We start from the raw sequence: 131,447 nt of genomic DNA, 5'->3' as shown, positions 1-131,447 counted from the left end.
AAAAAAAATCTGTTCTTATCAGTTTAATATCTGATACGTCCCCCATCGGGGGACCACATATTAAACGGATTTTTGGAACAGGGAGCTGGATCAGGAGCTTGCTCCGTCCTCTCCACGCATCGGCCCGGTATTGCAGCGCCTCCGGGAACGGTGCACTACCTTCTCTCAGCGGTGAAAAGACAGACGTAGCTAGCAAGCAAGCGAGGTGGACCGGAGCTCCTTCCTCTCCGGTCTCGTCTCTCGTCCATCTGTGTGTCTCTGTGTCTCTCTCTCTCCCCCTCCCCGTTCCCGTGCTCCCTCCGTGCACTTTCCCGCGCCTCGACTCTCTCGGCAAGCAGGCCGGCCCCCTTTTCGGCTCCCGTGCGTTTTCCCTCCAAAAAACTTAGTTTTTTCCTCCTTTTTCCAGGGAGGCAGGCGTGGCTTGTGTGTGTGTGTGTGTGTGTGTGTGTGTGTGTGTCCCCGTCCTTGCAGGCGGGCCCCTTTCGACAGCCGGCCGTTTTCCCTCCAAAAAACTTAGTATATACACCTTTTCTTTCTTTTTTTCGGCAGGCAGGCAGGTGTGTGTGTGTCCCCGTCCCTCCCGAGAGAGCGCTGCCCCTTGCCTCTGCCCGCAGGTGCCGACGGTCCGCTTTCGCTTGCAGCTCACTCGGCACGGCTGCTGCTGGTGGGAGGGGCCTAAGCTAAGGAGGCCGGCCGGCTGGCGCCCCCCGCGGCTGCGGTCGTTGTCGGGCCGTTGACAGGAGATCAAAGAGCAGGGCCCCCGCCCGGGACTGGCGGGCAGGCAGGCGAGCAAGCAGGCAGGCAAGAGAGGGGGAGAGCGGAGTCCGGGCGGCCGGCAGCCGCGTGCGGACCGGGCTCCAGAGGCGTCGGCCTGCGCCGCTGCGCGCCAGCCGGACGCCCGCGCGCCCGCCCAAGGCCGGCGTCGGGCATCGCTTCTCGGCCTTTTGGCTAAGATCAAGTGTAGTATCTGTTCTTATCAGTTTAATATCTGATACGTCCCCCATCGGGGGACCACATATTAAACGGATTTTTGGAACAGGGAGCTGGATCAGGAGCTTGCTCCGTCCTCTCCACGCATCGGCCCGGTATTGCAGCGCCTCCGGGAACGGTGCACTACCTTCTCTCAGCGGTGAAAAGACAGACGTAGCTAGCAAGCAAGCGAGGTGGACCGGAGCTCCTTCCTCTCCGGTCTCGTCTCTCGTCCATCTGTGTGTCTCTGTGTCTCTCTCTCTCCCCCTCCCCGTTCCCGTGCTCCCTCCGTGCACTTTCCCGCGCCTCGACTCTCTCGGCAAGCAGGCCGGCCCCCTTTTCGGCTCCCGTGCGTTTTCCCTCCAAAAAACTTAGTTTTTTCCTCCTTTTTCCAGGGAGGCAGGCGTGGCTTGTGTGTGTGTGTGTGTGTGTGTGTGTGTGTGTGTGTGTGTGTGTGTGTGTGTGTGTGTGTGTGTGTGTGTGTGTCCCCGTCCTTGCAGGCGGGCCCCTTTCGACAGCCGGCCGTTTTCCCTCCAAAAAACTTAGTATATACACCTTTTCTTTCTTTTTTTCGGCAGGCAGGCAGGTGTGTGTGTGTCCCCGTCCCTCCCGAGAGAGCGCTGCCCCTTGCCTCTGCCCGCAGGTGCCGACGGTCCGCTTTCGCTTGCAGCTCACTCGGCACGGCTGCTGCTGGTGGGAGGGGCCTAAGCTAAGGAGGCCGGCCGGCTGGCGCCCCCCGCGGCTGCGGTCGTTGTCGGGCCGTTGACAGGAGATCAAAGAGCAGGGCCCCCGCCCGGGACTGGCGGGCAGGCAGGCGAGCAAGCAGGCAGGCAAGAGAGGGGGAGAGCGGAGTCCGGGCGGCCGGCAGCCGCGTGCGGACCGGGCTCCAGAGGCGTCGGCCTGCGCCGCTGCGCGCCAGCCGGACGCCCGCGCGCCCGCCCAAGGCCGGCGTCGGGCATCGCTTCTCGGCCTTTTGGCTAAGATCAAGTGTAGTATCTGTTCTTATCAGTTTAATATCTGATACGTCCCCCATCGGGGGACCACATATTAAACGGATTTTTGGAACAGGGAGCTGGATCAGGAGCTTGCTCCGTCCTCTCCACGCATCGGCCCGGTATTGCAGCGCCTCCGGGAACGGTGCACTACCTTCTCTCAGCGGTGAAAAGACAGACGTAGCTAGCAAGCAAGCGAGGTGGACCGGAGCTCCTTCCTCTCCGGTCTCGTCTCTCGTCCATCTGTGTGTCTCTGTGTCTCTCTCTCTCCCCCTCCCCGTTCCCGTGCTCCCTCCGTGCACTTTCCCGCGCCTCGACTCTCTCGGCAAGCAGGCCGGCCCCCTTTTCGGCTCCCGTGCGTTTTCCCTCCAAAAAACTTAGTTTTTTCCTCCTTTTTCCAGGGAGGCAGGCGTGGCTTGTGTGTGTGTGTGTGTGTGTGTGTGTGTGTGTGTGTGTGTGTGTGTGTGTGTGTCCCCGTCCTTGCAGGCGGGCCCCTTTCGACAGCCGGCCGTTTTCCCTCCAAAAAACTTAGTATATACACCTTTTCTTTCTTTTTTTCGGCAGGCAGGCAGGTGTGTGTGTGTCCCCGTCCCTCCCGAGAGAGCGCTGCCCCTTGCCTCTGCCCGCAGGTGCCGACGGTCCGCTTTCGCTTGCAGCTCACTCGGCACGGCTGCTGCTGGTGGGAGGGGCCTAAGCTAAGGAGGCCGGCCGGCTGGCGCCCCCCGCGGCTGCGGTCGTTGTCGGGCCGTTGACAGGAGATCAAAGAGCAGGGCCCCCGCCCGGGACTGGCGGGCAGGCAGGCGAGCAAGCAGGCAGGCAAGAGAGGGGGAGAGCGGAGTCCGGGCGGCCGGCAGCCGCGTGCGGACCGGGCTCCAGAGGCGTCGGCCTGCGCCGCTGCGCGCCAGCCGGACGCCCGCGCGCCCGCCCAAGGCCGGCGTCGGGCATCGCTTCTCGGCCTTTTGGCTAAGATCAAGTGTAGTATCTGTTCTTATCAGTTTAATATCTGATACGTCCCCCATCGGGGGACCACATATTAAACGGATTTTTGGAACAGGGAGCTGGATCAGGAGCTTGCTCCGTCCTCTCCACGCATCGGCCCGGTATTGCAGCGCCTCCGGGAACGGTGCACTACCTTCTCTCAGCGGTGAAAAGACAGACGTAGCTAGCAAGCAAGCGAGGTGGACCGGAGCTCCTTCCTCTCCGGTCTCGTCTCTCGTCCATCTGTGTGTCTCTGTGTCTCTCTCTCTCCCCCTCCCCGTTCCCGTGCTCCCTCCGTGCACTTTCCCGCGCCTCGACTCTCTCGGCAAGCAGGCCGGCCCCCTTTTCGGCTCCCGTGCGTTTTCCCTCCAAAAAACTTAGTTTTTTCCTCCTTTTTCCAGGGAGGCAGGCGTGGCTTGTGTGTGTGTGTGTGTGTGTGTGTGTGTGTGTGTCCCCGTCCTTGCAGGCGGGCCCCTTTCGACAGCCGGCCGTTTTCCCTCCAAAAAACTTAGTATATACACCTTTTCTTTCTTTTTTTCGGCAGGCAGGCAGGTGTGTGTGTGTCCCCGTCCCTCCCGAGAGAGCGCTGCCCCTTGCCTCTGCCCGCAGGTGCCGACGGTCCGCTTTCGCTTGCAGCTCACTCGGCACGGCTGCTGCTGGTGGGAGGGGCCTAAGCTAAGGAGGCCGGCCGGCTGGCGCCCCCCGCGGCTGCGGTCGTTGTCGGGCCGTTGACAGGAGATCAAAGAGCAGGGCCCCCGCCCGGGACTGGCGGGCAGGCAGGCGAGCAAGCAGGCAGGCAAGAGAGGGGGAGAGCGGAGTCCGGGCGGCCGGCAGCCGCGTGCGGACCGGGCTCCAGAGGCGTCGGCCTGCGCCGCTGCGCGCCAGCCGGACGCCCGCGCGCCCGCCCAAGGCCGGCGTCGGGCATCGCTTCTCGGCCTTTTGGCTAAGATCAAGTGTAGTATCTGTTCTTATCAGTTTAATATCTGATACGTCCCCCATCGGGGGACCACATATTAAACGGATTTTTGGAACAGGGAGCTGGATCAGGAGCTTGCTCCGTCCTCTCCACGCATCGGCCCGGTATTGCAGCGCCTCCGGGAACGGTGCACTACCTTCTCTCAGCGGTGAAAAGACAGACGTAGCTAGCAAGCAAGCGAGGTGGACCGGAGCTCCTTCCTCTCCGGTCTCGTCTCTCGTCCATCTGTGTGTCTCTGTGTCTCTCTCTCTCCCCCTCCCCGTTCCCGTGCTCCCTCCGTGCACTTTCCCGCGCCTCGACTCTCTCGGCAAGCAGGCCGGCCCCCTTTTCGGCTCCCGTGCGTTTTCCCTCCAAAAAACTTAGTTTTTTCCTCCTTTTTCCAGGGAGGCAGGCGTGGCTTGTGTGTGTGTGTGTGTGTGTGTGTGTGTGTGTGTCCCCGTCCTTGCAGGCGGGCCCCTTTCGACAGCCGGCCGTTTTCCCTCCAAAAAACTTAGTATATACACCTTTTCTTTCTTTTTTTCGGCAGGCAGGCAGGTGTGTGTGTGTCCCCGTCCCTCCCGAGAGAGCGCTGCCCCTTGCCTCTGCCCGCAGGTGCCGACGGTCCGCTTTCGCTTGCAGCTCACTCGGCACGGCTGCTGCTGGTGGGAGGGGCCTAAGCTAAGGAGGCCGGCCGGCTGGCGCCCCCCGCGGCTGCGGTCGTTGTCGGGCCGTTGACAGGAGATCAAAGAGCAGGGCCCCCGCCCGGGACTGGCGGGCAGGCAGGCGAGCAAGCAGGCAGGCAAGAGAGGGGGAGAGCGGAGTCCGGGCGGCCGGCAGCCGCGTGCGGACCGGGCTCCAGAGGCGTCGGCCTGCGCCGCTGCGCGCCAGCCGGACGCCCGCGCGCCCGCCCAAGGCCGGCGTCGGGCATCGCTTCTCGGCCTTTTGGCTAAGATCAAGTGTAGTATCTGTTCTTATCAGTTTAATATCTGATACGTCCCCCATCGGGGGACCACATATTAAACGGATTTTTGGAACAGGGAGCTGGATCAGGAGCTTGCTCCGTCCTCTCCACGCATCGGCCCGGTATTGCAGCGCCTCCGGGAACGGTGCACTACCTTCTCTCAGCGGTGAAAAGACAGACGTAGCTAGCAAGCAAGCGAGGTGGACCGGAGCTCCTTCCTCTCCGGTCTCGTCTCTCGTCCATCTGTGTGTCTCTGTGTCTCTCTCTCTCCCCCTCCCCGTTCCCGTGCTCCCTCCGTGCACTTTCCCGCGCCTCGACTCTCTCGGCAAGCAGGCCGGCCCCCTTTTCGGCTCCCGTGCGTTTTCCCTCCAAAAAACTTAGTTTTTTCCTCCTTTTTCCAGGGAGGCAGGCGTGGCTTGTGTGTGTGTGTGTGTGTGTGTGTGTGTGTGTGTGTGTGTGTGTGTGTGTGTGTCCCCGTCCTTGCAGGCGGGCCCCTTTCGACAGCCGGCCGTTTTCCCTCCAAAAAACTTAGTATATACACCTTTTCTTTCTTTTTTTCGGCAGGCAGGCAGGTGTGTGTGTGTCCCCGTCCCTCCCGAGAGAGCGCTGCCCCTTGCCTCTGCCCGCAGGTGCCGACGGTCCGCTTTCGCTTGCAGCTCACTCGGCACGGCTGCTGCTGGTGGGAGGGGCCTAAGCTAAGGAGGCCGGCCGGCTGGCGCCCCCCGCGGCTGCGGTCGTTGTCGGGCCGTTGACAGGAGATCAAAGAGCAGGGCCCCCGCCCGGGACTGGCGGGCAGGCAGGCGAGCAAGCAGGCAGGCAAGAGAGGGGGAGAGCGGAGTCCGGGCGGCCGGCAGCCGCGTGCGGACCGGGCTCCAGAGGCGTCGGCCTGCGCCGCTGCGCGCCAGCCGGACGCCCGCGCGCCCGCCCAAGGCCGGCGTCGGGCATCGCTTCTCGGCCTTTTGGCTAAGATCAAGTGTAGTATCTGTTCTTATCAGTTTAATATCTGATACGTCCCCCATCGGGGGACCACATATTAAACGGATTTTTGGAACAGGGAGCTGGATCAGGAGCTTGCTCCGTCCTCTCCACGCATCGGCCCGGTATTGCAGCGCCTCCGGGAACGGTGCACTACCTTCTCTCAGCGGTGAAAAGACAGACGTAGCTAGCAAGCAAGCGAGGTGGACCGGAGCTCCTTCCTCTCCGGTCTCGTCTCTCGTCCATCTGTGTGTCTCTGTGTCTCTCTCTCTCCCCCTCCCCGTTCCCGTGCTCCCTCCGTGCACTTTCCCGCGCCTCGACTCTCTCGGCAAGCAGGCCGGCCCCCTTTTCGGCTCCCGTGCGTTTTCCCTCCAAAAAACTTAGTTTTTTCCTCCTTTTTCCAGGGAGGCAGGCGTGGCTTGTGTGTGTGTGTGTGTGTGTGTGTGTGTGTCCCCGTCCTTGCAGGCGGGCCCCTTTCGACAGCCGGCCGTTTTCCCTCCAAAAAACTTAGTATATACACCTTTTCTTTCTTTTTTTCGGCAGGCAGGCAGGTGTGTGTGTGTCCCCGTCCCTCCCGAGAGAGCGCTGCCCCTTGCCTCTGCCCGCAGGTGCCGACGGTCCGCTTTCGCTTGCAGCTCACTCGGCACGGCTGCTGCTGGTGGGAGGGGCCTAAGCTAAGGAGGCCGGCCGGCTGGCGCCCCCCGCGGCTGCGGTCGTTGTCGGGCCGTTGACAGGAGATCAAAGAGCAGGGCCCCCGCCCGGGACTGGCGGGCAGGCAGGCGAGCAAGCAGGCAGGCAAGAGAGGGGGAGAGCGGAGTCCGGGCGGCCGGCAGCCGCGTGCGGACCGGGCTCCAGAGGCGTCGGCCTGCGCCGCTGCGCGCCAGCCGGACGCCCGCGCGCCCGCCCAAGGCCGGCGTCGGGCATCGCTTCTCGGCCTTTTGGCTAAGATCAAGTGTAGTATCTGTTCTTATCAGTTTAATATCTGATACGTCCCCCATCGGGGGACCACATATTAAACGGATTTTTGGAACAGGGAGCTGGATCAGGAGCTTGCTCCGTCCTCTCCACGCATCGGCCCGGTATTGCAGCGCCTCCGGGAACGGTGCACTACCTTCTCTCAGCGGTGAAAAGACAGACGTAGCTAGCAAGCAAGCGAGGTGGACCGGAGCTCCTTCCTCTCCGGTCTCGTCTCTCGTCCATCTGTGTGTCTCTGTGTCTCTCTCTCTCCCCCTCCCCGTTCCCGTGCTCCCTCCGTGCACTTTCCCGCGCCTCGACTCTCTCGGCAAGCAGGCCGGCCCCCTTTTCGGCTCCCGTGCGTTTTCCCTCCAAAAAACTTAGTTTTTTCCTCCTTTTTCCAGGGAGGCAGGCGTGGCTTGTGTGTGTGTGTGTGTGTGTGTGTGTGTGTGTGTCCCCGTCCTTGCAGGCGGGCCCCTTTCGACAGCCGGCCGTTTTCCCTCCAAAAAACTTAGTATATACACCTTTTCTTTCTTTTTTTCGGCAGGCAGGCAGGTGTGTGTGTGTCCCCGTCCCTCCCGAGAGAGCGCTGCCCCTTGCCTCTGCCCGCAGGTGCCGACGGTCCGCTTTCGCTTGCAGCTCACTCGGCACGGCTGCTGCTGGTGGGAGGGGCCTAAGCTAAGGAGGCCGGCCGGCTGGCGCCCCCCGCGGCTGCGGTCGTTGTCGGGCCGTTGACAGGAGATCAAAGAGCAGGGCCCCCGCCCGGGACTGGCGGGCAGGCAGGCGAGCAAGCAGGCAGGCAAGAGAGGGGGAGAGCGGAGTCCGGGCGGCCGGCAGCCGCGTGCGGACCGGGCTCCAGAGGCGTCGGCCTGCGCCGCTGCGCGCCAGCCGGACGCCCGCGCGCCCGCCCAAGGCCGGCGTCGGGCATCGCTTCTCGGCCTTTTGGCTAAGATCAAGTGTAGTATCTGTTCTTATCAGTTTAATATCTGATACGTCCCCCATCGGGGGACCACATATTAAACGGATTTTTGGAACAGGGAGCTGGATCAGGAGCTTGCTCCGTCCTCTCCACGCATCGGCCCGGTATTGCAGCGCCTCCGGGAACGGTGCACTACCTTCTCTCAGCGGTGAAAAGACAGACGTAGCTAGCAAGCAAGCGAGGTGGACCGGAGCTCCTTCCTCTCCGGTCTCGTCTCTCGTCCATCTGTGTGTCTCTGTGTCTCTCTCTCTCCCCCTCCCCGTTCCCGTGCTCCCTCCGTGCACTTTCCCGCGCCTCGACTCTCTCGGCAAGCAGGCCGGCCCCCTTTTCGGCTCCCGTGCGTTTTCCCTCCAAAAAACTTAGTTTTTTCCTCCTTTTTCCAGGGAGGCAGGCGTGGCTTGTGTGTGTGTGTGTGTGTGTGTGTGTGTGTGTGTGTGTGTGTGTGTGTGTGTGTGTGTGTGTGTGTGTGTGTCCCCGTCCTTGCAGGCGGGCCCCTTTCGACAGCCGGCCGTTTTCCCTCCAAAAAACTTAGTATATACACCTTTTCTTTCTTTTTTTCGGCAGGCAGGCAGGTGTGTGTGTGTCCCCGTCCCTCCCGAGAGAGCGCTGCCCCTTGCCTCTGCCCGCAGGTGCCGACGGTCCGCTTTCGCTTGCAGCTCACTCGGCACGGCTGCTGCTGGTGGGAGGGGCCTAAGCTAAGGAGGCCGGCCGGCTGGCGCCCCCCGCGGCTGCGGTCGTTGTCGGGCCGTTGACAGGAGATCAAAGAGCAGGGCCCCCGCCCGGGACTGGCGGGCAGGCAGGCGAGCAAGCAGGCAGGCAAGAGAGGGGGAGAGCGGAGTCCGGGCGGCCGGCAGCCGCGTGCGGACCGGGCTCCAGAGGCGTCGGCCTGCGCCGCTGCGCGCCAGCCGGACGCCCGCGCGCCCGCCCAAGGCCGGCGTCGGGCATCGCTTCTCGGCCTTTTGGCTAAGATCAAGTGTAGTATCTGTTCTTATCAGTTTAATATCTGATACGTCCCCCATCGGGGGACCACATATTAAACGGATTTTTGGAACAGGGAGCTGGATCAGGAGCTTGCTCCGTCCTCTCCACGCATCGGCCCGGTATTGCAGCGCCTCCGGGAACGGTGCACTACCTTCTCTCAGCGGTGAAAAGACAGACGTAGCTAGCAAGCAAGCGAGGTGGACCGGAGCTCCTTCCTCTCCGGTCTCGTCTCTCGTCCATCTGTGTGTCTCTGTGTCTCTCTCTCTCCCCCTCCCCGTTCCCGTGCTCCCTCCGTGCACTTTCCCGCGCCTCGACTCTCTCGGCAAGCAGGCCGGCCCCCTTTTCGGCTCCCGTGCGTTTTCCCTCCAAAAAACTTAGTTTTTTCCTCCTTTTTCCAGGGAGGCAGGCGTGGCTTGTGTGTGTGTGTGTGTGTGTGTGTGTGTGTGTGTGTGTGTGTGTGTGTGTGTGTGTGTGTGTGTGTGTGTGTGTCCCCGTCCTTGCAGGCGGGCCCCTTTCGACAGCCGGCCGTTTTCCCTCCAAAAAACTTAGTATATACACCTTTTCTTTCTTTTTTTCGGCAGGCAGGCAGGTGTGTGTGTGTCCCCGTCCCTCCCGAGAGAGCGCTGCCCCTTGCCTCTGCCCGCAGGTGCCGACGGTCCGCTTTCGCTTGCAGCTCACTCGGCACGGCTGCTGCTGGTGGGAGGGGCCTAAGCTAAGGAGGCCGGCCGGCTGGCGCCCCCCGCGGCTGCGGTCGTTGTCGGGCCGTTGACAGGAGATCAAAGAGCAGGGCCCCCGCCCGGGACTGGCGGGCAGGCAGGCGAGCAAGCAGGCAGGCAAGAGAGGGGGAGAGCGGAGTCCGGGCGGCCGGCAGCCGCGTGCGGACCGGGCTCCAGAGGCGTCGGCCTGCGCCGCTGCGCGCCAGCCGGACGCCCGCGCGCCCGCCCAAGGCCGGCGTCGGGCATCGCTTCTCGGCCTTTTGGCTAAGATCAAGTGTAGTATCTGTTCTTATCAGTTTAATATCTGATACGTCCCCCATCGGGGGACCACATATTAAACGGATTTTTGGAACAGGGAGCTGGATCAGGAGCTTGCTCCGTCCTCTCCACGCATCGGCCCGGTATTGCAGCGCCTCCGGGAACGGTGCACTACCTTCTCTCAGCGGTGAAAAGACAGACGTAGCTAGCAAGCAAGCGAGGTGGACCGGAGCTCCTTCCTCTCCGGTCTCGTCTCTCGTCCATCTGTGTGTCTCTGTGTCTCTCTCTCTCCCCCTCCCCGTTCCCGTGCTCCCTCCGTGCACTTTCCCGCGCCTCGACTCTCTCGGCAAGCAGGCCGGCCCCCTTTTCGGCTCCCGTGCGTTTTCCCTCCAAAAAACTTAGTTTTTTCCTCCTTTTTCCAGGGAGGCAGGCGTGGCTTGTGTGTGTGTGTGTGTGTGTGTGTGTGTGTGTGTCCCCGTCCTTGCAGGCGGGCCCCTTTCGACAGCCGGCCGTTTTCCCTCCAAAAAACTTAGTATATACACCTTTTCTTTCTTTTTTTCGGCAGGCAGGCAGGTGTGTGTGTGTCCCCGTCCCTCCCGAGAGAGCGCTGCCCCTTGCCTCTGCCCGCAGGTGCCGACGGTCCGCTTTCGCTTGCAGCTCACTCGGCACGGCTGCTGCTGGTGGGAGGGGCCTAAGCTAAGGAGGCCGGCCGGCTGGCGCCCCCCGCGGCTGCGGTCGTTGTCGGGCCGTTGACAGGAGATCAAAGAGCAGGGCCCCCGCCCGGGACTGGCGGGCAGGCAGGCGAGCAAGCAGGCAGGCAAGAGAGGGGGAGAGCGGAGTCCGGGCGGCCGGCAGCCGCGTGCGGACCGGGCTCCAGAGGCGTCGGCCTGCGCCGCTGCGCGCCAGCCGGACGCCCGCGCGCCCGCCCAAGGCCGGCGTCGGGCATCGCTTCTCGGCCTTTTGGCCAAGGTCGGAGGTCGAGGGAGGGACGAGATCGGAGGACAACACCTTTCTACTGAGGACGCCGTTGGATTGTTTCATTTGGACCCCGGACTGTTTTCTTGGATTTGCGTTTGGATTTTGGACTTTTGGATTTGCGTTTCACTTGGGACTTTTGGTGCGTGGGCTGCTTGGCAGCCGAAAGGCTGCTTTTCGTCATGGCTGCGGATCCCGGGGAGGCGACGAAGGACGGGCTGAACCCCAGCGTACGATGGACCATCCGCTTTCATTGGAAGGCGGAGACGGAGCCTCCGGGACGTGAGCTTTTTGAAGACGAAGTGCTGTTCGGGATACTGGGATGTAAGGCGAGCGATCTTTTATGTCTGCAGGGGAACCGGGCACAGAAATTTATGGATGCCACCTTCACCAGTGCTACACTGCACAAGGAGGCGGCGGAGAGATGTGCACGAGCGAAGGCGGACGGGAAGCTGCGTGAGTATGAGTGCGGGGGCCTGCGAGGCGACAATAAAAGGTGGGTGGTCGTCCACATGTTCGAGCCTTTTTTGACTGACCAGGATGTGACGACCTTTTTGCGTCGGTACGTGGAGGTGCTTCAGGGCCCATATGTCATCAGTGACACCCGTACTGTCTGGACTGGGAAGCGCCGCTATCAGGTCGAGCTACGGCAGGATCTAAGGTCGCCGGACGGCTTCGCCCACCCACCGGGCAACTTTTTCATCGGGCCAGGTAGGGGGTATTTGTATTATTGGAACCAGCCGGATTTTTGCAGGAAGTGTCGTGGCTTTGGACATCGCGAGGGGTCGTGCACTGTCGGAGAGTGTGGGAAGTGCCACCGCACTGGCCACTCCACACGGGCATGCCCAGTAAAGGAGTGCTCCCTGTGTGGGAACACGGGGCATTTGTTCCGGCAGTGCAGCCAGAGGGGCAAGGACCTGGAGAAGGAGATCCGAGACTGGGTACAGCGGCCAGAGGAGACCGACGGGGAGGAGGAAGACCGACCGGAGGGCGGCAAGGCCCACAGGAAAGGGGGTAAGCACCGGGAGGAAAGGCAGGAGGAGGATGGAGGGCAGGAAGGAGGACAAGGAGAACTCGCAGGAGAAGAAGAGGCACGACCGGGAACTTCACGGGAGGTGAGGAACCCTAGCTGGGCAGATGTGGTGAGGGGGACGCGCCCCCTAGTGGCGGCAGAAACACCTGCAGCGTCGGGGCCGGTGGGAGAGGAGGGGGGGGCACCAGCTCTTACCCCCCTAGGAAAGAAACTGCAGAAACGGTCCCGAGCTGGGAGGCGGCAGAAGGAGACCCAGGAGAAGAAGAAGAGGACGGATGAAGGAGGAGACGACGGAGAACACCGGGAGGAGGTGACAGGCCCGGAACAGATGGTGGAAGAGACGCCCCAGTCAGCCTCGAGTGACTCCGAGTCTGATGACACCGCGGACTCTCTGCCTCCCGGACAGGGGTCCGGTCCGGCAATCTGCCACACCTTCTCGGTGGCGCAGGCTGCGACAGACGAGGGCAGCCCGATAGTGGACTGCCAGGCCGGCATGCTTACCCCCGAACAGGGTTTTCAATGCAGCCCCCTGGGGGGGGTCGCCTTTATGGAGACCTCGGACAGTGACACCTCTGCGAGTACAGCAGGGGCGGCGAGCTCACCCGAGCCCGGCCAGGGAGAGGAGATGGAGAGTGACAGCCCCCCCTTAGAGCCACCATGACCCTCGTGGTGGCAACAGCCAATGTGAGGGGTTTGAGGCAAAAGGACAAGCGGACGGCGGTGTTTTCATACCTGTCTCAGAAGAATCTGGATCTGTGTTTCCTCCAAGAAGTACATCTCAAGGACCTCGACGACGTGAGGGCCCTCCAGAAGGCGTGGAGGAGGGGTCCTTCGTGGTGGAGCGTCGGAGGGGTGAACTCTGCCGGTGTGGGTATCCTGTGTGGCTCGCCAAGCTTCGCCGTCCAGATGGTCAGCTCAGTGATCCCCGGACGTCTGCTGGTGGTGGATGGCGCCTTGAAGGGGACGAAGATCAGACTAATCGGTGTGTACGCCCCAGCAGACAGACGCCAGCAGGGCTCCTTTTTGAGAGATCTGGAGCCCTTGCTATACACCAACAGGGAGCTGATCATGGGCGGCGACTTCAATGTCGACTTAGGAGACTCGCACGGCGAGGGAGTTCACCTGCTGAGGTCCTTGATCACAGATTTCAGATTGCGAGACGGGTTTGATAACGTTGCACACCACACCTGGGACAACGGACGGGGGATTTTCAGACGCCTCGATTATATCCTCTCCACTGTAAAGTGGAAAGTCCTAAGCAGGCAGGTGACCCCCACCTGGTTTTCAGACCATCAGTTGCTGGCAGTCTCCTTTGGTGTCGAGGACCCCGGCTTCCAGGCCGGATACTGGAAGCTGAACAAGCAAGTCCTACTTGAGGCGAGATACCAAAGGAAGATGGAGGCAGTGCTTAGAGACCTTGAGAAGAGGAGAGCACTCTTCAGCTCCGCGGTGCACTGGTGGGAATCTTGTAAACTCATCATCGCAACGGTTACCAAAAGATACTGCTGGATCCGGCGAAGACTGGAGGAACGCCAGTGCACCCAACTCCAGCAGGAGCTTGAGGCACTGTATGGCCAGCTGAACCAGGGGGGCGCCTTCGATGGCGAACGAGTTGCGTACGTCAGAGGCCTGCTTAAGGACAAGTGGCTGCAGCGGGCACAGGACTTCCTTTTCAGGCTGCAGGGAATCTGGAGGGAAGGAGAAGAACGCTGCTCGGCCCAGTTCTTCAGCGCCGTGAGAAGACAGCAAGAGCGCAGTCTTTTCGACACCATCCGGCGCGAAGACGGGACTGCAGCCACGGATATACCCGGGATGTTGAGGTGCGCCACAGGATTCTACGAAGCCTTGTTTTCAGAGAAGGAGATCGACTCGAGCACTAAGGACAGGCTCTTGGAGGGTGTGGAGACGGCGGTAGAAGACCCATCCGCACTGGTCGGTCCAGTGTCGGGGGCAGAGGTCCGAACGGCAATGCTGGGTTTGAAGAAAGGCACTGTCCCTGGCGTTGACGGCCTGCCGACCGAGTTTTACCGCACCTTCTGGAGTCAGCTGGAGCCTTTCCTAGTGCAGGTCTTCAATGAGGTCCTGAACGGCGGAGGGTTGGGCCTCTCGATGAAGACCGGAGTCGTCTCCTTGATTTTCAAGAGTGGAGACAAGGCGGACCTGGGCAACTGGAGGCCGATCCAGCTCCTGTGCACGGACTATAAGATCTTGGCCAGGGTGCTGGGCGGCCGCCTGAGAACCGTAATGCCGGAGCTGGTCAAGGCTGACCAGACATGTGGCGTGGCAGGAAGAAAGATCAGCTGGACGCTGCAGCTGATCCGAGACGTCATCTCCTGGGTGGAGGACAGGGGCCTGCCGCTCATGCTGGTGAGCTTGGACCAGGCGAAGGCTTTTGACCGGGTCCATCATGGGATCCTGTGGGCGCTGTTGCGGAAGAAGGGTCTGCCTGACAGTTTTGTTAGGTGGATCAGGACTCTGTACGACGGCGCAATATCCCGGGTATGTATTAACGGCGCAGTGGGGAGGAGCATCCCCGTAAGGTGTGGTGTGCGACAGGGCTGTCCTCTCTCCCCCCTGTTGTACGTCATTTACATCGAGCTCCTGCTGGACCAGTTACGGACGGATCCCGGAGTGGAAGGAATCCGAGTGCCAGGTGGAGGAGGGCAGGAAGCCAAGATCGCCGCTTATGCGGACGACATCACGCTCTTCCTGGGCTCTGAAAGCGGCCTGGGGAGGGCGTTGGACATCGTGGAGGCCTTCTCTAGAGGCACCGGCGCCCGACTGAACCACGCCAAAAGCCTGGTTAAACTGTTCGGGACCTGGCCATGTGAACCACGGACGTTTGGAGGGCTGACGAGGACGACCGGCCCAGTGAAAGTCTTGGGGGTCCTCTTCCACAACGTGGACCCCGCGGGCTTGAACTGGGAGGCCAGGTTCCGAAGGATCAATCAACAGCTGGGCCTTTGGCAGAAGCGGTCTTTGACCTGGATAGGGAAGGCGCTGGTGCTGAAGGTAGAGATCCTGCCCCTGCTGCTCCACCTGGCAGTGGTATACCCCCTACCTGCAGGACGACGGAAGGAACTGGTGAGGACCATTTTTGGCTTTGTTTGGGGGCACTCATACGAGCGCATTAGACGAACGGACATGTGTAGGCCCGTCGCGGACGGCGGCAGAGGGATTCCAGACTTCCTGGTGAAGTTGGACTGTGTGTTCGTCGCCGGCCTGTGCGTCATCCTGCACGAGAACCCGCCCCACTTGTGTAGCCGGTTTGTGAGCCTCTGGCTCTCGACGAGCATGCGACACCTGACCGTCTGGAGCAACACGACCCCGAAGGCGGAGCGGCTCCCACTGCACTACCGGCACGCAGTGCAGTGGCTGCGGGCACACCCGGAGGTCAAAGGAGGAACGACTGCGCTGAGCCACAGGCTCATGTACAAGACCCTTTTGACGTCGGAAAGGCCAGCGATCCTGGGTGTGCCCAGGGAAATCTGGCAGCAGGCCCAACCAAAGGGCCTGGACAACAAGTTGAAGGACTTGAACTGGCTCTGCGTGTGGGGTCGGTTGGCGGTCAGGTCCGTCATGCATGCGCATGGACTATCACGGCAGAGTCAGTGCCCAAGACACGGCTGCACAGGTGAAGAGACCGTGAACCACGTGTTTTGGGAGTGCGGGTTCGTGCAGGGGGTGTGGAGGACCAGCAGACACCTATACGCACAGGTAGGTCTGGATTCCCCATTGTCACTGCGGATGGTGCTGCGAGGAGTGCCCGGTTCCCGTCCCTGGACCGCCAGCTTCTTACTGTGGCTCCTGATCAGTCTCACGAAGCTGTACGTGTGGGAAGCACGGACTGAGCTGGTCAGGAACGGCGTGGAGGTGACCATCGCAGGCATCCTGAGGAGAGTGAAAGCGGATGTGGTCCGAAGAATCCGATGGGATATAATGCGCTGGGGTTTCGCAGCCGCAAAGGAGCGCTGGAAGGACTTGATCACGTGGTGTTAAAGGTGGTGGGTAGATTAAACTTTTAAGCTCTGTTTTTGTACTGTTTTTCTAATAAATATAAAAAAAAAAATCTGTTCTTATCAGTTTAATATCTGATACGTCCCCCATCGGGGGACCACATATTAAACGGATTTTTGGAACAGGGAGCTGGATCAGGAGCTTGCTCCGTCCTCTCCACGCATCGGCCCGGTATTGCAGCGCCTCCGGGAACGGTGCACTACCTTCTCTCAGCGGTGAAAAGACAGACGTAGCTAGCAAGCAAGCGAGGTGGACCGGAGCTCCTTCCTCTCCGGTCTCGTCTCTCGTCCATCTGTGTGTCTCTGTGTCTCTCTCTCTCCCCCTCCCCGTTCCCGTGCTCCCTCCGTGCACTTTCCCGCGCCTCGACTCTCTCGGCAAGCAGGCCGGCCCCCTTTTCGGCTCCCGTGCGTTTTCCCTCCAAAAAACTTAGTTTTTTCCTCCTTTTTCCAGGGAGGCAGGCGTGGCTTGTGTGTGTGTGTGTGTGTGTGTGTGTGTGTGTGTCCCCGTCCTTGCAGGCGGGCCCCTTTCGACAGCCGGCCGTTTTCCCTCCAAAAAACTTAGTATATACACCTTTTCTTTCTTTTTTTCGGCAGGCAGGCAGGTGTGTGTGTGTCCCCGTCCCTCCCGAGAGAGCGCTGCCCCTTGCCTCTGCCCGCAGGTGCCGACGGTCCGCTTTCGCTTGCAGCTCACTCGGCACGGCTGCTGCTGGTGGGAGGGGCCTAAGCTAAGGAGGCCGGCCGGCTGGCGCCCCCCGCGGCTGCGGTCGTTGTCGGGCCGTTGACAGGAGATCAAAGAGCAGGGCCCCCGCCCGGGACTGGCGGGCAGGCAGGCGAGCAAGCAGGCAGGCAAGAGAGGGGGAGAGCGGAGTCCGGGCGGCCGGCAGCCGCGTGCGGACCGGGCTCCAGAGGCGTCGGCCTGCGCCGCTGCGCGCCAGCCGGACGCCCGCGCGCCCGCCCAAGGCCGGCGTCGGGCATCGCTTCTCGGCCTTTTGGCCAAGACCAGGGGAGAGATCGTTGGACCGCTACCAGTGCCTGCAGACTTTTGGATCCAGAGGGAATTTTCGTGTTGCTGGTTCCTGTTTTCCGGAGAGTTGCTTTTTCTTGCAAGGAGGATACTTTTGAAGACCTTTGAGAAGAGTGTCGGAAGGCTGTTTTCCCGCAATGGCCGAGGGCCAGGCCCCCCCCGGGTGGGCCAGCCAGGCTCCTCGGCTGAAATGGACCTTGCGTTTTAAATGGGTGAGAGAGAAAGAAATGATGGGTAGATATGAGTTTGAATGCAAGATTTTGTTTGGAATTCTGAAAGCGATACCTATTGAAGTGAAGTGTTTGCAAGGAAACAGGCCTTTTGGCTTTTTTGATGTGACCTTTAATAATGACCAGATCTATAAGAGAGTCTCTGGGAAGTGTGAGGAAATGGTGAATGATGAACTGTTACGGGACTTTGAGATTTTGGGTCTGGCTCAGGATGATGTGCGATTTATAATCGTAACTATGCATGACCCCTTCATTGAGGATGACATTATCACTGCTTACCTGTGGATGCATGTGGATGTCCTGGCAGGCCCCCAGATAATTGGTGACAGATTCCGGGTCTGGAACGGGAGGCGCAGATACCAGGTGCGGCTCAGGCGGAATGTTGGGCGCGCGGACGGGTTCTCGCACCCCCCGTCGGCTTTCTTCCTGGGTCAAAGCAAAGGTTACATTTATTATCAGAACCAGCCGTCCTACTGCAGGAAGTGTTGTTCCTTCGGCCACATGGACAAAGACTGCACTGCCACCTCCTGTTCGAGGTGTGGAGCACGGGACCACACTAAAGGGAGATGTTTCCAGAAAACTTGCTCTCTGTGTGGGGATACAAACCATCTGTATAGAGAATGCGTATGGAGAGACCCGGAGATGGCCAGGGAACAAGAGAGAGGCTTCCCAGATGCCGCACCGGTGGAATCTGACTCGGAGCAAGAAGGAGATGAGGAAGACGAAAGAAGAGAGGAAGGCAAAGGAACTGAGAGGACAGAGGGGAACAGGAATGAAAACGTCGAAACAGGTGACGGCAAAGAGATCGAGGGTGAGGAGAGAGCAGAAGTGGATGTGAGTGAAGCATCAGACACCGGTTTGGACAGCAGCGGTAGCTTACCTGCTGGTCAGGTGGCTAGAGCCGTGGACCTGTTCGAGCACCTGCCGCAAGATGGCCTGGCGATGGACCTGGGTGACTTCGACCTGGAGGGGAATGTGGCAGTCCAGAAAAGGCCAAGGGAGGATTCCGAAGAAGAGCTGCCTGCGGGGGAGGAGAAGAAGGCCAAGGAGGACGCTCACGCAGAGGAGGATGTAGAAGAAGGCATGGCGATGGAATCCTCCCCTGAGCGGGAGGAGGCTGCAGTGTCGCATTGGGGTCAGAAGGGGCACCTGTTAAAAGAAAGAGTACCGGAGTCGCCTTACCTGCGCTGCGTTTCGGTGGCTCCGAGCGTGGTGCAGTCCACTTCAGAGGAGGAGGGCTCAACCCCTTATAGGACAAGTGACACAAGTTCTTCGGAGACGGACAGCTCTGCAGAACCAGATGTGGATCCTGGGGGGAGAGATGGTGGGAGGTCGAGATGACCTTCAAAATTTTAACTGTAAATGTTAGAGGATTGAAAAATAGGTCTAAAAGGATTGCTGTGTTTAAAATTTTGCGTGAAAATAAGTTTGATATATGTTTTTTACAGGAAGTGCATTTGGGTGGTGATACAGATGTGAAGCGGTTTTCTAAAGATTGGGATTCGGGGAAGTCCTTTTGGTGTGTGGGGGGAGTACATTCTTCTGGGGTTGGTATATTATTTGGGAACAACCACATTGAGGTTACAGAAACTTATTTTGTGCGGCCAGGGAGAATTCTTGTGGTGGATGGGGTATACCTAAACATAAAAATGAGATTCATAGTCGTCTATGCACCGGCGGATAGGACATCAAGGGGGGGCTTCTTTTCAGACTTAGTCCCCTGGTGTGTAACTAATAGAAAATTAGTGATTGCCGGTGATTTTAATGAAGATCTAAATAAAAGAACAGCAGGATCCCGAGAAATTAACAAACTGTTGAGGGATTTTGACCTTTTTGATAGTTTTAGTCTCAAAGGGCCTGCAGCAGTAGGGTTGATTCCCCCAGTTACTTGGAGGAACGCAGCAGGGGCCGCCAAAAGATTGGATTACGTGTTCCTGTCTCGAGGGTTGGTGATTGCTAAAGCCTCGGTCGTACCTTTTTATTTTTCCGATCACGAATTGCTGGTGGTAGAGGTGGAAGGGGTGGGGGTCAAGTTTGGTCCAGGTTACTGGAAATTAAACACAGCCGTGCTGAGTGAGGACGGCTACAAAGAGCTAATTAGAGCCAAATGGTCCTTTTGGTTAGGACAGAAACAAGACTGGCCGTCACTAATTCAATGGTGGGAGTATGTTAAGTGGCAGGTGAAGGAAATCTCAATCCGGTATTGTAAGCGCCGAAACCAAAGAAAGAACTTTGAAGTGAGAAGGCTTCAAAAAGAGCTGGAAAACATGTATGAGGAGACAAACAAAGGTGCAGATTTTAATTTCTCGAAGGCCCAGGAGCTGAAGGCGCGACTTAGAGAACTTTACCTTAGACAACCCAGAGAGCTTTTAATCAGAGCTGGCATCGGCTTTCTGGATGGACAAGAAGAGGTCTCAGGTTTGCTCTTTAAATCAGTCAAAGCCAAGCGGGTTAAAAGAGCATTCGGGAGTTTGTTTACTGCAGAGGGGGAGGTGGTAAGTACTCCGTATGAAATGTTGGATGAAGCCGTAAAGTATTTTACTACTTACTTCAATAAGAGGGAGGGGGAGCCTGTAAAGGGGGTTGGTGGTTTGGAGCACATTGAGAAGAAGGTCAGTGCTGAGGAAAACAGGGCTCTAGTGACACGCATTGAGCTAGCCGAAGTTGAGGGGGCGACTCGGAGAATGAAAACTGGGAAAGTTCCGGGGGTTGACGGCATCCCGGTAGAATTTTACCTGACTTTCTGGGATTTGATAGGGTCATCACTGCTCGAAGTTTTTCAAGCAATTCTAGATGGTGGAGCTTTGGGAGACACAATGGCACAGGGAGTTCTGTCTCTATTATTTAAGAAAGGTGATCCTAAGAGGCTAGAAAATTGGAGGCCTATCCAATTATTGTGTGTCGAATATAAAATCTTGGCAAAAATCTTGTGTGATAGGATAAGGAAAGTTCTGCCATCAGTAATACAGCCGGATCAGACCTGCGGCGTGGCGGGTAGGTCCCTACACTGGAACCTTGGCCTGCTCAGAGATACCATTGCTTGGGCAGAAGACAGACATCAGTGTCTGTTGATAGCCAGTCTTGACCAAGAGAAGGCATTTGATAGGGTGGATCATCAATGCTTATGGGATGTGTTAGATCGTTATGGAGTCAGCGGTAGTTTCATCTCTTGGCTGAAGGCCCTGTATGGAGGTGCTTCCACCAGAGTCAACATAAACGGTTTTATGAGTGAACCCTTTGATGTAAGCAAGGGCGTCAGACAAGGCTGTCCTTTGTCTCCAATTTTATATGTAGTCTACATAGAGCCACTATTGGAGTTGATAAGACGAGATAGAAGGGTTGAGGGCATAGTGATCCCGGGAAGCGGAGGCCTCCAAACTAAAGTGTTGGCCTACGCGGATGATGTTGTCCTAACTTTGAGCTCAGATAGAAGTCTTTTAGTCGCACTGGAGCTGATAGAAGTCTTCAACCAATGCACAGGTGCAAGATTGAACAGAAATAAGAGCAGTGTGCAGTATTTCGGCCCTTGGAGTAATAGGGATGAGGTGGTAGGAGGTCTGTCTCTGGAAATGGATTCTTTGAAAATATTGGGAGTGCAGTTTGACAGGGAAGGGACTGGAAGAAGGAATTGGGAGACTCGTTTATCCCAGGTGAATAGCAAACTTGGCCTATGGAAGAAAAGATCACTGTCCTATTCAGGGAAGGTTGTGGTACTGAAAGGTGACATTTTACCAAGTCTTGTGCACATTGCAAAGGTCTTTCCTATGCCTGCTTGTTTTAGACGCTCCTTAACTAAGATGGTGTTTGATTTTGTATGGGGGGGTGGTTATGAGTATGTGAAGCGTCTAGATATGTACAGGGACATCAGGGAGGGAGGTAGAGAAGTCCCAGATTTACCCATTAAACTAGATGCCATATTTGTGGCTGACCTTTGTAAAGCGGTAGATGACAAGATCTCATATAAACATCAGTTCTTTGTCCGGCTTTGGTTCGCCTGGGTCGTCAAGCCTTCAGAAGTGTGGAGGAACGACGTTCCCAAGGCTGAAATTTTACCGTGGTTCTACGAACATGCGGCAGCATGGTTAAGGAAGTACGCAAAAGATGCGGACAGGTCAGTGATTGTCTCTCATAGGCTCTTATATAAGACAGCTAAGAGCAATGAAAAGGGAACAAATGTGGTGGTTCCGACTGATGTCTGGAAAAGGGTGCAACCTAAGAGCCTGGATAACAGGCTCAAAGACTTAAATTGGATGTGTGTTTGGGGACGTCTGCCTGTAAGGGAGGTAATGCACAGACATAAGCTGGCGCGTTCAGCGACTTGTCCAAGACCGCAATGTGCAGAGGTGGAGTCAATCACTCATGTGTTCTGGGGTTGCAGAATTGCAAAAGCAGTGTGGGGGCAGATGTCGGATCTTTTTAATAAACTGGAACCGGGGTTTGTTCTATCTGGGGATAAAATCTTGAGACGGTGGGGCAGGTCTTCAAGAACTGCGAGACATGACCTTGTAACCTGGTTTTTAATCAGTATGGTAAAATTTGTGTTATGGGGATCGAGAAACAATCTGGTCAAACATGGCCATGTGGAAGGGGCTGGGGCAATATGTGGGAGGGTTCGTTTTGAGCTGCAGAAGATGTTGTCAGTAGAAGTGCGTAGGTGGGGTTTTCACGCAGCAAAAGAAAAATGGAAACCGCTGCTGGATTAATGGAATAAGTTTTGCCGTTTGTGGATTGTGATTTATGTTCTGTGATTTTGTCTTGTATTGTCATAATAAATGTAAAAAAAAAAAAAAAAATCTGTTCTTATCAGTTTAATATCTGATACGTCCCCCATCGGGGGACCACATATTAAACGGATTTTTGGAACAGGGAGCTGGATCAGGAGCTTGCTCCGTCCTCTCCACGCATCGGCCCGGTATTGCAGCGCCTCCGGGAACGGTGCACTACCTTCTCTCAGCGGTGAAAAGACAGACGTAGCTAGCAAGCAAGCGAGGTGGACCGGAGCTCCTTCCTCTCCGGTCTCGTCTCTCGTCCATCTGTGTGTCTCTGTGTCTCTCTCTCTCCCCCTCCCCGTTCCCGTGCTCCCTCCGTGCACTTTCCCGCGCCTCGACTCTCTCGGCAAGCAGGCCGGCCCCCTTTTCGGCTCCCGTGCGTTTTCCCTCCAAAAAACTTAGTTTTTTCCTCCTTTTTCCAGGGAGGCAGGCGTGGCTTGTGTGTGTGTGTGTGTGTGTGTGTGTGTGTGTGTCCCCGTCCTTGCAGGCGGGCCCCTTTCGACAGCCGGCCGTTTTCCCTCCAAAAAACTTAGTATATACACCTTTTCTTTCTTTTTTTCGGCAGGCAGGCAGGTGTGTGTGTGTCCCCGTCCCTCCCGAGAGAGCGCTGCCCCTTGCCTCTGCCCGCAGGTGCCGACGGTCCGCTTTCGCTTGCAGCTCACTCGGCACGGCTGCTGCTGGTGGGAGGGGCCTAAGCTAAGGAGGCCGGCCGGCTGGCGCCCCCCGCGGCTGCGGTCGTTGTCGGGCCGTTGACAGGAGATCAAAGAGCAGGGCCCCCGCCCGGGACTGGCGGGCAGGCAGGCGAGCAAGCAGGCAGGCAAGAGAGGGGGAGAGCGGAGTCCGGGCGGCCGGCAGCCGCGTGCGGACCGGGCTCCAGAGGCGTCGGCCTGCGCCGCTGCGCGCCAGCCGGACGCCCGCGCGCCCGCCCAAGGCCGGCGTCGGGCATCGCTTCTCGGCCTTTTGGCTAAGATCAAGTGTAGTATCTGTTCTTATCAGTTTAATATCTGATACGTCCCCCATCGGGGGACCACATATTAAACGGATTTTTGGAACAGGGAGCTGGATCAGGAGCTTGCTCCGTCCTCTCCACGCATCGGCCCGGTATTGCAGCGCCTCCGGGAACGGTGCACTACCTTCTCTCAGCGGTGAAAAGACAGACGTAGCTAGCAAGCAAGCGAGGTGGACCGGAGCTCCTTCCTCTCCGGTCTCGTCTCTCGTCCATCTGTGTGTCTCTGTGTCTCTCTCTCTCCCCCTCCCCGTTCCCGTGCTCCCTCCGTGCACTTTCCCGCGCCTCGACTCTCTCGGCAAGCAGGCCGGCCCCCTTTTCGGCTCCCGTGCGTTTTCCCTCCAAAAAACTTAGTTTTTTCCTCCTTTTTCCAGGGAGGCAGGCGTGGCTTGTGTGTGTGTGTGTGTGTGTGTGTGTGTGTGTGTGTGTGTGTGTGTGTGTGTGTGTGTGTGTGTGTCCCCGTCCTTGCAGGCGGGCCCCTTTCGACAGCCGGCCGTTTTCCCTCCAAAAAACTTAGTATATACACCTTTTCTTTCTTTTTTTCGGCAGGCAGGCAGGTGTGTGTGTGTCCCCGTCCCTCCCGAGAGAGCGCTGCCCCTTGCCTCTGCCCGCAGGTGCCGACGGTCCGCTTTCGCTTGCAGCTCACTCGGCACGGCTGCTGCTGGTGGGAGGGGCCTAAGCTAAGGAGGCCGGCCGGCTGGCGCCCCCCGCGGCTGCGGTCGTTGTCGGGCCGTTGACAGGAGATCAAAGAGCAGGGCCCCCGCCCGGGACTGGCGGGCAGGCAGGCGAGCAAGCAGGCAGGCAAGAGAGGGGGAGAGCGGAGTCCGGGCGGCCGGCAGCCGCGTGCGGACCGGGCTCCAGAGGCGTCGGCCTGCGCCGCTGCGCGCCAGCCGGACGCCCGCGCGCCCGCCCAAGGCCGGCGTCGGGCATCGCTTCTCGGCCTTTTGGCTAAGATCAAGTGTAGTATCTGTTCTTATCAGTTTAATATCTGATACGTCCCCCATCGGGGGACCACATATTAAACGGATTTTTGGAACAGGGAGCTGGATCAGGAGCTTGCTCCGTCCTCTCCACGCATCGGCCCGGTATTGCAGCGCCTCCGGGAACGGTGCACTACCTTCTCTCAGCGGTGAAAAGACAGACGTAGCTAGCAAGCAAGCGAGGTGGACCGGAGCTCCTTCCTCTCCGGTCTCGTCTCTCGTCCATCTGTGTGTCTCTGTGTCTCTCTCTCTCCCCCTCCCCGTTCCCGTGCTCCCTCCGTGCACTTTCCCGCGCCTCGACTCTCTCGGCAAGCAGGCCGGCCCCCTTTTCGGCTCCCGTGCGTTTTCCCTCCAAAAAACTTAGTTTTTTCCTCCTTTTTCCAGGGAGGCAGGCGTGGCTTGTGTGTGTGTGTGTGTGTGTGTGTGTGTGTGTGTGTGTGTGTGTGTGTGTGTGTGTCCCCGTCCTTGCAGGCGGGCCCCTTTCGACAGCCGGCCGTTTTCCCTCCAAAAAACTTAGTATATACACCTTTTCTTTCTTTTTTTCGGCAGGCAGGCAGGTGTGTGTGTGTCCCCGTCCCTCCCGAGAGAGCGCTGCCCCTTGCCTCTGCCCGCAGGTGCCGACGGTCCGCTTTCGCTTGCAGCTCACTCGGCACGGCTGCTGCTGGTGGGAGGGGCCTAAGCTAAGGAGGCCGGCCGGCTGGCGCCCCCCGCGGCTGCGGTCGTTGTCGGGCCGTTGACAGGAGATCAAAGAGCAGGGCCCCCGCCCGGGACTGGCGGGCAGGCAGGCGAGCAAGCAGGCAGGCAAGAGAGGGGGAGAGCGGAGTCCGGGCGGCCGGCAGCCGCGTGCGGACCGGGCTCCAGAGGCGTCGGCCTGCGCCGCTGCGCGCCAGCCGGACGCCCGCGCGCCCGCCCAAGGCCGGCGTCGGGCATCGCTTCTCGGCCTTTTGGCTAAGATCAAGTGTAGTATCTGTTCTTATCAGTTTAATATCTGATACGTCCCCCATCGGGGGACCACATATTAAACGGATTTTTGGAACAGGGAGCTGGATCAGGAGCTTGCTCCGTCCTCTCCACGCATCGGCCCGGTATTGCAGCGCCTCCGGGAACGGTGCACTACCTTCTCTCAGCGGTGAAAAGACAGACGTAGCTAGCAAGCAAGCGAGGTGGACCGGAGCTCCTTCCTCTCCGGTCTCGTCTCTCGTCCATCTGTGTGTCTCTGTGTCTCTCTCTCTCCCCCTCCCCGTTCCCGTGCTCCCTCCGTGCACTTTCCCGCGCCTCGACTCTCTCGGCAAGCAGGCCGGCCCCCTTTTCGGCTCCCGTGCGTTTTCCCTCCAAAAAACTTAGTTTTTTCCTCCTTTTTCCAGGGAGGCAGGCGTGGCTTGTGTGTGTGTGTGTGTGTGTGTGTGTGTGTGTGTCCCCGTCCTTGCAGGCGGGCCCCTTTCGACAGCCGGCCGTTTTCCCTCCAAAAAACTTAGTATATACACCTTTTCTTTCTTTTTTTCGGCAGGCAGGCAGGTGTGTGTGTGTCCCCGTCCCTCCCGAGAGAGCGCTGCCCCTTGCCTCTGCCCGCAGGTGCCGACGGTCCGCTTTCGCTTGCAGCTCACTCGGCACGGCTGCTGCTGGTGGGAGGGGCCTAAGCTAAGGAGGCCGGCCGGCTGGCGCCCCCCGCGGCTGCGGTCGTTGTCGGGCCGTTGACAGGAGATCAAAGAGCAGGGCCCCCGCCCGGGACTGGCGGGCAGGCAGGCGAGCAAGCAGGCAGGCAAGAGAGGGGGAGAGCGGAGTCCGGGCGGCCGGCAGCCGCGTGCGGACCGGGCTCCAGAGGCGTCGGCCTGCGCCGCTGCGCGCCAGCCGGACGCCCGCGCGCCCGCCCAAGGCCGGCGTCGGGCATCGCTTCTCGGCCTTTTGGCTAAGATCAAGTGTAGTATCTGTTCTTATCAGTTTAATATCTGATACGTCCCCCATCGGGGGACCACATATTAAACGGATTTTTGGAACAGGGAGCTGGATCAGGAGCTTGCTCCGTCCTCTCCACGCATCGGCCCGGTATTGCAGCGCCTCCGGGAACGGTGCACTACCTTCTCTCAGCGGTGAAAAGACAGACGTAGCTAGCAAGCAAGCGAGGTGGACCGGAGCTCCTTCCTCTCCGGTCTCGTCTCTCGTCCATCTGTGTGTCTCTGTGTCTCTCTCTCTCCCCCTCCCCGTTCCCGTGCTCCCTCCGTGCACTTTCCCGCGCCTCGACTCTCTCGGCAAGCAGGCCGGCCCCCTTTTCGGCTCCCGTGCGTTTTCCCTCCAAAAAACTTAGTTTTTTCCTCCTTTTTCCAGGGAGGCAGGCGTGGCTTGTGTGTGTGTGTGTGTGTGTGTGTGTGTGTGTGTGTCCCCGTCCTTGCAGGCGGGCCCCTTTCGACAGCCGGCCGTTTTCCCTCCAAAAAACTTAGTATATACACCTTTTCTTTCTTTTTTTCGGCAGGCAGGCAGGTGTGTGTGTGTCCCCGTCCCTCCCGAGAGAGCGCTGCCCCTTGCCTCTGCCCGCAGGTGCCGACGGTCCGCTTTCGCTTGCAGCTCACTCGGCACGGCTGCTGCTGGTGGGAGGGGCCTAAGCTAAGGAGGCCGGCCGGCTGGCGCCCCCCGCGGCTGCGGTCGTTGTCGGGCCGTTGACAGGAGATCAAAGAGCAGGGCCCCCGCCCGGGACTGGCGGGCAGGCAGGCGAGCAAGCAGGCAGGCAAGAGAGGGGGAGAGCGGAGTCCGGGCGGCCGGCAGCCGCGTGCGGACCGGGCTCCAGAGGCGTCGGCCTGCGCCGCTGCGCGCCAGCCGGACGCCCGCGCGCCCGCCCAAGGCCGGCGTCGGGCATCGCTTCTCGGCCTTTTGGCTAAGATCAAGTGTAGTATCTGTTCTTATCAGTTTAATATCTGATACGTCCCCCATCGGGGGACCACATATTAAACGGATTTTTGGAACAGGGAGCTGGATCAGGAGCTTGCTCCGTCCTCTCCACGCATCGGCCCGGTATTGCAGCGCCTCCGGGAACGGTGCACTACCTTCTCTCAGCGGTGAAAAGACAGACGTAGCTAGCAAGCAAGCGAGGTGGACCGGAGCTCCTTCCTCTCCGGTCTCGTCTCTCGTCCATCTGTGTGTCTCTGTGTCTCTCTCTCTCCCCCTCCCCGTTCCCGTGCTCCCTCCGTGCACTTTCCCGCGCCTCGACTCTCTCGGCAAGCAGGCCGGCCCCCTTTTCGGCTCCCGTGCGTTTTCCCTCCAAAAAACTTAGTTTTTTCCTCCTTTTTCCAGGGAGGCAGGCGTGGCTTGTGTGTGTGTGTGTGTGTGTGTGTGTGTGTGTGTGTGTGTGTGTGTGTGTGTGTGTGTCCCCGTCCTTGCAGGCGGGCCCCTTTCGACAGCCGGCCGTTTTCCCTCCAAAAAACTTAGTATATACACCTTTTCTTTCTTTTTTTCGGCAGGCAGGCAGGTGTGTGTGTGTCCCCGTCCCTCCCGAGAGAGCGCTGCCCCTTGCCTCTGCCCGCAGGTGCCGACGGTCCGCTTTCGCTTGCAGCTCACTCGGCACGGCTGCTGCTGGTGGGAGGGGCCTAAGCTAAGGAGGCCGGCCGGCTGGCGCCCCCCGCGGCTGCGGTCGTTGTCGGGCCGTTGACAGGAGATCAAAGAGCAGGGCCCCCGCCCGGGACTGGCGGGCAGGCAGGCGAGCAAGCAGGCAGGCAAGAGAGGGGGAGAGCGGAGTCCGGGCGGCCGGCAGCCGCGTGCGGACCGGGCTCCAGAGGCGTCGGCCTGCGCCGCTGCGCGCCAGCCGGACGCCCGCGCGCCCGCCCAAGGCCGGCGTCGGGCATCGCTTCTCGGCCTTTTGGCTAAGATCAAGTGTAGTATCTGTTCTTATCAGTTTAATATCTGATACGTCCCCCATCGGGGGACCACATATTAAACGGATTTTTGGAACAGGGAGCTGGATCAGGAGCTTGCTCCGTCCTCTCCACGCATCGGCCCGGTATTGCAGCGCCTCCGGGAACGGTGCACTACCTTCTCTCAGCGGTGAAAAGACAGACGTAGCTAGCAAGCAAGCGAGGTGGACCGGAGCTCCTTCCTCTCCGGTCTCGTCTCTCGTCCATCTGTGTGTCTCTGTGTCTCTCTCTCTCCCCCTCCCCGTTCCCGTGCTCCCTCCGTGCACTTTCCCGCGCCTCGACTCTCTCGGCAAGCAGGCCGGCCCCCTTTTCGGCTCCCGTGCGTTTTCCCTCCAAAAAACTTAGTTTTTTCCTCCTTTTTCCAGGGAGGCAGGCGTGGCTTGTGTGTGTGTGTGTGTGTGTGTGTGTGTGTGTGTGTGTGTGTGTGTGTGTGTGTCCCCGTCCTTGCAGGCGGGCCCCTTTCGACAGCCGGCCGTTTTCCCTCCAAAAAACTTAGTATATACACCTTTTCTTTCTTTTTTTCGGCAGGCAGGCAGGTGTGTGTGTGTCCCCGTCCCTCCCGAGAGAGCGCTGCCCCTTGCCTCTGCCCGCAGGTGCCGACGGTCCGCTTTCGCTTGCAGCTCACTCGGCACGGCTGCTGCTGGTGGGAGGGGCCTAAGCTAAGGAGGCCGGCCGGCTGGCGCCCCCCGCGGCTGCGGTCGTTGTCGGGCCGTTGACAGGAGATCAAAGAGCAGGGCCCCCGCCCGGGACTGGCGGGCAGGCAGGCGAGCAAGCAGGCAGGCAAGAGAGGGGGAGAGCGGAGTCCGGGCGGCCGGCAGCCGCGTGCGGACCGGGCTCCAGAGGCGTCGGCCTGCGCCGCTGCGCGCCAGCCGGACGCCCGCGCGCCCGCCCAAGGCCGGCGTCGGGCATCGCTTCTCGGCCTTTTGGCTAAGATCAAGTGTAGTATCTGTTCTTATCAGTTTAATATCTGATACGTCCCCCATCGGGGGACCACATATTAAACGGATTTTTGGAACAGGGAGCTGGATCAGGAGCTTGCTCCGTCCTCTCCACGCATCGGCCCGGTATTGCAGCGCCTCCGGGAACGGTGCACTACCTTCTCTCAGCGGTGAAAAGACAGACGTAGCTAGCAAGCAAGCGAGGTGGACCGGAGCTCCTTCCTCTCCGGTCTCGTCTCTCGTCCATCTGTGTGTCTCTGTGTCTCTCTCTCTCCCCCTCCCCGTTCCCGTGCTCCCTCCGTGCACTTTCCCGCGCCTCGACTCTCTCGGCAAGCAGGCCGGCCCCCTTTTCGGCTCCCGTGCGTTTTCCCTCCAAAAAACTTAGTTTTTTCCTCCTTTTTCCAGGGAGGCAGGCGTGGCTTGTGTGTGTGTGTGTGTGTGTGTGTGTGTGTGTGTGTGTGTGTGTGTGTGTGTGTGTGTGTCCCCGTCCTTGCAGGCGGGCCCCTTTCGACAGCCGGCCGTTTTCCCTCCAAAAAACTTAGTATATACACCTTTTCTTTCTTTTTTTCGGCAGGCAGGCAGGTGTGTGTGTGTCCCCGTCCCTCCCGAGAGAGCGCTGCCCCTTGCCTCTGCCCGCAGGTGCCGACGGTCCGCTTTCGCTTGCAGCTCACTCGGCACGGCTGCTGCTGGTGGGAGGGGCCTAAGCTAAGGAGGCCGGCCGGCTGGCGCCCCCCGCGGCTGCGGTCGTTGTCGGGCCGTTGACAGGAGATCAAAGAGCAGGGCCCCCGCCCGGGACTGGCGGGCAGGCAGGCGAGCAAGCAGGCAGGCAAGAGAGGGGGAGAGCGGAGTCCGGGCGGCCGGCAGCCGCGTGCGGACCGGGCTCCAGAGGCGTCGGCCTGCGCCGCTGCGCGCCAGCCGGACGCCCGCGCGCCCGCCCAAGGCCGGCGTCGGGCATCGCTTCTCGGCCTTTTGGCTAAGATCAAGTGTAGTATCTGTTCTTATCAGTTTAATATCTGATACGTCCCCCATCGGGGGACCACATATTAAACGGATTTTTGGAACAGGGAGCTGGATCAGGAGCTTGCTCCGTCCTCTCCACGCATCGGCCCGGTATTGCAGCGCCTCCGGGAACGGTGCACTACCTTCTCTCAGCGGTGAAAAGACAGACGTAGCTAGCAAGCAAGCGAGGTGGACCGGAGCTCCTTCCTCTCCGGTCTCGTCTCTCGTCCATCTGTGTGTCTCTGTGTCTCTCTCTCTCCCCCTCCCCGTTCCCGTGCTCCCTCCGTGCACTTTCCCGCGCCTCGACTCTCTCGGCAAGCAGGCCGGCCCCCTTTTCGGCTCCCGTGCGTTTTCCCTCCAAAAAACTTAGTTTTTTCCTCCTTTTTCCAGGGAGGCAGGCGTGGCTGTGTGTGTGTGTGTGTGTGTGTGTGTGTGTGTGTGTGTGTGTGTGTGTGTGTGTGTGTGTGTGTCCCCGTCCTTGCAGGCGGGCCCCTTTCGACAGCCGGCCGTTTTCCCTCCAAAAAACTTAGTATATACACCTTTTCTTTCTTTTTTTCGGCAGGCAGGCAGGTGTGTGTGTGTCCCCGTCCCTCCCGAGAGAGCGCTGCCCCTTGCCTCTGCCCGCAGGTGCCGACGGTCCGCTTTCGCTTGCAGCTCACTCGGCACGGCTGCTGCTGGTGGGAGGGGCCTAAGCTAAGGAGGCCGGCCGGCTGGCGCCCCCCGCGGCTGCGGTCGTTGTCGGGCCGTTGACAGGAGATCAAAGAGCAGGGCCCCCGCCCGGGACTGGCGGGCAGGCAGGCGAGCAAGCAGGCAGGCAAGAGAGGGGGAGAGCGGAGTCCGGGCGGCCGGCAGCCGCGTGCGGACCGGGCTCCAGAGGCGTCGGCCTGCGCCGCTGCGCGCCAGCCGGACGCCCGCGCGCCCGCCCAAGGCCGGCGTCGGGCATCGCTTCTCGGCCTTTTGGCTAAGATCAAGTGTAGTATCTGTTCTTATCAGTTTAATATCTGATACGTCCCCCATCGGGGGACCACATATTAAACGGATTTTTGGAACAGGGAGCTGGATCAGGAGCTTGCTCCGTCCTCTCCACGCATCGGCCCGGTATTGCAGCGCCTCCGGGAACGGTGCACTACCTTCTCTCAGCGGTGAAAAGACAGACGTAGCTAGCAAGCAAGCGAGGTGGACCGGAGCTCCTTCCTCTCCGGTCTCGTCTCTCGTCCATCTGTGTGTCTCTGTGTCTCTCTCTCTCCCCCTCCCCGTTCCCGTGCTCCCTCCGTGCACTTTCCCGCGCCTCGACTCTCTCGGCAAGCAGGCCGGCCCCCTTTTCGGCTCCCGTGCGTTTTCCCTCCAAAAAACTTAGTTTTTTCCTCCTTTTTCCAGGGAGGCAGGCGTGGCTTGTGTGTGTGTGTGTGTGTGTGTGTGTGTGTGTGTGTGTGTGTGTGTGTGTGTGTGTGTCCCCGTCCTTGCAGGCGGGCCCCTTTCGACAGCCGGCCGTTTTCCCTCCAAAAAACTTAGTATATACACCTTTTCTTTCTTTTTTTCGGCAGGCAGGCAGGTGTGTGTGTGTCCCCGTCCCTCCCGAGAGAGCGCTGCCCCTTGCCTCTGCCCGCAGGTGCCGACGGTCCGCTTTCGCTTGCAGCTCACTCGGCACGGCTGCTGCTGGTGGGAGGGGCCTAAGCTAAGGAGGCCGGCCGGCTGGCGCCCCCCGCGGCTGCGGTCGTTGTCGGGCCGTTGACAGGAGATCAAAGAGCAGGGCCCCCGCCCGGGACTGGCGGGCAGGCAGGCGAGCAAGCAGGCAGGCAAGAGAGGGGGAGAGCGGAGTCCGGGCGGCCGGCAGCCGCGTGCGGACCGGGCTCCAGAGGCGTCGGCCTGCGCCGCTGCGCGCCAGCCGGACGCCCGCGCGCCCGCCCAAGGCCGGCGTCGGGCATCGCTTCTCGGCCTTTTGGCTAAGATCAAGTGTAGTATCTGTTCTTATCAGTTTAATATCTGATACGTCCCCCATCGGGGGACCACATATTAAACGGATTTTTGGAACAGGGAGCTGGATCAGGAGCTTGCTCCGTCCTCTCCACGCATCGGCCCGGTATTGCAGCGCCTCCGGGAACGGTGCACTACCTTCTCTCAGCGGTGAAAAGACAGACGTAGCTAGCAAGCAAGCGAGGTGGACCGGAGCTCCTTCCTCTCCGGTCTCGTCTCTCGTCCATCTGTGTGTCTCTGTGTCTCTCTCTCTCCCCCTCCCCGTTCCCGTGCTCCCTCCGTGCACTTTCCCGCGCCTCGACTCTCTCGGCAAGCAGGCCGGCCCCCTTTTCGGCTCCCGTGCGTTTTCCCTCCAAAAAACTTAGTTTTTTCCTCCTTTTTCCAGGGAGGCAGGCGTGGCTTGTGTGTGTGTGTGTGTGTGTGTGTGTGTGTGTGTGTGTGTGTGTGTGTGTGTGTGTCCCCGTCCTTGCAGGCGGGCCCCTTTCGACAGCCGGCCGTTTTCCCTCCAAAAAACTTAGTATATACACCTTTTCTTTCTTTTTTTCGGCAGGCAGGCAGGTGTGTGTGTGTCCCCGTCCCTCCCGAGAGAGCGCTGCCCCTTGCCTCTGCCCGCAGGTGCCGACGGTCCGCTTTCGCTTGCAGCTCACTCGGCACGGCTGCTGCTGGTGGGAGGGGCCTAAGCTAAGGAGGCCGGCCGGCTGGCGCCCCCCGCGGCTGCGGTCGTTGTCGGGCCGTTGACAGGAGATCAAAGAGCAGGGCCCCCGCCCGGGACTGGCGGGCAGGCAGGCGAGCAAGCAGGCAGGCAAGAGAGGGGGAGAGCGGAGTCCGGGCGGCCGGCAGCCGCGTGCGGACCGGGCTCCAGAGGCGTCGGCCTGCGCCGCTGCGCGCCAGCCGGACGCCCGCGCGCCCGCCCAAGGCCGGCGTCGGGCATCGCTTCTCGGCCTTTTGGCTAAGATCAAGTGTAGTATCTGTTCTTATCAGTTTAATATCTGATACGTCCCCCATCGGGGGACCACATATTAAACGGATTTTTGGAACAGGGAGCTGGATCAGGAGCTTGCTCCGTCCTCTCCACGCATCGGCCCGGTATTGCAGCGCCTCCGGGAACGGTGCACTACCTTCTCTCAGCGGTGAAAAGACAGACGTAGCTAGCAAGCAAGCGAGGTGGACCGGAGCTCCTTCCTCTCCGGTCTCGTCTCTCGTCCATCTGTGTGTCTCTGTGTCTCTCTCTCTCCCCCTCCCCGTTCCCGTGCTCCCTCCGTGCACTTTCCCGCGCCTCGACTCTCTCGGCAAGCAGGCCGGCCCCCTTTTCGGCTCCCGTGCGTTTTCCCTCCAAAAAACTTAGTTTTTTCCTCCTTTTTCCAGGGAGGCAGGCGTGGCTTGTGTGTGTGTGTGTGTGTGTGTGTGTGTGTGTGTCCCCGTCCTTGCAGGCGGGCCCCTTTCGACAGCCGGCCGTTTTCCCTCCAAAAAACTTAGTATATACACCTTTTCTTTCTTTTTTTCGGCAGGCAGGCAGGTGTGTGTGTGTCCCCGTCCCTCCCGAGAGAGCGCTGCCCCTTGCCTCTGCCCGCAGGTGCCGACGGTCCGCTTTCGCTTGCAGCTCACTCGGCACGGCTGCTGCTGGTGGGAGGGGCCTAAGCTAAGGAGGCCGGCCGGCTGGCGCCCCCCGCGGCTGCGGTCGTTGTCGGGCCGTTGACAGGAGATCAAAGAGCAGGGCCCCCGCCCGGGACTGGCGGGCAGGCAGGCGAGCAAGCAGGCAGGCAAGAGAGGGGGAGAGCGGAGTCCGGGCGGCCGGCAGCCGCGTGCGGACCGGGCTCCAGAGGCGTCGGCCTGCGCCGCTGCGCGCCAGCCGGACGCCCGCGCGCCCGCCCAAGGCCGGCGTCGGGCATCGCTTCTCGGCCTTTTGGCTAAGATCAAGTGTAGTATCTGTTCTTATCAGTTTAATATCTGATACGTCCCCCATCGGGGGACCACATATTAAACGGATTTTTGGAACAGGGAGCTGGATCAGGAGCTTGCTCCGTCCTCTCCACGCATCGGCCCGGTATTGCAGCGCCTCCGGGAACGGTGCACTACCTTCTCTCAGCGGTGAAAAGACAGACGTAGCTAGCAAGCAAGCGAGGTGGACCGGAGCTCCTTCCTCTCCGGTCTCGTCTCTCGTCCATCTGTGTGTCTCTGTGTCTCTCTCTCTCCCCCTCCCCGTTCCCGTGCTCCCTCCGTGCACTTTCCCGCGCCTCGACTCTCTCGGCAAGCAGGCCGGCCCCCTTTTCGGCTCCCGTGCGTTTTCCCTCCAAAAAACTTAGTTTTTTCCTCCTTTTTCCAGGGAGGCAGGCGTGGCTTGTGTGTGTGTGTGTGTGTGTGTGTGTGTGTGTGTCCCCGTCCTTGCAGGCGGGCCCCTTTCGACAGCCGGCCGTTTTCCCTCCAAAAAACTTAGTATATACACCTTTTCTTTCTTTTTTTCGGCAGGCAGGCAGGTGTGTGTGTGTCCCCGTCCCTCCCGAGAGAGCGCTGCCCCTTGCCTCTGCCCGCAGGTGCCGACGGTCCGCTTTCGCTTGCAGCTCACTCGGCACGGCTGCTGCTGGTGGGAGGGGCCTAAGCTAAGGAGGCCGGCCGGCTGGCGCCCCCCGCGGCTGCGGTCGTTGTCGGGCCGTTGACAGGAGATCAAAGAGCAGGGCCCCCGCCCGGGACTGGCGGGCAGGCAGGCGAGCAAGCAGGCAGGCAAGAGAGGGGGAGAGCGGAGTCCGGGCGGCCGGCAGCCGCGTGCGGACCGGGCTCCAGAGGCGTCGGCCTGCGCCGCTGCGCGCCAGCCGGACGCCCGCGCGCCCGCCCAAGGCCGGCGTCGGGCATCGCTTCTCGGCCTTTTGGCCAAGACCAGGGGAGAGATCGTTGGACTGCTACCAGTGCCTGCAGACGTTTGGATCCAGAGGGAATTTTCGTGTTGCTGGTTCCTGTTTTCCGGAGAGTTGCCTTTTTTTTGCAAGGAGGATACTTTGAAGACCTTTGCGAAGAGCGTCGGAAGGCTGTTTTCCCGCAATGGCCGAGGGCCAGGCCCCCCCCGGGTGGGCCAGCCAGGCTCCTCGGCTGAAATGGACCTTGCGCTTTAAATGGGTGAGAGAGAAAGAAATGATGGGTAGATATGAGTTTGAATGCAAAATTTTGTTTGGAATTTTGAAAGTTTTACCGAGTGAAGTGAAATGTCTGCAAGGAAACAGGCCTTTTGGCTTTTTTGATGCTACCTTTAACAGCGACCAGATTTACAAGAGAGTCTCTGGGATGTGTGAGGAGATGGTGAATGACGAACTGTTACGGGACTTTGACGTTTTGGGTCTGGCTCAGGACGATGTGCGATTTATAATTGTAAACATGCATGACCCCTTCATTGAGGACGACATTATTACTGCTTACCTGTGGATGCATGTGGATGTCCTGGCAGGTCCCCAGATAATTGGTGACAGATTCCGGGTCTGGAATGGGAGGCGCAGATACCAGGTGCGCCTCAGGCGGAATGTTGGGCGCGCGGACGGGTTTTCGCACCCCCCGTCGGCCTTCTTCCTGGGTCAAAGCAAAGGCTACATTTATTATCAGAACCAGCCGTCCTACTGCAGAAAGTGTTGTTCCTTCGGCCACATGGACAAAGACTGCACTGCCACCTCCTGTTCGAGGTGTGGAGCACGGGACCACACTAAAGGGAGATGTTTCCAGAAAACTTGCTCTCTGTGTGGGGATACAAACCATCTGTACAGAGAATGCGTATGGAGAGACCCGGAGATGGCCAGGGAACAAGAGAGAGGCTTCCCAGATGCCGCACCGGTGGAATCTGACTCGGAGCAAGAAGGAGATGAGGAAGACGAAAGAAGAGAGGAAGGCAAAGGAACTGAGAAGACAGAGGGGAACAGGAATGAAAACGTCGAAACAGGTGACGGCAAAGAGATCGAGGGTGAAGAGAGAGCAGAGGTGGATGTGAGTGAAGCATCAGACACCGGTTTGGACAGCAGCGGTAGCTTACCTGCTGGTCAGGTGGCTAGAGCCGTGGACCTGTTCGAGCACCTGCCGCAAGATGACCTGGCGATGGACCTGGGTGACTTCGACCTGGAGGGGAATGTGGCAGTCCAGAAAAGGCCAAGGGAGGATTCCGAAGAAGAGCTGCCTGCGGGGGAGGAGAAGAAGGCCAAGGAGGACGTTCACGCAGAGGAGGGTGTAGAGGAAGGCATGGTGATGGAGTCCTCCCCTGAGCGGGAGGAGGCTGCAGTGTCGCATTGGGGTCAGAAGGGGCACCTGTCAAGAGAAAGAGTACCGGAGTCGCCTTACCTGCGCTGCGTTTCGGTGGCTCCGAGCGTGGTGCAGTCCACTTCTGAGGAGGAAGGCTCAACCCCTTATAGGACAAGTGACACAAGTTCTTCGGAGACGGACAGCTCTGCAGAACCAGATGTGGATCCTGGGGGGAGAGATGATGGGAGGTCGAGATGACCTTCAAAATCCTAACTGTAAATGTTAGGGGATTGAAAAATAGGTCGAAAAGGATTGCTGTGTTTAAAATTTTGCGTGAAAATAAGTTTGATATATGTTTTTTACAGGAAGTGCATTTGGGTGGTGATACAGATGTGAAGCGGTTCTCTAAAGATTGGGAATCGGGGAAGTCCTTTTGGTGTGTGGGGGGAGTACACTCTTCTGGGGTTGGTATATTATTTGGGAATAACCGCATTGATGTTACAGAAACTTACTTTGTGCGGCCAGGGAGAATTCTTGTGGTGGATGGGGTATACTTAAACACAAAAATGAGATTTATAGTCGTTTATGCACCGGCGGATAGGACATCAAGGGGGGGTTTCTTTGCAGACTTAGTCCCCTGGTGTGTGACTAATAGAAAACTAGTGATTGCCGGTGATTTTAATGAAGATCTAATTAAAAGAACAGCAGGATCCCTAGAAATTAACAAATTGTTGAGGGATTTTGACCTTTTTGATAGTTTTAGTTTTAAAGGGCCCGCAGCAGTAGGGTTGATTCCCCCAGTTACTTGGAGGAATGCAGCAGGGGCCGCCAAAAGATTGGATTACGTGTTCTTGTCTCGAGGGTTGGCGATTGCTAAAGCCTCGGTCATACCCTTTTATTTTTCCGATCACGAACTGCTGGTGGTGGAGGTGGAAGGTGTGGGGGTTAAGTTTGGTCCAGGTTACTGGAAATTAAACACAGCCGTGCTGAGTGAGGACGGTTACAAGGAGCTAATTAGAGACAAATGGTCCTTTTGGCTAGGACAGAAACAAGAGTGGCCGTCATTAATTCAATGGTGGGAGTATGTTAAGTGGCAGGTGAAGCAAATCTCAATTCGGTATTGTAAGCGCCGAAACCAAAGAAAGAACTTTGAAGTGAGAAGGCTTCAAAAAGAGTTGGAAAACATGTATGAGGAGACAAACAAAGGTGTAGATTTTAATTTCTCGAAAGCCCAGGAGCTGAAGGCGCGACTTAGAGAACTTTACCTTAGACAACCCAGAGAGCTTTTAATTAGAGCTGGCATCGGCTTTCTGGATGGACAAGAAGAGGTCTCAGGTCTGCTTTTTAAATCAGTTAAAGCCAAGCGGGTTAAAAGAGCATTCGGGAGTTTGTTTACTGCAGAGGGGGAGGTGGTAAGTACTCCGCATGGAATGTTGGATGAAGCCGTAAAGTACTTTACTACTTACTTTAATAAGAGGGAGGGGGAGTCAGTAAAGGGGGTTGGTGGTTTGGAGCACATTGAGAAGAAGGTCAGTGCGGAGGAAAATAGGGCTTTAGCGACACGCATTGAGCTAGCCGAAGCTGAGGGGGCGACTCGGAGAATGAAAACTGGGAAAGTTCCGGGGGTTGATGGCATCCCGGTAGAATTTTACCTGACTTTCTGGGATTTGATAGGCTCATCGCTGCTTGAAGTCTTTCAAGCAATTCTAGATGGTGGAGATTTGGGAGACACAATGGCACAGGGAGTTTTGTCTCTGTTATTTAAGAAAGGGGATCCTAAGAGGCTAGAAAATTGGAGGCCTATCCAATTATTGTGTGTCGAATACAAAATTTTGGCAAAAATATTGTGTGATAGGTTAAAGAAAGTCCTGCCATCAGTAATACAGCCGGATCAGACCTGTGGCGTGGCGGGTAGGTCCCTACACTGGAACCTTGGCCTGCTCAGAGATACTATTGCTTGGGCAGAAGACAGACATCAGTGTCTGTTGATAGCCAGTCTTGACCAAGAAAAGGCATTCGATAGGGTGGATCATCAATGCTTATGGGATGTGTTAGATCGTTATGGAGTCAGCAGCAGTTTCATCTCTTGGCTGAAGGCCCTGTATGGAGGTGCTTCCACCAGAGTCAACATAAATGGCTTTATGAGTGAACCCTTTGATGTAAGCAAGGGTGTCAGACAAGGCTGTCCTTTGTCCCCAATCTTATATGTGGTCTACGTAGAGCCACTACTGGAGATGATAAGACGAGATAGAAGGGTTGAGGGTATAGTGATCCCGGGAAGCGGAGGCCTCCAAACTAAAGTGTTGGCCTACGCGGATGATGTTGTCCTAACTTTGAGCTCAGACAGAAGCCTTTTAGTCGCACTGGAGCTGATAGAAGTCTTTAACCAATGCACAGGTGCAAGACTGAACAGAAATAAGAGCAGTGTGCAGTATTTCGGCCCATGGAGTAACAGGGATGAGGTGGTAGGAGGTCTGTCTCTAGAAATGAATTCCTTGAAGATACTAGGGGTGTGTTTTGATAGGGAAGGGGCTGGAAGAAGGAATTGGGAGACTCGGTTATCCCAGGTGAGTAGCAAACTCGGCCTATGGAAAAAAAGATCACTGTCCTATTCAGGGAAGGTTTTGGTTCTCAAAGGTGACATCTTACCAAGTCTCGTGCACATTGCAAAGGTCTTTCCTATGCCTGCTTGTTTCAGACGCTCCTTAACTAAGATGGTTTTTGATTTTGTATGGGGGGGTGGTTATGAGTATGTGAAGCGTCTAGATATGTACAGGGACATCAGTGAGGGAGGCAGAGAAGTCCCAGATTTACCCATTAAACTAGACGCCATATTTGTGGCCGATCTGTGTAAAGCGGTAGATGACAAGATCTTATACAAACATCAGTTCTTTGTTCGGCTCTGGTTCGCCTGGGTCGTCAGGCCTTCAGAAGTGTGGAGGAATGACGTTCCCAAGGCTGAAATCCTACCATGGTTCTACGAACATGCGGCCGTATGGTTAAGGAAGTACGCAAAAGATGCGGACAGGCCAGTGATTATCTCCCACAGGCTCTTATATAAGACAGCTAAGAGCAGTGAAAAGGGATCCAATGTTGTGGTTCCCACTGATGTATGGAAAAGGGTGCAACCTAAGAGCCTGGATAACAGGCTCAAAGATTTAAATTGGATGTGTGTGTGGGGACGTCTGCCAGTAAGGGAGGTGATGCACAGACATAAGCTGGCTCGTTCAGCGACTTGCCCAAGACCGCAATGTGCAGAGGTGGAGTCAATCACTCATGTGTTCTGGGGTTGCAGGATTGCAAAAGCAGTGTGGGGGCAGATGTCGGACCTTTTTGATAAATTGGAACCGGGGTTTGTTCTATCTGGAGATAAAATCCTGAGACGGTGGAGCAGGTCTTCAAGATCTGTGAGACGTGACCTTGTAATCTGGTTTTTAATCAGTATAGTAAAATTTGTGTTATGGGGATCGAGAAACAATCTGGTCAAACATGGTCATGTGGAAGGGGCTGGGGCAATATGTGGGAGGGTTCGTTTTGAGCTGCATAAGATGTTGTCAGTAGAGGTGCGTAGGTGGGGTTTTCACGCAGCAAAAGAAAAATGGAAACCGCTGTTGGACTAATGGAATAAGTTTTGCCGTTGGTGGATTGTGATTTATGTTCTGTGATTTTGTCTTGTATTGTTATAATAAATGTAAAAAAAAAAAAAATCTGTTCTTATCAGTTTAATATCTGATACGTCCCCCATCGGGGGACCACATATTAAACGGATTTTTGGAACAGGGAGCTGGATCAGGAGCTTGCTCCGTCCTCTCCACGCATCGGCCCGGTATTGCAGCGCCTCCGGGAACGGTGCACTACCTTCTCTCAGCGGTGAAAAGACAGACGTAGCTAGCAAGCAAGCGAGGTGGACCGGAGCTCCTTCCTCTCCGGTCTCGTCTCTCGTCCATCCGTGTGTCTCTGTGCCTCTGTGTCTCTCTCTCCCCCTCCCCGTTCCCGTGCTCCCTCGGTGCGCTTTCCCGCGCCTCGACTCTCTCGGCCAGCAGGCCGGCCCCCTTTTCGGCTCCCGTGCGTTTTCCCTCCAAAAAACTTAGTTTTTTCCTCCTTTTCCCTGGGAGGCAGGCGTGGCTTGTGTGTGTGTGTGTGTGTGTGTGTGTGTGTGTGTGTGTGTCCCCGTCCTTGCAGGCGGGCCCCTTTCGACAGCCGGGCGTTTTCCCTCCAAAAAACTTAGTATATACACCTTTTCTTTCTTTTTTTTCCGCAGGCAGGCAGGCAGGCAGGCAGGCGTGTGTGTGTGCGCGCGCGTCCCCGTCCCTCCCGAGAGAGAGAGCTGCCCCTTGCCTCTGCCCGCAGGTGCTGGCGGTCCGCTTTCGCTTGCAGCTGGTTGGGCACAGCTGCTGCCGGTGGGAGGGGCCTAAGCTAAGGAGGCCGGGCGGCTGGCGCCCCCCGCGGCTGCGGTCGTTGTCGGGCCGTTGACAGAAGATCAAAGAGCAGGGCCCCCGCCCGGGACTGGCAGGAAGGCAGGCAGGCAAGAGAGAGGGGGAGCAGAGTCCGGCGGCAGGCCTCTGGCTGCAGGGAGGCCGGCAGCTGCGCGGGTCCCGGGCTCCAGAGGAGAGTCGGCCTGCGCCACTGTGCGCCAGCGGAACGCCCGCGCGTCGGTCCGCGCCTTTGGGGGTATCGCTTCTCGGCCTTTTGGCTAAGATCAAGTGTAGTATCTGTTCTTATCAGTTTAATATCTGATACGTCCCCCATCGGGGGACCACATATTAAACGGATTTTTGGAACAGGGAGCTGGATCAGGAGCTTGCTCCGTCCTCTCCACGCATCGGCCCGGTATTGCAGCGCCTCCGGGAACGGTGCACTACCTTCTCTCAGCGGTGAAAAGACAGACGTAGCTAGCAAGCAAGCGAGGTGGACCGGAGCTCCTTCCTCTCCGGTCTCGTCTCTCGTCCATCCGTGTGTCTCTGTGCCTCTGTGTCTCTCTCTCCCCCTCCCCGTTCCCGTGCTCCCTCGGTGCGCTTTCCCGCGCCTCGACTCTCTCGGCCAGCAGGCCGGCCCCCTTTTCGGCTCCCGTGCGTTTTCCCTCCAAAAAACTTAGTTTTTTCCTCCTTTTCCCTGGGAGGCAGGCGTGGCTTGTGTGTGTGTGTGTGTGTGTGTGTGTGTGTGTGTGTGTGTCCCCGTCCTTGCAGGCGGGCCCCTTTCGACAGCCGGGCGTTTTCCCTCCAAAAAACTTAGTATATACACCTTTTCTTTCTTTTTTTTCCGCAGGCAGGCAGGCAGGCAGGCAGGCGTGTGTGTGTGCGCGCGCGTCCCCGTCCCTCCCGAGAGAGAGAGCTGCCCCTTGCCTCTGCCCGCAGGTGCTGGCGGTCCGCTTTCGCTTGCAGCTGGTTGGGCACAGCTGCTGCCGGTGGGAGGGGCCTAAGCTAAGGAGGCCGGGCGGCTGGCGCCCCCCGCGGCTGCGGTCGTTGTCGGGCCGTTGACAGAAGATCAAAGAGCAGGGCCCCCGCCCGGGACTGGCAGGAAGGCAGGCAGGCAAGAGAGAGGGGGAGCAGAGTCCGGCGGCAGGCCTCTGGCTGCAGGGAGGCCGGCAGCTGCGCGGGTCCCGGGCTCCAGAGGAGAGTCGGCCTGCGCCACTGTGCGCCAGCGGAACGCCCGCGCGTCGGTCCGCGCCTTTGGGGGTATCGCTTCTCGGCCTTTTGGCTAAGATCAAGTGTAGTATCTGTTCTTATCAGTTTAATATCTGATACGTCCCCCATCGGGGGACCACATATTAAACGGATTTTTGGAACAGGGAGCTGGATCAGGAGCTTGCTCCGTCCTCTCCACGCATCGGCCCGGTATTGCAGCGCCTCCGGGAACGGTGCACTACCTTCTCTCAGCGGTGAAAAGACAGACGTAGCTAGCAAGCAAGCGAGGTGGACCGGAGCTCCTTCCTCTCCGGTCTCGTCTCTCGTCCATCCGTGTGTCTCTGTGCCTCTGTGTCTCTCTCTCCCCCTCCCCGTTCCCGTGCTCCCTCGGTGCGCTTTCCCGCGCCTCGACTCTCTCGGCCAGCAGGCCGGCCCCCTTTTCGGCTCCCGTGCGTTTTCCCTCCAAAAAACTTAGTTTTTTCCTCCTTTTCCCTGGGAGGCAGGCGTGGCTTGTGTGTGTGTGTGTGTGTGTGTGTGTGTGTGTGTGTGTGTCCCCGTCCTTGCAGGCGGGCCCCTTTCGACAGCCGGGCGTTTTCCCTCCAAAAAACTTAGTATATACACCTTTTCTTTCTTTTTTTTCCGCAGGCAGGCAGGCAGGCAGGCAGGCGTGTGTGTGTGCGCGCGCGTCCCCGTCCCTCCCGAGAGAGAGAGCTGCCCCTTGCCTCTGCCCGCAGGTGCTGGCGGTCCGCTTTCGCTTGCAGCTGGTTGGGCACAGCTGCTGCCGGTGGGAGGGGCCTAAGCTAAGGAGGCCGGGCGGCTGGCGCCCCCCGCGGCTGCGGTCGTTGTCGGGCCGTTGACAGAAGATCAAAGAGCAGGGCCCCCGCCCGGGACTGGCAGGAAGGCAGGCAGGCAAGAGAGAGGGGGAGCAGAGTCCGGCGGCAGGCCTCTGGCTGCAGGGAGGCCGGCAGCTGCGCGGGTCCCGGGCTCCAGAGGAGAGTCGGCCTGCGCCACTGTGCGCCAGCGGAACGCCCGCGCGTCGGTCCGCGCCTTTGGGGGTATCGCTTCTCGGCCTTTTGGCTAAGATCAAGTGTAGTATCTGTTCTTATCAGTTTAATATCTGATACGTCCCCCATCGGGGGACCACATATTAAACGGATTTTTGGAACAGGGAGCTGGATCAGGAGCTTGCTCCGTCCTCTCCACGCATCGGCCCGGTATTGCAGCGCCTCCGGGAACGGTGCACTACCTTCTCTCAGCGGTGAAAAGACAGACGTAGCTAGCAAGCAAGCGAGGTGGACCGGAGCTCCTTCCTCTCCGGTCTCGTCTCTCGTCCATCCGTGTGTCTCTGTGCCTCTGTGTCTCTCTCTCCCCCTCCCCGTTCCCGTGCTCCCTCGGTGCGCTTTCCCGCGCCTCGACTCTCTCGGCCAGCAGGCCGGCCCCCTTTTCGGCTCCCGTGCGTTTTCCCTCCAAAAAACTTAGTTTTTTCCTCCTTTTCCCTGGGAGGCAGGCGTGGCTTGTGTGTGTGTGTGTGTGTGTGTGTGTGTGTGTGTGTGTGTCCCCGTCCTTGCAGGCGGGCCCCTTTCGACAGCCGGGCGTTTTCCCTCCAAAAAACTTAGTATATACACCTTTTCTTTCTTTTTTTTCCGCAGGCAGGCAGGCAGGCAGGCAGGCAGGCGTGTGTGTGTGCGCGCGCGTCCCCGTCCCTCCCGAGAGAGAGAGCTGCCCCTTGCCTCTGCCCGCAGGTGCTGGCGGTCCGCTTTCGCTTGCAGCTGGTTGGGCACAGCTGCTGCCGGTGGGAGGGGCCTAAGCTAAGGAGGCCGGGCGGCTGGCGCCCCCCGCGGCTGCGGTCGTTGTCGGGCCGTTGACAGAAGATCAAAGAGCAGGGCCCCCGCCCGGGACTGGCAGGAAGGCAGGCAGGCAAGAGAGAGGGGGAGCAGAGTCCGGCGGCAGGCCTCTGGCTGCAGGGAGGCCGGCAGCTGCGCGGGTCCCGGGCTCCAGAGGAGAGTCGGCCTGCGCCACTGTGCGCCAGCGGAACGCCCGCGCGTCGGTCCGCGCCTTTGGGGGTATCGCTTCTCGGCCTTTTGGCCTAAGATCCCGTGTGCGTGGCCTGACCGCGGCTCGGGTTCTGAAGCCAAAGGAGGGAAGAGACGGACGGCGCAGCTTTTTTAAGCGACGGCGATTTTTTTCCGTGGCGGAAGGGACTCCGGCCACTTTGAGAATGGAGAAGATTTCCAGCAGGACCGCAAGACCAAGGCACACTGTACGTTTCGTGTTGCGAGAGGAGGCTTCGGACAAGGATTTTGCCAAGAGAGACGCTTTCGAGGACGTCGTCCTTTTCAAGCACCTGGCCTTGCAGCCTGAAGACATCTATTGCCTGCAGAACTTTCCAGGTAAAAGGATTTTTGATTTGTCACTATTTTCTGCGGTACAGTGCACGAAAATATGGTCCACATTGGCTGCTCGCAGACAGGAGGAACCTTTTGTTCATTTTTATCTCGAACCTTTGTTTGCTCGCGAGTCGAGACCCATATGGGTCCATATGAATAATCCTTTCACCCCGGAAGCAGACATCGTCAACTTTCTTAAAAGATTTGTTGACGTGCAAGATACAGGGACAAAAGTAATGGACAGGAAGAGAGTCTGGAACGGCAAAAGAAGGTTTCTTGTGCGTTTCAGAGCAGACCCCAGCGCAGAGGATGGGCTTTTGCACCCCCCTGCACACTTTTCAATTGGAGCTTACACAGGTTACCTGAACTATCCAGACCAGCCTTTCGCATGCAGACGGTGTAACCAGAGAGGCCACTACGCTGCCGACTGTGAAGCGGAGGTCTGCCGAAGATGCGACACCGTGGGACACAGCACCTTGATGTGCAGAGCCGAGCCAAAGTGCAATCTGTGCGGGGCTTCTGGACACATCTACAAGGTATGCCCGATAAAAGCACGGAGTTTCGCAGCAGTGACGGGTGGCTCCTTGGCAGTGCGTGCAACCGCAGCTCCTCTTACGGAAGACAGGGCAGCTGCGCCAGCAGAGAGATCGACACCGGTGTCACTGGTCCCGGACGCTGCTGAGGAGGAGATGGAACCTGAGGGGGTGGAACAAGGGCATAAAGAAACGGATCACGGGCAGACGACAACAGCACTTACCTCAGCAGATGATCGCCACGGCCAGGAAGAAGCGGAGATCCCGGTGAGCGCAGAGGGGGTCCCGGTGAGTGCAGAGGAGGAAGATGGGGTCTCGCTCGCCTCGCTTGAGCAACTGAGAGAGTTGGCGGAGGGCTCAAGCGTGCCCCCTGCGGAGAAAGAAATGTCAGATTGGGGAGAGATAGTGGATACTGCGGAGGCCATGGACACTGCCCTGGCCAAGAAGGGTGGGAAAAGGAAGGCGGAACACTATGCGCCCTTCCTGGTGAAAAAACCGGGCATGGACCCTCTGGACTACCTCGAGTCGATGGCCACAGATTCGTTGGCCCAGACTGAATCCACGCCATTAGGAACGGAGGGTGAGGTAAGTGGTGTGGGAGTCCCCCCCCTCACGGCGGAACCAGGAATGTCTTCGAGCTGTGTCATTCCAGAGACTGAGCTGACCCCGACCCCGGCAGGAGCCCCTGAGGAATGCATGCAGCCACGTGTCGCCCTGCAGAGGAAAGAACAGGACGTCTTTATTTTCGCAGAGGTACCCTTGAAATTCAAGGTATTTTGTAAATGGGACGAAAAGGCCAGCAAACTGATCTGGCCTTCGACCTTTAACAAGCAGCAGCTATCCCCGGCAGGGATCGTGGTGCGGTGTGGGCACTTTGGTGAGGAGATCACAACTCTGGAGGTAAGAGGCTGTAACCAGATGGACGCAGTCGCTAAGAAGATAGCGCTAAACAACCTGGTTAAGGAATGGTTTGCGGGCGACGGAGATCTGAAAGAGAGGTACGAGAGGGAGGTGGAAAGACGCCCAGGCAACGTGGTGGTGAATCTGGATTTTCCGGTGATGTTCATGGAGCGCTGCGCCTGGAAGAACGGAAACGTGCAGTACCCACCCCAGCCATCAGGCTTCCGGCGTTCGCTGAAGTCGCGGACTGGGAGGCAGACTGGAGTGACAATGAGCAGTACACGGACAGGAGATAAAATTAACACCTTATTCTTGCAGGGGAAAGACGAGGAGCCAGTGCGTCGCGCATACATGGAACTGATGCAGTCGGTGTGCCGGCACTATGACTCTCCGTAACGGCCCCCAATGTTGAAAATACTAACTCTGAACATTCGGGGTTTAAGGAATTTGGTAAAGAGGACGGCCTTTTTTTCTTTCCTGAAAACCATAGTTTTCGATATCTGTCTGGTACAGGAAGTCCATCTAAGAGATGAAAGGGACGTCATACAGTTCACTCGTGAGTGGGACAGAGGGGACTCTAGATGGAATATCGGAGGCGTCCACTCCTCGGGAGTCGGCATTTTATTTGGTAATCATGATTTTATAGTGGAGAAGTGTGTGAATGTAGTGCCTGGAAGAGTTTTTTATCTGGATATCTGTTTGGGTGAGAGTTGCTTTCGGTGCGTGTGCGTGTACGCCCCGGCAATGATGGCTTTGCGGGCGGATTTTTTTAAAGAACTTTATCCTGTTTGCCTTACCAACAAACGGATCATCATGGGAGGTGATTTTAACGTGGACCTCCGAGATAAGAAGGACCCAGGAGCAAAGCAGCTCAATCTTCTACTAACACAGTTCGGGCTCTACGACTGCGCCTACCGGATCCAAAGGGAGAAAGCAGAGGCCACGTGGAGGAACGCCCAAGGTACTGTAAAGCGCCTCGATTACGTCTTCGCCTCACTGGACGTACCTGTTGAGATGGTGGTGGTGCAGCCGGTAGGTTTCTCTGATCATGCTCTCGTAGAGGCCCATTTTCCACACCTAAAGAGCCAGTTTGGGTGTGGGGTGTGGAAATTAAATACGGAGAGCCTAAAAGAGGACGAGTACATCAGGGCAATGAGGTTCAAACTGCAAACCTGGTGGAAGGAGAGGAATCTGAGCACCCCCCTGATTGATTGGTGGGAACATCTAAAGAAGAGAATTAGAACAGAGTCCAGAGCTTATTGCCGAGCAAGACTCAAACGCGAGCGACAGAAAGGCAGGGAGTTACAGGAAAGGTTAAACACCTTGTTCTCCCAGTGTAATAAGGATATGTCTGTGTGCCTTGAAGAGATTTCAGCAGCTAAAGCTGAACTGCGCGCCTACCACGAGCAAAAGGCGAAGAGCTACCTGTTCAGAGCCCACGCGCAGTTCATACAAACCCACGAAACATGTTCCAGTTTTTTCTTCCGACAGATACGCCAGAGGCAGAAGCGCAGCGTGATGGCTGGCATTCAGACCCCGGAAGGGAAAATAGCAACTAGCAGTGAGGAGATGCTGGAAACTGTGAGGCGTTTTTACCAATGTCTTTTCTCCCTAAAGACAGTGGACGAGGCCATGGGGGCAAGGCTGCTGAGCAATATTACAGCACAGATTCCTGTCGAAGCCCAAGATCAGCTTGAGGCGCCTATAAGCTTACAGGAACTTGGCGACGCCTTGCTCGGCATGAAGACTGGCAAGGTACCAGGTAAAGACGGGCTACCAGCTGAATTTTATCGGACGTTCTGGGACATCTTAGGCCCAATTGTACTACAGGTGGCGGAGGAAATCTTTCGCAGGAGGACCATGTGCGAGTCCATGAGGGAGGGGATCCTTACACTGCTGTATAAAAAAGGGCCTGCAACGGACCTTAGAAACTGGAGGCCGCTGCAAATGTTGTGTGTGGACTATAAGCTGATTGCCAAAGTGCTGGTAAATCGCTTGAAGGGGGTCCTGGCCCATGTGATCGGTTGGGACCAAACCTGCGGGGTTCGAGGTCGTCGTGCCAGCTGGACCCTCCAGCTAGTGCGGGATGTGATTGCGTGGTCCGGAAACAGGAACGTCCCGTTGCTGATCGCCAGCCTGGACCTCGAAAAAGCATTTGACAATGTCTCACACACTTTTGTCTGGCAGGTAATGGAGAAGATGGGTTTCGGCCCCGTCATGCTGGGCTGGCTAAAAATACTGTACTCACAGGTTGGCAGCAGAGTACTGGTGAACGGGCACCTGGGAGGGCTGGTCCACCAAGAGTCCGGGGTGCGTCAGGGCTGCCCCCTGTCCCCGTTACTTTTTGCGCTGTACATGGAGCCTTATGCGCGGGCAGTCCAGAAGGAGCCATCCATCGACGGGATCCTGGTACCTGGGAGTGGAGGGAACAGAGTTAAGGTGGCATTATACGCTGACGATGTGACCTTATTCCTCAGCTCTTACCTCAGTTTGCAGGCAGCCTTGGACGTCTTCGAGAACTTCTCCCTCGCGTCAGGTGCTCGGCTAAACAAGGGGAAAAGCCAGATTAAGCTCTTCGGGCCTTGGAAAGAACAACTCGGACCGGCGCATGGACTAGACATCTGTCAAGGCCCCCTTAAGATTCTGGGGGTGCTGTTCACGGCTCAGGATGCTGCCCGGTGCAATTGGTCCCAGAGGCTTGAGAAGGCTCGGCTGCAGCTGACGCACTGGAAGAACAAGCAGCTGTCCTTTGTGGGTAAAGTCCTGATCCTGAAAGTGGTGTACTTGCCCGTGCTGGTTTACCTGGCGTCCGTGTATCCCATGCCTGCGCGCTTCAACAGATACCTGGTAAGGGAGGTTTTCAAGTTCATGTGGGGGGGGAGATACGAGTACGTGCGCAGAGTCGACATGTATCGCCCGGTGGAAGAAGGCGGACGGGGGGTTCCTAACTTCCCCGCAAAACTCAACTGCATATATGTGTCTGGCCTGTGTATTGCTCTGCATTCCCCAGTCTCACACCCCTTTCAGTATTTTGTCAGGTTCTGGCTAGCAAGACACGTGCGTGGCCTGGCCCAGTGGTCCAACAGTCTGCCCCATGGGAACGACCTCCCGTGGCACTACCGGCATGCGACACACTGGTTGAAGCAGCACCCTGAGCTAACAGACCACCAGATCCTGCTCAACCACAGACGGCTCTACTTTGCAGTAACCCAAGCTGAGGAGGCCAGCCTCGTAGGAGGCGTCCCCAACGATGTCTGGCGGAGAGTCCAGCCCAGGGGGCTACAGCACCACCTGATGGACTTGAACTGGCTGTCTGCTTGGGGTCGTCTGGCAGTCCGTGAGGTCTTGTTCAAACACAAGCTGACGAAGCAGCAGGAGTGTCCAAGAGCCGGGTGTCACGCCGTGGAATCCATCAGCCACGTGTTCTGGGACTGTAATTTCGCTCAGCGAACTTGGAACAAATGTGAACCTTTGTTTGCTAGTCTGTCATCCACGTTCCGTATACTTCCTGGGGTTATTTTGCGTGGGTTGAAGGTGGGAAGCAGGACAAACACCATGGGTTTTGTGTTATGGTTGCTTGTTAGTTTAATTAAGTTTGAGTTGTGGAATTCTCGGAATTTGTTAGTTAAAAGGGGAACTGTTTGTACAGTAGATGGGTTATACAGACGGCTTTTGTGGAACTTAAGAGGGTTGGTAGAAGGGGACATAAGGAGATGGGGTTTTCACGCCGCAAAGGAGAAATGGAAATCCATAGTAGATATTTGGGACTGGAAATAATTTTTTGAGCCTCTAGTTTCCTTGTAAATTTGTAAATAGACTGTTTGGGAGATTTGGTGGGCGGGTGGTTAATTTGCATAGAGGGCGGGATCATGTAAATAGGGTTTGGGCTGTAAATTGTGGTTTTGTGTATTTCCAAGTATGTCGCTCATTTTCTGTACGAATATCTGTTTTGAATTTGATTTTGGGGTTGCTTTTGAGTGGGAAGAATAGTAAAAGGGTGGTTTGTGTTTGTATAAGGGTGGGATTATGATACCTTTTTGATTTAGCTGTGTAATTGTTTTATTTTCGTCTTGTGTTTGTGAATTGATGTATTTGAAGTTTCGGTGTTTTCTTTTGTATTTTGTATAATAAAAAAAAAAAAAAAATCTGTTCTTATCAGTTTAATATCTGATACGTCCCCCATCGGGGGACCACATATTAAACGGATTTTTGGAACAGGGAGCTGGATCAGGAGCTTGCTCCGTCCTCTCCACGCATCGGCCCGGTATTGCAGCGCCTCCGGGAACGGTGCACTACCTTCTCTCAGCGGTGAAAAGACAGACGTAGCTAGCAAGCAAGCGAGGTGGACCGGAGCTCCTTCCTCTCCGGTCTCGTCTCTCGTCCATCCGTGTGTCTCTGTGCCTCTGTGTCTCTCTCTCCCCCTCCCCGTTCCCGTGCTCCCTCGGTGCGCTTTCCCGCGCCTCGACTCTCTCGGCCAGCAGGCCGGCCCCCTTTTCGGCTCCCGTGCGTTTTCCCTCCAAAAAACTTAGTTTTTTCCTCCTTTTCCCTGGGAGGCAGGCGTGGCTTGTGTGTGTGTGTGTGTGTGTGTGTGTGTGTGTGTGTGTGTCCCCGTCCTTGCAGGCGGGCCCCTTTCGACAGCCGGGCGTTTTCCCTCCAAAAAACTTAGTATATACACCTTTTCTTTCTTTTTTTTCCGCAGGCAGGCAGGCAGGCAGGCAGGCGTGTGTGTGTGCGCGCGCGTCCCCGTCCCTCCCGAGAGAGAGAGCTGCCCCTTGCCTCTGCCCGCAGGTGCTGGCGGTCCGCTTTCGCTTGCAGCTGGTTGGGCACAGCTGCTGCCGGTGGGAGGGGCCTAAGCTAAGGAGGCCGGGCGGCTGGCGCCCCCCGCGGCTGCGGTCGTTGTCGGGCCGTTGACAGAAGATCAAAGAGCAGGGCCCCCGCCCGGGACTGGCAGGAAGGCAGGCAGGCAAGAGAGAGGGGGAGCAGAGTCCGGCGGCAGGCCTCTGGCTGCAGGGAGGCCGGCAGCTGCGCGGGTCCCGGGCTCCAGAGGAGAGTCGGCCTGCGCCACTGTGCGCCAGCGGAACGCCCGCGCGTCGGTCCGCGCCTTTGGGGGTATCGCTTCTCGGCCTTTCGGCTAAGATCGGAAAAGTACGTGGCAGGCCCGCGGCTTGAAGACTTGGCTGGGGGACGAGAAGGGCGGCGGCGGAGAGACCGTGAGAGGAGACCGAGAGGACAGCACTGCGGAGACGCGTTTTGGATTGCCTTGGATTGACCCGGATTGCCTTTGGATTACGTTTTTTGCCTTTGGACGTCGGAACTTTTGATTTTCTTTTACCCGGCTTTGCATTCCCTGGCTGTTTGGCGGCCGAAAGGCTGCACCAACCATGGCTGCAGAGCCAGGAGAGGCGAGGAGGGCTGGGAAGGACCCCAGCATCAAGTGGACCCTCCGCTTCCATTGGAAACCGGAGACGGCACCACCGGGAAGGGAGCAGTTTGAGGACGATGTTCTGTTCGGTGCTTTGGGGCTAAAGGCGGCGGATATCAAGTGCGTGCAGGGGAACCAGCCACAGAAGTTCATCGACACCACCTTCATCAGTGCGGACATCCACAAGAAAATGGTAGGAAAATGCAACGATATCATTAAGAGCGGCGGATTCCGGGAGTATGAGTGTGGTGGATTGCAGAGCGACAGTAAGAGGTGGGTGGTTTTGCACATGTTTGATCCCTTTGTGACGGATGCCGACGTGACTACCTTCCTAAGCAGGTATGTGGATGTGAGAACTGGGCCTTTGGTGCTCAGCGACACACGCACTGTGTGGACGGGAAAGCGTCGGTACCTGGTGGAACTGCGACGGGACCCAACAACAAAGGATGGATACAGCCACCCACCGGCTACGTTCGCAATCGGAGGAGGTAGGGGGTACATGTTTTACTGGGACCAGCCTGAATTTTGCAGGAAGTGTCGGACCACCGGGCACCGTGAGGGGGCATGTACGGCGGAGAAATGTGGGAAGTGCGGCCGCCCGGGACACCATACCCGAGACTGCCAGGTGAAGGAGTGCTCCCTGTGCGGGGACAGAGGCCACCTTTTCCGGCAGTGCAGCAAGAGGGGCGCGACCACGGAGAAGACGGCCAAGGAGAGAACGGCCACGGAGAAGGCGGCCACGGAGAAGGCGGTTAAGGAGTGGATCAGGCAGGCGGACGAGGACAGCGAGAGGGAAGGCCGGCCGACGAGCAGCAGGCCCCTCGGTAAGGGAGAGAAGAGGGGAGGACGGAAACAGGGACGGGAACAGGAGGAGGAGGAGAGCCAGGGAGCGGAGGATGGTGAGGGTCCAGGAACATCATGGGGCTCAGACATGGAGCAGCGGGAAGCAGCCCGGGGATCGGACAGCGAACGACCGGGAACATCGCGGGGAGCGGACGGAAGGGCTGGAACCTGGGCGGAAGTGGTGAAGAAGGGGCGCCCCCTGATGGGCGGGGGAAGAACTGCGCCTGCACCGGCGCCAGCAGAGGAGGAGGGGATGGTGGCCCTGCAGAGCGCGGGGCAGAAGAGGAAGACGAAGAGGCTGCGGGCAGGAAAACGCCGGCAAGAGACGCAGGAGAAGAAGAAGAAGACGGTCGAGGAGGAAGGCCAGGAGGAAGACCCGGGAGACCTCGCAGACTCTGAGGGGATGGAAGAGGAGGAGGGAGTCTCGTCGGCCTTGAGCGACTCTGAGGCCGAAAGCACCTCGGAATCTCTCCCCCCAGGGCAGGGGTCAGGGGCGGTACCGATGGCCGTCTTTTCAGTGTCGGGCAACGTGACAGACGAAGGCAGCCCTGTAGTCGCCTGCCTGCCTGCACCGCTTACTCCCGAGCAAGAGGCCCCGGATACCCCAGTCCAGTTCATGGACACGGAGGATGGCAGCTCAGGAAGTACAGCAGGGACGGCGAGCTCTCCGGATTCCAGCCGCTCGGAGGGAATGGAGAGTGACAGTCTCCCTCAAGACCCGCCATGACCCTCACAGTTGCAACAGCTAACGTGAGGGGTCTGAGGAAGCAGGAGAAGAGAGTGGCAGTGTTTTCCTACCTGTCTCGAAGGAAGTTGGATGTGACCTTTCTGCAGGAAGTCCATCTCAAGGACCTCGACGACGTGAGGACCCTTCAGAGGGAGTGGAGGAGGGGTCCCTCGTGGTGGAGCGTCGGAGGGGTGAACTCTTCTGGCGTGGGTATCCTGTGCGGCTTGCCAGGGTTCGCCGCCCAAACAGTCAGCTCAGTGATTCCCGGACGTCTGCTGGTGGTGGACGGAACCTGGAGGGGAGTGAAGATAAGGTTAGTCAGCGTGTACGCCCCAGCAGACAGAAGACAGCAGGGCTCCCTTTTGAAAGACCTGGAGCCCGTGCTGTATACCAACAGGGAGCTGATTGTCGGCGGCGACTTCAACATCGACCTGGGAGACCCGCACGGCCAGGGAGTTCATCTGTTGAGGTCCTTGATCGCAGATTTCGGCCTTCGAGACGGGTTTCAGAACGTTGCACACCACACCTGGGACAACGGGAGAGGAAGTTTTCGACGCCTCGACTACATCCTCTCTACTGTGAAGTGGACAACATTGAGCAGGCAAGTGACCCCTACCTGGTTCTCGGATCACCAGCTGCTCACGATCTCCTTCGGTGTTGAGGACCCGCGCTTCCAGGCTGGGTACTGGAAGCTGAACAAACAAGTTCTACAAGAGGAGAGATACCGGAGGAAGATTGGGACAGTGCTGAAAGACCTAGGGAGGAGAAGAGAGCTCTTTAGCTCGGCGGTGCACTGGTGGGAATCGTGTAAACAGACTCTCGCGACGGTCACCAGGCGATACTGCTGGATCCGGCGGAGTCTGGAGGAACGCCAGTGCGCCCAGCTCCAAGAGGAGCTAGAAGCACTGTACGAGCAGCTGAACCAGGGGGGCGCCTTCAACGGCGAGAAGATTGCCATCGTCAGGAGCCTGCTGAGAGACACGTGGCTGCAGAGAGCAAAGAACTTTCTTTTCAGGCTGCGGGGAGTTTGGAAGGAGGGAGAAGAACAGTGCTCTCCCCAATTCTTCAGCGCCGTGAGGAGGCAGCAGGAGCGCTGCTGCTTCGAAAGCTTGCGGCGCGAAGATGGGACTGCAGTCACGGACTTACCCGGGATGCTGGAGTGTGCCACAGGGTTTTACGCTACCTTGTTCCAGGAGAAGGAGATCGACGCCAGCACCAAGGAGAGGCTCCTGGAGGGTGTTGAGAAGGCGGTGGACGATCCCGCCTCGCTGGTCGGGCCTGTGACGGGGGCGGAAATCAAGACAGCATTGTTTGGTTTGAAGAAGGGGACCGTCCCCGGAGTCGACGGCCTACCAGCGGAGTTCTACCGCACCTTCTGGGACCAGCTAGAGCCCTTTCTGGTGCAGGTCTTTAATGAGGCCCTGGGCAGCAATGAACTGGGCCTCTCTATGAAGACCGGCGTCGTGACCCTGATCTACAAGGGAGGAGACAAGGCGGACCTGGGAAACTGGAGGCCGATCCAGCTCCTGTGCACGGACTATAAGATCTTGGCCAGGGTGCTGGGCGGCCGTCTGAGAACGGTGATGCCGGAGCTGGTCGGGGCGGACCAGACATGTGGCGTGGCAGGCCGGAAGATCAGCTGGAACCTGCAGCTGATCCGGGACACCATCGCCTGGGTGGAGGACAGAGGCCTGCCGCTCATGCTGGTGAGCCTAGATCAGGCGAAGGCGTTCGACCGGGTCCACCATGAGACCCTGTGGGCACTCCTAAGGAGGAAGGGTCTGCCTGACGCTTTCGTCAGGTGGATCGAAGCGCTCTACAACGGCGCCACGTCCCGGGTAAGAGTCAACGGAGCAGTAGGGAGGAGGATTCCGGTAAGGTGTGGTGTGCGACAGGGATGTCCACTCTCGCCCCTGCTGTATGTCATCTTTCTTGAGCTGCTGCTGGATCCCTTACGGAAGGATCCCGGAGTGGAGGGAATTAAAGTGCCAGGTGGAGGTGGGCAGGAAGCTAAAACCGCGGCCTACGCGGATGACGTGACACTCTTCCTCAGTTCTGACAGGAGTCTGGGGAGAGTGTTGGACATCGTGGAGGCCTACTCCAGAGGCACCGGCGCCCAACTGAATCGCGCCAAGAGCCTGGTGAAGCTTTTTGGAACCTGGCCGTATGCACCGGAGATCACCGGAGGACTGAAAGAGACAGCCGGCCCGGTGAAAATCCTGGGGGTCCTATTTCACACCCTGGACCCCTCAGGGCTGAACTGGGAGGCCAGGTTCCGGAAGATCAGGCAGAAGCTGGGCCTTTGGCAGCATCGATCCCTGACATGGATAGGGAAGGCGCTGGTGCTGAAGGTGGAGATCCTGCCCTTGCTTCTCCACCTGGCAGTAGTGTACCCCCTACCTAAAAGGAAAAGGAAGGAACTGGTAAGAACAGTCTTTGCATTCGTTTGGGGCCACTCATACGAACGGATTCGCCGGATAGACATGTGCAGACCTACCATGGAAGGAGGCAGAGGGATCCCAAACTTCCCAGTGAAGTTGGACTGTGTTTTCGTTGCCAACCTGTGCGTCATCCTGCACGGAAACCCGCCCCACCTGTGTGGCCGGTTCGTGAGCCTCTGGCTGGCAGCGAGCATGAGACACCTGGCCGCATGGAGCAACACGACCCCGAAGGCCGAGCGGCTCCCACTGCACTACCGACACGCAGTGCAGTGGCTGAGGGCACATCCAGAGGTACGGGACAAAGACATCGCGCTGAGCCATAGGAAGATGTACCAGGTGGTCACAGCACTGGACAGGCCAGCGCTCCTGGGTGTGCCCAGTGACATCTGGCAGCAGGCCCAGCCAAAGGGCCTGGATAACAGACTAAAGGACCTGAACTGGCTCGGCGTGTGGGGTCGAATGGCGGTCAGGGCCGTCATGTGCTCGCATGGCTTGTCAAAGAAGAGCCAGTGCCCGAGGCACGGCTGCACAGGGGAAGAAACAGTAAATCATGTCTTTTGGGAGTGCGGGTTCGTGCAGAGGGTGTGGAAGTCCAGCCAGCACCTCTACGCACAGGTAGGCCTGGGGTCCCTCCTGACTCTGAACACGGTGATGAAGGGCGTGGCTGGTTCCCGAAAATGGAATGCGGCGTTTCTCCTGTGGCTCCTGATCAGCCTGACCAAGCTCCACGTGTGGGACGCGAGGTCAGAGCTGGTCAAACACGGCGTGGAGAGGTCAGTGCCGGCCATCTTGAGGAGAGTCAAGAGGGACGTCTCACGGAAGATCCGGTGGGACGTCCTCCGATGGGGATTCGCCGCAGCACGCGAAAGATGGAAGGACTTGATCACATGGGTGTAAAGGTGGAGGGTAGAGTAAACTTTTGAAAGCACTGTTTTTTACTGATTTCTAATAAAACATAAAAAAAAAAAAAAAAAAAATCTGTTCTTATCAGTTTAATATCTGATACGTCCCCCATCGGGGGACCACATATTAAACGGATTTTTGGAACAGGGAGCTGGATCAGGAGCTTGCTCCGTCCTCTCCACGCATCGGCCCGGTATTGCAGCGCCTCCGGGAACGGTGCACTACCTTCTCTCAGCGGTGAAAAGACAGACGTAGCTAGCAAGCAAGCGAGGTGGACCGGAGCTCCTTCCTCTCCGGTCTCGTCTCTCGTCCATCCGTGTGTCTCTGTGCCTCTGTGTCTCTCTCTCCCCCTCCCCGTTCCCGTGCTCCCTCGGTGCGCTTTCCCGCGCCTCGACTCTCTCGGCCAGCAGGCCGGCCCCCTTTTCGGCTCCCGTGCGTTTTCCCTCCAAAAAACTTAGTTTTTTCCTCCTTTTCCCTGGGAGGCAGGCGTGGCTTGTGTGTGTGTGTGTGTGTGTGTGTGTGTGTGTGTGTGTGTCCCCGTCCTTGCAGGCGGGCCCCTTTCGACAGCCGGGCGTTTTCCCTCCAAAAAACTTAGTATATACACCTTTTCTTTCTTTTTTTTCCGCAGGCAGGCAGGCAGGCAGGCAGGCAGGCGTGTGTGTGTGCGCGCGCGTCCCCGTCCCTCCCGAGAGAGAGAGCTGCCCCTTGCCTCTGCCCGCAGGTGCTGGCGGTCCGCTTTCGCTTGCAGCTGGTTGGGCACAGCTGCTGCCGGTGGGAGGGGCCTAAGCTAAGGAGGCCGGGCGGCTGGCGCCCCCCGCGGCTGCGGTCGTTGTCGGGCCGTTGACAGAAGATCAAAGAGCAGGGCCCCCGCCCGGGACTGGCAGGAAGGCAGGCAGGCAAGAGAGAGGGGGAGCAGAGTCCGGCGGCAGGCCTCTGGCTGCAGGGAGGCCGGCAGCTGCGCGGGTCCCGGGCTCCAGAGGAGAGTCGGCCTGCGCCACTGTGCGCCAGCGGAACGCCCGCGCGTCGGTCCGCGCCTTTGGGGGTATCGCTTCTCGGCCTTTTGGCTAAGATCAAGTGTAGTATCTGTTCTTATCAGTTTAATATCTGATACGTCCCCCATCGGGGGACCACATATTAAACGGATTTTTGGAACAGGGAGCTGGATCAGGAGCTTGCTCCGTCCTCTCCACGCATCGGCCCGGTATTGCAGCGCCTCCGGGAACGGTGCACTACCTTCTCTCAGCGGTGAAAAGACAGACGTAGCTAGCAAGCAAGCGAGGTGGACCGGAGCTCCTTCCTCTCCGGTCTCGTCTCTCGTCCATCCGTGTGTCTCTGTGCCTCTGTGTCTCTCTCTCCCCCTCCCCGTTCCCGTGCTCCCTCGGTGCGCTTTCCCGCGCCTCGACTCTCTCGGCCAGCAGGCCGGCCCCCTTTTCGGCTCCCGTGCGTTTTCCCTCCAAAAAACTTAGTTTTTTCCTCCTTTTCCCTGGGAGGCAGGCGTGGCTTGTGTGTGTGTGTGTGTGTGTGTGTGTGTGTGTGTGTGTGTCCCCGTCCTTGCAGGCGGGCCCCTTTCGACAGCCGGGCGTTTTCCCTCCAAAAAACTTAGTATATACACCTTTTCTTTCTTTTTTTTCCGCAGGCAGGCAGGCAGGCAGGCAGGCGTGTGTGTGTGCGCGCGCGTCCCCGTCCCTCCCGAGAGAGAGAGCTGCCCCTTGCCTCTGCCCGCAGGTGCTGGCGGTCCGCTTTCGCTTGCAGCTGGTTGGGCACAGCTGCTGCCGGTGGGAGGGGCCTAAGCTAAGGAGGCCGGGCGGCTGGCGCCCCCCGCGGCTGCGGTCGTTGTCGGGCCGTTGACAGAAGATCAAAGAGCAGGGCCCCCGCCCGGGACTGGCAGGAAGGCAGGCAGGCAAGAGAGAGGGGGAGCAGAGTCCGGCGGCAGGCCTCTGGCTGCAGGGAGGCCGGCAGCTGCGCGGGTCCCGGGCTCCAGAGGAGAGTCGGCCTGCGCCACTGTGCGCCAGCGGAACGCCCGCGCGTCGGTCCGCGCCTTTGGGGGTATCGCTTCTCGGCCTTTTGGCTAAGATCAAGTGTAGTATCTGTTCTTATCAGTTTAATATCTGATACGTCCCCCATCGGGGGACCACATATTAAACGGATTTTTGGAACAGGGAGCTGGATCAGGAGCTTGCTCCGTCCTCTCCACGCATCGGCCCGGTATTGCAGCGCCTCCGGGAACGGTGCACTACCTTCTCTCAGCGGTGAAAAGACAGACGTAGCTAGCAAGCAAGCGAGGTGGACCGGAGCTCCTTCCTCTCCGGTCTCGTCTCTCGTCCATCCGTGTGTCTCTGTGCCTCTGTGTCTCTCTCTCCCCCTCCCCGTTCCCGTGCTCCCTCGGTGCGCTTTCCCGCGCCTCGACTCTCTCGGCCAGCAGGCCGGCCCCCTTTTCGGCTCCCGTGCGTTTTCCCTCCAAAAAACTTAGTTTTTTCCTCCTTTTCCCTGGGAGGCAGGCGTGGCTTGTGTGTGTGTGTGTGTGTGTGTGTGTGTGTGTGTGTGTGTCCCCGTCCTTGCAGGCGGGCCCCTTTCGACAGCCGGGCGTTTTCCCTCCAAAAAACTTAGTATATACACCTTTTCTTTCTTTTTTTTCCGCAGGCAGGCAGGCAGGCAGGCAGGCAGGCAGGCAGGCAGGCGTGTGTGTGTGCGCGCGCGTCCCCGTCCCTCCCGAGAGAGAGAGCTGCCCCTTGCCTCTGCCCGCAGGTGCTGGCGGTCCGCTTTCGCTTGCAGCTGGTTGGGCACAGCTGCTGCCGGTGGGAGGGGCCTAAGCTAAGGAGGCCGGGCGGCTGGCGCCCCCCGCGGCTGCGGTCGTTGTCGGGCCGTTGACAGAAGATCAAAGAGCAGGGCCCCCGCCCGGGACTGGCAGGAAGGCAGGCAGGCAAGAGAGAGGGGGAGCAGAGTCCGGCGGCAGGCCTCTGGCTGCAGGGAGGCCGGCAGCTGCGCGGGTCCCGGGCTCCAGAGGAGAGTCGGCCTGCGCCACTGTGCGCCAGCGGAACGCCCGCGCGTCGGTCCGCGCCTTTGGGGGTATCGCTTCTCGGCCTTTTGGCTAAGATCAAGGTTTAAGCCGGCAAGCCCGCAATTCCGAGGTCTTAGTCCAGGGGGTCGGGAAGGCGAGGAGAGGCCGGATGGATTGGATGGATTGAAGCAGGATCGTGGAGCGTGGAGCTGAGGATCTGATGCAGTGCTGACGAGGAGAATCGGTGTGCGGAGAAAGAACGAGACGGCGACGACGACGGCGGTTTACCTGGACGGAGTGTTGAGAGCGTTGGCTGGAGTTGGCTGGAGCAATGGCTGGGCGTTTTGGACTGAGGAAGGAGCGGAGGAAGAACTCTATCCGTTTCTTACTCCAACGACGAGGAGAACTGGGAATCTGGAAAAGAGATGAGTTTAAGGATTTGATTTTGAAGCAGTGTTTGGGTTTAAAAATGTCTGAGGTTTTTTGTTTGCAGGATTTTTGTGATAAGGGTATTTTTGACGTGACATTGGTTTCCGAGACTTTGGTACGTGATGTATGGGAGAAGATGCAAGCACGGAAAGGAGAGGCTCCTTTGAGCCTCTTCAGATTTGAACCTTGGTTTGCGGACAATGTGCAGCGTTTGACAGTCTTTGTGCCGGACCCTTTTGTGTCGGAGGAAGACATTGCTGGTTTTTTGCAGAAGTACGGGATTTTACACGGACCGGGGAAGAAAGAACTGGATTGGGAAGGGGTTTGGACTGGAAAGCGGACTTATTGGATAAGCCTGTTCCGGGATATGCGTTTTGCGGATGGGTTGTCGCATCCGCCCGGGTATTTCAGAATAGGGTCGGAAATGGGGTCCCTGGTTTATCCAGGTCAACCCATAACATGTAGAAGGTGTTGGGGTATGGGACATTATGCGAGAGAGTGTGAATGTAAGGTTTGTGCTCAATGTGGATTGCAGACTCACATGGAAAAGGATTGTGTGCGATGTTTTTTCTGTGGGGAATATGGGCATAGTTATAGAGCTTGTGGGGAGAGAAAGGGAAGTTCCGAGTTTATGGACCAGAAGACAGAGTGTAATGCCTCGTTGAGTGAGGAAGGGAGTGAAGTAGGACAGGATAGTGGGAGTAGTGTGGAGGGTGGAGTTGTAATGAGTGAGAGAGAGGTAAAAGGTGTGGAAAGCTTTCGGAGTGCGAGTGTTGTTAGAGAGCGTTGGGCTAAGGAAGTGTGTACGGAAATAAGGGAGAATGGGGAGCAAAGGAAAAATAATGCGAGTGAGAGTGGTCAGTATGCTGAGACGGTAAAGATAGACGCAACGGCGAAGTTGAGTGGGGATGTTGCGGTAGTAAAGAAGCGGAGGAAGAAAGTTGTAGAGAATGGGAAAGGTGTGGTGGGCAGATTGGAAGAAAGGGAAGCGAGTGGAGAAGGATAGCGTAAAGGAATAAGAGTGAGGAAGAGGTGATTTGCGTAAAGGGTGGGATTATGGAAATGAGATTGTGTGGGTTGTGGGGATGAAGGTTTTTGGCAGGTTAAAACGTGTAAGAGGTATAGGGTTGGGATTTTGGGTTTTAAGTTTGAATAGTAATGTTTTGTTTGCAAAAAGACAATGTTTGGTTTGTGACAAGTTTTCAGTATGTTATGTTACCATGACTTGTTGTACGGGTATGTTATTCTGGGTTGGGTATGTATTGTTTTATGTTTATTAGAATTCAGTACGTGGTACTTGTAACTTTGGTTGAAATTTATGTGAATGTGATAATGGATTTGAGATTTGGGTATGATATTTGGGGTTTTTTTGGTTATAATGAGTTTTGATTTACGACCTTTGTATTTTGCAATAAAAAAAAAAAAAAAAAAAATCTGTTCTTATCAGTTTAATATCTGATACGTCCCCCATCGGGGGACCACATATTAAACGGATTTTTGGAACAGGGAGCTGGATCAGGAGCTTGCTCCGTCCTCTCCACGCATCGGCCCGGTATTGCAGCGCCTCCGGGAACGGTGCACTACCTTCTCTCAGCGGTGAAAAGACAGACGTAGCTAGCAAGCAAGCGAGGTGGACCGGAGCTCCTTCCTCTCCGGTCTCGTCTCTCGTCCATCCGTGTGTCTCTGTGCCTCTGTGTCTCTCTCTCCCCCTCCCCGTTCCCGTGCTCCCTCGGTGCGCTTTCCCGCGCCTCGACTCTCTCGGCCAGCAGGCCGGCCCCCTTTTCGGCTCCCGTGCGTTTTCCCTCCAAAAAACTTAGTTTTTTCCTCCTTTTCCCTGGGAGGCAGGCGTGGCTTGTGTGTGTGTGTGTGTGTGTGTGTGTGTGTGTGTGTGTGTCCCCGTCCTTGCAGGCGGGCCCCTTTCGACAGCCGGGCGTTTTCCCTCCAAAAAACTTAGTATATACACCTTTTCTTTCTTTTTTTTCCGCAGGCAGGCAGGCAGGCAGGCAGGCGTGTGTGTGTGCGCGCGCGTCCCCGTCCCTCCCGAGAGAGAGAGCTGCCCCTTGCCTCTGCCCGCAGGTGCTGGCGGTCCGCTTTCGCTTGCAGCTGGTTGGGCACAGCTGCTGCCGGTGGGAGGGGCCTAAGCTAAGGAGGCCGGGCGGCTGGCGCCCCCCGCGGCTGCGGTCGTTGTCGGGCCGTTGACAGAAGATCAAAGAGCAGGGCCCCCGCCCGGGACTGGCAGGAAGGCAGGCAGGCAAGAGAGAGGGGGAGCAGAGTCCGGCGGCAGGCCTCTGGCTGCAGGGAGGCCGGCAGCTGCGCGGGTCCCGGGCTCCAGAGGAGAGTCGGCCTGCGCCACTGTGCGCCAGCGGAACGCCCGCGCGTCGGTCCGCGCCTTTGGGGGTATCGCTTCTCGGCCTTTTGGCCAAGATCCAAAAAGTACGTGGCAGGCCCGCGGCTTGAGGACTTGGCTGGGGGACGAGAAGGGCGACGGCGGAGAAGAGGAAGAGGAGAGAAGGCGCGGCGGAACCTTTTTTGAAGTCCGGGATACAGACGAGCCAGGAGGAGGGTCGGAGTCTTTTTTCTTTTGGAAGGATCGGGCGTCTCCAAGGACTGGTGAAGGCGATCGTCACCTTGCAGCGCGGCCTGGGTTCTCCTCAGCTCAGGGGTTACCCTGTGCTGGGGAGCCAGGCGATTTCCCGGGGCTTTTGTGACTTTCTTTTGCCGGCGACATGGAGGCTAGGAACTGGAGGGGTCAGCCTGCAGCAGGGCCTGGACTGAAGAACACCATCCAGTTCCGGTGGTTGGGTGATGTTGGCCTGATGCCGGGGAGAGAGGACTTCTCCCGGCATGTGTTGATGCGAGTTTTGAGCGTGGATTTGAAGGATGTGTTTTGCGTGCAGAGTTATGTCTCTCTGCGATTTTTCAATGTGACCTTTGAATCTGTAACGATGTACTGGAATGTGTTTCGGGCGGCCAGAGAAAAAAAGGATGCTGGACAATTGGAGAACTTTGAAGTGGTGGGACTTTGGGCACAAGAGGACAGAGTGGTGACGGTGCACATGCACAACCCTTTTGTGTTGGAAACGGACATTTATGCTTTTCTGAGTCGGTATGTGGAAATCTTGAACGATGGGTGGATGTTGAGGGATGGGGTGCGGGTATGGACGGGTCGGTGGCAGTATAGAGTCCGGTTTCAGCCGGACAATTCGTCGAAGGATGGTTTCAGGCATCCACCGGCTAATTTTTTCTTGGGTTCCAATCAGGGTTATTTGTTTTATGCAGGGCAACCGAAACTGTGTAGAAGATGTGGGGGGGAGGGTCACTTGGTGGCAAATTGCACTAAGATGATTTGTCGGAGGTGTGGGAAGGAGGGACACGAGGTGAGGGATTGCGAGGAGAGGCCGAGGTGCTCCTTGTGTAATGAGGCGGGACATTTGTTTAAAGATTGTTTTGAACGGCAGCCGGAGAGGGTAATAGCTCTTCGCACCGGACTAGCAGGGTTCCAGGAAGACGAAGGGACGAGCGAGGAGGAGGAGGAGGGAGTGCAGGAAGGTGGGGATATGGAATTGGGTGGTACAGAGGAGGAAGTTAGGAAGGTAGGGGGCGCAGGGAGGGGCAAGAAAAAGAAAAAGGGTAGGGGGAGGGCGAGGGAAGAGGGGGACGGGTTTAGAAGGGGTGGGGAAGGGGTTACAGTGGGGGAGGATAGAGATAAGGGAGCTGGGTTACCGGTGGAGGGGGGAGAGAGGAGTGAGGTTGAGAGAGAAGTAGCTGAAGATAAGGGGGATGGGGCGGGGGGTAGTGGTTTGGTGAGCGATAGGGTAGAGGGCACTGGGGAATCTGGGGACAGGGGAGATTTGGGAGAGGTGGGGGGGGGGGTGGGTTCTGGGGATCTGCAGGATATGGAGATGAGTGATGGTGACAGTACAGCAGAAGAGGGAAGCGGGGGAGATGACTTTGAAACAGTGGTGGGGAAAAAGAAAAAAAGGAAGCGGAAACAGAAGGACAAGCCTGGAGGGGAGTCGCTCTCGCCTCCCAGGTCAATAACGAAAGTTATAGGAAGGGAGGAAGCGGGTGAGGGTGGAGGTGTTGCTATGGAGGCCCCAGCTGTAGGGGGCGAGAGTTGGGGTAATACAGAAGATAGGTTGGGGGAGTGGGGCGGAAGCCAGATAGGTCATATCTGGTCTGCTAGCTCTCCGAGTAGCGTAGGCAGTTATGAGGGTCCAACACACGACACGGCTAATATAGAGGAATTTTTGAGTAGTGCGGATTTTAGTTAATAATGCAACAATGGGTTTTTTTGCCTTTACTGCAAATGTGAGAGGGTTGCAGGATAAGGTGAAAAGGACGGCGTTTTTTATATCTTTGAAGTCCGTGGTTTTTTCGGTTGCATTCTTACAGGAGGTTCATTTAAAGGATAGGAGAGATATAGGGTTTTTTTCTGAGGAATGGAAGGAGGGGGAAGCCAGATGGAGTGTGGGTGGGGTCCGTTCGTCGGGAGTGGGGATGGTGTTTAATGGGAGGGGGTGGGCGGTGGGCGATGCAATGTCTGTGTGGCCAGGCCGAGTGCTGTGTGTGGATGCGGAGTGGATGGGCGTGTGCTTGCGGTTAATCAATGTTTATGCCCCAGTGAACCTTAAGGAGAGGAAGGAATGTTTTGAAGCCATAACGCCACTGCTTTATACAAACCGTGTGGTGTTGTTGGGGGGAGATTTTAATGTGTGTTTGGATAAGGGGCGTGAGGTGGATTTTACAGGACAGTTTTGGGGGAGGGTAGTGAGGGAGTTTGGCCTGAAAGACGCGTATAGGTGTCTTTTCCCTAACCAGCAGGGATGTACGTGGAGGAACTCGCGGGGTGTCAGGAGCCGATTAGATTACTGGTTTGTGCCCCAGGGGGTGCGGGTGGTGGGCATGGTCTTGCGCCCATCGTGGTTCTCTGATCACGATGGGGTGCTGTGTGAGTTGGAGCTCGGCACGTTGAGCTTCGGAAGAGATGTGTGGAGGATGGATGTGACAGTTTTGCAGGATGAGAATTTCAGGAGGCAGTTTCGGGCATGGTTCAGGGAATGGGTTGGGTTGCAAGGTTGTTTTTCATCTTTGGTTGATTGGTGGGAATGTGTTAAAGGAAAGATCAGGGTGTTTGTTGGGGATTTTTGTAGAAGTGTTAGGAGGAAGGATATGAAAGAGGTGGAGAAAGCTGTGAAGAGGATCGAGATGTTGTATACTAGGGAGAATGCAGGGCAAGCCATGGATCACGGTTTATTGAGGGCCTTAAAAGCCCGTTTGAGAACCCTTTTTGAAGACAAAGCTCGGCGATTTTTGGTACGTAGGTGCCAGAATTATATTGACCAGCATGAGACGTGTTCTGCCTTCTTCTTTCAGCAGGTGAGGGTGAGACAGAGGGGGACAGTGATTAAAGCATTGCGCACTAGGGACGGTGATGTGGTGCATACGAACACAGAGATGGTGGAGTGTGCAACAGAATTTTATTCCAAGCTGTTTGAGGAGAAAGTGGTTGATGAAGGACTGGGGAATTATTTCTTGAGTTTTCTGAGAAACCGGTTGTCTAGCAGTGTGAAGGAGACCTTGGAGAAGCCCCTCACTTTAGAGGAATTGGAAAGTGCTCTAAAGTCTCTCAAGGATGGGAAGGTCCCAGGGGTGGATGGGCTCCCTAGGGAGTTCTATGCCGCCTTTTGGGATCTGCTGGGACCAGAGCTCCTTGCTGTCCTGAATGAGATCTACAGGGATGGCAAGTTGAGTAGGACTATGAGGGATGGTTCGATAGTGCTTTTGTTTAAAAAGGGGGATATGACGGACTTAAAGAACTGGAGACCAATCACCTTGTTGTCCACGGATTACAAGCTGGTTGCTAAGGTCCTCGTGAGCCGTTTGAGGACGGTGATGCCGGATTTGGTACATTCGGACCAAACCTGCGGAGTCCCGGGGCGATCGATTTTTTGGAACCTAGTTCTGGTCAGAGATGTGATCGCATGGGTGGAAGCTCAGAGGATCCCTTTGTTGCTGGTGAACGTGGATCAGGAGAAGGCTTTTGATAGAGTTCATCACGGGTTTTTATTTAGGATTTTGGCACATTTAGGGTTTGGGGATTTTTTTTTGCGTTGGTTAAGGATTTTGTACACAGAGGTAGGTAGCAGGGTGGTGGTTAATGGGCATAGGGGGGAGTGGTTTTTGCAGTCTTCTGGGGTGAGGCAAGGGTGCCCTCTGTCCCCCTTGTTGTATGTGCTGTTTGTAGAGGCTTTGGCATGTTGCTTGAGGGCAGACCCGGCGGTGCATGGGTTGTGGCTACCAGGGAGCGGAGGTGAGGTACTTAAAATCCTGCAGTACGCAGACGACGCCACACTGTTTTTGACATCTGAGAGTGGTGTGAGGCAAGCGCTGCACAGGTTCGGGCAGTTCGCAGCTGCCTCTGGGTCCAAGCTTAATGTGCAGAAGTCGGTGGCAATGGGGTGTGGCGGGTGGAGTACAGTGTGGTCGGTGCCGGGCGGGCTACAAGAATCTGAGAATGGGGTAAAGATTTTAGGGGTAGTTTTTCAAAAGAAAGGGAACGAGTTGCTTAATTGGAACTTGGTGTTTGCACGAGTGAGGGTGAAGTTTGGGTTGTGGAAGTCACGGCGGTTGTCCTTCTTGGGGAAGGTGATTGTTTTGAAAGCCGACGTTTTGCCAGCTTTAATGTATCTGGCTTATGTATATCCACTGCCAAAGACCTTTAGGAGACTGTTGACACGGATGGTCTTTGAGTTCATGTGGGGAGGGAAATATGAATACGTCAGGAGGGACATCATGTATATGGAGGTCAGTGAAGGTGGGAGGGGGGTCCCCAACTTCTCCCTCAAACTAGACTGTGTGTTTTTTTCAGGGTTGTGTAGGGTTCTTGGTGGAGGTGCTGGGGGGCGGTGCAAGAGTTTTGTGTGTCTGTGGTTTGAAGAGTGTATGAGGACAGTGTATGGGTGGTCGAATGCGAGGCCGCATGCAGCGTCAGCTCCCGCTCATTATAGGAGAGCGAGAGAGTTGAGGAAAGAAACGTTTCCTTTTGGGGACAAGGATGTCTGCCAGGACCATAGGAAACTGTATACATTGGTGATGGAGACTCGGAAGGTTACTCCGGTAGTATTGGGTATACGGACGGAGGTGTGGACCCGTGTTCAGCCTAAGGGGTTAGATCACGGCTTGATGGATCTGAACTGGAGGATCGTCCATGACAGATTGCCAGTGCGGCAGGTGCTTTATAGGCATAAGCTGTCTAAAACTAGAACTTGTCCAAGGGAGGGGTGTTCTGCAGAGGAAACAGTGCGGCACACTTTTTGGGAATGTGTTTTTGTTCGGGGACTATGGGGGGAATGTCAAGATGTACTGTTACAACTGTGTCCTCTTTTTGTTTTGTCATTTGATGTTATAAGATGGGGGTTCGTGTGCACTAATGTTTCATTGACAACAAGATTTCTGGGCTGGCTGCTTGTAAGCCTAGTTAAACAGGTGGTTTGGGACTCCCGTGAAGACACAGTCAAGAGGAATGTCGAGTGGTCGGTGGGGAGGGCAGTAGGGAGGGTAAAGGGGTTGGTGCGAGGGAGGGTTTTGAGGGATGTGCAGAAATATGGCTATTTTGCTGCCAGGGAGAAGTGGAAAAGCCTTTTTGAATTCTAATAGGTGGACCTTTGTTTCTGTATAGTGTTGTACTGTTGGTGTGTTGATTTGCTGTGTGTGAAATAAATTTTGTTAAAAAAAAAAAATCTGTTCTTATCAGTTTAATATCTGATACGTCCCCCATCGGGGGACCACATATTAAACGGATTTTTGGAACAGGGAGCTGGATCAGGAGCTTGCTCCGTCCTCTCCACGCATCGGCCCGGTATTGCAGCGCCTCCGGGAACGGTGCACTACCTTCTCTCAGCGGTGAAAAGACAGACGTAGCTAGCAAGCAAGCGAGGTGGACCGGAGCTCCTTCCTCTCCGGTCTCGTCTCTCGTCCATCCGTGTGTCTCTGTGCCTCTGTGTCTCTCTCTCCCCCTCCCCGTTCCCGTGCTCCCTCGGTGCGCTTTCCCGCGCCTCGACTCTCTCGGCCAGCAGGCCGGCCCCCTTTTCGGCTCCCGTGCGTTTTCCCTCCAAAAAACTTAGTTTTTTCCTCCTTTTCCCTGGGAGGCAGGCGTGGCTTGTGTGTGTGTGTGTGTGTGTGTGTGTGTGTGTGTGTGTGTCCCCGTCCTTGCAGGCGGGCCCCTTTCGACAGCCGGGCGTTTTCCCTCCAAAAAACTTAGTATATACACCTTTTCTTTCTTTTTTTTCCGCAGGCAGGCAGGCAGGCAGGCAGGCAGGCGTGTGTGTGTGCGCGCGCGTCCCCGTCCCTCCCGAGAGAGAGAGCTGCCCCTTGCCTCTGCCCGCAGGTGCTGGCGGTCCGCTTTCGCTTGCAGCTGGTTGGGCACAGCTGCTGCCGGTGGGAGGGGCCTAAGCTAAGGAGGCCGGGCGGCTGGCGCCCCCCGCGGCTGCGGTCGTTGTCGGGCCGTTGACAGAAGATCAAAGAGCAGGGCCCCCGCCCGGGACTGGCAGGAAGGCAGGCAGGCAAGAGAGAGGGGGAGCAGAGTCCGGCGGCAGGCCTCTGGCTGCAGGGAGGCCGGCAGCTGCGCGGGTCCCGGGCTCCAGAGGAGAGTCGGCCTGCGCCACTGTGCGCCAGCGGAACGCCCGCGCGTCGGTCCGCGCCTTTGGGGGTATCGCTTCTCGGCCTTTTGGCCAAGTTCCGACGATACGTGGCATGACCGCGGTCCGAGGACTTGTCAAAAGGTGAAGACGACGAAGGCGAGGAGGAGAAGGAGAAGACGACGAACGGCGGAACCAGACCAGACCAGACGGGCGGATCCTTACCACCAGAAGACCGGAGCAGACGTCCACCAAAGGTCACCACGGGTAGTCGCCCTGGGTTGAGCCCAGGGGGCGAAGTGGGGCCTCCAAGATGACGGCGGTCGGCGGTGGTGAGCGGGCCCGCGGTCCGGCGGCTGTGCACCCTCTGTCCCGTGAGGGGCTGATGCGGTGCACAGTGCGCTTTGTGGTGAAGGATGCGGAGAGGAAGAAGGACTGGATGAACCGTGAGCGGTTCGAACGAGTGGTCCTGATGAAGGCTTTGGGGATCGAGTTGAAGGACATCGATTGTTTGCAAGACTTCCCGGTTCGAGGGATTTACGACCTGTCTCTCGCGAGCGACGAACTTTGTGAGAAGGCTTGGGAGAGAGTGTGCGAGGGAAAGGAGGTGGCTCCACTTAATGAGTTCCTGATAGAGCCGTTGTTCGCCAGGGAACTCAGGACTTTGACAATTCATTTGTTTAACCACCGGGTACCAGAAAGGGACATAATTACCTTTTTATCCAGGTTCGTGGATGTCCAGGGAGAAGGCCAGAAAGATTTAGACGTCCTCAGAGTGTGGACTGGTAAGAGGCGCTATACGGTGAGGCTGAGACCTAAGCCGTCTGAGGGCGAGGGTGTGGTTCACCCCCCGGCTTATTTTTCAATAGGGCCTAATAGGGGTTACCTCTTTTACCCGGGCCAACCTGTGACATGTAAGAAATGTTTTCAGAGAGGACATGTGGCTATGAACTGTCCCGGTGGTGTGTGTCGAAAGTGTAAGGCCACAACTCATGACACAAAGGATTGCACCAAGGTTTTGACATGTGACCTATGTGGGGCAGAAGGCCATGTTTACAGGGTCTGTCCGAGGAAGAGCCGGAGTTTTGCTGATGTGGTGCGGACCTCGGCGGAGGGCTCGAGGGGAGACGAGACCAGACCACCGCAGAAGGCTGCGACCACCCAGAGGCCCTGTGCAGACGTAAGAGAGGACAGAGGCGATAGACCAGAGGAGCCAGCAACGGCGACCGAGGTACCTGAAGAGGCGCGTCCGGGGACCTCATCATGGGCCGAACAGGTGGAGGAGGCAGAATCGGGGTCGCCGGAGTGGTCCATCCAGCCGAGCAGGGCCACAAAGAGGAAGTCGGCGGCTGAAAAGAGAAGAATGAGGGCTGACGAGTGCTTGTTTGAGACGGTGACCAATCGTTTCCAGGTCCTAGATTCCGAGGAGGACTCGGAAACCAGCGACGTCGAGGTCCAGAAGGTAGAAGATGGAGAGAGTGGACAGAGAAGGCCGAGACGTAAAAAGGCGATTGCTGTAAAGAGGGCGAGGGGGGAGGGTAAGAAAGGGGGTAGGAAGGAGGAAGGGGTGGAGGAGGGTGTAGAGGGGGAAGGGGAAGGGGAAGGGGGCAGGGAAGGGGGGGGTGGGGAGGAAGGGGAACAGAGGGAGGGGGGTGAAGAGCTGGGTGAGGAGGCTGACCCCTTGGAAGCCTCCGCCGCGGTTAGTACGCTCGATGACCCCATACCCCCGGGCCAAGGGGACATAGTGGTGGAACAGGAAGATTCTGTTTTGGAGACCTCAGAACAGTCCGGGAAAGACGGCGGTACCCACCTTCTGACCTCCGATGATCCTGGGGTAAGTCCATCATCCCTGGGGGAGGGGTCCCCGCAGGTTCCAAGTGGGATGGAGAATGTCCTTAGCCCTATCGGAATACAAAGTGACTTTAGTTTGGGAGACGGGTTACAGCTGCGGACTCCTTTTGATCCAACATGAGTCGCACAGTATGTACGGTTAACGCCAGAGGGCTTAAAAATCATGTTAAGCGGATTGGCGTCTTTAAATATTTAGAAGCGCGCCAATTCGGCTTTTGTTTCCTGCAGGAGGTACATTTAGGCACGAGAGGTGATATTGCCACCTTTAAGAGAGATTGGGTTAAAGGGGAGTCTTGGTGGAGCGTAGGGGGAGTGCACTCGTCTGGAATTGGGATCCTTTGTGGAACCCCGAATTTCACGGCTAACGATGTCAATATCATAGTCCCGGGAAGGCTTATGGTCGTAGATGGTGTATGGGACGGACTGCAGGTCCGTCTGATAGCTGTCTACGGGCCTGCCGAAAGGCGGCTCCAGGCGGCGTTTTTAAGAGATCTTGAGCCACATCTGTTTACTAATAGGGTGGTGGTGATGGGAGGGGATTTTAATATGGATGTGTGTGACGTGAGTGGTGCGAGTGTGGGTAGTTTTAAGGAATTAATATCACGGTTTTATTTAAAGGACGGTCATAAAGATCTCAGTCAGAGAGGGAGAATGCACACATGGAGTAACGGAAGGGGTGTTTTTAGAAGACTGGATTATATCTTCACCACCCTGCGTGGGTTGACACAGGCGGCACAGGTTACCCCGGTTTGGTTTTCAGATCATCTGTTGCTGTCGGTTGATCTGATACCAGATGGTATGGACCCTAAATCAAATTACTGGAAGCTGAACACGAAAGTGTTATTGGAAGCCGATTATCAGAGCATGATAGTTGCGCTTTTGGAACGCTTCCAGTTACAGAGGGGGAGGTACCCGACAGCGGTTCTTTGGTGGGAGGCCTGTAAAAGGGCTATCTCCAAAGCTTCTATTTCCTACTGTTGCCAAAAGAAAGTAGCAGAGAGAAGAGAGCTTGAGAGATTGCAGCAGGAACTTGAAGATCTGTATGTGGCTTCCAACCAGGGCGGTGCTTTTGATATGGCAAAAGTTTCAGAGCTCAAGCTCAGGCTGAAAGAACTTTGGTTAGAGCGAGCGAAGGATTTTTTGTTTAGGCTTAAGGGCACCCTGATGGAGGGCGAGGAGAAGTGCTCAGCTCAGTTCTTCGGCTCGGTCCGAGCCAGACAGAAGAAGACTCTCTTTGAGGGTCTGAGGAGAGAAGATGGGTCCATTGTCAGAGATATAGAAGGCATGGTGAGGTGTGCAACTAATTTTTACAGGTTTTTATTTTCAGAGAAACCAGTGGATGCGAGCTTGTGGGATGAGTGGTTGGTGGGTTTCGACAGGAAGACGGTTGGTGTGGAAGGTGTGTGTGGGGATCTAACACTGACGGAGATAGGAGAAGCCATTGGTGGCCTGCGAAAAGGTACTACCCCTGGGATTGACGGGCTTCCTACAGATTTTTATGTCACCTTCCGGGACAGGTTACTACCGGTGCTGTTGGAGGTCTATAATGAAGTCCTGAAGGAGGGTGAGTTAGGAAGAACGATGAGGACTGGTATCATGTCTCTGGTTTATAAGAAAGGGGATAAAGAAGATCTGGAGAACTGGAGGCCGATCCAATTACTCTGCACCGATTATAAGATCTTGGCCAGAGTATTGGGGAGACGGCTGAGGAAGGTGATGCCGGATCTGGTGAGTAGGGATCAAACCTGCAGTGTGGAGGGCAGAAACGTAAAGTGGAACCTGCAGTTGATCAGAGACGTGATAGAATGGGTGGAAGACAGGAACCTTGAGATGATGCTTGTGAACCTTGATCAGAACAAGGCTTTCGATCGGGTACATCACACTTTCCTTTGGGAGGTGATGAACAGAGTGGGGTTGGACGAAGGCTTCATTAGATGGATCAAGGTTTTGTATAACAATGTCATCTCAAGGGTATGCATTAATGGTAAGCTAGGCATGGGTATTCCAGTCAGGTGCGGGGTGAGGCAAGGATGCCCTCTGTCCCCCTTATTGTACGTGCTCTACATAGAACCCTTTCTACATCTGATTCGAGGTGATCCCCGGGTGGAAGGGGTGGTGGTCCCGGGGAGTGGGGGAGCACAGGCAAAAATAGCTGCCTATGCGGACGATATTTCGTTGTTTCTTACCACTGACAGCAGCCTTTCACAAGTGCTACAGATAGTAGAGAGACAGACCAGAGGGACAGGTGCTTTTTTGAACACGTCAAAATGTACTGTTAAATATTTTGGCAAGTGGAAAGAACGACAAGATGTGGCGGGTGGTCTTACCTTGGTGACGGGGCCGGTGAAGATTCTGGGAGTTCTCTACCATACACAGGACTCGGCCAGGATCAATTGGGACCTGAGGATGGGGAAGGTTAAGCAAAAGATGGGCCTGTGGTTGAATAGGTCGCTGACATACACGGGGAAAGTGCTAGTTTTAAAGGTGGACGTACTGCCACTGCTGCTTCACTTGGCCTGCGTGTTCCCCCTGCCTGCTCGGCTCCGCCGAGACCTGGTGAGGGCGGTCTTCCACTTCGTTTGGAGTGGAACGCATGAGTATATAAGGAGGGCGGACATGTGCAGGCCAGTGGAGGGGGGTGGTAGGGCTGTTCCGGACTTCCCGTTGAAGTTAGACACTATTTTCATTGCAAATCTGTGTAAAACCCTATACGAAGACCCGGATCACCTCTGTGTTTGTTTTATTCGTTTGTGGTTCGCAGCTACGATGAAACACCTGGTAGTGTGGACGAACACAACGCCGAAGGCACAAAAGCTGCCTTGGCATTATAGGCATGCTGTGGTGTGGCTCCAGAAACATCCGGAGTTCAGGAAGGGCTTGGGTTCAACGGACCATAGGCAAATGTATAGGGTTATTATGGAGAAGGGGGAACCTGCGGTCGTGGGGGTGTCGGAGGAGGAGTGGAGGCAGATCCAGCCGGTGGGTCTAGAACACAGACTCAAGGACCTCAACTGGCGGTTGCTCTGGAACAGGTTGCCCGTGAGGGACACGCTCCACAGGCATGGATTGTCCAGGCAGGACAAGTGCCCGCATCCCGACTGTTCTGAGGTGGAGACCCTACTACATGTATTCTGGGGTTGTGTTTTCGCCCAAAGGGTGTGGGGTCACTGCGAGGAGCTCTTGCAGAAAGTCGCCCTTGATTTTGTTTTAACGAGCCGGGTGGTGATTCGAGGAATAAAGGGAGCGAGGAAATGGAATACAGAATTTTTGTTATGGTTTATACTAAGTTTAGTTAAGTTTTATATATGGGCAGCTAGGAAGGAGCTGGTGGAGCACGGCGGTAGTGTTACAGCCGTGTCGGTATTTCGTAAAGTCAAAAACGATGTCAGCAGACGTGTCCGGTGGGACATCCTGCGGTGGGGTTTTGCAGCGGCAAAAGAAAGGTGGAAGGGGTTAATTTCTTTGGGGTGTTGAATTGTTTTTCTGTGTATGGTTTTGTTTCTGTATTTCTTGGTTTTATAATAATAATGGAAATGTTGGGGATGGAGGAGGGATTAATTTTGCATACTGGGCGGGATTATGGTAATGTAAGGAATTTGTGTAAATATTTTCGGTGACTGTGTTTTGGAGGTTTTCTGTTTGAACTCATATGAATATTGTCTTATTTATACTTTTTGGCTTTCTGATTTTTGATTTTGACTGTGGAGTGTAATATCATATGGGGTGTTGCTATTGTTCCAAGGGGGGGCTGATTTGTTCTTTTTGTTTGAATGGTGGAAATGTTGTTGTTGTCTTACCTTGGTGTGTTGTAGTTTGTTATTTTTGTAATAAAAACATAAAAAAAAAAAAATCTGTTCTTATCAGTTTAATATCTGATACGTCCCCCATCGGGGGACCACATATTAAACGGATTTTTGGAACAGGGAGCTGGATCAGGAGCTTGCTCCGTCCTCTCCACGCATCGGCCCGGTATTGCAGCGCCTCCGGGAACGGTGCACTACCTTCTCTCAGCGGTGAAAAGACAGACGTAGCTAGCAAGCAAGCGAGGTGGACCGGAGCTCCTTCCTCTCCGGTCTCGTCTCTCGTCCATCCGTGTGTCTCTGTGCCTCTGTGTCTCTCTCTCCCCCTCCCCGTTCCCGTGCTCCCTCGGTGCGCTTTCCCGCGCCTCGACTCTCTCGGCCAGCAGGCCGGCCCCCTTTTCGGCTCCCGTGCGTTTTCCCTCCAAAAAACTTAGTTTTTTCCTCCTTTTCCCTGGGAGGCAGGCGTGGCTTGTGTGTGTGTGTGTGTGTGTGTGTGTGTGTGTGTGTGTGTCCCCGTCCTTGCAGGCGGGCCCCTTTCGACAGCCGGGCGTTTTCCCTCCAAAAAACTTAGTATATACACCTTTTCTTTCTTTTTTTTCCGCAGGCAGGCAGGCAGGCAGGCAGGCGTGTGTGTGTGCGCGCGCGTCCCCGTCCCTCCCGAGAGAGAGAGCTGCCCCTTGCCTCTGCCCGCAGGTGCTGGCGGTCCGCTTTCGCTTGCAGCTGGTTGGGCACAGCTGCTGCCGGTGGGAGGGGCCTAAGCTAAGGAGGCCGGGCGGCTGGCGCCCCCCGCGGCTGCGGTCGTTGTCGGGCCGTTGACAGAAGATCAAAGAGCAGGGCCCCCGCCCGGGACTGGCAGGAAGGCAGGCAGGCAAGAGAGAGGGGGAGCAGAGTCCGGCGGCAGGCCTCTGGCTGCAGGGAGGCCGGCAGCTGCGCGGGTCCCGGGCTCCAGAGGAGAGTCGGCCTGCGCCACTGTGCGCCAGCGGAACGCCCGCGCGTCGGTCCGCGCCTTTGGGGGTATCGCTTCTCGGCCTTTTGGCTAAGATCAAGTGTAGTATCTGTTCTTATCAGTTTAATATCTGATACGTCCCCCATCGGGGGACCACATATTAAACGGATTTTTGGAACAGGGAGCTGGATCAGGAGCTTGCTCCGTCCTCTCCACGCATCGGCCCGGTATTGCAGCGCCTCCGGGAACGGTGCACTACCTTCTCTCAGCGGTGAAAAGACAGACGTAGCTAGCAAGCAAGCGAGGTGGACCGGAGCTCCTTCCTCTCCGGTCTCGTCTCTCGTCCATCCGTGTGTCTCTGTGCCTCTGTGTCTCTCTCTCCCCCTCCCCGTTCCCGTGCTCCCTCGGTGCGCTTTCCCGCGCCTCGACTCTCTCGGCCAGCAGGCCGGCCCCCTTTTCGGCTCCCGTGCGTTTTCCCTCCAAAAAACTTAGTTTTTTCCTCCTTTTCCCTGGGAGGCAGGCGTGGCTTGTGTGTGTGTGTGTGTGTGTGTGTGTGTGTGTGTGTGTGTCCCCGTCCTTGCAGGCGGGCCCCTTTCGACAGCCGGGCGTTTTCCCTCCAAAAAACTTAGTATATACACCTTTTCTTTCTTTTTTTTCCGCAGGCAGGCAGGCAGGCAGGCAGGCGTGTGTGTGTGCGCGCGCGTCCCCGTCCCTCCCGAGAGAGAGAGCTGCCCCTTGCCTCTGCCCGCAGGTGCTGGCGGTCCGCTTTCGCTTGCAGCTGGTTGGGCACAGCTGCTGCCGGTGGGAGGGGCCTAAGCTAAGGAGGCCGGGCGGCTGGCGCCCCCCGCGGCTGCGGTCGTTGTCGGGCCGTTGACAGAAGATCAAAGAGCAGGGCCCCCGCCCGGGACTGGCAGGAAGGCAGGCAGGCAAGAGAGAGGGGGAGCAGAGTCCGGCGGCAGGCCTCTGGCTGCAGGGAGGCCGGCAGCTGCGCGGGTCCCGGGCTCCAGAGGAGAGTCGGCCTGCGCCACTGTGCGCCAGCGGAACGCCCGCGCGTCGGTCCGCGCCTTTGGGGGTATCGCTTCTCGGCCTTTTGGCTAAGATCTGAAGATACGTGGCATGACCGCGGTCTGAGGACTTAGCTGGGAGACCGAGAGAGCAGCGGCGGAGAGGAGAGAGGAGAGCATCGGCGGCGGCGGCAGCGGCGGCGGACGATTTCTACAACCCACCAGATGGAGCGGCGGAGCGGAGAGGACGGAGGGATGGAGCCGGCTCCTGAAGGCGCTTTTGATACGGCAGGGAGGACCCTGGCCGGAGAAGACCGTGGAAGAACTGGAAAAGGACCTGCGAAGGAGGGAGGAAGAAGTTATGCAGCAGCTGCGGCTTCATCTAGAAGTTCGGCGGGAAGACCACTAGAGGGCGCTGGCAGTCGTGAAGGTCAGTTGAGACACACAATTAGGTTTGTGCAGAAGGAAGAAGCTGGAGAAAGAGTTTTGAGGGACAGAGAAATTTTTGGGGATGATATCATTCGTGGTGTCTTTGGTCTGAGTCCCACTGATGTGTATTGTTTTCAAGATTTTTTGGGGAAAAAGACCTATGACCTGTTCTTGACCAGCAGAGCGGTTTGCCAAAAAGTCTGGGAGACAGCCAAAACTAAAAAAGAGGAGAAGCCATTATGTGATTATATTGTGGAACCTTTGTTTATAAGAGAAAACAGACCTCTGATTGTCCAGATGTTTAATCCCTATGTGCCCGAAGAAGACATTGAGGTATTTCTGAAGCGTTTTGTGGACTTAACAGCCAAAGGAACCAAAATAATGGACAGAAATAGGTATTGGACAGGGAAGATTAGGTTTTTTGCCCGTTTGAGGACTGCCAGCACTCAAGAAGACGGTTTTTTGCATCCCCCTGCGATGTTTTTTATTGGAGCGAATCGTGGATACCTCAGTTACCCGGGACAACCACTGACATGCAGGAGGTGTGGAGGTGAGGGACATTTCGCAGCTAATTGCAGGGAGCTGATGTGCAAACGCTGCGGGAAAACGGGACATCTGGGAGCAGACTGCAAGGCGACAAAGACATGCAACCTGTGCGGGGAGAATGGCCATTTGTATAAGGACTGCCCTCTGAGCCATATCTCGGTAAGCAGGGAGGCAGCAGGGGGCGTGTCTGGGGTTGCTGGGCCTTCTTTGTCCCTTTCTGTTTCAGGTACAGAGAAGGGAGAGGAGGCGACTGGAGTGTCAGAAGAAACAGAGGAGGATACAGGGAGAGAAGCAGCAGACGGGGGGAGGCAGAAATCGGTGGAAGATCGGGAGCTAGAGAGCAGAAGTCCCACCCCGGATCCAGAGGTAGACGCGGAAGATGGTTCAGCAACAGTAGAGGACATTGCTGCTCGGACGGCCAAAAACCTTGAGGCCATGCAGGACATAATGAGCAACATTGAGCAAACCATAGGGGTCAGAGAAGAGGTGGAACGAACTGGTGGAACTGCAAAAAGGAAATTAGAAATGGGAGGAAGTAGCGAGGAGGTCTCAACCCCTGAGGTGGTTGCTGACACGGCTCCTCAGACAAGTATGGAACCTGAAAAACAGACAGAAAGTTTTTTGGGCCACAGTAAACGACCCTGTGGCTTAGTTGGACTGATAGTGGCTGCGACAGAGGACTTTCTGTCTGAGCAGAAAATAAATGAGGAGGGGCAGATTGATTTTACATCTGTCCCAAATTTGGTTAAATTAGTACAAGAGGGCGTGGTCTTTGAAGTAGAGGGCAAAAACCTAATTAGGATCACAAGTAGGGAACAGAAGTCCGCTATGGCTGCGCAGCAGGTTCTGGTGGACCTAATTAAGGATAGGGAGGCCCAAAAGGCTGGGGATTTAGCTAGGAAAGACCGCCAGCGGAGGTATGAGGAGTTACGCCGGAAGGTGTGGCAGACAGGAAGCCTCTGGAGGCTTGATATCGAGACCACCAGTGCTTTCCTTAAGCAAACTACATGGTACAGGGAGGGGGTGAGATACCCGAAAGGGTTTGAGAAAATTAAGGACATCCTCAGGCAGTTCAGCAGTGTTAAGATCACTTTTGATCATAGTGGAAGGGAAGTGCTGGGGATGAGCCTTGAAGGTAAAAAGAAGGAGGACGTGATTAGATGCGGATCAGAATTACAGGCATATATCAAAGAGGGTGAGGGGAGAGCCCAAAAAGCCTGGACTTAACCCTTTTTTTCAATGAGCAGCATCTTGACAATTAATGTGCGAGGGCTGCGTGATAGGGCTAAGAGAGTGGCTGTTTTTGAATATATCAGAGATTTGAAACCGACTGTGTGTTTTTTACAGGAGGTACATATCAAGGATGAAAGAGATAAGGAGACGCTGTCCGCCTTGTGGGACCGTGGCCCCTCAAGGTGGAGCATTGGAAAGGTAAACTCTACCGGGGTAGGGATCCTGTTCGGGAACCCTCAAACGGAATGCGGAGAGGTGAGGGTGAGTGAGCCGGGAAGGTTGTTGTGTGTGGATGCGAGGGTCAACGGGATAGACGGTAGGTTTGTGTGTGTGTATGCTCCAGCTGCAATTAGGGAAAGGAGGGATTTCTTGACTAATTTGGGTCCTTTATGTGTGACAAACAAGGCTGTAGTGATTGGCGGGGATTTTAATATTGATATTGATAATGAGAAGGATGGGGATGCCCGAAAGGTAAAGAATATTTTGAGAATGTACAGTTTGAAGGACAGTCATAAAATGAGTATCCCACCCCAAGTGGGATGTACCTGGAGCAACACGAGGGGTGTGTGCAGAAAACTAGACTATGTTTTCGTATCTAGCACAATCAAGGTGGGAACCGTTAAAGTCACTCCAGTTTGGTTCTCTGACCATTGTGTTGTGAATGTTGGGATAGTGGATTTTGGAATTAATTTTGGAAGAGGGGTCTGGAGATTAAATTGTTCGGTTCTGGAAGAAACGAAGTACATAAAGAAGATGGAAAGGTTTTTAACAAGGTTTCTGAATAAAAGACCGGACGACAGATCTCTAGTAGAGATCTGGGAAGAAGCCAAGATGGTGATAGGAAAGATCTCCAGGAAATACTGTAGGGAGAGGAGGAAGGAGGAGAAGGAGGAATTAGAGAATCTCGAGAGAGATTTGGAGAAAGCCTATAACAGTGGAAATGGTACAGCGCCCTCTAGTGAGAAAAAAGTTACAACTCTTGTCAAACAGATAAAGGAGTATTATGAGAAGAGGGCAAGAGATTTTCTGTTCAGAGCGAGGGTGGAGTTTCTAGAAAAATATGAGACATGTTCTACCTTTTTCTTTAACAAGATTCGAAAGAGGCAGGAGAAGAGAGTATTACAAGCTGTCTCTGACTCTGGTGGTGGACAGATTACAGATCAAGAGGGAATGCTGCGAGAAGTATCTAGTTTTTATGGGAACCTTTTTTCAGAAAAGGTAAGTGAAAGGGAAGCAGCGGGAGCGATACTTCAGAACTTGCAGACAACCCTGTCAGAAGAACAGAAAGCTGATTTGGAAAAACCTTTTGAACTGCTTGAGCTGGAAGAGGCGATGAAGTCTCTGAAAAGGGGGAAGGTGCCGGGGGTCGATGGAATTCCAGTAGAGTTCTATGGCACTTTCTGGAGAATTTTAGGCCCTTTTCTTTTGGAACTAATAAAAGAGATTTTTAGCAAGGAACGTATGGGTAAGTCCATGAGGGAAGGCATTTTAACCCTGATTTTTAAGAAAGGAGACCGTACGTCCTTGAAAAACTGGAGGCCCCTAACGCTTTTATGCGCTGATTATAAGATAATGGCAAAAGCGCTTGTCTATCGTGTAGCTCAGGTGATGCCGAGCATAATAGGCAAGGACCAGACTAGTGGAGTGAAAGGGAGGTCGGGAAAATGGACCCTGCAGTTATTAAGGGATGCTGTATCATGGGCTGAACAGAGGAAGGTTCCTCTATTATTAGCCAACTTAGATCTGGAGAAGGCTTTTGACAGGGTCTCGCACAAATTCTTATGGCTGGTTTTGGAGAACTTAGGTTTTGGACCAACGGTGATCAGCTGGATCAGAACCCTATACAACGACGTGGGGAGCAGAGCGGCAGTGAATGGTTGGATAGGAGATTTTATCAACCAGAAAGCCGGAGTGAGGCAAGGTTGCCCTCTCTCGCCTTTGTTATTTGCGATCTACATAGAGCCTTTCGCATGTGCAATTAGAAGAGAGGACAAAATAGATGGCTTGATCTTGCCTGGGAGCGGAGGCGAAAGAGTTAAATTAACCATGTATGCAGATGATGTAACTTTATTAGCAGGCACAACATCTAGTTTGACCTTCGCTTTGGATGTTTTTAAAGTCTTTGCGAGAGCATCGGGCGCCTGTCTAAATGCAGAGAAAAGTACGGTGAAGGCTTTTGGTTCTAGCGAGATATCACAGCAGTGGGCCAGTGGTTTTAGATTATGTACAGGACCCATCAAGATCTTGGGTCTTGACTTTTTACGGAGGGGATCGGGGCAATGCAACTGGGCCTCTAGAATCAAGGAAGTCAGAAGGAAGCTGGGATTATGGAGCAAGTTAAAGCTGACCCTAGTTGGGAAGGTTTTAATCTTGAAAGTCGACATTTTACCGCTTTTAGTATATTTGGTATACGTGTACCCACTGCCGGCAAGGTACAGACGCCTTTTAGTTGGTGAGGTGTTTCGTTTTATATGGGGAGGGAAATACGAATACATTAAAAGAGTGGATATGGTTCGACAAATAGAACAGGGTGGCAGAGAAGTCCCTGACTTTCCAATGAAGTTGGACTGTATCTATGTGTCTAACCTGTGTGTTGCTTTGAACTCACCTGTGAATCATGCTTATCAGTATTTTGTGAGATTTTGGCTGGCGCAGCATATGAGAATGGTGGTGACATGGTCGAACGCTGTGCCGCACGGGGGAGACCTCCCCTGGTATTATAAACATGCAACAGGGTGGATGAGGAAATATTGGGACAAGGGGGACGCCTCGATATTACTGAAACACAGATGTCTATACCAGCAAATAATAGAGACAACCAAGGTTCCGGCAGAGCGGAGAGGAAAAGAAGCTGTGTGGTCCCGAATCCAGCCACGGGGTTTGGACCATAAGTTTATTGATCTTAATTGGAGAATTGTGTGGGGAAGATTGCCGGTTAGAGAAGTGCTCTATAAGCACAAATTGACAAGGTCTGCAACATGTCCAAGAGAGGGATGTAAGAGCCCTGAGACAATTAAACATGCTTTAATGGAGTGTGGTTTTGCACAAAAAGTTTGGAAGAAATGTAATCGCTTCTTCAGGCTGTTGGACGAATCTTTTAGTATCTCAATGGCAGTAGTGCTGTATGGAATAAAGGGGGGGGGCAAAGTGGGCAGCGTCAACTTTTTACTATGGTTGATAATAAGTATGATTAAAGCAGAGATGTGGACGGCTCGGGACATTCTGATTAAAAAGGGGAAAGTAATAACGGTGCACAGCGTCTATCAGAAAGTACTACATGAAATAAAATGCCGAATAAAAAGAGATACACAGAGGTGGGGATATCACGCTGCCCGGGAGAGGTGGAAGGGTTTAGTTTTGTTGTAAGAATATGTATGTAATTTTGTGTTGAACCCTGTTTTTCTGTTTCAATGATGTACGATGGTAATGTTTAATGTCTTGGACTCTGTTTATGTATTTTTGATGTAAGTTTTATACTTTTGTAATAAAAAAAAAAAAAAAAAAAAAAAAAAATCTGTTCTTATCAGTTTAATATCTGATACGTCCCCCATCGGGGGACCACATATTAAACGGATTTTTGGAACAGGGAGCTGGATCAGGAGCTTGCTCCGTCCTCTCCACGCATCGGCCCGGTATTGCAGCGCCTCCGGGAACGGTGCACTACCTTCTCTCAGCGGTGAAAAGACAGACGTAGCTAGCAAGCAAGCGAGGTGGACCGGAGCTCCTTCCTCTCCGGTCTCGTCTCTCGTCCATCCGTGTGTCTCTGTGCCTCTGTGTCTCTCTCTCCCCCTCCCCGTTCCCGTGCTCCCTCGGTGCGCTTTCCCGCGCCTCGACTCTCTCGGCCAGCAGGCCGGCCCCCTTTTCGGCTCCCGTGCGTTTTCCCTCCAAAAAACTTAGTTTTTTCCTCCTTTTCCCTGGGAGGCAGGCGTGGCTTGTGTGTGTGTGTGTGTGTGTGTGTGTGTGTGTGTGTGTGTCCCCGTCCTTGCAGGCGGGCCCCTTTCGACAGCCGGGCGTTTTCCCTCCAAAAAACTTAGTATATACACCTTTTCTTTCTTTTTTTTCCGCAGGCAGGCAGGCAGGCAGGCAGGCAGGCGTGTGTGTGTGCGCGCGCGTCCCCGTCCCTCCCGAGAGAGAGAGCTGCCCCTTGCCTCTGCCCGCAGGTGCTGGCGGTCCGCTTTCGCTTGCAGCTGGTTGGGCACAGCTGCTGCCGGTGGGAGGGGCCTAAGCTAAGGAGGCCGGGCGGCTGGCGCCCCCCGCGGCTGCGGTCGTTGTCGGGCCGTTGACAGAAGATCAAAGAGCAGGGCCCCCGCCCGGGACTGGCAGGAAGGCAGGCAGGCAAGAGAGAGGGGGAGCAGAGTCCGGCGGCAGGCCTCTGGCTGCAGGGAGGCCGGCAGCTGCGCGGGTCCCGGGCTCCAGAGGAGAGTCGGCCTGCGCCACTGTGCGCCAGCGGAACGCCCGCGCGTCGGTCCGCGCCTTTGGGGGTATCGCTTCTCGGCCTTTTGGCTAAGATCAAGTGTAGTATCTGTTCTTATCAGTTTAATATCTGATACGTCCCCCATCGGGGGACCACATATTAAACGGATTTTTGGAACAGGGAGCTGGATCAGGAGCTTGCTCCGTCCTCTCCACGCATCGGCCCGGTATTGCAGCGCCTCCGGGAACGGTGCACTACCTTCTCTCAGCGGTGAAAAGACAGACGTAGCTAGCAAGCAAGCGAGGTGGACCGGAGCTCCTTCCTCTCCGGTCTCGTCTCTCGTCCATCCGTGTGTCTCTGTGCCTCTGTGTCTCTCTCTCCCCCTCCCCGTTCCCGTGCTCCCTCGGTGCGCTTTCCCGCGCCTCGACTCTCTCGGCCAGCAGGCCGGCCCCCTTTTCGGCTCCCGTGCGTTTTCCCTCCAAAAAACTTAGTTTTTTCCTCCTTTTCCCTGGGAGGCAGGCGTGGCTTGTGTGTGTGTGTGTGTGTGTGTGTGTGTGTGTGTGTGTGTGTCCCCGTCCTTGCAGGCGGGCCCCTTTCGACAGCCGGGCGTTTTCCCTCCAAAAAACTTAGTATATACACCTTTTCTTTCTTTTTTTTCCGCAGGCAGGCAGGCAGGCAGGCAGGCAGGCGTGTGTGTGTGCGCGCGCGTCCCCGTCCCTCCCGAGAGAGAGAGCTGCCCCTTGCCTCTGCCCGCAGGTGCTGGCGGTCCGCTTTCGCTTGCAGCTGGTTGGGCACAGCTGCTGCCGGTGGGAGGGGCCTAAGCTAAGGAGGCCGGGCGGCTGGCGCCCCCCGCGGCTGCGGTCGTTGTCGGGCCGTTGACAGAAGATCAAAGAGCAGGGCCCCCGCCCGGGACTGGCAGGAAGGCAGGCAGGCAAGAGAGAGGGGGAGCAGAGTCCGGCGGCAGGCCTCTGGCTGCAGGGAGGCCGGCAGCTGCGCGGGTCCCGGGCTCCAGAGGAGAGTCGGCCTGCGCCACTGTGCGCCAGCGGAACGCCCGCGCGTCGGTCCGCGCCTTTGGGGGTATCGCTTCTCGGCCTTTTGGCTAAGATCAAGTGTAGTATCTGTTCTTATCAGTTTAATATCTGATACGTCCCCCATCGGGGGACCACATATTAAACGGATTTTTGGAACAGGGAGCTGGATCAGGAGCTTGCTCCGTCCTCTCCACGCATCGGCCCGGTATTGCAGCGCCTCCGGGAACGGTGCACTACCTTCTCTCAGCGGTGAAAAGACAGACGTAGCTAGCAAGCAAGCGAGGTGGACCGGAGCTCCTTCCTCTCCGGTCTCGTCTCTCGTCCATCCGTGTGTCTCTGTGCCTCTGTGTCTCTCTCTCCCCCTCCCCGTTCCCGTGCTCCCTCGGTGCGCTTTCCCGCGCCTCGACTCTCTCGGCCAGCAGGCCGGCCCCCTTTTCGGCTCCCGTGCGTTTTCCCTCCAAAAAACTTAGTTTTTTCCTCCTTTTCCCTGGGAGGCAGGCGTGGCTTGTGTGTGTGTGTGTGTGTGTGTGTGTGTGTGTGTGTGTGTCCCCGTCCTTGCAGGCGGGCCCCTTTCGACAGCCGGGCGTTTTCCCTCCAAAAAACTTAGTATATACACCTTTTCTTTCTTTTTTTTCCGCAGGCAGGCAGGCAGGCAGGCAGGCAGGCGTGTGTGTGTGCGCGCGCGTCCCCGTCCCTCCCGAGAGAGAGAGCTGCCCCTTGCCTCTGCCCGCAGGTGCTGGCGGTCCGCTTTCGCTTGCAGCTGGTTGGGCACAGCTGCTGCCGGTGGGAGGGGCCTAAGCTAAGGAGGCCGGGCGGCTGGCGCCCCCCGCGGCTGCGGTCGTTGTCGGGCCGTTGACAGAAGATCAAAGAGCAGGGCCCCCGCCCGGGACTGGCAGGAAGGCAGGCAGGCAAGAGAGAGGGGGAGCAGAGTCCGGCGGCAGGCCTCTGGCTGCAGGGAGGCCGGCAGCTGCGCGGGTCCCGGGCTCCAGAGGAGAGTCGGCCTGCGCCACTGTGCGCCAGCGGAACGCCCGCGCGTCGGTCCGCGCCTTTGGGGGTATCGCTTCTCGGCCTTTTGGCTAAGATCAAGGTTTAAGCCGGCAAGCCCGCAATTCCAAGGTCTTAGTCAGAGGGTCGGGAAGGCGGCGGGAGGACTGGAAGGAGCGACGCAACAGGAGAAGGATTGGCTGGAGCGGCGGAGTGTTGGGCTGGAGTTTGGAGGACCGAGGCGGCGGAGGCGACGAGCGGAATTGCTGGCCAGTGGATGCGAACTGGAGACGGTGGCGGAGCGTTCCTGTGACTTGGAAGTGCGGTTCGGATCGGTGGCTGGAGATGGAGGCGGGTCATCCTTGGGCGAGGAAGGAGCAGCGGAAGGATTCCATCCGTTTCACCTTGCGGGACCGAGGAGAACCCAAGACTTGGACTAGAGATAAGTTCAAGACCTTTGTTTTGAAAAGGGTTCTGGATGTGCAGCTGTCGGACATTTTATGTTTACAGGATTACTGCGATCGGGGGATTTTTGAGTTAACTTTGATTTCGAGTGAACTTTGTTTTGACTTATGGAAGAGGATTTCAGAGAGAAAGGGAGAGGCTCCGTTGAGCCTTTTCCGTGCAAGTCCTATGTTTGCTGGAGGGTTACGGAAGATGACGGTTTTTGTTTTTGATCCATTTGTTCCAGAAGAGGACATTGATGTTTTTTTGAATAGTTTTGTGTTGTTGCAGGGGAAGGGGGAGAGGGAACGAGATTCTGAGGGGGTTTGGACGGGCAAGCGGGTTTATTGGATGAGGTTACGGTTTGGGGGTATGGAAGATGGGGGGGTGTTGCATCCCCCTGCGTTTTTTGAGATCGGGACAGAGAGGGGATACCTGGTTTATCCAGGGCAGCCCCTTGCATGTAGGAAATGTGGGGTTTTAGGTCACTATGCTGCAAAATGTGGGATGGTGGTGTGTAGTCGGTGTAAGGAACGGGGACATGTGACGAAGGATTGCAAGAAAGAGGTCCGATGTTTCTCATGTGGGGATATAGGCCATGCATATAAAAACTGTGTGGGGAGAAGGAGGGTTAGGGCTGAACAGGATAGGTTAGACGAAAAGGAAAGGGTAGTTGACGGGACAGGAGTGTTGAATAACATGAACTGTGTGCAAGTGGAGGAGGTGGGGAGGATGTGTGAAGGAGAGTGTGGGGGGGGATTGAGGGGAAACGAAGAGGGAGGAATAGGTGTAGATGTTAATGGTGTGGGGGAAGAGAGTAAATTGAATGAAGAGTCAGGTGTAGAGGAAACAGTAGGGGGCAGTGTTGTCAAGGAATCAGACAAGAAGGGTGGGGATGAGAGGGTGGTGAGGGGTACTTGTGAGCTGGTGGTGGAGGTGAAGGAGGGTGCACAAGCCACGACACCGGCGGTACAGGATGTAGGGAAGACGAGTACGGGTAAGGAGGCTAGTGTGGTTAGGGACCTAGATAAGGAGGGTGTGGGAGGGGGCACTGTGGGAGTTAAGGGTAAACACGTGGAGGTGCTGACGGACGGTGTGCAAGTGGAGATGTTGGAAGGAGATGTTGTGGAAAGTATGGAAGTTGAAGGATGTGTGGGGGGTGCGGGCGAGAATGTTGAAAAGGGAAAAGGGAAAAACGAGGAAGAGGTGGTATCCAGAGATGGAGAGATTAGGGAGGCAGGTACGGAAACCGTACAAATGGAGAGGAGCGTGCGGGCAGAGGAGGTGAGAGGAGCAGTTACAACGGCAGGTGTGACAGGAAGAAGTAGCAGTACCGAAGAGGGAAGAAGGCATACCGGGGAGCTTACAGACAGCGACGTGGAGAGAGAGTTTGCAGAATGTGTGACACAATATAAAAGAGAATGGGAGAAGGAAGGGTACATCGATGTACCGTTGCCGGGTGTCCAGTGGGGCTTTTTACCTGCAGAGAGGGTGCCAGAAGTGGAATTAAATGAGGAGAACTTTCCACCCTTGGGGTCCGCAGGGGCCGGGGGGGGGAGGAAAGGTATGAGGACGGGACTAGCTGCAGTAGAGGGTATTGGGAAAGATGAGAGCAAGGGTGGGCATGTAAGTGGAAGAGGGCGTATAGCGGGACAACAACCGGGGAAGGAGAGCAATGTCTGCAAAGAGTGGAAGAAGGTTGACTTAAACCAGGAGTGGCAGAAACAGATAAAGGTTAAACAGAAGACATGTTTGGCCACAGTGCAAGAAGTGGAACGGAAGTTTCCAGGGTGCTGCATAGAACTTGTGAAGGAAGGGGATACTCCGGGTGGGTTTCGAATAGGTGGGGAGACGAGGGAGGAATGTAAACTGATTAGCAAGATGTTGTATGGAGCATTATGCAAAAGCTTGAAGATGTGAATAATGGGTTTTGTGGGTTTATGTGGTTTGAGTATGGGAATAATTTAGATTTAGGGGAGTGATTAATTTGTATACAGGGCGGGGTTATGCTAATGACTGGTTGATTTAAGTTTGGTGTATTTGTGATTTGGGTTTGATATTTGGGGTTTTCTGGTTATACCGAGTTTGGATTTATGGATTTTTGTATTTTGTAATAAAAAAAAAAAAAAAAAAATCTGTTCTTATCAGTTTAATATCTGATACGTCCCCCATCGGGGGACCACATATTAAACGGATTTTTGGAACAGGGAGCTGGATCAGGAGCTTGCTCCGTCCTCTCCACGCATCGGCCCGGTATTGCAGCGCCTCCGGGAACGGTGCACTACCTTCTCTCAGCGGTGAAAAGACAGACGTAGCTAGCAAGCAAGCGAGGTGGACCGGAGCTCCTTCCTCTCCGGTCTCGTCTCTCGTCCATCCGTGTGTCTCTGTGCCTCTGTGTCTCTCTCTCCCCCTCCCCGTTCCCGTGCTCCCTCGGTGCGCTTTCCCGCGCCTCGACTCTCTCGGCCAGCAGGCCGGCCCCCTTTTCGGCTCCCGTGCGTTTTCCCTCCAAAAAACTTAGTTTTTTCCTCCTTTTCCCTGGGAGGCAGGCGTGGCTTGTGTGTGTGTGTGTGTGTGTGTGTGTGTGTGTGTGTGTGTCCCCGTCCTTGCAGGCGGGCCCCTTTCGACAGCCGGGCGTTTTCCCTCCAAAAAACTTAGTATATACACCTTTTCTTTCTTTTTTTTCCGCAGGCAGGCAGGCAGGCAGGCAGGCGTGTGTGTGTGCGCGCGCGTCCCCGTCCCTCCCGAGAGAGAGAGCTGCCCCTTGCCTCTGCCCGCAGGTGCTGGCGGTCCGCTTTCGCTTGCAGCTGGTTGGGCACAGCTGCTGCCGGTGGGAGGGGCCTAAGCTAAGGAGGCCGGGCGGCTGGCGCCCCCCGCGGCTGCGGTCGTTGTCGGGCCGTTGACAGAAGATCAAAGAGCAGGGCCCCCGCCCGGGACTGGCAGGAAGGCAGGCAGGCAAGAGAGAGGGGGAGCAGAGTCCGGCGGCAGGCCTCTGGCTGCAGGGAGGCCGGCAGCTGCGCGGGTCCCGGGCTCCAGAGGAGAGTCGGCCTGCGCCACTGTGCGCCAGCGGAACGCCCGCGCGTCGGTCCGCGCCTTTGGGGGTATCGCTTCTCGGCCTTTTGGCCAAGATCGGAAAAGCACGTGGCAGGCCCGCGGCTTGAAGACTTGGCTGGGGGACGAGAAGGGCGACGGCGGAGGGACTGGAGAGCGGCGGCGAGCGAGGCCAACCTTTTTTTTCTTTGGAGGACCGGAGAACGACTGCCAGAAGGAAGACCAGAGGGCGTTTTTTTTCGGAGAAGGAGCGGAGATTTTTTGAAGGAGCGGAGGGAGCGTAAGGAGCGGAGAGCGGCGGGGGCTTCCGGCCCGGGTCGTCCTCAGGATGGCCGGGGCGACGGGCCCAGCAGCTAGGCCGCGGCAAGGGCCAAGCATCAAGTGGACAATTCGTTTCGGATGGAGGAAGGATACCGACATGCCTGGTCGGGAGCTGTTTGTGAGTCGTGTGTTGATGAAGATCCTGGAGGTAACACCCCTTGAGGTTTTATGTGTGCAGGGGAATTGGCAGGAGAAATATTTTGATGTATCCTTTTGTGAAGAGCGCATATACAAGAAGGTGTCTGAAATTTGTGTGCAGAAGCAGGATGAAGTATGTCTGAGAGATTTTGAGTTGCTAGGATTAGCCTCTGACGATACCCGTTGGGTAATTGTTAATATGTATGACCCTTTTATTACGGATGATGATATTACAGCTTTTCTGGAGATGCATGTGGAATCAGCTGGCAGACCTAAAAGGATAAACGACAGATATGGTTATTGGACAGGGAAACGGCAGTACCAGGTGACCTTAAAGGTCAACATGAATTATGAAGGGGGCTTTTCGCACCCCCCAGCAATGTTTGCCCTTGGGGCAAGCCGTGGGTACTTGTTCTATCGAGATCAGCCCCCTTTCTGTAAGAAATGTCTGGAAATCGGTCACCTGGAGAAAGACTGTCGCACGTCGCGGTGCACAAGGTGTGGGGAGGAGGGCCACACGAAAAGGATTTGTAGGAAAAAAGTCTGTTCTTTGTGTGGGGAGGATGACCATATGTACAGGAATTGTCTGAGGAGGGACCTGACTTATGTAGCGGCAACGAAGGGGTGTGGTGAGGATTTTGTAGAAGTGGAGGAGGATGAGGTTCTAAATGAAGAGGAATCTGGCTGGGAACTGGGACGTGCAGAGGCCCGGAAAATTAGACGGAAAAACCGCAGAAGGGGTGTGGTAGTCCAGGAGGTGGCAGGAGGCGGAGGCAGAGGACAGTCTGGGGGTACGGAGAGAGCGGAGAAGGATACACCTCAGGGTGAACAGGCAGCAGGACAGCCGGAGGAACAGCATGAGGTTCAGTCTGGGATGCAGGTGGAGGACCAACCGGAGGAGGCGCCAGTGGATCCTGGCAGTACGGAGCAGGGTGACGTAGAAGTGGGGAATCAGGAGGTAGATGATGTGGTGCCGAGGGGTTCCAATGCCCCCCCTAAGAGGCAGAGGGTAGAAAGTGACGAACGGGCAATGTTGGAAGGGAGTAAACCCAAAAAGAAAGAAAGGGCTCCGTTGACGGAGGGAGGGGGCGGCAGCGAAGTGGAGGAGACAGGCCTTTCAGAAGATCCAGGGCCTGTCTTAGAAGGCCAGGAGATTTCAGAAGGGTCAGAAGGGTCGGAAGGAACACTGCCGCCTGGGCAGCAGGTGGCACTGTCACAACCATATGGCATCTGTTCAGTACTGGTGAGTGGTGAAACTGACGCGAGCCCCAGCACTTCCTGCATTTCGCCTACCCCAGGACGGGCTGCCGAGGTTGGAATGGAGCAAGAAGACGCAGGCCGGGCCGTGATGCGCGGGCTGGAGGAGGATGGTATGTTTCCACCTTATTTCTGGAATATAGAACCTGTGTCACCTGTGACTGGAGAGGTTATGGACAGTGAAAACTTTGGAGGTCCATCATGACCCTCACATTTGCTACCATGAATGTCAGGGGCTTAAAGAGTAGAGAAAAGCGACACGCGGTTTTTGAAGAATTAGCCGAAAGGAATTTTGACTTTTGTGTCCTCCAGGAGGTGCACTTGGCGGGAAGTAAGGACGCTGAGGTGTTTCAGCAGGAATGGAAGAAGGGTCGGTCTTGGTGGAGCGCAGGTGGAGTCCACTCCTCTGGGATAGGCATTCTCTGCGGTTCCCCTTTGTTTGTGCCGCATGAAGTCCGATCTGTAGTTCCAGGCAGACTCTTTTTAGTTGATGGTCGATGGGGGGATATCCCATTGAGAATAGTGGGTGTGTATGTGCCGGCTGACAGGAGAATGCAGGAGGACTTTTTTAAGGACCTGGAGCCAGTGCTCTACACAAATAGAAGTGTGGTGTTGGGGGGTGATTTTAACATTGATATGGAGGGAGCTCAGGGTGGTGGGACGAGTGCACTGGTGAAAATTATTAAAGATTTTAAATTAAAAGATGGGCTTGTTGGTTTAAAGCATCACACGTGGGAAAATAGTCGTGGAGTCACAAGACGACTGGATTATATCTTTCATAATTTGGAGTTGGAGATCCTGAGCAGAAAGGTGGTGCCGACGTGGTTTTCAGACCACTTTTGGGTATCTGTGTCCTTTAAAGTTAAAGAACGACGCTTCAGACATGGATATTGGAAGCTAAATAGGTCTGTACTGGAGGACAGAGAATACCAGGTGCGAATCGGCCGCCTGTTGGGACACCTTTCTCAGATGCGTGGGAAGTTCCGGACAGCTGTAGAATGGTGGGAGCACAGTAAACAGGTAATATCTACGGTGTCAATTGACTATTGTGTTTCTAGACGGCAAGCTGAGCGGGAAGAACTGTCTAGATTCCAAAAGTGTCTGGAGTTCATGTATGAGGAGGCCAACTGTGGAGGAGATTTCGATCTGCGACAGGCTAACAGGATAAGGGCATGTTTGCGCACTCAATGGCTGCAACGTGCCAAGGATTTTCTATTCAGATTAAGGGGTATCCAGATGGAGAAGGACGAGCAGTGCTCCTCACAGTTTTTCAGCCTGGTCAGGACGCAACAGGAGAAAGTCTGCATCGAAAGGTTAGTGAAGAAGGATGGGAGGGTGGTGGAGGACATAACAGATATGCTTGGTTGTGCTACTGAGTATTATGAAGATCTTTTTGCAGAAAAGGCGGTGGACAAGGAAGTGCGGAGCAGGCTGATGGCCCAGGTACGTTTCCGACGCGGCGAAACTAATGGCTTGGATGGCCCGATTACAGCCAAGGAAATCAAGACTGCCATGCTAGGCCTAAAGAAGGGGACAGTCCCAGGGGTGGACGGCCTACCTGTTGAATTTTATAGGGTTTTTTGGAAGCATTTGGAACCCATTTTGTGTACAGTTTTTACAGAGATCCTCGAACTTGGCGAGATGAGTCCCTCGATGAAGACGGGTTTGCTAACGCTGATCTACAAGAAAAAGGGGGATAAGGCCGACCTGGACAATTGGAGGCCCCTGCAGTTGTTGTGTACAGACTACAAGATCCTCGCCAGGGTTCTGGGTATGAGGCTCAGGGACATCATGGCCCGTTTGGTGAAGGAAGAGCAGACATGTGCTGTGGCTGGCAGGAGGCTGGCCTGGAATCTGCAACTTATAAGGGACATCACGGAATGGGCCAGGGACAGGAGGCTGCCGTTGATGATGGTGAACCTGGACCAGAACAAGGCGTTTGACAGGGTCCACCACGCTGCCTTGTGGGAGATCCTAGCCAGAATGGGCGTCAGTGTGCGTTTTATAGAATGGATCCGGACCCTGTACAGGAACGTGGAAACACGAGTCAACATCAATGGATGGGTAGGTAGAGCCATCCCAGTGGCGTGCGGCGTACGGCAAGGGTGCCCTTTGTCCCCCTTGCTTTATGTTCTCTATGTAGAGCCTTTTTTGGATCAGATCCGGGAGGATCCTCGGGTGGAGGGTGTTGTGGTGCCTGGAAGCAAGGGCAGGCAGGTCAAGGTAATCGCCTATGCTGATGATGTTACTTTGTTTCTGAGCTCAGAGGTCAGTTTGCAGCATGTGCTCAATATAGTTCAAGAGCATGAAGACGGACTGGGGACCAAGCTGAACCGGAGCAAGAGCTCCATAAAGTACTGGGGCACTTGGCAGACCAAGGAAGATGCGTTTGGGGGTCTGACGGTGGTGAGGGACCCGATCAAGATCCTGGGCATCCTGTTTCACCCAGAAGACGCGGTCCGTCTCAACTGGGAGGAAAGGATGAGAAAGGTGAAGCAAAAGCTGGGTTTGTGGCAGCACAGATCTTTGTCCTTTCTCGGGAAGGTGGTGGTTTTAAAGATTGACGTCCTGCCGTTACTACTCCATTTAGCGGTGGTCTACCCCATGCCGGCAAGAATGAGGAAGGATTTGGTGCGGTCTGTCTTTGTTTTTGTATGGGGACAGAAGTACGAGTACGTAAAACGTACTGACATGTACAGGCCGATAGAAGAAGGGGGTAGAGGGGTTTTGGACTTGCCCCTGAAGTTGGACTGTGTCTTTGTTGCCAGTCTCTGTGTGGCATTGCAAGGAGACCCGATGCATGTCTGTTTTTTCTTTGTGCGTCTGTGGTTTTCGCATACCATGAGACACTTGGTGCAGTGGACGAATTCTACGCCCAAAGCTGAGAAGTTGCCGTGGCACTACAGACACGCTGCGCACTGGATCAAAGTACACCTGGCGGTGAAGGTGGGACTTACTTCTTTGGACCACAGGCTAATGTACCGTCTTCTGAGAACAGACAGCAGTGCCGCAGTAGTGGGAGTGCCTCGCGAGGTCTGGGTGCGCACACAGCCGGAGCATCTGGACAATAGGTTACGTGACTTGAACTGGCTGTGCGTGTGGAATAGACTGGCTGTACGAGAGATTTTGTACAAACACGGCTTGACTAAGCAGAAGAGTTGCCCCCGTGATCAGTGCCACAAGGAGGAGACAGTGAAACACGTGTTTTGGGAGTGTGACTTTGCGCAACGGGTGTGGGGGGAGTCTGCACGGTGGATGCCTTCATTTTTCACTTCGGAATGTTTGACTTATTCAATGGTGTTAAGGGGTGTGGTGGGTGTTAGGAAATGGAATGAGAGATTTCTGGTGTGGCTGTTGATTAGTTTAGTCAAAGCGTATGTATGGCAGGACAGGAATGAGTTGGTGAAGCATGGTGTGCATGGATCTGTGGGTGCTGTGGTGTGGAGGGTGAGGAATAACATAGGGAACAGAGTGAAATGGGATGTGCGAAAGTGGGGATTTGCTGCGGCGAAAGAGCGGTGGAAGGATCTGTATGTGTTAGGGAACTGAGTTAGGTGTAGGGCTGTGAGAGTGTGGCGTGATTGAGTTTTGTGTATCGTTTTGTTTTTATATAAAATATAAAAAAAAAAATCTGTTCTTATCAGTTTAATATCTGATACGTCCCCCATCGGGGGACCACATATTAAACGGATTTTTGGAACAGGGAGCTGGATCAGGAGCTTGCTCCGTCCTCTCCACGCATCGGCCCGGTATTGCAGCGCCTCCGGGAACGGTGCACTACCTTCTCTCAGCGGTGAAAAGACAGACGTAGCTAGCAAGCAAGCGAGGTGGACCGGAGCTCCTTCCTCTCCGGTCTCGTCTCTCGTCCATCCGTGTGTCTCTGTGCCTCTGTGTCTCTCTCTCCCCCTCCCCGTTCCCGTGCTCCCTCGGTGCGCTTTCCCGCGCCTCGACTCTCTCGGCCAGCAGGCCGGCCCCCTTTTCGGCTCCCGTGCGTTTTCCCTCCAAAAAACTTAGTTTTTTCCTCCTTTTCCCTGGGAGGCAGGCGTGGCTTGTGTGTGTGTGTGTGTGTGTGTGTGTGTGTGTGTGTGTGTCCCCGTCCTTGCAGGCGGGCCCCTTTCGACAGCCGGGCGTTTTCCCTCCAAAAAACTTAGTATATACACCTTTTCTTTCTTTTTTTTCCGCAGGCAGGCAGGCAGGCAGGCAGGCGTGTGTGTGTGCGCGCGCGTCCCCGTCCCTCCCGAGAGAGAGAGCTGCCCCTTGCCTCTGCCCGCAGGTGCTGGCGGTCCGCTTTCGCTTGCAGCTGGTTGGGCACAGCTGCTGCCGGTGGGAGGGGCCTAAGCTAAGGAGGCCGGGCGGCTGGCGCCCCCCGCGGCTGCGGTCGTTGTCGGGCCGTTGACAGAAGATCAAAGAGCAGGGCCCCCGCCCGGGACTGGCAGGAAGGCAGGCAGGCAAGAGAGAGGGGGAGCAGAGTCCGGCGGCAGGCCTCTGGCTGCAGGGAGGCCGGCAGCTGCGCGGGTCCCGGGCTCCAGAGGAGAGTCGGCCTGCGCCACTGTGCGCCAGCGGAACGCCCGCGCGTCGGTCCGCGCCTTTGGGGGTATCGCTTCTCGGCCTTTTGGCTAAGATCAAGTGTGTGGCCTGTCCGCAGCTTGCATCTTGGCCAGAAGAAAGAGGAAGAGACGGATCGCTTTTTTTCGAGGAGACTCGAAGCTTTTTTTGCGTGGCGGTTTTTTTTCCGGCCATTTTTTTGAGACGATGGAAGGAGGAGCCTTTTCGAGAGAAGGGAGAGTGCGGCATGCCGTTCGGTTTGTGCAGCGAGACGACGGGGAGAAGACGGATTTTGTTTCGAGGGACAAGTTCGAGGACGAGGTGATCGGCGCTGCCTTGCGCTTGGAGCCCGAGGACGTTTTCTGCCTGCAAGACTTCCCGGGTAAGCGATGTTTTGACCTTTCGCTCATCTCGGAGGATCTTGTCAGGAATGTTTGGGCAGTGGTGAACAGAAGGAGAGAGGAAAAGCCCTTTGTCGACTACTATGTGGAGCCTTTGTTTGCCAGGGAGCTAAGAACTTTGACAGTGACAATGTTTAACCCCTATGTGCCAGAAGAGGACATAGTTTGTTTCTTGAAGCGCTTCGTGGACATTCAGGGCATAGGGGTGAAGCTCATAGACAGGAAGAATTATTGGACAGGGCGGAGGCGTTACAGAGTGCGCTTCAGAGCAGATGGGTCGTCTCCGGACGGCCTTTTGCACCCGCCGGCGTCGTTTGAGATAGGCTCCAACAGGGGGTACTTATTTTATTATGGACAGCCCTCGGTCTGCAGGAGATGCAGAAAGGAGGGACACCACGTAGTGGATTGCAGGGAGCGAATTTGCAGACGATGTGAGGGGGTTGGCCACTTATCTTCCGAATGCAAGGAGGAAAGAAGATGTAATTTGTGCGGCGGTGCAGGGCATGTGTTTAAAGACTGTGCGTTGCGGAAGAGGACTTTTTCTGAAGTCGTTAGTGGTGCTGCAGGTGTGAGACCAGGTGCTGCGAATGAGGAGGAGAGACGAAGGAAGGTGGATGAAGTTTCGGAAGGTGCGGGCCGTGTCAGTGGTGAGGAGGCTGAAAATAGGGAGCCTGGTAAAGAGGGAAGCCGAAGGTTTTTAAAAGACGGAGGCTTCTTAATGGAAGGCCAGGAAGGAGAGGAGACCGGAGAAGTGGTGGGAGAAGCAGAGGCAGGGGCGGAGTCAAATTTGCATATGCAAATCGAGCCAGCAGATGGAAATTTTTCGGAGACTGACGGCTTTTCAGAGGTTTCAGAGACGCCAGGACTAGACCTTTTGAAGGCGGCAGTGATAGAAGTCGGACAGGAGGTGCACTGTGCCCCGGGCGTGAGTTGGGATGAGAGGATGGAGGAAGGGGGAGAAGAAGGGCCGTCAGTGTCGAAGAAATCCATAAAGAGGAAGGCGCAAGGGTCGGATGCTCTAGTGGCCAAGAAAGCTGATAGAGGTGCTGAGGATCTGACACTGAGTGAAACATCTGTCTCAGAGGCCCTGGTGGCAGCTTACACACCTGAGGAGGGTGAAGTCCGTGATGAGGGGCCTGTCCTGCCCCAATCCGGAGAATGCTCAGTGTCATCCGATGTTTCTTGCATACCTGGGACGGATGAGGGCGTCCAGGCTGAGCAGAAGCTGGGGAGCGAGGAAGGCCTTTGGCTGGACTCGGACCTCCCCAGGGACTTCATTGACCTCTGCAAATGGCATGAGAAGAACAGAGAGGTCAATTGGCCAGCCGGGTTTGAAGAGCAGGATCTGCAGAAGAAAGGAATTAAGTACAAGTGTGAGTGCGTTGGCAAAGAAGTGAGGCGCATTCAAGTATATGGTAGAAACCACTCAGAGATAATCGCGAAAAAATATCTTTTCTCTGATCTTGTGAAGCAGTGGAGGAACAGTGCTGGGAAGGCAAAGGAAGCCTTTGCTGCGGGGGTTTATAGGAAGGATGGCCGGTATGTGAAAAAGTTGGATGCCTCGTCTTTTTTTTTAAAGAAGTGTGAATGGCAGAACGGGACTGTGAGGTTCCCGAGCAGGGCGGGTGGGCTTAAAAACATACCCAAAAGATTTCCGGGAGTGAAGCTCGAGAACGATGGATCGGCTAGGAGAATCACAAGATTGGCTGTGAGTGGCTGTCAGGAAGCGGATGTGCGGGACGCTTATATAGCGGCGATGGCTATCATCGATAGGTGGGAAGAAAAACTGTGAAGTGACTATTCATGGCCATTAAGGTTCTCACTTTAAATACCAGGGGACTGAGGAACAAAGTGAAAAGGACTGCAGTTTTCCAGTCTTTGAGGCCTTTTAATTTTGATGTCTGTCTTTTACAGGAGGTTCATTTGAAGGATCATAAGGATGTGGTGGGTTTTGCGTGTGAGTGGGATAGAGGGGATTCTAGGTGGAGTGTGGGCGGGGTTCACTCGTCGGGTGTGGGTGTGTTGATTGGGAATCGGGATGTTTTAGTCGAAGGGAGTGCTGTAGTGGTGCCGGGCAGAGCTTTGAGTGTTGATTTGAGTGTTGGTGAGTGTCGTTTTAGAGTCGTGTGTGTCTATGCTCCGGCTGTAGGGTCCATGAGGGCAGATTTTTTTAAAGAGCTGTTCCCTTTGTGCGCCACAAATAGGCTTCTGGTCGTCGGTGGTGATTTTAATGTCGACCTCGTTAACAAGGAAGAGGCGGGGGCAAAGCAGCTGCGCACACTGCTGACGCGTTTCAATTTAGTTGATAGTGCAGTGCGTTTTCAAGGAAAAGGGGTGGTGCCTACCTGGAGGAACGCGTCAGGTGTGGCAAAACGTCTTGATTATGTTTTTGTATCTAGGGAGGTGGCAGTTGGAGGAATCACCACTCGCCCGGCCTGGCTTTCGGATCACGATATTGTAGAAGTGGATTTGAGCCTGGCAGGCGGGATGTATGGGAAGGGTGTGTGGAGAATGAATGTTGCGGTTTTGGGAGAGAGAGAGTATGTGGATCGTATGAGTCTGAATTTGAACAGGTGGTGGGCAGGAAGGCAGCAGCGTGTCTCTGTGTTGGACTGGTGGGAGCAGACTAAGAAGAAAGTTAAAAGTGAAACGAGGTTCTATTGTCTGGAACGTCAGAAAAAAGTGAGGAAAGAGGGGAGGCTGCTCCAGGAAGGGCTGAATAAGCTTTATGCTCTTCTTAATGATGGGGTGTCAGTGGACATGACTGAGGTGGCAGCTTCTAAGAGGCAGTTAAGGGCGTATCACGAGGAGAGGGCAAAGAGTTTCATTTTTAAGACCCGGGTAGACTCATCCCTGCAGCAAGGGACCTGCGTCTCTTATCTTTTCAGACAGGTGAGAAAGCAGCAGGCTAAAAGACGGCTGGATGGGGTTCGAGTGGGTGAGAACACGATAGTAGCAGGCATAGACGGTATGTTGGAGGCGGTGTTTGATTATTATCAGTGTCTCTTTTCTGGAAAAGAGATGGGAAGGGAGATAGATCTCACCTCCCTGGATTGTATTGTTTCACGGCTGCCGGAGGAGAGTAGGGCCCTCTTAGAAAGCCCTTTCACATTAGAGGAGCTTAGGTTGGCCTTAGCTGACACAAAAGATGGGAAAGTGCCTGGAATTGATGGTCTGCCATCAGAATTTTATAGGACTTTCTGGGGTATATTGGGGCCGATCTTGCTCGAGGTAATGAGGGAGGTTTTTTGCATGGGCGTCCTGGGAAGATCGATGAGTGAAGGGGTTTTGACTCTGTTGTATAAAAAAGGCCAACCGACAGAGCTTGCGAATTGGAGGCCTTTAACAATGCTCTGCTCGGACTATAAACTATTTGCAAAGGTGTTAGTTAATAGGATGAAAGGAGTGTTGGACAAAGTGATTGGGAAAGATCAGACGTGTGGGGTCCAGGGGAGGAAAATTACCTGGTCATTGCAGCTGGTTAGGGACACAATAGCGTGGTCCGAGCAGAGAAACATCCCCCTTGCACTGGTGAGCCTTGATTTGGAGAAGGCCTTTGATAGAGTGTCGCATCAGTTTTTGTGGGCTGTGATGGAAAGGATGGGTTTCGGCGTGCTTTTTATTGGGTGGCTAAAGACCTTGTATAAGCAAGTAGGGAGTAGGGTGGTGGTGAATGGATTCCTGGGGAAACTGGTAGAACAGAAGGTGGGCGTGAGACAAGGATGCCCGTTGTCGCCGCTATTATTTGTGCTGTACTTGGAACCCTTTGTGAGGATGGTTAACGCGAGCCCGCGTGTGGAAGGCATAATGTTGCCTGGGAGTGGCGGGGGGCGAGTGAAGATGACTTTGTACGCTGATGACATCACTTTGATGGTAGGGTCGAAGGAAAGTTTGCAGGAGGCTCTGGGGATTTTTGATAGCTTTGCCCGGATGTCTGGAGCAAAGTTAAATAGACAGAAAAGCGAAATAAAATATTTCGGGTGTTGGAGGGGCGAAAAAGGGAGTCCCTGCGACCTGGAGTGCTGCAGAGGTCCTCTGAAGGTTTTGGGGGTTTCTTTTCATGACCAAAGTACTGTTCATAGCAGCTGGCAAGAGGCTTTGGAGGTGGTCAGGAAAAGACTACTCCGATGGGGCGACAGGAGGCTTACTTACATCGAGAAGGTGATTGTATTAAAAACAGATGTGTTGCCTGCCCTCACGTATTTAGCACATGTGTACCCCATGCCGGCTAGGTATAATCGGTATCTGGTCAGAGAAGTTTTTCGTTTTGTGTGGAACAAAAAATATGAATATGTGAGACGGATTGATATGTATAGACCCATAGAAGCGGGGGGCAGATCAGTACCAAACATGCCGATTAAGCTGAACTGTCTGTTTGTGTCTGGTTTGTGTGCTGCTTTGAAACAGCCTGTGTCACATGATTACCAGTATTTTGTGAGATTTTGGTTATCGAACAGCATGCGCAGACTCGCCAGCTGGAAGAACGACGTCCCTCACGGAGAAGATCTGCCCTGGCATTACAGGCATGCAGTGTCCTGGACGAGAAAGCATCTGGAGTCGGTGGATGAGTCGGAGCTGCTGGACCACAGGGCACTGTATTGCGCTATAATAGAAAGAGCAGAAGCCAGGGTTGTGGGGGGCGTCGCAAACGAGATCTGGGGAAGGGTGCAGCCTAAGGGTTTGCGTCTGGACTGTCTGGACCTTAATTGGTTAACGGTATGGAAGAGGCTTCCTGTAAGAACTGTGTTATATAAGCATAAGTTGACCAAACAGGTCGGGTGCCCCCGAACCGGATGTCATTGTGCGGAGAGTATCGAGCATGTTTTTTGGTCGTGTAATTTTGCTCAAAAAGTGTGGGGGAAGAGCAGCGCTCTTTTGGGAGCCATAGATGGCACTTTTGCAGTGAACCTCGCAACAGTAATGTTTGGTGTGAGGAGGGGGGGAAGAACGAAAGGTGTGTGTTTTTTGTTGTGGTTATTAATGAGTTTTGTGAAAATTGAACTGTGGGCCGCAAGAAATTTGCTGGTGAAGAAGGGAGTGACATGTGATGTGGGGGGGGTGTGGAGCAAGGTCCTCTGGGATGTTAGATGTATGGTGGCTGCAGATAAAAGGAAGTGGAGTTTCCACGCTGTTAAGGAAAAGTGGAAGGTATTGGCCGATGCCTGACTACTGCTGTTTTGTTATTTCATGATTTGATAGGCTTCTCGCGGGGTTTTGTTTTTGTTATTTGTGTTTCTGTATGTTTGATTTTGCTGTTTGACAAGGTTTCTGTGAACTCTTTTGAAGATGGACTATTAGCCTTGTCAGGTTTCATCTTTGGGCTTCCCGGGAGGACTTGGTCAGCCACAGAAGGGGCGACACGGTAGAAGGCATCGCCTGGAAGGTGTGGCAGGACAGCGCAAGACCCATCCAATGGGTCGTTCAGAGGAGGGGTTCCGCAGCGGCGAAAGACCATCGGGAGGGGTTGTTTTTCATTGGGGTGTTTTTTGGTGTGCAGTTTCTGTATTGAAGGTTTTTTGTGTTTGTATTTTTTGTCTTTTCTGAGGATGCGGGAGTAATTTGAGGATTGGGGAGGGACTGGTTTTTGCATAAGGGGCGGGATTATGATAATGAATGGTTTCTGTTAGTTTGACATGTTTTGTGACTTTTTGGTTTTGGATTTTGTTTTTCGGATGTCCATGTGTTTTTTGGTTTGTTGTATTTTGTATTTTTGTAATAAAAAACAAAAAAAAAAATCTGTTCTTATCAGTTTAATATCTGATACGTCCCCCATCGGGGGACCACATATTAAACGGATTTTTGGAACAGGGAGCTGGATCAGGAGCTTGCTCCGTCCTCTCCACGCATCGGCCCGGTATTGCAGCGCCTCCGGGAACGGTGCACTACCTTCTCTCAGCGGTGAAAAGACAGACGTAGCTAGCAAGCAAGCGAGGTGGACCGGAGCTCCTTCCTCTCCGGTCTCGTCTCTCGTCCATCCGTGTGTCTCTGTGCCTCTGTGTCTCTCTCTCCCCCTCCCCGTTCCCGTGCTCCCTCGGTGCGCTTTCCCGCGCCTCGACTCTCTCGGCCAGCAGGCCGGCCCCCTTTTCGGCTCCCGTGCGTTTTCCCTCCAAAAAACTTAGTTTTTTCCTCCTTTTCCCTGGGAGGCAGGCGTGGCTTGTGTGTGTGTGTGTGTGTGTGTGTGTGTGTGTGTGTGTGTCCCCGTCCTTGCAGGCGGGCCCCTTTCGACAGCCGGGCGTTTTCCCTCCAAAAAACTTAGTATATACACCTTTTCTTTCTTTTTTTTCCGCAGGCAGGCAGGCAGGCAGGCAGGCGTGTGTGTGTGCGCGCGCGTCCCCGTCCCTCCCGAGAGAGAGAGCTGCCCCTTGCCTCTGCCCGCAGGTGCTGGCGGTCCGCTTTCGCTTGCAGCTGGTTGGGCACAGCTGCTGCCGGTGGGAGGGGCCTAAGCTAAGGAGGCCGGGCGGCTGGCGCCCCCCGCGGCTGCGGTCGTTGTCGGGCCGTTGACAGAAGATCAAAGAGCAGGGCCCCCGCCCGGGACTGGCAGGAAGGCAGGCAGGCAAGAGAGAGGGGGAGCAGAGTCCGGCGGCAGGCCTCTGGCTGCAGGGAGGCCGGCAGCTGCGCGGGTCCCGGGCTCCAGAGGAGAGTCGGCCTGCGCCACTGTGCGCCAGCGGAACGCCCGCGCGTCGGTCCGCGCCTTTGGGGGTATCGCTTCTCGGCCTTTTGGCTAAGATCAAGTGTAGTATCTGTTCTTATCAGTTTAATATCTGATACGTCCCCCATCGGGGGACCACATATTAAACGGATTTTTGGAACAGGGAGCTGGATCAGGAGCTTGCTCCGTCCTCTCCACGCATCGGCCCGGTATTGCAGCGCCTCCGGGAACGGTGCACTACCTTCTCTCAGCGGTGAAAAGACAGACGTAGCTAGCAAGCAAGCGAGGTGGACCGGAGCTCCTTCCTCTCCGGTCTCGTCTCTCGTCCATCCGTGTGTCTCTGTGCCTCTGTGTCTCTCTCTCCCCCTCCCCGTTCCCGTGCTCCCTCGGTGCGCTTTCCCGCGCCTCGACTCTCTCGGCCAGCAGGCCGGCCCCCTTTTCGGCTCCCGTGCGTTTTCCCTCCAAAAAACTTAGTTTTTTCCTCCTTTTCCCTGGGAGGCAGGCGTGGCTTGTGTGTGTGTGTGTGTGTGTGTGTGTGTGTGTGTGTGTGTCCCCGTCCTTGCAGGCGGGCCCCTTTCGACAGCCGGGCGTTTTCCCTCCAAAAAACTTAGTATATACACCTTTTCTTTCTTTTTTTTCCGCAGGCAGGCAGGCAGGCAGGCAGGCGTGTGTGTGTGCGCGCGCGTCCCCGTCCCTCCCGAGAGAGAGAGCTGCCCCTTGCCTCTGCCCGCAGGTGCTGGCGGTCCGCTTTCGCTTGCAGCTGGTTGGGCACAGCTGCTGCCGGTGGGAGGGGCCTAAGCTAAGGAGGCCGGGCGGCTGGCGCCCCCCGCGGCTGCGGTCGTTGTCGGGCCGTTGACAGAAGATCAAAGAGCAGGGCCCCCGCCCGGGACTGGCAGGAAGGCAGGCAGGCAAGAGAGAGGGGGAGCAGAGTCCGGCGGCAGGCCTCTGGCTGCAGGGAGGCCGGCAGCTGCGCGGGTCCCGGGCTCCAGAGGAGAGTCGGCCTGCGCCACTGTGCGCCAGCGGAACGCCCGCGCGTCGGTCCGCGCCTTTGGGGGTATCGCTTCTCGGCCTTTTGGCTAAGATCTGAAGATACGTGGCATGACCGCGGTCTGAGGACTTAGCTGGGAGACCGAGAGAGCAGCGGCGGAGAGGAGAGAGGAGAGCATCGGCGGCGGCGGCAGCGGCGGCGGACGATTTCTACAACCCACCAGATGGAGCGGCGGAGCGGAGAGGACGGAGGGATGGAGCCGGCTCCTGAAGGCGCTTTTGATACGGCAGGGAGGACCCTGGCCGGAGAAGACCGTGGAAGAACTGGAAAAGGACCTGCGAAGGAGGGAGGAAGAAGTTATGCAGCAGCTGCGGCTTCATCTAGAAGCTCGGCGGGAAGACCACTAGAGGGCGCTGGCAGTCGTGAAGGTCAGTTGAGACACACAATTAGGTTTGTGCAGAAGGAAGAAGCTGGAGAAAGAGTTTTGAGGGACAGAGAAATTTTTGGGGATGATATCATTCGTGGTGTCTTTGGTCTGAGTCCCACTGATGTGTATTGTTTTCAAGATTTTTTGGGGAAAAAGACCTATGACCTGTTCTTGACCAGCAGAGCGGTTTGCCAAAAAGTCTGGGAGACAGCCAAAACTAAAAAAGAGGAGAAGCCATTATGTGATTATATTGTGGAACCTTTGTTTATAAGAGAAAACAGACCTCTGATTGTCCAGATGTTTAATCCCTATGTGCCCGAAGAAGACATTGAGGTATTTCTGAAGCGTTTTGTGGACTTAACAGCCAAAGGAACCAAAATAATGGACAGAAATAGGTATTGGACAGGGAAGATTAGGTTTTTTGCCCGTTTGAGGACTGCCAGCACTCAAGAAGACGGTTTTTTGCATCCCCCTGCGATGTTTTTTATTGGAGCGAATCGTGGATACCTCAGTTACCCGGGACAACCACTGACATGCAGGAGGTGTGGAGGTGAGGGACATTTCGCAGCTAATTGCAGGGAGCTGATGTGCAAACGCTGCGGGAAAACGGGACATCTGGGAGCAGACTGCAAGGCGACAAAGACATGCAACCTGTGCGGGGAGAATGGCCATTTGTATAAGGACTGCCCTCTGAGCCATATCTCGGTAAGCAGGGAGGCAGCAGGGGGCGTGTCTGGGGTTGCTGGGCCTTCTTTGTCCCTTTCTGTTTCAGGTACAGAGAAGGGAGAGGAGGCGACTGGAGTGTCAGAAGAAACAGAGGAGGATACAGGGAGAGAAGCAGCAGACGGGGGGAGGCAGAAATCGGTGGAAGATCGGGAGCTAGAGAGCAGAAGTCCCACCCCGGATCCAGAGGTAGACGCGGAAGATGGTTCAGCAACAGTAGAGGACATTGCTGCTCGGACGGCCAAAAACCTTGAGGCCATGCAGGACATAATGAGCAACATTGAGCAAACCATAGGGGTCAGAGAAGAGGTGGAACGAACTGGTGGAACTGCAAAAAGGAAATTAGAAATGGGAGGAAGTAGCGAGGAGGTCTCAACCCCTGAGGTGGTTGCTGACACGGCTCCTCAGACAAGTATGGAACCTGAAAAACAGACAGAAAGTTTTTTGGGCCACAGTAAACGACCCTGTGGCTTAGTTGGACTGATAGTGGCTGCGACAGAGGACTTTCTGTCTGAGCAGAAAATAAATGAGGAGGGGCAGATTGATTTTACATCTGTCCCAAATTTGGTTAAATTAGTACAAGAGGGCGTGGTCTTTGAAGTAGAGGGCAAAAACCTAATTAGGATCACAAGTAGGGAACAGAAGTCCGCTATGGCTGCGCAGCAGGTTCTGGTGGACCTAATTAAGGATAGGGAGGCCCAAAAGGCTGGGGATTTAGCTAGGAAAGACCGCCAGCGGAGGTATGAGGAGTTACGCCGGAAGGTGTGGCAGACAGGAAGCCTCTGGAGGCTTGATATCGAGACCACCAGTGCTTTCCTTAAGCAAACTACATGGTACAGGGAGGGGGTGAGATACCCGAAAGGGTTTGAGAAAATTAAGGACATCCTCAGGCAGTTCAGCAGTGTTAAGATCACTTTTGATCATAGTGGAAGGGAAGTGCTGGGGATGAGCCTTGAAGGTAAAAAGAAGGAGGACGTGATTAGATGCGGATCAGAATTACAGGCATATATCAAAGAGGGTGAGGGGAGAGCCCAAAAAGCCTGGACTTAACCCTTTTTTTCAATGAGCAGCATCTTGACAATTAATGTGCGAGGGCTGCGTGATAGGGCTAAGAGAGTGGCTGTTTTTGAATATATCAGAGATTTGAAACCGACTGTGTGTTTTTTACAGGAGGTACATATCAAGGATGAAAGAGATAAGGAGACGCTGTCCGCCTTGTGGGACCGTGGCCCCTCAAGGTGGAGCATTGGAAAGGTAAACTCTACCGGGGTAGGGATCCTGTTCGGGAACCCTCAAACGGAATGCGGAGAGGTGAGGGTGAGTGAGCCGGGAAGGTTGTTGTGTGTGGATGCGAGGGTCAACGGGATAGACGGTAGGTTTGTGTGTGTGTATGCTCCAGCTGCAATTAGGGAAAGGAGGGATTTCTTGACTAATTTGGGTCCTTTATGTGTGACAAACAAGGCTGTAGTGATTGGCGGGGATTTTAATATTGATATTGATAATGAGAAGGATGGGGATGCCCGAAAGGTAAAGAATATTTTGAGAATGTACAGTTTGAAGGACAGTCATAAAATGAGTATCCCACCCCAAGTGGGATGTACCTGGAGCAACACGAGGGGTGTGTGCAGAAAACTAGACTATGTTTTCGTATCTAGCACAATCAAGGTGGGAACCGTTAAAGTCACTCCAGTTTGGTTCTCTGACCATTGTGTTGTGAATGTTGGGATAGTGGATTTTGGAATTAATTTTGGAAGAGGGGTCTGGAGACTAAATTGTTCGGTTCTGGAAGAAACGAAGTACATAAAGAAGATGGAAAGGTTTTTAACAAGGTTTCTGAATAAAAGACCGGACGACAGATCTCTAGTAGAGATCTGGGAAGAAGCCAAGATGGTGATAGGAAAGATCTCCAGGAAATACTGTAGGGAGAGGAGGAAGGAGGAGAAGGAGGAATTAGAGAATCTCGAGAGAGATTTGGAGAAAGCCTATAACAGTGGAAATGGTACAGCGCCCTCTAGTGAGAAAAAAGTTACAACTCTTGTCAAACAGATAAAGGAGTATTATGAGAAGAGGGCAAGAGATTTTCTGTTCAGAGCGAGGGTGGAGTTTCTAGAAAAATATGAGACATGTTCTACCTTTTTCTTTAACAAGATTCGAAAGAGGCAGGAGAAGAGAGTATTACAAGCTGTCTCTGACTCTGGTGGTGGACAGATTACAGACCAAGAGGGAATGCTGCGAGAAGTATCTAGTTTTTATGGGAACCTTTTTTCAGAAAAGGTAAGTGAAAGGGAAGCAGCGGGAGCGATACTTCAGAACTTGCAGACAACCCTGTCAGAAGAACAGAAAGCTGATTTGGAAAAACCTTTTGAACTGCTTGAGCTGGAAGAGGCGATGAAGTCTCTGAAAAGGGGGAAGGTGCCGGGGGTCGATGGAATTCCAGTAGAGTTCTATGGCACTTTCTGGAGAATTTTAGGTCCTTTTCTTTTGGAACTAATAAAAGAGATTTTTAGCAAGGAACGTATGGGTAAGTCCATGAGGGAAGGCATTTTAACCCTGATTTTTAAGAAAGGAGACCGTACGTCCTTGAAAAACTGGAGGCCCCTAACGCTTTTATGCGCTGATTATAAGATAATGGCAAAAGCGCTTGTCTATCGTGTAGCTCAGGTGATGCCGAGCATAATAGGCAAGGACCAGACTAGTGGAGTGAAAGGGAGGTCGGGAAAATGGACCCTGCAGTTATTAAGGGATGCTGTATCATGGGCTGAACAGAGGAAGGTTCCTCTATTATTAGCCAACTTAGATCTGGAGAAGGCTTTTGACAGGGTCTCGCACAAATTCTTATGGCTGGTTTTGGAGAACTTAGGTTTTGGACCAACGGTGATCAGCTGGATCAGAACCCTATACAACGACGTGGGGAGCAGAGCGGCAGTGAATGGTTGGATAGGAGATTTTATCAACCAGAAAGCCGGAGTGAGGCAAGGTTGCCCTCTCTCGCCTTTGTTATTTGCGATCTACATAGAGCCTTTCGCATGTGCAATTAGAAGAGAGGACAAAATAGATGGCTTGATCTTGCCTGGGAGCGGAGGCGAAAGAGTTAAATTAACCATGTATGCAGATGATGTAACTTTATTAGCAGGCACAACATCTAGTTTGACCTTCGCTTTGGATGTTTTTAAAGTCTTTGCGAGAGCATCGGGCGCCTGTCTAAATGCAGAGAAAAGTACGGTGAAGGCTTTTGGTTCTAGCGAGATATCACAGCAGTGGGCCAGTGGTTTTAGATTATGTACAGGACCCATCAAGATCTTGGGTCTTGACTTTTTACGGAGGGGATCGGGGCAATGCAACTGGGCCTCTAGAATCAAGGAAGTCAGAAGGAAGCTGGGATTATGGAGCAAGTTAAAGCTGACCCTAGTTGGGAAGGTTTTAATCTTGAAAGTCGACATTTTACCGCTTTTAGTGTATTTGGTATACGTGTACCCACTGCCGGCAAGGTACAGACGCCTTTTAGTTGGTGAGGTGTTTCGTTTTATATGGGGAGGGAAATACGAATACATTAAAAGAGTGGATATGGTTCGACAAATAGAACAGGGTGGCAGAGAAGTCCCTGACTTTCCAATGAAGTTGGACTGTATCTATGTGTCTAACCTGTGTGTTGCTTTGAACTCACCTGTGAATCATGCTTATCAGTATTTTGTGAGATTTTGGCTGGCGCAGCATATGAGAATGGTGGTGACATGGTCGAACGCTGTGCCGCACGGGGGAGACCTCCCCTGGTATTATAAACATGCAACAGGGTGGATGAGGAAATATTGGGACAAGGGGGACGCCTCGATATTACTGAAACACAGATGTCTATACCAGCAAATAATAGAGACAACCAAGGTTCCGGCAGAGCGGAGAGGAAAAGAAGCTGTGTGGTCCCGAATCCAGCCACGGGGTTTGGACCATAAGTTTATTGATCTTAATTGGAGAATTGTGTGGGGAAGATTGCCGGTTAGAGAAGTGCTCTATAAGCACAAATTGACAAAGTCTGCAACATGTCCAAGAGAGGGATGTAAGAGCCCTGAGACAATTAAACATGCTTTAATGGAGTGTGGTTTTGCACAAAAAGTTTGGAAGAAATGTAACCGCTTCTTCAGGCTGTTGGACGAATCTTTTAGTATCTCAATGGCAGTAGTGCTGTATGGAATAAAGGGGGGGGGCAAAGTGGGCAGCGTCAACTTTTTACTATGGTTGATAATAAGTATGATTAAAGCAGAGATGTGGACGGCTCGGGACATTCTGATTAAAAAGGGGAAAGTAATAACGGTGCACAGCGTCTATCAGAAAGTACTACATGAAATAAAATGCCGAATAAAAAGAGATACACAGAGGTGGGGATATCACGCTGCCCGGGAGAGGTGGAAGGGTTTAGTTTTGTTGTAAGAATATGTATGTAATTTTGTGTTGAACCCTGTTTTTCTGTTTCAATGATGTACGATGGTAATGTTTAATGTCTTGGACTCTGTTTATGTATTTTTGATGTAAGTTTTATACTTTTGTAATAAAAAAAAAAAAAAAAAAATCTGTTCTTATCAGTTTAATATCTGATACGTCCCCCATCGGGGGACCACATATTAAACGGATTTTTGGAACAGGGAGCTGGATCAGGAGCTTGCTCCGTCCTCTCCACGCATCGGCCCGGTATTGCAGCGCCTCCGGGAACGGTGCACTACCTTCTCTCAGCGGTGAAAAGACAGACGTAGCTAGCAAGCAAGCGAGGTGGACCGGAGCTCCTTCCTCTCCGGTCTCGTCTCTCGTCCATCCGTGTGTCTCTGTGCCTCTGTGTCTCTCTCTCCCCCTCCCCGTTCCCGTGCTCCCTCGGTGCGCTTTCCCGCGCCTCGACTCTCTCGGCCAGCAGGCCGGCCCCCTTTTCGGCTCCCGTGCGTTTTCCCTCCAAAAAACTTAGTTTTTTCCTCCTTTTCCCTGGGAGGCAGGCGTGGCTTGTGTGTGTGTGTGTGTGTGTGTGTGTGTGTGTGTGTGTGTCCCCGTCCTTGCAGGCGGGCCCCTTTCGACAGCCGGGCGTTTTCCCTCCAAAAAACTTAGTATATACACCTTTTCTTTCTTTTTTTTCCGCAGGCAGGCAGGCAGGCAGGCAGGCGTGTGTGTGTGCGCGCGCGTCCCCGTCCCTCCCGAGAGAGAGAGCTGCCCCTTGCCTCTGCCCGCAGGTGCTGGCGGTCCGCTTTCGCTTGCAGCTGGTTGGGCACAGCTGCTGCCGGTGGGAGGGGCCTAAGCTAAGGAGGCCGGGCGGCTGGCGCCCCCCGCGGCTGCGGTCGTTGTCGGGCCGTTGACAGAAGATCAAAGAGCAGGGCCCCCGCCCGGGACTGGCAGGAAGGCAGGCAGGCAAGAGAGAGGGGGAGCAGAGTCCGGCGGCAGGCCTCTGGCTGCAGGGAGGCCGGCAGCTGCGCGGGTCCCGGGCTCCAGAGGAGAGTCGGCCTGCGCCACTGTGCGCCAGCGGAACGCCCGCGCGTCGGTCCGCGCCTTTGGGGGTATCGCTTCTCGGCCTTTTGGCTAAGATCTGAAGATACGTGGCATGACCGCGGTCTGAGGACTTAGCTGGGAGACCGAGAGAGCAGCGGCGGAGAGGAGAGAGGAGAGCATCGGCGGCGGCGGCAGCGGCGGCGGACGATTTCTACAACCCACCAGATGGAGCGGCGGAGCGGAGAGGACGGAGGGATGGAGCCGGCTCCTGAAGGCGCTTTTGATACGGCAGGGAGGACCCTGGCCGGAGAAGACCGTGGAAGAACTGGAAAAGGACCTGCGAAGGAGGGAGGAAGAAGTTATGCAGCAGCTGCGGCTTCATCTAGAAGCTCGGCGGGAAGACCACTAGAGGGCGCTGGCAGTCGTGAAGGCCAGTTGAGACACACAATTAGGTTTGTGCAGAAGGAAGAAGCTGGAGAAAGAGTTTTGAGGGACAGAGAAATTTTTGGGGATGATATCATTCGTGGTGTCTTTGGTCTGAGTCCCACTGATGTGTATTGTTTTCAAGATTTTTTGGGGAAAAAGACCTATGACCTGTTCTTGACCAGCAGAGCGGTTTGCCAAAAAGTCTGGGAGACAGCCAAAACTAAAAAAGAGGAGAAGCCATTATGTGATTATATTGTGGAACCTTTGTTTATAAGAGAAAACAGACCTCTGATTGTCCAGATGTTTAATCCCTATGTGCCCGAAGAAGACATTGAGGTATTTCTGAAGCGTTTTGTGGACTTAACAGCCAAAGGAACCAAAATAATGGACAGAAATAGGTATTGGACAGGGAAGATTAGGTTTTTTGCCCGTTTGAGGACTGCCAGCACTCAAGAAGACGGTTTTTTGCATCCCCCTGCGATGTTTTTTATTGGAGCGAATCGTGGATACCTCAGTTACCCGGGACAACCACTGACATGCAGGAGGTGTGGAGGTGAGGGACATTTCGCAGCTAATTGCAGGGAGCTGATGTGCAAACGCTGCGGGAAAACGGGACATCTGGGAGCAGACTGCAAGGCGACAAAGACATGCAACCTGTGCGGGGAGAATGGCCATTTGTATAAGGACTGCCCTCTGAGCCATATCTCGGTAAGCAGGGAGGCAGCAGGGGGCGTGTCTGGGGTTGCTGGGCCTTCTTTGTCCCTTTCTGTTTCAGGTACAGAGAAGGGAGAGGAGGCGACTGGAGTGTCAGAAGAAACAGAGGAGGATACAGGGAGAGAAGCAGCAGACGGGGGGAGGCAGAAATCGGTGGAAGATCGGGAGCTAGAGAGCAGAAGTCCCACCCCGGATCCAGAGGTAGACGCGGAAGATGGTTCAGCAACAGTAGAGGACATTGCTGCTCGGACGGCCAAAAACCTTGAGGCCATGCAGGACATAATGAGCAACATTGAGCAAACCATAGGGGTCAGAGAAGAGGTGGAACGAACTGGTGGAACTGCAAAAAGGAAATTAGAAATGGGAGGAAGTAGCGAGGAGGTCTCAACCCCTGAGGTGGTTGCTGACACGGCTCCTCAGACAAGTATGGAACCTGAAAAACAGACAGAAAGTTTTTTGGGCCACAGTAAACGACCCTGTGGCTTAGTTGGACTGATAGTGGCTGCGACAGAGGACTTTCTGTCTGAGCAGAAAATAAATGAGGAGGGGCAGATTGATTTTACATCTGTCCCAAATTTGGTTAAATTAGTACAAGAGGGCGTGGTCTTTGAAGTAGAGGGCAAAAACCTAATTAGGATCACAAGTAGGGAACAGAAGTCCGCTATGGCTGCGCAGCAGGTTCTGGTGGACCTAATTAAGGATAGGGAGGCCCAAAAGGCTGGGGATTTAGCTAGGAAAGACCGCCAGCGGAGGTATGAGGAGTTACGCCGGAAGGTGTGGCAGACAGGAAGCCTCTGGAGGCTTGATATCGAGACCACCAGTGCTTTCCTTAAGCAAACTACATGGTACAGGGAGGGGGTGAGATACCCGAAAGGGTTTGAGAAAATTAAGGACATCCTCAGGCAGTTCAGCAGTGTTAAGATCACTTTTGATCATAGTGGAAGGGAAGTGCTGGGGATGAGCCTTGAAGGTAAAAAGAAGGAGGACGTGATTAGATGCGGATCAGAATTACAGGCATATATCAAAGAGGGTGAGGGGAGAGCCCAAAAAGCCTGGACTTAACCCTTTTTTTCAATGAGCAGCATCTTGACAATTAATGTGCGAGGGCTGCGTGATAGGGCTAAGAGAGTGGCTGTTTTTGAATATATCAGAGATTTGAAACCGACTGTGTGTTTTTTACAGGAGGTACATATCAAGGATGAAAGAGATAAGGAGACGCTGTCCGCCTTGTGGGACCGTGGCCCCTCAAGGTGGAGCATTGGAAAGGTAAACTCTACCGGGGTAGGGATCCTGTTCGGGAACCCTCAAACGGAATGCGGAGAGGTGAGGGTGAGTGAGCCGGGAAGGTTGTTGTGTGTGGATGCGAGGGTCAACGGGATAGACGGTAGGTTTGTGTGTGTGTATGCTCCAGCTGCAATTAGGGAAAGGAGGGATTTCTTGACTAATTTGGGTCCTTTATGTGTGACAAACAAGGCTGTAGTGATTGGCGGGGATTTTAATATTGATATTGATAATGAGAAGGATGGGGATGCCCGAAAGGTAAAGAATATTTTGAGAATGTACAGTTTGAAGGACAGTCATAAAATGAGTATCCCACCCCAAGTGGGATGTACCTGGAGCAACACGAGGGGTGTGTGCAGAAAACTAGACTATGTTTTCGTATCTAGCACAATCAAGGTGGGAACCGTTAAAGTCACTCCAGTTTGGTTCTCTGACCATTGTGTTGTGAATGTTGGGATAGTGGATTTTGGAATTAATTTTGGAAGAGGGGTCTGGAGATTAAATTGTTCGGTTCTGGAAGAAACGAAGTACATAAAGAAGATGGAAAGGTTTTTAACAAGGTTTCTGAATAAAAGACCGGACGACAGATCTCTAGTAGAGATCTGGGAAGAAGCCAAGATGGTGATAGGAAAGATCTCCAGGAAATACTGTAGGGAGAGGAGGAAGGAGGAGAAGGAGGAATTAGAGAATCTCGAGAGAGATTTGGAGAAAGCCTATAACAGTGGAAATGGTACAGCGCCCTCTAGTGAGAAAAAAGTTACAACTCTTGTCAAACAGATAAAGGAGTATTATGAGAAGAGGGCAAGAGATTTTCTGTTCAGAGCGAGGGTGGAGTTTCTAGAAAAATATGAGACATGTTCTACCTTTTTCTTTAACAAGATTCGAAAGAGGCAGGAGAAGAGAGTATTACAAGCTGTCTCTGACTCTGGTGGTGGACAGATTACAGATCAAGAGGGAATGCTGCGAGAAGTATCTAGTTTTTATGGGAACCTTTTTTCAGAAAAGGTAAGTGAAAGGGAAGCAGCGGGAGCGATACTTCAGAACTTGCAGACAACCCTGTCAGAAGAACAGAAAGCTGATTTGGAAAAACCTTTTGAACTGCTTGAGCTGGAAGAGGCGATGAAGTCTCTGAAAAGGGGGAAGGTGCCGGGGGTCGATGGAATTCCAGTAGAGTTCTATGGCACTTTCTGGAGAATTTTAGGCCCTTTTCTTTTGGAACTAATAAAAGAGATTTTTAGCAAGGAACGTATGGGTAAGTCCATGAGGGAAGGCATTTTAACCCTGATTTTTAAGAAAGGAGACCGTACGTCCTTGAAAAACTGGAGGCCCCTAACGCTTTTATGCGCTGATTATAAGATAATGGCAAAAGCGCTTGTCTATCGTGTAGCTCAGGTGATGCCGAGCATAATAGGCAAGGACCAGACTAGTGGAGTGAAAGGGAGGTCGGGAAAATGGACCCTGCAGTTATTAAGGGATGCTGTATCATGGGCTGAACAGAGGAAGGTTCCTCTATTATTAGCCAACTTAGATCTGGAGAAGGCTTTTGACAGGGTCTCGCACAAATTCTTATGGCTGGTTTTGGAGAACTTAGGTTTTGGACCAACGGTGATCAGCTGGATCAGAACCCTATACAACGACGTGGGGAGCAGAGCGGCAGTGAATGGTTGGATAGGAGATTTTATCAACCAGAAAGCCGGAGTGAGGCAAGGTTGCCCTCTCTCGCCTTTGTTATTTGCGATCTACATAGAGCCTTTCGCATGTGCAATTAGAAGAGAGGACAAAATAGATGGCTTGATCTTGCCTGGGAGCGGAGGCGAAAGAGTTAAATTAACCATGTATGCAGATGATGTAACTTTATTAGCAGGCACAACATCTAGTTTGACCTTCGCTTTGGATGTTTTTAAAGTCTTTGCGAGAGCATCGGGCGCCTGTCTAAATGCAGAGAAAAGTACGGTGAAGGCTTTTGGTTCTAGCGAGATATCACAGCAGTGGGCCAGTGGTTTTAGATTATGTACAGGACCCATCAAGATCTTGGGTCTTGACTTTTTACGGAGGGGATCGGGGCAATGCAACTGGGCCTCTAGAATCAAGGAAGTCAGAAGGAAGCTGGGATTATGGAGCAAGTTAAAGCTGACCCTAGTTGGGAAGGTTTTAATCTTGAAAGTCGACATTTTACCGCTTTTAGTGTATTTGGTATACGTGTACCCACTGCCGGCAAGGTACAGACGCCTTTTAGTTGGTGAGGTGTTTCGTTTTATATGGGGAGGGAAATACGAATACATTAAAAGAGTGGATATGGTTCGACAAATAGAACAGGGTGGCAGAGAAGTCCCTGACTTTCCAATGAAGTTGGACTGTATCTATGTGTCTAACCTGTGTGTTGCTTTGAACTCACCTGTGAATCATGCTTATCAGTATTTTGTGAGATTTTGGCTGGCGCAGCATATGAGAATGGTGGTGACATGGTCGAACGCTGTGCCGCACGGGGGAGACCTCCCCTGGTATTATAAACATGCAACAGGGTGGATGAGGAAATATTGGGACAAGGGGGACGCCTCGATATTACTGAAACACAGATGTCTATACCAGCAAATAATAGAGACAACCAAGGTTCCGGCAGAGCGGAGAGGAAAAGAAGCTGTGTGGTCCCGAATCCAGCCACGGGGTTTGGACCATAAGTTTATTGATCTTAATTGGAGAATTGTGTGGGGAAGATTGCCGGTTAGAGAAGTGCTCTATAAGCACAAATTGACAAGGTCTGCAACATGTCCAAGAGAGGGATGTAAGAGCCCTGAGACAATTAAACATGCTTTAATGGAGTGTGGTTTTGCACAAAAAGTTTGGAAGAAATGTAATCGCTTCTTCAGGCTGTTGGACGAATCTTTTAGTATCTCAATGGCAGTAGTGCTGTATGGAATAAAGGGGGGGGGCAAAGTGGGCAGCGTCAACTTTTTACTATGGTTGATAATAAGTATGATTAAAGCAGAGATGTGGACGGCTCGGGACATTCTGATTAAAAAGGGGAAAGTAATAACGGTGCACAGCGTCTATCAGAAAGTACTACATGAAATAAAATGCCGAATAAAAAGAGATACACAGAGGTGGGGATATCACGCTGCCCGGGAGAGGTGGAAGGGTTTAGTTTTGTTGTAAGAATATGTATGTAATTTTGTGTTGAACCCTGTTTTTCTGTTTCAATGATGTACGATGGTAATGTTTAATGTCTTGGACTCTGTTTATGTATTTTTGATGTAAGTTTTATACTTTTGTAATAAAAAAAAAAAAAAAAAAAAAATCTGTTCTTATCAGTTTAATATCTGATACGTCCCCCATCGGGGGACCACATATTAAACGGATTTTTGGAACAGGGAGCTGGATCAGGAGCTTGCTCCGTCCTCTCCACGCATCGGCCCGGTATTGCAGCGCCTCCGGGAACGGTGCACTACCTTCTCTCAGCGGTGAAAAGACAGACGTAGCTAGCAAGCAAGCGAGGTGGACCGGAGCTCCTTCCTCTCCGGTCTCGTCTCTCGTCCATCCGTGTGTCTCTGTGCCTCTGTGTCTCTCTCTCCCCCTCCCCGTTCCCGTGCTCCCTCGGTGCGCTTTCCCGCGCCTCGACTCTCTCGGCCAGCAGGCCGGCCCCCTTTTCGGCTCCCGTGCGTTTTCCCTCCAAAAAACTTAGTTTTTTCCTCCTTTTCCCTGGGAGGCAGGCGTGGCTTGTGTGTGTGTGTGTGTGTGTGTGTGTGTGTGTGTGTCCCCGTCCTTGCAGGCGGGCCCCTTTCGACAGCCGGGCGTTTTCCCTCCAAAAAACTTAGTATATACACCTTTTCTTTCTTTTTTTTCCGCAGGCAGGCAGGCAGGCAGGCAGGCGTGTGTGTGTGCGCGCGCGTCCCCGTCCCTCCCGAGAGAGAGAGCTGCCCCTTGCCTCTGCCCGCAGGTGCTGGCGGTCCGCTTTCGCTTGCAGCTGGTTGGGCACAGCTGCTGCCGGTGGGAGGGGCCTAAGCTAAGGAGGCCGGGCGGCTGGCGCCCCCCGCGGCTGCGGTCGTTGTCGGGCCGTTGACAGAAGATCAAAGAGCAGGGCCCCCGCCCGGGACTGGCAGGAAGGCAGGCAGGCAAGAGAGAGGGGGAGCAGAGTCCGGCGGCAGGCCTCTGGCTGCAGGGAGGCCGGCAGCTGCGCGGGTCCCGGGCTCCAGAGGAGAGTCGGCCTGCGCCACTGTGCGCCAGCGGAACGCCCGCGCGTCGGTCCGCGCCTTTGGGGGTATCGCTTCTCGGCCTTTTGGCTAAGATCAAGTGTAGTATCTGTTCTTATCAGTTTAATATCTGATACGTCCCCCATCGGGGGACCACATATTAAACGGATTTTTGGAACAGGGAGCTGGATCAGGAGCTTGCTCCGTCCTCTCCACGCATCGGCCCGGTATTGCAGCGCCTCCGGGAACGGTGCACTACCTTCTCTCAGCGGTGAAAAGACAGACGTAGCTAGCAAGCAAGCGAGGTGGACCGGAGCTCCTTCCTCTCCGGTCTCGTCTCTCGTCCATCCGTGTGTCTCTGTGCCTCTGTGTCTCTCTCTCCCCCTCCCCGTTCCCGTGCTCCCTCGGTGCGCTTTCCCGCGCCTCGACTCTCTCGGCCAGCAGGCCGGCCCCCTTTTCGGCTCCCGTGCGTTTTCCCTCCAAAAAACTTAGTTTTTTCCTCCTTTTCCCTGGGAGGCAGGCGTGGCTTGTGTGTGTGTGTGTGTGTGTGTGTGTGTGTGTGTGTGTGTCCCCGTCCTTGCAGGCGGGCCCCTTTCGACAGCCGGGCGTTTTCCCTCCAAAAAACTTAGTATATACACCTTTTCTTTCTTTTTTTTCCGCAGGCAGGCAGGCAGGCAGGCAGGCAGGCAGGCGTGTGTGTGTGCGCGCGCGTCCCCGTCCCTCCCGAGAGAGAGAGCTGCCCCTTGCCTCTGCCCGCAGGTGCTGGCGGTCCGCTTTCGCTTGCAGCTGGTTGGGCACAGCTGCTGCCGGTGGGAGGGGCCTAAGCTAAGGAGGCCGGGCGGCTGGCGCCCCCCGCGGCTGCGGTCGTTGTCGGGCCGTTGACAGAAGATCAAAGAGCAGGGCCCCCGCCCGGGACTGGCAGGAAGGCAGGCAGGCAAGAGAGAGGGGGAGCAGAGTCCGGCGGCAGGCCTCTGGCTGCAGGGAGGCCGGCAGCTGCGCGGGTCCCGGGCTCCAGAGGAGAGTCGGCCTGCGCCACTGTGCGCCAGCGGAACGCCCGCGCGTCGGTCCGCGCCTTTGGGGGTATCGCTTCTCGGCCTTTTGGCTAAGATCTGAAGATACGTGGCATGACCGCGGTCTGAGGACTTAGCTGGGAGACCGAGAGAGCAGCGGCGGAGAGGAGAGAGGAGAGCATCGGTGGCGGCGGCAGCGGCGGCGGACGATTTCTACAACCCACCAGATGGAGCGGCGGAGCGGAGAGGACGGAGGGATGGAGCCGGCTCCTGAAGGCGCTTTTGATACGGCAGGGAGGACCCTGGCCGGAGAAGACCGTGGAAGAACTGGAAAAGGACCTGCGAAGGAGGGAGGAAGAAGTTATGCAGCAGCTGCGGCTTCATCTAGAAGTTCGGCGGGAAGACCACTAGAGGGCGCTGGCAGTCGTGAAGGTCAGTTGAGACACACAATTAGGTTTGTGCAGAAGGAAGAAGCTGGAGAAAGAGTTTTGAGGGACAGAGAAATTTTTGGGGATGATATCATTCGTGGTGTCTTTGGTCTGAGTCCCACTGATGTGTATTGTTTTCAAGATTTTTTGGGGAAAAAGACCTATGACCTGTTCTTGACCAGCAGAGCGGTTTGCCAAAAAGTCTGGGAGACAGCCAAAACTAAAAAAGAGGAGAAGCCATTATGTGATTATATTGTGGAACCTTTGTTTATAAGAGAAAACAGACCTCTGATTGTCCAGATGTTTAATCCCTATGTGCCCGAAGAAGACATTGAGGTATTTCTGAAGCGTTTTGTGGACTTAACAGCCAAAGGAACCAAAATAATGGACAGAAATAGGTATTGGACAGGGAAGATTAGGTTTTTTGCCCGTTTGAGGACTGCCAGCACTCAAGAAGACGGTTTTTTGCATCCCCCTGCGATGTTTTTTATTGGAGCGAATCGTGGATACCTCAGTTACCCGGGACAACCACTGACATGCAGGAGGTGTGGAGGTGAGGGACATTTCGCAGCTAATTGCAGGGAGCTGATGTGCAAACGCTGCGGGAAAACGGGACATCTGGGAGCAGACTGCAAGGCGACAAAGACATGCAACCTGTGCGGGGAGAATGGCCATTTGTATAAGGACTGCCCTCTGAGCCATATCTCGGTAAGCAGGGAGGCAGCAGGGGGCGTGTCTGGGGTTGCTGGGCCTTCTTTGTCCCTTTCTGTTTCAGGTACAGAGAAGGGAGAGGAGGCGACTGGAGTGTCAGAAGAAACAGAGGAGGATACAGGGAGAGAAGCAGCAGACGGGGGGAGGCAGAAATCGGTGGAAGATCGGGAGCTAGAGAGCAGAAGTCCCACCCCGGATCCAGAGGTAGACGCGGAAGATGGTTCAGCAACAGTAGAGGACATTGCTGCTCGGACGGCCAAAAACCTTGAGGCCATGCAGGACATAATGAGCAACATTGAGCAAACCATAGGGGTCAGAGAAGAGGTGGAACGAACTGGTGGAACTGCAAAAAGGAAATTAGAAATGGGAGGAAGTAGCGAGGAGGTCTCAACCCCTGAGGTGGTTGCTGACACGGCTCCTCAGACAAGTATGGAACCTGAAAAACAGACAGAAAGTTTTTTGGGCCACAGTAAACGACCCTGTGGCTTAGTTGGACTGATAGTGGCTGCGACAGAGGACTTTCTGTCTGAGCAGAAAATAAATGAGGAGGGGCAGATTGATTTTACATCTGTCCCAAATTTGGTTAAATTAGTACAAGAGGGCGTGGTCTTTGAAGTAGAGGGCAAAAACCTAATTAGGATCACAAGTAGGGAACAGAAGTCCGCTATGGCTGCGCAGCAGGTTCTGGTGGACCTAATTAAGGATAGGGAGGCCCAAAAGGCTGGGGATTTAGCTAGGAAAGACCGCCAGCGGAGGTATGAGGAGTTACGCCGGAAGGTGTGGCAGACAGGAAGCCTCTGGAGGCTTGATATCGAGACCACCAGTGCTTTCCTTAAGCAAACTACATGGTACAGGGAGGGGGTGAGATACCCGAAAGGGTTTGAGAAAATTAAGGACATCCTCAGGCAGTTCAGCAGTGTTAAGATCACTTTTGATCATAGTGGAAGGGAAGTGCTGGGGATGAGCCTTGAAGGTAAAAAGAAGGAGGACGTGATTAGATGCGGATCAGAATTACAGGCATATATCAAAGAGGGTGAGGGGAGAGCCCAAAAAGCCTGGACTTAACCCTTTTTTTCAATGAGCAGCATCTTGACAATTAATGTGCGAGGGCTGCGTGATAGGGCTAAGAGAGTGGCTGTTTTTGAATATATCAGAGATTTGAAACCGACTGTGTGTTTTTTACAGGAGGTACATATCAAGGATGAAAGAGATAAGGAGACGCTGTCCGCCTTGTGGGACCGTGGCCCCTCAAGGTGGAGCATTGGAAAGGTAAACTCTACCGGGGTAGGGATCCTGTTCGGGAACCCTCAAACGGAATGCGGAGAGGTGAGGGTGAGTGAGCCGGGAAGGTTGTTGTGTGTGGATGCGAGGGTCAACGGGATAGACGGTAGGTTTGTGTGTGTGTATGCTCCAGCTGCAATTAGGGAAAGGAGGGATTTCTTGACTAATTTGGGTCCTTTATGTGTGACAAACAAGGCTGTAGTGATTGGCGGGGATTTTAATATTGATATTGATAATGAGAAGGATGGGGATGCCCGAAAGGTAAAGAATATTTTGAGAATGTACAGTTTGAAGGACAGTCATAAAATGAGTATCCCACCCCAAGTGGGATGTACCTGGAGCAACACGAGGGGTGTGTGCAGAAAACTAGACTATGTTTTCGTATCTAGCACAATCAAGGTGGGAACCGTTAAAGTCACTCCAGTTTGGTTCTCTGACCATTGTGTTGTGAATGTTGGGATAGTGGATTTTGGAATTAATTTTGGAAGAGGGGTCTGGAGATTAAATTGTTCGGTTCTGGAAGAAACGAAGTACATAAAGAAGATGGAAAGGTTTTTAACAAGGTTTCTGAATAAAAGACCGGACGACAGATCTCTAGTAGAGATCTGGGAAGAAGCCAAGATGGTGATAGGAAAGATCTCCAGGAAATACTGTAGGGAGAGGAGGAAGGAGGAGAAGGAGGAATTAGAGAATCTCGAGAGAGATTTGGAGAAAGCCTATAACAGTGGAAATGGTACAGCGCCCTCTAGTGAGAAAAAAGTTACAACTCTTGTCAAACAGATAAAGGAGTATTATGAGAAGAGGGCAAGAGATTTTCTGTTCAGAGCGAGGGTGGAGTTTCTAGAAAAATATGAGACATGTTCTACCTTTTTCTTTAACAAGATTCGAAAGAGGCAGGAGAAGAGAGTATTACAAGCTGTCTCTGACTCTGGTGGTGGACAGATTACAGATCAAGAGGGAATGCTGCGAGAAGTATCTAGTTTTTATGGGAACCTTTTTTCAGAAAAGGTAAGTGAAAGGGAAGCAGCGGGAGCGATACTTCAGAACTTGCAGACAACCCTGTCAGAAGAACAGAAAGCTGATTTGGAAAAACCTTTTGAACTGCTTGAGCTGGAAGAGGCGATGAAGTCTCTGAAAAGGGGGAAGGTGCCGGGGGTCGATGGAATTCCAGTAGAGTTCTATGGCACTTTCTGGAGAATTTTAGGCCCTTTTCTTTTGGAACTAATAAAAGAGATTTTTAGCAAGGAACGTATGGGTAAGTCCATGAGGGAAGGCATTTTAACCCTGATTTTTAAGAAAGGAGACCGTACGTCCTTGAAAAACTGGAGGCCCCTAACGCTTTTATGCGCTGATTATAAGATAATGGCAAAAGCGCTTGTCTATCGTGTAGCTCAGGTGATGCCGAGCATAATAGGCAAGGACCAGACTAGTGGAGTGAAAGGGAGGTCGGGAAAATGGACCCTGCAGTTATTAAGGGATGCTGTATCATGGGCTGAACAGAGGAAGGTTCCTCTATTATTAGCCAACTTAGATCTGGAGAAGGCTTTTGACAGGGTCTCGCACAAATTCTTATGGCTGGTTTTGGAGAACTTAGGTTTTGGACCAACGGTGATCAGCTGGATCAGAACCCTATACAACGACGTGGGGAGCAGAGCGGCAGTGAATGGTTGGATAGGAGATTTTATCAACCAGAAAGCCGGAGTGAGGCAAGGTTGCCCTCTCTCGCCTTTGTTATTTGCGATCTACATAGAGCCTTTCGCATGTGCAATTAGAAGAGAGGACAAAATAGATGGCTTGATCTTGCCTGGGAGCGGAGGCGAAAGAGTTAAATTAACCATGTATGCAGATGATGTAACTTTATTAGCAGGCACAACATCTAGTTTGACCTTCGCTTTGGATGTTTTTAAAGTCTTTGCGAGAGCATCGGGCGCCTGTCTAAATGCAGAGAAAAGTACGGTGAAGGCTTTTGGTTCTAGCGAGATATCACAGCAGTGGGCCAGTGGTTTTAGATTATGTACAGGACCCATCAAGATCTTGGGTCTTGACTTTTTACGGAGGGGATCGGGGCAATGCAACTGGGCCTCTAGAATCAAGGAAGTCAGAAGGAAGCTGGGATTATGGAGCAAGTTAAAGCTGACCCTAGTTGGGAAGGTTTTAATCTTGAAAGTCGACATTTTACCGCTTTTAGTATATTTGGTATACGTGTACCCACTGCCGGCAAGGTACAGACGCCTTTTAGTTGGTGAGGTGTTTCGTTTTATATGGGGAGGGAAATACGAATACATTAAAAGAGTGGATATGGTTCGACAAATAGAACAGGGTGGCAGAGAAGTCCCTGACTTTCCAATGAAGTTGGACTGTATCTATGTGTCTAACCTGTGTGTTGCTTTGAACTCACCTGTGAATCATGCTTATCAGTATTTTGTGAGATTTTGGCTGGCGCAGCATATGAGAATGGTGGTGACATGGTCGAACGCTGTGCCGCACGGGGGAGACCTCCCCTGGTATTATAAACATGCAACAGGGTGGATGAGGAAATATTGGGACAAGGGGGACGCCTCGATATTACTGAAACACAGATGTCTATACCAGCAAATAATAGAGACAACCAAGGTTCCGGCAGAGCGGAGAGGAAAAGAAGCTGTGTGGTCCCGAATCCAGCCACGGGGTTTGGACCATAAGTTTATTGATCTTAATTGGAGAATTGTGTGGGGAAGATTGCCGGTTAGAGAAGTGCTCTATAAGCACAAATTGACAAGGTCTGCAACATGTCCAAGAGAGGGATGTAAGAGCCCTGAGACAATTAAACATGCTTTAATGGAGTGTGGTTTTGCACAAAAAGTTTGGAAGAAATGTAATCGCTTCTTCAGGCTGTTGGACGAATCTTTTAGTATCTCAATGGCAGTAGTGCTGTATGGAATAAAGGGGGGGGGCAAAGTGGGCAGCGTCAACTTTTTACTATGGTTGATAATAAGTATGATTAAAGCAGAGATGTGGACGGCTCGGGACATTCTGATTAAAAAGGGGAAAGTAATAACGGTGCACAGCGTCTATCAGAAAGTACTACATGAAATAAAATGCCGAATAAAAAGAGATACACAGAGGTGGGGATATCACGCTGCCCGGGAGAGGTGGAAGGGTTTAGTTTTGTTGTAAGAATATGTATGTAATTTTGTGTTGAACCCTGTTTTTCTGTTTCAATGATGTACGATGGTAATGTTTAATGTCTTGGACTCTGTTTATGTATTTTTGATGTAAGTTTTATACTTTTGTAATAAAAAAAAAAAAAAAAAATCTGTTCTTATCAGTTTAATATCTGATACGTCCCCCATCGGGGGACCACATATTAAACGGATTTTTGGAACAGGGAGCTGGATCAGGAGCTTGCTCCGTCCTCTCCACGCATCGGCCCGGTATTGCAGCGCCTCCGGGAACGGTGCACTACCTTCTCTCAGCGGTGAAAAGACAGACGTAGCTAGCAAGCAAGCGAGGTGGACCGGAGCTCCTTCCTCTCCGGTCTCGTCTCTCGTCCATCCGTGTGTCTCTGTGCCTCTGTGTCTCTCTCTCCCCCTCCCCGTTCCCGTGCTCCCTCGGTGCGCTTTCCCGCGCCTCGACTCTCTCGGCCAGCAGGCCGGCCCCCTTTTCGGCTCCCGTGCGTTTTCCCTCCAAAAAACTTAGTTTTTTCCTCCTTTTCCCTGGGAGGCAGGCGTGGCTTGTGTGTGTGTGTGTGTGTGTGTGTGTGTGTGTGTGTGTGTCCCCGTCCTTGCAGGCGGGCCCCTTTCGACAGCCGGGCGTTTTCCCTCCAAAAAACTTAGTATATACACCTTTTCTTTCTTTTTTTTCCGCAGGCAGGCAGGCAGGCAGGCAGGCGTGTGTGTGTGCGCGCGCGTCCCCGTCCCTCCCGAGAGAGAGAGCTGCCCCTTGCCTCTGCCCGCAGGTGCTGGCGGTCCGCTTTCGCTTGCAGCTGGTTGGGCACAGCTGCTGCCGGTGGGAGGGGCCTAAGCTAAGGAGGCCGGGCGGCTGGCGCCCCCCGCGGCTGCGGTCGTTGTCGGGCCGTTGACAGAAGATCAAAGAGCAGGGCCCCCGCCCGGGACTGGCAGGAAGGCAGGCAGGCAAGAGAGAGGGGGAGCAGAGTCCGGCGGCAGGCCTCTGGCTGCAGGGAGGCCGGCAGCTGCGCGGGTCCCGGGCTCCAGAGGAGAGTCGGCCTGCGCCACTGTGCGCCAGCGGAACGCCCGCGCGTCGGTCCGCGCCTTTGGGGGTATCGCTTCTCGGCCTTTTGGCTAAGATCAAGTGTAGTATCTGTTCTTATCAGTTTAATATCTGATACGTCCCCCATCGGGGGACCACATATTAAACGGATTTTTGGAACAGGGAGCTGGATCAGGAGCTTGCTCCGTCCTCTCCACGCATCGGCCCGGTATTGCAGCGCCTCCGGGAACGGTGCACTACCTTCTCTCAGCGGTGAAAAGACAGACGTAGCTAGCAAGCAAGCGAGGTGGACCGGAGCTCCTTCCTCTCCGGTCTCGTCTCTCGTCCATCCGTGTGTCTCTGTGCCTCTGTGTCTCTCTCTCCCCCTCCCCGTTCCCGTGCTCCCTCGGTGCGCTTTCCCGCGCCTCGACTCTCTCGGCCAGCAGGCCGGCCCCCTTTTCGGCTCCCGTGCGTTTTCCCTCCAAAAAACTTAGTTTTTTCCTCCTTTTCCCTGGGAGGCAGGCGTGGCTTGTGTGTGTGTGTGTGTGTGTGTGTGTGTGTGTGTGTGTGTCCCCGTCCTTGCAGGCGGGCCCCTTTCGACAGCCGGGCGTTTTCCCTCCAAAAAACTTAGTATATACACCTTTTCTTTCTTTTTTTTCCGCAGGCAGGCAGGCAGGCAGGCAGGCGTGTGTGTGTGCGCGCGCGTCCCCGTCCCTCCCGAGAGAGAGAGCTGCCCCTTGCCTCTGCCCGCAGGTGCTGGCGGTCCGCTTTCGCTTGCAGCTGGTTGGGCACAGCTGCTGCCGGTGGGAGGGGCCTAAGCTAAGGAGGCCGGGCGGCTGGCGCCCCCCGCGGCTGCGGTCGTTGTCGGGCCGTTGACAGAAGATCAAAGAGCAGGGCCCCCGCCCGGGACTGGCAGGAAGGCAGGCAGGCAAGAGAGAGGGGGAGCAGAGTCCGGCGGCAGGCCTCTGGCTGCAGGGAGGCCGGCAGCTGCGCGGGTCCCGGGCTCCAGAGGAGAGTCGGCCTGCGCCACTGTGCGCCAGCGGAACGCCCGCGCGTCGGTCCGCGCCTTTGGGGGTATCGCTTCTCGGCCTTTTGGCTAAGATCAAGGTTTAAGCCGGCAAGCCCGCAATTCCGAGGTCTTAGTCCAGGGGGTCGGGAAGGCGAGGAGAGGCCGGATGGACTGGATGGACTGAAACGGGATCGTGGAGAGCGGAACCAGGAGGATCGGAGCAGTGACACGGAGGATTTTTGAAGCGGTGGATCGACTGGACGGCGACGGCGTTTTGTTGGAGTTGGTTGGAATCGGTTGCGGAACATGGCTGGATTTGTTGGGCTGAGGAAGGAGCGGAGGAAGAATTCCCTCCGCTTTTCACTGAGGAGCCGGGATGGACTGGACCAATGGACAAGAGTTAAGTTTAAGACTTTGATTTTGAAACAGTTGCTGGATGTTAAAATGTCAGATGTGTTTTGTTTGCAAGACTTTTGTTCTAGAGGGATTTTTGATTTGACGATGACGACGGAAATGCTTTGTTTTGAACTGTGGGAAAAGGTGCAAGCCAGGAGGAAGGAGGCCCCCTTGAGCCTCTTCCAGGTGGACCCGATGTTTGCTGGAGAACTAAAACGCATGACGGTTCACGTGTCGGACCCCTTCATTGCGGAGGAAGACATCGTGAGCCTTTTGGAGCAGTTTGTGTTTCTACAGGGAAAAGGGAAGAAGGAGCTTGATGAAGATGACAAGGTCTGGACTGGGAAAAGGATTTATTGGATGAGGCTGCGAGAAGGGAGAGAGGGGGTAATCCACCCCCCAGCGTCCTTTACAATTGGAACGGAGAAAGGGTACCTGGAGTATCCAGGCCAACCCCTTACATGCTGGAGGTGTATGGAGCCGGGACATTTTGCGTCACAATGTGGGACAGTGTGTTGCAGTCGATGTGGGTCAAGAGGTCATGAGACAAGGGCTTGTGTGCAGTGTTATGCGTGTGGGAAGATGGGGCATAGGGTTGTGAATTGTAAGGAGGGGAAACAGAAGGGTGGTTTGACAGAACAGAAGGGGATGGGGAGAACGGAAAGTGTGACAGGACCTGGTTTTTCGATTGCGTATAGTGTAGAGGACATCGGTGGTTTGACAGAGCAGAAGGGGATGGGGAGACATGAAAGTGTGATAGAACCTGTTTTTACGATTAGGCAGAGTGTAGAGGACATGACTGGACGCAGTGTGAATGGACCAGGTGATGTGTATGACATTGGAGTTTTTGTGCAGTGTGAGGACAGTGATTGTACTTGTACGGGGAGAGAGGAAAATGCAATGGAATCCAAAGTTGAGGAAATTCAACGGAAGGGGAGAGTGAAAAGAGTTAGAAAGAGAGTGGTGAATGTACGATTTAACGATACAGACGGAGACAGTGGGAGTGGTGTGAATGAATCTTCGAGTGTTAGTAGTGTGGATGAATCAGTTGAGGAGTATGTGACATGGGCAGGAATTTTGGGAAATAGACAGAGAAACGAGAGTGTTGAGAACGGACGGAGGAGTGTTAATGTGAGTAATAGTGGGCGGTGTGAAGACAGTGTAAGGAAGAAAGTTGAATGTGGTTGAGGCAGTATATAAGAGCAGAAGGAAATTTGCATAAGGGGCGGGATTAAGGAAATGAGGGCTGTTTGGGTTTGATGAAGTATATGATTGGGAGGTTACGAATTCTTGTGTATTGAGATGGGCGGGTTGAGGATCAGGTTTTTTGGGGTTTTAAGTTTGAACGACAATGGTTTTGTTTAGAATAAGATGAAGACTTGGTTATGATAGTTTATGTATGATATGTTACCATGACTTGTTGTACGGGTTTGTTATTCTGGGTTGAGTTTGTTTTGCTTTATGTTTTATTAGATTTCAGTATGTCGTACTTATATATTTGGTTGAAACTTATGTGAATGTGAAAAAAAACGAACTTTAATGAACTGATTTTCAATAAAATATAAAAAAAAAAAAAAAAAAATCTGTTCTTATCAGTTTAATATCTGATACGTCCCCCATCGGGGGACCACATATTAAACGGATTTTTGGAACAGGGAGCTGGATCAGGAGCTTGCTCCGTCCTCTCCACGCATCGGCCCGGTATTGCAGCGCCTCCGGGAACGGTGCACTACCTTCTCTCAGCGGTGAAAAGACAGACGTAGCTAGCAAGCAAGCGAGGTGGACCGGAGCTCCTTCCTCTCCGGTCTCGTCTCTCGTCCATCCGTGTGTCTCTGTGCCTCTGTGTCTCTCTCTCCCCCTCCCCGTTCCCGTGCTCCCTCGGTGCGCTTTCCCGCGCCTCGACTCTCTCGGCCAGCAGGCCGGCCCCCTTTTCGGCTCCCGTGCGTTTTCCCTCCAAAAAACTTAGTTTTTTCCTCCTTTTCCCTGGGAGGCAGGCGTGGCTTGTGTGTGTGTGTGTGTGTGTGTGTGTGTGTGTGTGTGTGTCCCCGTCCTTGCAGGCGGGCCCCTTTCGACAGCCGGGCGTTTTCCCTCCAAAAAACTTAGTATATACACCTTTTCTTTCTTTTTTTTCCGCAGGCAGGCAGGCAGGCAGGCAGGCGTGTGTGTGTGCGCGCGCGTCCCCGTCCCTCCCGAGAGAGAGAGCTGCCCCTTGCCTCTGCCCGCAGGTGCTGGCGGTCCGCTTTCGCTTGCAGCTGGTTGGGCACAGCTGCTGCCGGTGGGAGGGGCCTAAGCTAAGGAGGCCGGGCGGCTGGCGCCCCCCGCGGCTGCGGTCGTTGTCGGGCCGTTGACAGAAGATCAAAGAGCAGGGCCCCCGCCCGGGACTGGCAGGAAGGCAGGCAGGCAAGAGAGAGGGGGAGCAGAGTCCGGCGGCAGGCCTCTGGCTGCAGGGAGGCCGGCAGCTGCGCGGGTCCCGGGCTCCAGAGGAGAGTCGGCCTGCGCCACTGTGCGCCAGCGGAACGCCCGCGCGTCGGTCCGCGCCTTTGGGGGTATCGCTTCTCGGCCTTTTGGCTGCGATACCAGTACGTGGCAGGCCCGCGGCTGGGGGAACAGTCAAGAGGAAGGAAGGTGAAGGCTTTTTTCTGAGCCTGCCTATAGGCTAGGCAGGAGCTTTTTTTTCTTGTGGCGGAGACGGATCCGGCCATACCTGGAGAGATGGAGAGAAGACCGAGCGGCAGGGAGGCGAAGTTGCGGAACACCATTCGTTTTGTTTTGAAGGAGGATTGCGGAAACCAGGATTTCATCTACCGGGACGTTTTTGAAGATTTGGTCCTTGAAACGGCTTTGGGAGTGCGATGGGAGGACACCTTCTGCCTGCAGAGTTTTCCCGGGAAAAAGGTATACGACCTTTCATTAATCTCTGATGTACGATGTAAGGAAGTATGGGCAACTATAAATGCGCAACGGAATGAGGAGCCGCTAAAGGACTTTTATATAGAGCCATTGTTTGCAAGGGAAGTGCGGTGGCTGACTGTTCATATGTTTAACCCTTATGTTGTGGAAGGAGACATTTTGATGTTTCTCAAGCGCTTTGTGGATGTGCAAGGTGAAGGGGTTAAGCAAATAGACCGGAAAAAATACTGGACTGGGAACTGGAGATACCGAGTGAGGTTCAGGTTCAGCGAGCAAGCAGCAGACGGTTTGGCGCATCCACCGGCGACATTTGCAATTGGCTCAGATCGGGGATACCTGTTTTACCCGGGACAGCCCCTCGCTTGCAGGCGGTGTGGGCAGGAAGGGCATATGGCCCTCAACTGTGAGACTCAAATATGTAGGCGGTGTGATGGGATTGGGCACACCTCGTCTCTGTGTACGGAGGAAATCAAGTGTAACCTCTGTGGAAAGCGAGGTCATGTTTTTAGGGAATGCCCCAGGAAGGCTGGCAGCTACTCGGCTGCCATTAGTAAGTCCTTGAGGGCTGAGAAAACCGACTCTGCTGACCATGAAGGTGAAGGAGGTAGAGCAGAAGATGGAGGCAGGGTGGCGGTTTCGGTTGTGAACACGCCATCAGAGCAGGAGGCAGCTGAAGAAGGGGTTGCTGGAGGTAATGCTGTGCAGGTGCAGAATGAAGAAATGGAGACAGGTCAACCAAGTGGTGAGAGCAGTGCCGGAACGCCTGGGCTGGCTTTTTTAAAACGAGCGGCCGAGGAGGTGGCGCAAGCGGAACCACTGGCTAGAAGGCAGAGTTGGGGAGAAGAGATGGATGAGAGGGAGGAGGAGGAAGGGGGCGCAGCCACGGCAAGGAGAACTGCGAAGAGGAAATCTGTGGGGTCAGAAGAGCTTTCCGCAAAGAAAGCGGGCAGAGAACGGGTGGGCTCATCACACAGTGACAGGCCTGAGTCTGGGACCCAAGGAGACAACTTACCTTCAGCCGAGGGGGAAGAAGAAGGGGAGATTCGAGAAGAAGAGGCAGTGGAGCTTCGCGGTAGCGCTTCCTCAGATTTCGACGAGACACCATGTGTTCCTGAAACGGCAGGCACTCACGAAAGTGGAGTTTCAATACTCACCCAAGCTCTGAAATCCGGCGCAGATCCACGGCAAGAGGAAGAGAAAGGCCTCTGGCTGGATTCGGAGTTGCCTCGGGACTTTGTGGAAGCCTGCAAATGGGATGAGAAGAAAAATAAGGTCCAGTGGCCTGTTGGGTTTGAGGAGCAAGAGATTCAAAAAAAAGAAATCAAGTATGAGTGTGTACTTGTAGGGAGGGACATTCAGCGGTTCCAGGTGTTTGGGAAAACGCATGCTGAAATAGTTGTCAAGAAAATCCTCTTTTCAGACATAGAGAAACGGTGGAGAAGCAATGGGGGTATGGCTAAGGAGGCATTTGCAGCTGGGGTAATTAGAACAGAGGGTAAAATAACGAAGGAGTTGGACGCGTCTGCTAATTTTCTCAGGCAGTGTGAATGGATGAATGGAAATGTGCGGTTCCCGGTACGAGCTGGTGGGCTAAAAAACATTCCGAAAGCTTTTCCGGGTGTTAAGTTAGACAGTGAAGGAAGATCAAGGAAAGTCTCTAGGTTATGCGTGTACGGGTCTAAGGAGAGTGAGGTGAGAGATGCATATATTGCAGCAATGAATATCATTAGAGGATGGGAAGAGAGAAAAGCTATTCTTAAATGAAGATCGCTACACTTAACACAAGAGGGCTTAGAGATAGAGTCAAGAGAACTGCTGTCTTTCAGTCCCTAAAAGACCTGAAGTTTGAGGTGTGCTTTTTACAGGAGGCGCACTTGAAGAATGAGAAGGATGTTGTGTTTTTTTCGCGTGAATGGGATAAGGGAGGATCCAAATGGAGTGTGGGTGGGGTTCACTCGTCGGGGGTGGGCATTTTGTTTGGTAACTGTGGAATGATTGTGGAGAATTGTAGTGTGATAGTGCCGGGAAGAGCCCTGAGTGTGGATGTATGTTATGGGAACAATAACTTTAGGTTTGTATGTGTGTATGCGCCCGCAATAAGTTCACTGAGAGCGGATTTTTATAAAGAGCTCTACCCGATATGTGCTACTAATAGGATGCTTGTCATCGGTGGTGATTTTAACGTTGATCTCAGTAGACAGGATGACGTGGGAGCTAAGCAGCTACGTGTGCTCCTAACCCGTTTCAACCTAGTGGATTGTGTTTTACGAGTCACAGCAGGTGCCGTGGCGCCCACCTGGAGGAACACAGCAGGAGTTGCGAGGCGCCTCGATTACATTTTTGCTTCAAGAGAGGTGAGAGTGGAGACAACGGCGGCGCGTCCGATGTGGTACTCTGACCACACGTTAGTGGAGGTTGAGCTGTGCCTATCGCAGAGGATGTATGGTCGAGGTATTTGGAGAATGAATGTTGAGATTTTGAAGGAGGAAAAGTATGTGGAAAGCATGAGGTTAAAATTGGATGAGTGGTGGTGTGCGAAGAAGGGGCACATCTCTGCCCTGGATTGGTGGGAGATAATGAAAAAGAAAATTAGAAAGGAGACTAAAGAATATAGCCTTAACCGAAGGAGAAGGGAGGCCAAGGAAGGGAGATTGCTGCAAGAAGAACTGAACAATCTCTACATGCAACTTAATGAGGGGACAGTAGTGAATCTTGACGAGGTGGCGGCTTCCAGAGCTAGACTGCAGGCTTATCACAAACAGAGGGCTAAGAGTTTTTTGTTCAAAGCACGAATAGACCTGTTGTTACAACAGCAGATGTGTGCTTCTTTTTTATTCAGGCAAGTGAGACGGCGGCAAAAGAAAAGACGAATGGATGGGGTTCGGGTAGATCAGGACAAGATTGTAGAGCACCCTGATGAGATGTTAGAAGCGGTCTATTCCTTTTACAAGAATCTCTTCTCAGCAGAAGCCTTAGAAGGAGTCTTAGAATCCGCTGCCCTTGGATGCATCTCCTCACGAGTGCCAGAGAGTGGCAGGCGTCTTTTAGAGAAGCCTATCACCATAGATGAACTTAGGGGAGCCCTGGCAGGGATGAAGAATGGGAAGGCGCCTGGTGTAGATGGTCTCCCTGCAGAATTCTATAAAACTTTTTGGGATTTGATAGGGCCCATAATGTTAGAAGTAACGCACGAGGTTTTCAACAGGAAAATGTTAGGAGACTCGATGCGAGAAGGGGTGCTGACTTTGTTGTTCAAAAAAGGGCAGGCAACTGATCTAGGCAATTGGAGGCCGCTCACGATGTTATGTACAGATTACAAGTTGATTGCTAAAGTTTTGGTTAACCGCATGAAAGAAGTGATGGGGACAGTGGTAGGGAAAGACCAGACCTGTGGCGTGCGGGGAAGGAGGATTGACTGGTCTCTCCAATTAATCAGAGACGCAATAGCGTGGTCCGAGCAACGGAATATTCCGCTAATATTAGCAAACTTAGATTTAGAGAAAGCTTTTGACAAAGTGTCGCACAATTTTTTGTGGGGCGTGCTGGAAAAGATGGGTTTTGGGACAATTTTTATAGGATGGTTGAAGACTTTATATACACAGGTGGGTAGCAGAGTGGTGGTTAATGGTTTTGTTGGCAAACTGGTGAGGCAACTTTCTGGGGTACGGCAAGGTTGCCCGCTGTCCCCTTTGTTGTTTGTCCTTTACATGGAACCATTTGCAAGGATGATAAACGGGGACCCAGGCATAGAGGGTTTACTGCTGCCTGGGAGTGGTGGAGAGCAGGTTAAGATGACTCTGTATGCAGATGATGTTACCTTGGTGTTGACCGCTGATCACAGCTTGCAAAGGTCTTTGGCCATCTTTGAGGACTTCGCCAGGGTATCAGGGGCCAGGCTAAACAGAAATAAAAGTAAAGTTCAGTTTTTTGGATCATGGAGAGACAGAGAAGGGGGCATATATGGCCTGGATTTCTGTAGAGGCCCTTTAAGGATTTTGGGTATCTCATTCCAAAAGCAGGGAACGGTGCACCATAACTGGCTTCAAGCTTTGGAGGCAATAAGGGTGCGATTGCTACGATGGGGTGACAAACACTTAACCTTTGTGGAAAAAGCAACTGTTTTAAAAGTGGACATTCTACCAGCCTTGATTTACTTGGCGAATGTATACCCGATGCCTGCGAGATATAATAGGTATCTCACTAGGGAACTTTTTGGTTTTCTTTGGAACAGAAGATACGAGTATATCAAGCGCCAGGATATGTACAGGTCAATTGATATGGGAGGTAGAGGAGTACCAAATATACCAATTAAGTTAAATTGTATATATGTGTCGGGGTTATGTGTTGCTTTAAGCCACTCTGTAGTGCATAGTTACCAGTTTTTTGTAAAGTTTTGGCTTGCCAACAGCTTGCGACATCTCACCTGTTGGAGGAACGACGTCCCGCACGGGGAGGACTTACCGTGGCATTACAGGCATGCGGTGTCCTGGGTCCGGAAGCATCGAGTGGCAGAGGATGTGCTGACTCTGCGCAACCACAGGGCACTGTACAGCGCTGTAATGGGACAAGAAGAGGACAGAATTGTGGGGAATGTGGCCGCCGAGACCTGGAGGAGGGTTCAACCCAAAGGTTTGCGGCCTGACATGATGGATCT

General features: G+C 54.8%; 46 non-coding genes and 4 pseudogenes across 46 annotated transcripts; all 50 read left to right on the top strand.

The window, feature by feature from the left end:
* LOC148808500 (U2 spliceosomal RNA) overlaps positions 1 to 161 on the top strand; it is a 181-nt pseudogene extending 20 nt beyond the window's left edge.
* Positions 162 to 928: 767 nt separating this feature from the next.
* LOC148808499 (U2 spliceosomal RNA) lies at positions 929 to 1,119 on the top strand. Its single transcript, XR_016088159.1, has one exon. It is a non-coding gene; the product is annotated as a U2 spliceosomal RNA (small nuclear RNA).
* Positions 1,120 to 1,926: 807 nt separating this feature from the next.
* On the top strand, positions 1,927 to 2,117 carry LOC148808498 (U2 spliceosomal RNA). Its single transcript, XR_016088158.1, has one exon. It is a non-coding gene; the product is annotated as a U2 spliceosomal RNA (small nuclear RNA).
* Positions 2,118 to 2,904: 787 nt separating this feature from the next.
* Positions 2,905 to 3,095, top strand: LOC148808497 (U2 spliceosomal RNA). The gene has a single exon (XR_016088157.1). It is a non-coding gene; the product is annotated as a U2 spliceosomal RNA (small nuclear RNA).
* Positions 3,096 to 3,862: 767 nt separating this feature from the next.
* Positions 3,863 to 4,053, top strand: LOC148808496 (U2 spliceosomal RNA). Its single transcript, XR_016088156.1, has one exon. It is a non-coding gene; the product is annotated as a U2 spliceosomal RNA (small nuclear RNA).
* Positions 4,054 to 4,820: 767 nt separating this feature from the next.
* LOC148808495 (U2 spliceosomal RNA) lies at positions 4,821 to 5,011 on the top strand. Its single transcript, XR_016088155.1, has one exon. It is a non-coding gene; the product is annotated as a U2 spliceosomal RNA (small nuclear RNA).
* Positions 5,012 to 5,798: 787 nt separating this feature from the next.
* On the top strand, positions 5,799 to 5,989 carry LOC148808494 (U2 spliceosomal RNA). Its single transcript, XR_016088154.1, has one exon. It is a non-coding gene; the product is annotated as a U2 spliceosomal RNA (small nuclear RNA).
* Positions 5,990 to 6,752: 763 nt separating this feature from the next.
* LOC148808493 (U2 spliceosomal RNA) lies at positions 6,753 to 6,943 on the top strand. Its single transcript, XR_016088153.1, has one exon. It is a non-coding gene; the product is annotated as a U2 spliceosomal RNA (small nuclear RNA).
* Positions 6,944 to 7,710: 767 nt separating this feature from the next.
* On the top strand, positions 7,711 to 7,901 carry LOC148808492 (U2 spliceosomal RNA). The gene has a single exon (XR_016088152.1). It is a non-coding gene; the product is annotated as a U2 spliceosomal RNA (small nuclear RNA).
* Positions 7,902 to 8,706: 805 nt separating this feature from the next.
* On the top strand, positions 8,707 to 8,897 carry LOC148808491 (U2 spliceosomal RNA). The gene has a single exon (XR_016088150.1). It is a non-coding gene; the product is annotated as a U2 spliceosomal RNA (small nuclear RNA).
* Positions 8,898 to 9,704: 807 nt separating this feature from the next.
* On the top strand, positions 9,705 to 9,895 carry LOC148808490 (U2 spliceosomal RNA). The gene has a single exon (XR_016088149.1). It is a non-coding gene; the product is annotated as a U2 spliceosomal RNA (small nuclear RNA).
* Positions 9,896 to 15,764: 5,869 nt separating this feature from the next.
* On the top strand, positions 15,765 to 15,948 carry LOC148808489 (U2 spliceosomal RNA). The gene has a single exon (XR_016088128.1). It is a non-coding gene; the product is annotated as a U2 spliceosomal RNA (small nuclear RNA).
* Positions 15,949 to 21,764: 5,816 nt separating this feature from the next.
* Positions 21,765 to 21,942, top strand: LOC148808488 (U2 spliceosomal RNA; annotated as a pseudogene).
* Positions 21,943 to 22,709: 767 nt separating this feature from the next.
* LOC148808487 (U2 spliceosomal RNA) lies at positions 22,710 to 22,900 on the top strand. Its single transcript, XR_016088148.1, has one exon. It is a non-coding gene; the product is annotated as a U2 spliceosomal RNA (small nuclear RNA).
* Positions 22,901 to 23,699: 799 nt separating this feature from the next.
* On the top strand, positions 23,700 to 23,890 carry LOC148808486 (U2 spliceosomal RNA). The gene has a single exon (XR_016088147.1). It is a non-coding gene; the product is annotated as a U2 spliceosomal RNA (small nuclear RNA).
* A 789-nt stretch (positions 23,891 to 24,679) lies between these two features.
* LOC148808485 (U2 spliceosomal RNA) lies at positions 24,680 to 24,870 on the top strand. Its single transcript, XR_016088146.1, has one exon. It is a non-coding gene; the product is annotated as a U2 spliceosomal RNA (small nuclear RNA).
* Positions 24,871 to 25,637: 767 nt separating this feature from the next.
* On the top strand, positions 25,638 to 25,828 carry LOC148808484 (U2 spliceosomal RNA). The gene has a single exon (XR_016088145.1). It is a non-coding gene; the product is annotated as a U2 spliceosomal RNA (small nuclear RNA).
* A 769-nt stretch (positions 25,829 to 26,597) lies between these two features.
* On the top strand, positions 26,598 to 26,788 carry LOC148808483 (U2 spliceosomal RNA). Its single transcript, XR_016088138.1, has one exon. It is a non-coding gene; the product is annotated as a U2 spliceosomal RNA (small nuclear RNA).
* Positions 26,789 to 27,579: 791 nt separating this feature from the next.
* On the top strand, positions 27,580 to 27,770 carry LOC148808482 (U2 spliceosomal RNA). Its single transcript, XR_016088130.1, has one exon. It is a non-coding gene; the product is annotated as a U2 spliceosomal RNA (small nuclear RNA).
* Positions 27,771 to 28,557: 787 nt separating this feature from the next.
* Positions 28,558 to 28,748, top strand: LOC148808481 (U2 spliceosomal RNA). Its single transcript, XR_016088122.1, has one exon. It is a non-coding gene; the product is annotated as a U2 spliceosomal RNA (small nuclear RNA).
* A 793-nt stretch (positions 28,749 to 29,541) lies between these two features.
* Positions 29,542 to 29,732, top strand: LOC148808480 (U2 spliceosomal RNA). Its single transcript, XR_016088111.1, has one exon. It is a non-coding gene; the product is annotated as a U2 spliceosomal RNA (small nuclear RNA).
* Positions 29,733 to 30,528: 796 nt separating this feature from the next.
* On the top strand, positions 30,529 to 30,719 carry LOC148808479 (U2 spliceosomal RNA). The gene has a single exon (XR_016088099.1). It is a non-coding gene; the product is annotated as a U2 spliceosomal RNA (small nuclear RNA).
* Positions 30,720 to 31,510: 791 nt separating this feature from the next.
* On the top strand, positions 31,511 to 31,701 carry LOC148808478 (U2 spliceosomal RNA). Its single transcript, XR_016088088.1, has one exon. It is a non-coding gene; the product is annotated as a U2 spliceosomal RNA (small nuclear RNA).
* A 789-nt stretch (positions 31,702 to 32,490) lies between these two features.
* On the top strand, positions 32,491 to 32,681 carry LOC148808477 (U2 spliceosomal RNA). Its single transcript, XR_016088077.1, has one exon. It is a non-coding gene; the product is annotated as a U2 spliceosomal RNA (small nuclear RNA).
* Positions 32,682 to 33,448: 767 nt separating this feature from the next.
* Positions 33,449 to 33,639, top strand: LOC148808476 (U2 spliceosomal RNA). The gene has a single exon (XR_016088066.1). It is a non-coding gene; the product is annotated as a U2 spliceosomal RNA (small nuclear RNA).
* Positions 33,640 to 39,446: 5,807 nt separating this feature from the next.
* LOC148808475 (U2 spliceosomal RNA) lies at positions 39,447 to 39,630 on the top strand. The gene has a single exon (XR_016088142.1). It is a non-coding gene; the product is annotated as a U2 spliceosomal RNA (small nuclear RNA).
* An 813-nt stretch (positions 39,631 to 40,443) lies between these two features.
* Positions 40,444 to 40,634, top strand: LOC148808474 (U2 spliceosomal RNA). Its single transcript, XR_016088055.1, has one exon. It is a non-coding gene; the product is annotated as a U2 spliceosomal RNA (small nuclear RNA).
* Positions 40,635 to 41,447: 813 nt separating this feature from the next.
* On the top strand, positions 41,448 to 41,638 carry LOC148808473 (U2 spliceosomal RNA). The gene has a single exon (XR_016088044.1). It is a non-coding gene; the product is annotated as a U2 spliceosomal RNA (small nuclear RNA).
* An 813-nt stretch (positions 41,639 to 42,451) lies between these two features.
* On the top strand, positions 42,452 to 42,642 carry LOC148808472 (U2 spliceosomal RNA). Its single transcript, XR_016088033.1, has one exon. It is a non-coding gene; the product is annotated as a U2 spliceosomal RNA (small nuclear RNA).
* A 6,678-nt stretch (positions 42,643 to 49,320) lies between these two features.
* LOC148808471 (U2 spliceosomal RNA) lies at positions 49,321 to 49,512 on the top strand. Its single transcript, XR_016088127.1, has one exon. It is a non-coding gene; the product is annotated as a U2 spliceosomal RNA (small nuclear RNA).
* A 6,062-nt stretch (positions 49,513 to 55,574) lies between these two features.
* LOC148808470 (U2 spliceosomal RNA) lies at positions 55,575 to 55,777 on the top strand (annotated as a pseudogene).
* Positions 55,778 to 56,594: 817 nt separating this feature from the next.
* Positions 56,595 to 56,785, top strand: LOC148808469 (U2 spliceosomal RNA). Its single transcript, XR_016088022.1, has one exon. It is a non-coding gene; the product is annotated as a U2 spliceosomal RNA (small nuclear RNA).
* An 813-nt stretch (positions 56,786 to 57,598) lies between these two features.
* LOC148808468 (U2 spliceosomal RNA) lies at positions 57,599 to 57,789 on the top strand. The gene has a single exon (XR_016088011.1). It is a non-coding gene; the product is annotated as a U2 spliceosomal RNA (small nuclear RNA).
* Positions 57,790 to 60,369: 2,580 nt separating this feature from the next.
* On the top strand, positions 60,370 to 60,563 carry LOC148808467 (U2 spliceosomal RNA). Its single transcript, XR_016088140.1, has one exon. It is a non-coding gene; the product is annotated as a U2 spliceosomal RNA (small nuclear RNA).
* A 6,132-nt stretch (positions 60,564 to 66,695) lies between these two features.
* Positions 66,696 to 66,872, top strand: LOC148808466 (U2 spliceosomal RNA; annotated as a pseudogene).
* Positions 66,873 to 73,279: 6,407 nt separating this feature from the next.
* On the top strand, positions 73,280 to 73,470 carry LOC148808465 (U2 spliceosomal RNA). The gene has a single exon (XR_016088135.1). It is a non-coding gene; the product is annotated as a U2 spliceosomal RNA (small nuclear RNA).
* Positions 73,471 to 74,283: 813 nt separating this feature from the next.
* Positions 74,284 to 74,474, top strand: LOC148808464 (U2 spliceosomal RNA). The gene has a single exon (XR_016088000.1). It is a non-coding gene; the product is annotated as a U2 spliceosomal RNA (small nuclear RNA).
* Positions 74,475 to 80,898: 6,424 nt separating this feature from the next.
* On the top strand, positions 80,899 to 81,091 carry LOC148808463 (U2 spliceosomal RNA). The gene has a single exon (XR_016088139.1). It is a non-coding gene; the product is annotated as a U2 spliceosomal RNA (small nuclear RNA).
* An 817-nt stretch (positions 81,092 to 81,908) lies between these two features.
* LOC148808462 (U2 spliceosomal RNA) lies at positions 81,909 to 82,099 on the top strand. The gene has a single exon (XR_016088173.1). It is a non-coding gene; the product is annotated as a U2 spliceosomal RNA (small nuclear RNA).
* An 819-nt stretch (positions 82,100 to 82,918) lies between these two features.
* On the top strand, positions 82,919 to 83,109 carry LOC148808461 (U2 spliceosomal RNA). The gene has a single exon (XR_016088162.1). It is a non-coding gene; the product is annotated as a U2 spliceosomal RNA (small nuclear RNA).
* A 3,282-nt stretch (positions 83,110 to 86,391) lies between these two features.
* LOC148808460 (U2 spliceosomal RNA) lies at positions 86,392 to 86,585 on the top strand. Its single transcript, XR_016088129.1, has one exon. It is a non-coding gene; the product is annotated as a U2 spliceosomal RNA (small nuclear RNA).
* Positions 86,586 to 92,656: 6,071 nt separating this feature from the next.
* On the top strand, positions 92,657 to 92,845 carry LOC148808459 (U2 spliceosomal RNA). Its single transcript, XR_016088124.1, has one exon. It is a non-coding gene; the product is annotated as a U2 spliceosomal RNA (small nuclear RNA).
* Positions 92,846 to 99,703: 6,858 nt separating this feature from the next.
* LOC148808458 (U2 spliceosomal RNA) lies at positions 99,704 to 99,896 on the top strand. Its single transcript, XR_016088125.1, has one exon. It is a non-coding gene; the product is annotated as a U2 spliceosomal RNA (small nuclear RNA).
* An 813-nt stretch (positions 99,897 to 100,709) lies between these two features.
* LOC148808457 (U2 spliceosomal RNA) lies at positions 100,710 to 100,900 on the top strand. Its single transcript, XR_016088151.1, has one exon. It is a non-coding gene; the product is annotated as a U2 spliceosomal RNA (small nuclear RNA).
* A 6,424-nt stretch (positions 100,901 to 107,324) lies between these two features.
* LOC148808456 (U2 spliceosomal RNA) lies at positions 107,325 to 107,509 on the top strand. Its single transcript, XR_016088133.1, has one exon. It is a non-coding gene; the product is annotated as a U2 spliceosomal RNA (small nuclear RNA).
* Positions 107,510 to 113,933: 6,424 nt separating this feature from the next.
* Positions 113,934 to 114,121, top strand: LOC148808455 (U2 spliceosomal RNA). Its single transcript, XR_016088134.1, has one exon. It is a non-coding gene; the product is annotated as a U2 spliceosomal RNA (small nuclear RNA).
* Positions 114,122 to 114,930: 809 nt separating this feature from the next.
* Positions 114,931 to 115,121, top strand: LOC148808454 (U2 spliceosomal RNA). The gene has a single exon (XR_016088105.1). It is a non-coding gene; the product is annotated as a U2 spliceosomal RNA (small nuclear RNA).
* Positions 115,122 to 121,553: 6,432 nt separating this feature from the next.
* On the top strand, positions 121,554 to 121,737 carry LOC148808453 (U2 spliceosomal RNA). The gene has a single exon (XR_016088132.1). It is a non-coding gene; the product is annotated as a U2 spliceosomal RNA (small nuclear RNA).
* An 813-nt stretch (positions 121,738 to 122,550) lies between these two features.
* Positions 122,551 to 122,741, top strand: LOC148808452 (U2 spliceosomal RNA). The gene has a single exon (XR_016087994.1). It is a non-coding gene; the product is annotated as a U2 spliceosomal RNA (small nuclear RNA).
* A 2,685-nt stretch (positions 122,742 to 125,426) lies between these two features.
* LOC148808451 (U2 spliceosomal RNA) lies at positions 125,427 to 125,618 on the top strand. Its single transcript, XR_016088137.1, has one exon. It is a non-coding gene; the product is annotated as a U2 spliceosomal RNA (small nuclear RNA).
* The last annotated feature ends 5,829 nt before the right edge of the window (positions 125,619 to 131,447 follow it).

Source organism: Atractosteus spatula, unplaced genomic scaffold, assembly GCF_055471065.1.
Source record: "Atractosteus spatula isolate fAtrSpa1 unplaced genomic scaffold, fAtrSpa1.hap1 Scaffold_21, whole genome shotgun sequence".
Lineage (NCBI taxonomy): Eukaryota > Metazoa > Chordata > Actinopteri > Semionotiformes > Lepisosteidae > Atractosteus > Atractosteus spatula.
Note: the sequence above shows the minus strand (reverse complement) of the source record. Positions and strands in the feature narration are given on the sequence as shown.